The following is a 144,179-nucleotide window of genomic DNA, read 5'->3' as shown; positions in this document are numbered from 1 at the left end:
GTATGCTAATACAACCCTAAGTGGGAGTGTTAAAGTTAGAGGTTCTATGTAGGATTGTTAGTAACTGTCTAACTGCATATATAACTGTTTCCACTAGAGGGCGCTCTAGGCGGAGCCACTCATGATACCACCAGGTGGCGAGTATAAAAAGAGATGTCTCCTCCCCCTCTACCTCTTTCTCCACCAGCCTCTCAGTGAGAGGAGAACTCATGTGCTGCTGCTCATACCATGTGAATGAATAAACCACGCCAAAGGCTAAAGATAGAAACCATGCCTCTTGACCACATTATTGTCGCCCCATAGCCAGATTCTGTCAACAGAGTGGCAATCTGTGTCTGGAGATTGGCAACAAACCTTGAATACCGCTCTCTTTCTCATTTGTTTGGCGTTGGCTTGTCCACATGCTGTATTATAACTGCCTTTGGGCGTCTCAAAGGCCGCTGGAGATGTCTCCTAAAGGAATGTGATGCCCACATTACCCTGGTCAGCCAAATCATCGCAGCATGTTGTGTACTACACAACTTCTGTGAAGTTAACAATGAACAGTTCCTTGATGGAGACAATGTAGTGAGAGAGGAGGATGAGGACGAAGAAGATGTGAGACAAGGCCATCAGCAGGACAACGGAAGGGCAAATGAAATTAGAAATGCACTTTGCAGATATTTTTCTAGAATGTAACGTCAGGATTCCTGTAACTTCAAATCAAATCCTCCAGATTAATACTTATAGCCCTTGGTTTTGTGTCATTCTTTTCTCTCTTTTGCTGTCAGGGTTGTAAAAAGGATTACGTTTATTGTTCTCAGGGTTGTGAAAATAAGTTATTGGAGGCAAGCTGTTTGTTGTAATGTTATGCCATTTTATAAAAGGTTTAAAAAAAAATTAAATAACAAGATAAATTGTTAACAGTGTTTATACAGATTATACAATTGTAAACTATTTTCTTATAAAATGCTAAATAAAGTGCAATTTAATTTTTTTGAAAAGCCGTTCTCTTCAAAACAACAGGCCAGAACAATCCCAACAATCTTAACAGGGTTCAGGCAGGTTCTCAACTCTACAAACAAGTCAGCAATGTTTCAATCTGCTTCAACGCATAGTAAAACATATAACAATATAACATAAAACATATAACAATAGGTCTGAACAATTCAATTTCTTGAGATCAATGATTTGTTTTGATTTTATATTGTTTGTATGACTACTACCATTGATTCGTTTAATTGCATCAGTTTAATCACCTGTACATTGTATATTGCTATTGATTTGATTTTAAATATTTATTTCGAACATGTAAATAACATCAATAGCAATACACAATGTACAGGTGATTAAACTGATGCAATTAAACGAATCAGATATATGTACAGTGGTACCGGTATAAATACACTATGGTAGTAGTCATGCTGGCAGGCAGCATAATTAGCAGAGTAGGTAGGGGATATGTACAGATATAGATATCGTCTCTACAAATGTGTAAAATGATTACATGCAGTTATATTTCGTATTTGCATCGCGTCCCGCTCTGAGCCTTACGAGATACTTCTATCTCCTGTGATACCTAATGTATCTCCCACGAATAAAAAACACATGCACCCCACCTGTATGGGGCCCCGCCCCTTATGGTGGCACCACCCATATAACCATGACTCTGGTCATGAAACACCCTTCCTCTATTTTCGTCCCAGCGTATTGGATGCGTGCACCATACGAGCTAGCGGAATGAAAAGATTAAGGAAGATTAATAATGTTGAGGGCTTACCGGAGAGTTGTTTTCCCCTGGATTCTCTGGAGCTTGTTTCGGCGACACATGAGACCTATGCTGGTGGTTCCTCGGCTGACGGCGACGGACCGAGGGGCAGCGTACAAGGTTTGGCTAACGGGTCGGCTTGTACAAAGGTGAGGTCTGTGTCAGTAGGCGTCAATGTCGGTGTTGGTCGTGCTGTGGAGTATGTTTCGGCACCAGGGCCGGGGCGGCTTGGCGATCGTTCCACTGTAGTGGGCGATGTCTTGGCGATCCTGGAACATGCTGTTGACGCTAATGCTAATGCTACTGCTAATGCTAATGCTACTGCTGCTTCTTCTGCTAACGCTGATGTTGACGCTGGAATGTCTAATAATCCCCGCCGCGGGATTCCGCTTTTCCCTCCTCTTGCCAGCTTCATTGATGAAGGTCAGTCGGTGGTGGGTGTGGGGGGGTTCGCTGAGCTCTATTTACCTTTTTTGCGGGTGAAGGGGCTGACGACGGGGTGCAGCCCGGGGGTACCTTGGCTAAGTAGCCAGGTAGCTTCTTTTTTGTGCCCAGGCGGGGATGAACGACGTTCCGCCCGGCCGTTGCTTGATAGCATGTCGGCTCGGAGGGTGGCAGTATGGACGAATGAGTGGTATACTGCTGCAGGATGGCATTTAGCGGCGGCCAGTGTTGTGGCTCAGCTGGCTACTTTCCTATCCAAGATGGCGTCGGGTTGTAGGTCTTTGGGTCCAACCGACACTATGAACGTGATTCATGTTTGTGGTGTTATAGAGATCTTGACTCAGTCGCAAGCTATAACTGCGGGGAGGATTCGGATGCTATCGACTTTGGTTGTTAGGCATGTTTGGTTGGAGCAGTCTCCTCTTGGGGAAGAGGATACGTTTTCTCTCCTCACGACTCCTTTTTCCACAGATAGTCTTTTTGGGCGTTCTGTGGAGGCGCAGGCGGTTTTTGATTCGGGTCCTACACCGCCTCACGCTGTGCAGCCAGGGGTGGGAGCACGGTCTCGTCAACGACTGTGGCGAGATCCTCGACAGGCGGCCATGTTTCCCCCGCCAGTGGTGCCCTGGTTGGAGAATCAACAGGGTTTCGCAAGGCCGACAGTCTTGGCGGCCGAGGGATCGGCCATTTTGGGTGATTTCGGGGTTGGTAAACCACCCCGTCGTCATTTTGCCGCGAGCAGCCCGCTCCCCTTTCAGTCCGCTTTCTGTTACCCTCAGAAGCGGGGCTCTGAGTGTTCTCCTTTGGCTGCGGGCCGCGAACCTTCTTTGAAGCGTATGCGGCCCCATTCTTCACTTCTCATGGAGACAGGGGCTGACACCCAGTTGATGGCAGAGCCTGGGTCTGTCCGTGAGAATGTTCCGTCGTCGCGTGGTTCCTACACCGCAGGTTGTGGGTGGGTGGAACCTGGTGTTACAGCTGCCACTAGCTCCAGTGGTCAGCAGGGGGACTCGGTGCCTCTTCTGTTGAATGCTCAGCAGGGGTTACCCCGGCTTCGCCCTCGCCAGGCGGGGTATTGCGCTGTTGCCTCCCACTCCCGTCAAACCGGCAGTGGTCTGCAAAGGAGAGGCTGGCGTGATTTGAGTGGTAGCAATATCACTGCAGGGCTTCGGCGTGTAGGAGCCCATGGGGTCCTCAGGCCTTGCGTGTCTGGCTGCGGAACGGCTCCTCAGCGTGTGCTGGAGGGGTGTTCAGGGGGTGAGTGTGTGTCCACAAGTTTGATGACCGCTCCTCCCGTATCAAACCGGCCCTTTCTGTCGGGGTCCCCCCTTGGGTGCTTTGCACGACGGGGGGGACCGGGCCAATTATCTGCTGTTCCTTGCGGCCCAGCGTCAGTTGACGGCGGGGGCGCTGTGGGATTATATTCACATATGGCGACGGGAATGTCCCTTGAATCGGTGGATGAGGAGAACGTTAGAGGCGGGGCTGGTTTTGCAGTTTGCGCGGCCCCATCCTCCGTTCTCAGGTTTGGTGCCGACCCTATTGTTAGGGTCGGGCGCGGTGACAGCCCTGGCCGACGAGATCCAATCTCTGTTGGCGAAGCAGGCCATCGTTGTGGTCCCGAGAGAGGACGCAATGTCAGGCGTCTACTCCCGTTATTTTCTGGTGCCCAAGAAAACTGGGGGGGTCAGACCTATACTGAATCTGTCCATGTTCAATCGGTTGATTGTAGTGAGACCGTTCAGGATGTTGACCGTCCGACTCCTTCTGCTTGCTGTCAGGAGGGGGGACTGGTTCACCTCCATAGACCTGAAGGATGCGTATTTTCACATACCCATTTTCCCTCCTCACAGGAAGTTCCTACGGTTCCTGTTTCAGGGCGTAGCGTACGAGTACCACAGAATGCCGTTCGGTTATTCTCTGGCTCCCCGCACATTCACCAAGTGCGTGGCGGCTGCTCTGGGGCCTTTACGTCGTCGGGGGATACGAGTTCTGTTCTATCTCGACGACATTCTGCTCCTCAGCCGTTCAGAGGAGGTTGCCAGGTCTCATACTCGACTGGTGGTGGAATTCCTCACCAGCCTGGGTTTTGCTGTGAATTGGAAGAAGAGTACCCCTCTTCCCAGTCAACAGGTGGAGTACTTGAGCTTGACATTGAGGTCGAAGCCCATGCTTGCGACCCTCTCGGAGCAGCGTCGGGGGGATCTCCGTCACGCGCTCGGGGGTTTCCGTCTGGGAGGGACGGTTACGGCGCTGCAGGTGATGCGTCTGCTGGGCCTTATGTCGGCGGCCCACACGGTGGTTCCTCTTGGCCTCCTCTTTATGAGGCGGATACAGAGGTGGTTTCTCTCTTTGAGAATAGATCCGGTGTGGGGCAAAGGGAGACGGTTGACGGTTCCTTTGTCGATATGGGGGGATCTCGCCCACTGGGGGAGGCTGGGTATCCTCTCCGCTGGGGTCCCCATGGGCAGCAGTGGCTCCCACGTCACGGTTTTCACCGACGCCTCTCTCACAGGTTGGGGAGGGGCGTTTCGGACCCACGCAGTGGGGGGCAGCTGGACGGGTCATGCCGACCCGGCTGTCCTGCATATCAATGTGTTGGAGTTGAAGGCGGTCCTCCTGGTCCTCAAACGGCTCGGCCACCTGGTGGTAGGCGAACACGTTTTGATCAGGACGGACAATGTGACGGCGGCGGCGTATATCAACAGGCAGGGTGGGACTCGTTCCGCCCGCCTGCTCCGGGTGGCGCGCAAACTGTTGCTATGGGCATCCCGCAGGCTGCGCAGTCTGCGGGCGCTCCACGTTCCTGGTACGGAAAATGTGGCGGCGGATATAATGTCTCGGGCGGTCCTCGTCGCGACGAGTGGGAACTCCGCCCCGACATAGTCGGACAGATCTGGGATCGGTTCGGGAAGGCCTCGGTAGATCTGTTTGTGTGCCGACGTTCTCACAAGTGCCCCTTGTGGTTCTCGCTCAGTCGAGCGGATCATCCCCCCTTGGGGGTGGATGCCTTCTCGACCTTTCCATGGCCGCCCGGTCTTCTGTACGCCTTCCCTCCTGTACAGCTGTTGAGTCAGCTGTTGGAGCGGATACGGAGGGAGCGCAGGACGGTGATCTTGGTCGCACCGGACCGGGGCACGTCAGTGTGGTTCCCGGTCTTAATCCAGCTTCTGGTCGCTCCTCCTTGGGTCATTCCGTGGTCAGCGACGGCCCTCTCGCAGCACAACGGAGTGCTTGTCCAGCCTCCGGTGTTGGGTCAACGCCTGGTGGTGTGGCTGGTGGGAGGGTGAGTCTGGAGAGGATGGATCCCGCAGTGGTTGATACCATCCGGTGTGCGCATGCTCCCTCCACTGTCGCGGTTTACGCGGGCGGGTGGCGTGCGTTCCAAGAATGGTGTAAGGGGGGGGGCTGGGACCCAGTCTCCTGCCCCCTGGATGCTGTTCTGGGTTATCTCCAGTCTCTTCTTGGTAGGCTGTCGGCTTCGACGGTGAGGGTATATGCGGCAGCTATATCCTCCTGTCATGAGGGTTTTGAGGGGACTGTTTTGTTCAGCCACCCTCTTGTGAAGCGTTTCCTGCTTGGCGCTCGACGCGTTAAGCCGGTGCAACGCTCCTTGGCTCCGACTTGGGATCTTCAATTGGTCCTCGGTCGGTTGTCCTTGGCCCCGTTTGAGCCGCTCGAGCAGGCGCCGTTGGAACGGCTGTCTTTCAAGACCGCGTTCCTACTGGCTGTCACTTCCGCTAAACGCGTGGGTGAGCTCTGTGCTCTCTCGGTACGTCCAGAGTGCCTGTCTTTTCGGACCGATTGCGGTGCCACTCTGCGACCTAATCCTGCTTTCGTGCCTAAGAATATCCGGAGTTCCTTCCGCTCCCGGGATATTGTGGTTCAGGCTTTTCGTCCTCCTCCTCACGCTAGTGAATTAGATGCGGGCCTTCACCTGTCATGTCCAGTCCGTGCTTTGGGGATTTACCTCAGCCGTACTCAGGGCTTCAGGGTTACCGACCAGCTTTTTGTCTATTACGGTGGGGCTCGTGCTGGTAAGGCACTGTCGAAGCAGCGCCTGTCCCATTGGTTGTGCGAGGGTATTGCCCTCTGCTACACGTTGGCTGGGCAGGATCCCCCTGGGGGCGTCAGGGCGCACTCCACTCGTGGGGTGGCTGCCTCTGCCGCTCTCCTGGGTGGGGCCTCGGTGGAGGACATCTGTGCTGCAGCTTCATGGTCCTCACCGGGCCCCTTTGTAAGGTTTTACCTCGTGGACATGACCGGGGGTTCTGTCTCCCAGGCGGTTCTGGGGTCTGTGGCCTTTCCTGCTTCCCGTCCTTTGGTCGGGTAGCAGGAGTGTATGGGTATGGGCCGCAGTGTGTTGAGTCACACGTGGTTCCGCCTGTATGGTGTGTTCAAGGGGTTCTGGCTCCCTCTTGTTCGCATTCAGGTGGAATTGACTGCGCCCCCCCTTCGTTAGGAAGGATGGGGTGACAGGGCTCCCCGCACCCCTTGATGTGGGCTTACGGGTCCTCAGGGGGTACATCTGTCGGGTCTCGCGCCCGCTCTTCCCCCTTATCTCGTAAGGCTCAGAGCGGGACGCGATGCAAATACGAAATATAACGATAGGTTATGTAGATAACCTAGTTATATTAGTATTGGCTAAGCGTCCCGCTCTGCGCGCCCTGAGTTCCCTCTTGAGGGATCTTTTCCTGGGACGGGTTTTTGGCGAGGAAGGGTGTTTCATGACCAGAGTCATGGTTATATGGGTGGTGCCACCATAAGGGGCGGGGCCCCATACAGGTGGGGTGCATGTGTTTTTTATTCGTGGGAGATACATTAGGTATCACAGGAGATAGAAGTATCTCGTAAGGCTCAGAGCGGGACGCTTAGCCAATACTAATATAACTAGGTTATCTACATAACCTATCGCTATGTACAGACATAAATATGTGGATAGATATATGTACAGTATATGGGTTATATGTATATGATGCATATATGCTGGCCACAGGCTACTATTATCTGGTTAGGTTAAAATGGTTATGTTTCCAAAACCTGTTACAACATTGTAGCTACATTAGCAAGAAATAGACAGTGGATGTAACACTTTAGCCACACACACACACACACACCGTAGTTTGACATATTGTTGTCAAAGTTCTTTTTGCTTTCGCTCGACACACAGACCGTTCAAAACCCCTTTCCCTCATTCGGTCACTAAACTTTTTGTACACTTTAGTATTCTTGTGCGTGTTCTCTAGCATCTGACGAATGTGATCGTCTGCCCAAATATCAACGAGGCAATGTACCTCATCGCTGCTCCACGTTAACCCACGACTCATTATTATTATTTGCAACGTTGACCAGCTACCGCTGCCTAACAAAAAAACTACAAACTGATCCCGCCCACAATTCAATGCGAAAGCGTCATCATGCAACGCATATACAGTACGGCAAGTGAGTTGTGTTGGTTTGTTAAGTCGATTGCATTCTCACAGCCTACAAGTCGCTCCGGGTTGCGTGTAGCCTTTTTACAACGCATCCGCGTTTCCGGGTTCCCGTTTGGCGCTCTGATTGGCCAGGTCATGTGACATGTGTGCCCAATAGCATGTTTGCCCATTTCCGCGTCAAACAGCCTGCAAACTACCTGGCGTTCTATCGCCATGCTCTAAGACAAACTCTAACCTTAACCAACTTCGAAAAAGTGCCTAAGCTTAACCGGCGAAAGAACTTGCCGTCACGCTCTAAGACAAACTCTAACCTCAACCAACTTCGAAGAGTGCCTAAGCTTAACCAGTGTAGAAACTTGCCGTCCCACGATTGGCGCTCATGTCACATGACCTGGCCAATCAGAGCGCAAAACGGGAACCCGGAAACGCGGATGCGTTGTAAAAAGGCTTCAAGCCTCCGGGTTCGGTTGGAAGTGCGCCGAGACCACCCTCTCTAGGCGGTCTCGGCCCGCTTGTTTTGTTCTGCAACAGAATGCAATTGCTGTGTTCATATATGCCCAAATTAACCGAAATAGGGGGTAAGCGCTCGAGGTTCCGGAACAACAGCTCCAAACGAGCTAGGTGTGAAAACGCCCTTAAACATTCCCCACACAAACGTTCCTACACTCAGAAAATACAGTGAACGCCATAGAATGGAGTCAATGATGGTGCAATGAGCAAAGGAAATACTGCCACCCAGTGAGCAGAGTGGGAAAGACATTTGATTCAAATTCTATATGTGTTGGGGTGTAAAAAGTACCCAGAAATTATACTTAAGTGAAAGTATGGGTACTGTCTCAAAATCTGACTCAAGTAAAAGTCAAAGTATCTGGCTAAAAACACACTTGAGTAAAAGTAAAAAACTTCCTACTTTTAAATGTACTTAAGTACTAAAAAGTAAAAGTAATTCTTTTGTTTGAAAGGGATAGACCTTAGGGGTCTCAAACTCATTCCATCGTGGGCAAAGTTTTCATTTTAACTATACATTGCACCAGGTGAGTTAGTTGAAGAGGTGAGCCAATTAGTGAAATCATCAGCTGGTGTTTAGGCAAGGCTGGAATGAAACCAAGCATACACTCTGCCCACAATGGAATGTGTTCTGCGATAGACAATGCTGAAATGAAAGAACAGAGGACACTTTTTTTGCATTAAAATTAGGGATGTCCGATATTATCGGCCTACCGATATTGGCATTAAAATGTGATATCGGAAAATAACGGTATCGGTTTTCAAAAAAATAAAAAATAAAAATACTTTTTTTTTTTTTACATTTCTATAACCTTTATTTACCCAGGCAAGCAAGTAAGAACAAATTCTGATTTTATTTATTGTCAAAAGTATGCATAATGTTATGTTAATTCCACAACAAGACATATGTAATGTTAATTACCTGAAATTATTCCGTTTTTTGGGGGGGGGAAACCCTGCATATATCGGTATCGGTTGATATCGGTTGATATCAAAGATTAAGAGTTGGACAATATCGGTATATCGGTATCGGTAAAAAAGCCAATATCGAGCATCCCTAATTAAAATTATTTAATGCACTTCTCCATTGAAGGTAAACTAACATGGACGGCATTCACATCACAGCATGAATAATATCACAATATTAAAGACAGAATAGTATCTTGAATAATATGACAATATTAAAAACAGAATGGTGTATCCTGAATAATATCACAATATTAACCACAGCATACTGGACTATCCTGAATAATATCACAATATTAAAGGCAGAATACTGGAGTATACCCTGAATAATATCACAATATTAAAGACAGAATACTGGAGTATACCCTGAATAATATCACAATATTAAAGACAGAATACTGGAGTATACCCTGAATAATATCACAATATTAAAGGCAGAATACTGGAGTATACCCTGAATAATATCACAATATTAAAGACAGAATACTGGAGTATACCCTGAATAATATCACAATATTAAAGACAGAATACTGGAGTATACCCTGAATAATATCACAATATTAAAGGCAGAATACTGGAGTATACCCTGAATAATATCACAATATTAAAGACAGAATACTGGAGTACCCTGAATAATATCACAATATTAAAGGCAGAATACTGGAGTACCCTGAATAATATCACAATATTAACCACAGCATAATGCGGATTTTGTACTCCAAGTGAATGTCGTTTAAGGCACTGGCCAAAACATTGAAAGTATGGGAGCCCTTCAGTCTTCTGCAGGCGAGTGCAGCAGAACGCCTTTCAAAGCTTTCAGTGTCGATCCAGTGAGCGGATTACCCCAGTGAAACTTCTTCGTCTAAGGAGTAAAAAGTATGTTTTTTTCTCTCTGAAATGTAATGGAGTAAAAGTACAAAGTATACAAACATAATAATACTCAAGTAAAGTACAAATCCCCCAAAACAGTACTTAAGTATTGTAACGAAGTACAATTACTCAAGTACTTTACACCCTGGTTATGTATCCGTTTGAAATAAGTATGATTGATAGGTTGGGTATTGCTCTCATCCATGTGGGAGAGGGCGGAATGTAGCACTGAGGAGATAGCGCCCTCTGTGCTCCCGGTAGGCAAATTGGTGTCTGTCCAATGAGGGTGAAAGGCCAGATTTGAGGTGAGCCAGGACCAGCCTCTCAAAGCACTTCATGATGATGGGTACCGTATATTTGTATGTCTTGTATGTCATAAATGTCTTGATGAATTGAAAATGGAGGACCCTTATGTAAACAAGACAAAAGTATTTTTCTGGTCTGCATCTTCTTAACACATTGACCGCCGGGGGTTGTGCCCATCTTTGTACCCTCTTTGCCACCGTTAAAAGCCTATGGAGATGTTTACCTTCTTTGCAGGGCTATAACTTTTTAAATTGTATTGCTATATTGACATTACTATGGCCCATTCAACATCGATTATCTATCGTTCAGGATGTGGGAACGTTATACTTTTTCATTCATACATTGTTGTGTTAATACCTTCGAGAATATAAGTATGTTTTTAAGCTTTTCTGCTGTAATTCCAAAAACGCTAGTTATAGGCCCAAACGCCTAAAAATGATAGATTATAGATTGGCGTTTCTTTCCCATACATGCTATATTAAAAAATTCAAATGTATATGATCGGTATACATTATGCTTCATCATGCGTGGAGGAAAGGGGGGGGGGTCGTTTATAATTCCTTGATCATTAGTAACGGCTTTATGTAGTATGGGTGGATATATTGATCAGACTGATTGAAAACAAGGAAACGCACAATCGGGCTGAAAATAACGTTATTGTCCTCTTACCGTGGGCCGATGAGACTGGCGGAAAAAGATCCCAATTATTCGACGGCGATCACCTACATCCATTTCCGGTTTGTATGGCGCAATAAACGCAGAAATCATATCGATTATTGCGTTATGGCAGCGATCCATATGAACTATAGTGTCTGTCAGGAGTCCCGTAGCGAGATGTGACTGCCGGAGGAATTTCCTCGATGCACCGATGACACTTCCGGTTTTTGCGAGAGTGTAACTCGCTCAACCATCCACCAGGCGGCGGTATTGAGCCGTTGCAGTCATATCTAGGGTCCCGCTGGAGTCCGGAGGTTGGCTGGATGAATTATGAATGCCATGGCGAAAAAATTAAATATTGATCTCAAAAACGCTGTACAGCGATGGTGGCGGTCAACGCATGGCGGGCAATAACGCTGAAAAGCGATTTTGGCGACCAATGTGTTAAAGGAAAACTCCAACATTTTGGGAAATTAGCTTATTTAACATCTTCCCTGGAGTTAGACAAGAAGATACATACCTTTTTTGTCTCTCTGCATGCATTAGGCTTAGGAAACGCCCGCACCATTAGCGTAGCTTAGCTTCATCACTGGAAGTGGGTCAGACCTTTACCCTAAAGTTCCCTACAGTCCCCTACAGTCACGAAATACACTCCAAATACAACTCCAAAACGTTCCTGTAAACATGTTGTGACCTGTGTATTTACCACGTGGAGAAATAAAAAATAATTGAATTCGACATTTCTAAGCAAATATACTCTGAATTTTTTTTTGCCAAACCACTCCTCTCTGGGCTCAGTGATTTCACGTCACCAGTGCTACTTTCTAACGTCGAGGTCAGTGTTTGTTTACATTTTCATTTCATTCAAAGGATCCGAACCGCCTGGTGGATGGTCGGGCAAGTTACACTCTCGCAAAAACCGGAAGTGTCATCGGTGCATCGAGGAAATTCCTCCGGCAGTCACATCTCGCTACGGGACTCCTGACAGACACTATAGTACATATGGATCGCTGCCATAACGCAATAATCGATATGATTTTGGTGTTTATTGCGCCATACAAACCGGAAATGGACCTAGGCGATCTGCGTCGAATAATTGGGATCTTTCACCGCCAGTCTCATTGGCCCACGGTAAGAGAACAGTAACATTATTTTCAGCCCGATTGTTTATTCATTTCACTGCAAACCATCTGATCAATATATCACACATACTATATAAAGCCGTTACTGATGATCAAGGAATTATAAACGACCCCCCCCCCCTTTCCTCCACGCATGATGAAGCATAATGTATACCGATCATATACATTTGAATTTTTTAATATAGCGTGTATGGGAAAGAAACGCCAATCTATAATCTATCATATGCGTTTGGGCCTATAACTAGCATTTTTGGAATTACAGCAGAAAAGCTTAAAAACATACTCATATTCTAGACGGTATTAACACAACAATGTATGAATGAAAAAGTATAACGTTCCCACATCCTGAACGATAGATAATCGATGTTGAATGGGCCATAGTAATGTCAATATAGCAATACAATTTAAAAAGTTATAGCCCTGCAAAGAAGGTAAACATCTCCATAGGCTTTTAACACATTCGGGGCCATTGGGGGCCGTCTAATCTCACGCTAAATGGCCAGCATTTCAAAACAGACTTGCATTGTGCTGAGGCTGTTTGTAGAGCTAAATCTATACTTTATAGTATTGCTATCTGTCCATTCTCATTGTCAATTGAGACCATAAACCATCCCTTCAAAATGGCTTAAAGAAATAATTTTTTCATCAATACGTTCTAATTTTATAGCCTCGTGAATATAAGCGTTATATGGGATTTGGACTAGTATATTTCCTGGAAGGCGAGATACAGGGCGCTAAGCTAATAACATTCAATCGAACAGCGTTTCGGCCCTACAGAAGCTAGAGCTAAAACGCAAAATGCATATTGTCGGTATTCATGGTCCACCATGAATGCATGAAAGGGGGGGGGGTGGGGGATGTCGTTTCTGATTATTGATTACCAATAACTGCGTTAGCCTCAGTAGCCTAATTCGCTGACCGAGTGTATGGCTATGATAACAAGGCCTGATTGGGTTGTACGAATTTACGCGAAAAAGATCTTACCATGGGCCGGTTGGATCCCCAAAAGGATTTCCCAGTTATCGATCGACATCTGGTAGATCGATATGTCCATTGGCTGATGATATATTCCTTTACTGCATAGTGAATTCGGCGTCGCAAAAGGTATTCCAAGCTACAGGCTACAGGCATAGCTTCCAGCTAACAGTAAACTCCATTTAAAGTCAAAAGAAAGAGAGCACCGTTCTGCCACAGGGAACACTGCATTATCGAGACAGCGCCCCTATGAGGATCTGGCCGGCAATGCACTTTTCAGAATTCCAAGAGTGGGGTAAATCTGCAGTGCCGCTCAGTGACATTGAGTAGGATATTAAAATGGAATAAAAGCCAAAACAACCTTGCCACAGACATGTCCGTGATTGGCCCTCTACCGTTGGATTCGAAACACGGACATGTCCGTGGCTGGGCGCCAATGTGTTAACGGTGGCAGAGAGGGGTATAAGATGGGCACAACCCCCGGCGGTCAATGTGTTAAGGACTCACGATTCTTCCAAAATTGGCAAAATTTGGGTAATTCAGAAATAGGTCGACATTTTTATATTGGCAATTTGAGTGCTTTGAAATCGACTAAATTGGGACGGGGAGAAAATCTGAGAAAAATAGGAGAAAGAGAAGGTAAAAAAATATAAATAAAAAGGCACTGGATCCTATGTACATTCCTATACAATGTGCAGTATAGCATGTCCCTATGCTATACTTGCTGTTACTAACTATACTATACAACAATCACAACAGTTATTTTCTTAAAGTGTCCCTTTCCTTCCTTTAAAGTGTCCTTTTCTTGTGTGTTTAAAGTGACCTGTGTTGAGTTTGTGTGTGTGCGAGTGCAGAATGTTGTGTTGTGTGTGTGTGTTCATGTGTGCTTGTGTGTGGAGAGATCAGTGTTCATTGTTCTGATGGCCTGAGGGTAGAAGCTGAGCCGTAGTCTCTCTGTTCTTGTGTGCGTGTATACAGAGGCGCTTGCCTGACCGCAGCAGCTTGAACAGGCTGTTATTGGGGTGGTGAGGGTCCTTCATTATTCTACAGGCTCTGGATTTGCACCTCCTATTGTATAAGTCTTGCAGGGGTGGTAGTGCTAGACTAGTACCCGTAGTCCATTCTGCTGAGCGCACCACTCTCTGTAGGGCCTTCCTATCCTGGGCAGTGCTGTTTCCAAACCAGGCAGTGATGTTCCCAGTCAGAATGCTCTCTACAGCCTCAGAATAGAAGGAGTGGAGTATCTTCCCTGATACTCTGAACTTCCTTAATTATCTCAGGTGGTAGAGGCGCTGTTTCGCTTTTTTTATTTTTTTTTTACCACAGTGGCTATGAGTTGTCAGGTCCTCTGTGATGTGGACTCCCAGGTACTTGAAACTGCTCACCCTGTCCACGATAGCCCCATTTATCCACAGTGGCTTGTGTGTCCCCTGCTGTACTCTCCTAAAATCCACGATCAGCTCCTTGGTTTTACCAATGTTCAGGAGTAGGCTGTTATCCCGGCACCAACGTGCCAGTACATCAACCTCCTCCCGGTAGGCCTTCTTGTCATTGTTAGAGATCAGCCCCACCACCACGTGTCGTCCGCAAACTTCACTATGGAGTTGGAGCTGAACGTGGCCACACAGTCATGTGTGTACAGTGTGTACAGTGAGTACAGCAGAGGACTGAGAACACAGCCCTGGGGGGACCCGATGCTCAGGGAGATTGAGTTGGAGGTGTGTCCACCCACCCTGACCGCCTGGGGCCTGTCTGTCAGAAAGTCCAGGATCCGGGGCGCCCTCGTGGCGCACCACATAGTGCCTCGCACACACATGCGGCCATCCCGGGTTCGCCTCCCACTCCCGGCGATGATTTGTCACATGTCCTCCCCACATCTTCTCCCGTTCTCCCTCTCCTCTGTCGGTCTTGTATGGCCATAAAATGGAAGCTGTAAAAATGCTAAAAAAAATTATAAAAAAAAAAGAAAGTCCAGGATCCAGGCACTCAGGGCGGTGTTCAGACCCAGATCAATCAGCTTGTCAACCAGTCTGGTGGGGACTATGGTGTTGAAAGCTGAACTATAGTCAATGAGCAGCAAGCTCACATATCCCTCCTTCTGACTGTCAAGGTGAGAAAGGGTGTTGTGCAGTACCTGGGAGACCGCGTCGTCAGTGGACCTGTTTGTCCTATATGCAAACTGCAATGGGTCCATGTTACTGCAGGGAGGGAGGCACAGATGTGATCCTTGACCAGCAAAAAGGAGTGACAGAAGTATTTGAATTTTATCAGACACCGAATTTATAGCATTGAAAATAATTACTTTGAAAACATGTATCTGAATTTTTTCAGACACCGAATTTATAGCATTGAAAATAATTACTTTGAAAATCATCTCTCTGAATAGTTTTGCTCCGAATGTACCTACAGTATGTGAAATAAAAATTCAGTGTTTAAAATTCAATGTCACTGCACGGCTTTGTCAGTCATGTGATCACAACAACCCGGTAGAAAGATGGCGGACGGAACGATGTATCGTAAGTAACGTTACGATACATCACGTCTCACTTCGGTTTAACTAAGTCAATTTGACTTATCTAACCAAAGTGAGACGTGATGTATCATAACGTTACTTTGAAAACCATCAGGCGGGATCATAGGGCTGGGCGATATAACGATAACGATAAATATCGCGATATATTTTAATAATCGATAAAAAAAATTGAAAAAATTGAAAAATCGTATATATATATATATATATATTTTTTTTTTGTGACCTGCAACAGGGCAGTTTTAAAACCAGAGACAGTGGACAGACTTGTCTTTCTTGCCTGCAACTTAAAGTAATGGCTTTGCTTGTCCAAATGACAATACTGACCAAATTGAGATTTATTTTTCTCTTGTCCATTTATTTTGTTTGCTTTCTAATTTAAAATACAGTTTGAAACCGTCTGTACACAGTAGGCTATGTGTGCTAGCAGAACTAGACTCCAGTCACGAGTCACGGTGCACATGTGCGGTGGTTTGTCCACCAAAAAAGCGCCAAAAGATCGAAAATAAACTAGCAGAGCCAGAACTGTTCAACTCCCCTGGAGCCACAGCCAGCAGAGAAGCCAGTTTACTTTAGCTTTTAAACCAGCTGCAGCCTGAGAACTGGAGTGTGAGGGGATGTAACACTAAAGATGGCGGCAATGACAAAGAATTGCTGCAAAATAAACATACATCTGTTGTAAAAAAAAAAAAAAAAAAATTATATTTATTTTTTTATACTTATAACAATTTCGATAATTATCGATATCGATAAATATGATAACATTATCATATCGTTATCGCGATATGATTTTTTTCCATATCGCCCAGCCCTACGGGATAATGCATCGCCACACACACACACACACAGTAACGTCATGATTCATTTTAATGATAACTACGGAGCTTACACAAGGCAAGGCACAAGGCTACATCACTCATTTAGCTAGCTAATGTAAGATACAAATGCTGTCGAGCCCTCACTGCTTGTAAAATAAACAGCACAAACTGATTACCTACCGGAAACCTCGTTCCGTCTGCCATCTTTCTCCCGGGTTGTTGTGATCACATGACTGACAAAGCCGTGCAGTGATAGGCCAGAAGTCAGTTCGATTGCATCCAGGCTCGATAGCCCGGGTAGCCCGGATGATGTTTTTTTACATCGAATTCTATACACCGCAATTATGCATTCGAATTTTTTACATTGAATTTTATACACCGCAATTATGCATTCGAATTTTTTACATTGAATTTTATACACCGCAATTATGCATTCAAATTTTTTACATTGAATTTTAAACACTGAATTTTTATTTCACATAGGTAAATTCGGAGCAAAAAAATTCATATACATGATTTTCAAAGTCATTATTTTCAATGCTATAAATTCGGTGTCTGAAAAAATTCAGATACATGTTTTCAAAGTAATTATTTTCAATGCTATAAATTCGGTGTCTGATAAAATTCAAATACTTCGTCACTCCTTTGCTTCCATACGCCTCTCAAAGCATTTCATGACCACAGAGGTGAGTGCCACCGGTTTGTAGTAATTTAGGGGAGGAGTTTTTTGGCACAGGGATTATAGTGGACACCTTGAAGCAGGCAGGGACCACAGACTCGGCCAAGGATATAGTGGTGGACACTGGAGCCAGCTGATTGACACAGGACCTAAGTATTTGTCCTGTTATCCCATCCGGACCTGCAGCTTTTCCAGTGTTCACCCCCAATAACGCTCTCCTTACGCTGTGGACCCCCTCCCCTCCACGACAACCGGCGCGTCAGTGACAGTTACTGTTCGCCCGAAATCTCACGTAAAAGGAGTTAAGATCGTTCGCAAGGGAGGCATCGGCACTCCCGATTGAGGAGGGGCTGACCTCAGGGATTAAAGCGAAAAAATCTCTCCTGACTGAACTTTTTCTCAGGCCAAGTCATATTCTTATTTTGGTTCCTTCTTATTTTAACCTCCACTGTATATTTTTATTTAATAGCGTTAGCGTTTTAAGGGAACTAGATTATTTTGAACATATTTTCTATTGCCAGTTTGCTTTTATGTAATATCAATGCTGTTTTCAATTCATTACCTCTTTAGCCAGAGCTGACATCATGTCATAAATCCATTTCTCCACTGTATGAATAAAAGTTGCGTTTTTTTTCTTCAAATGTAGCCAAGAGAAAATACCCTAATCCTGTCAAAACAGCAGTCATAGTGTATATTTTCAACAATACGTTTGTAGGTTAAAGTGTTATTAACACTTTGGACACCAGACCCGATGATAGTCGGGTTATCTCACCAAACGTTCAGCGCCAGGACCCCCGAAAACCCGAGTATAGTCGGGTTTTCATCGTTATTTCTTTTATTCGATATTTCCATTCATTACAGACACACGGACATCTGGGTTAACATGGGGACTCATTTTGAGAATGCCAATGTGCAATACCGGCCGCATCCACCCAGGTGGCAGTATCGAGCACCCTTTGAAACATGATATCTTGGCCTGTGGCTCGATCAGAGGTCTCCGGTCGGATTTCTATTGGTCGGGCAAGGGGACCTGTTGTCCCGATCGGATTGAGAAACGTGAATTGCTAACAGTTCCCAATTCAAGCCGCCTCCACGACCTAGGCTCTATACAATGACTCACACATTGAAATTTCAGATGTAAGCCTTCTGCGGCCGGGTAGCGCAGTGGACTAAGCGTCTGCCTACCACTGCAGAGACTGTGGGATAGAATCCAGCTGCCAGCGGTACCTCCGGCTTGGTCGGTCGTCCATACTGACACAATTGGCAGTGTCAGCAGGTGGGGTGTATCCTGGTCGTTGTAAAACAACGACTCCTACAGGTCGGTCGGGGCGCCTGCACAGCGAGGGAAGGAGCTGGGGGAGGTAGTGTGATCCTCCCACGCGTTACACTCACCCAATGAGAGTTTTATCTGTCATGTGAAAAGAAGCGGCTGGCTGACTTTGCATGTATCGGAGGAGACATGTGATAGTCTTCATCATCATCATCATCATCATCATCATCATCATCATCATCATCATCATCATCATCATCATCATCATCATCATCATCATCAAACCTTTATTTGAATAGGCAGGTTAATTAAAAACAAGTTCTTATTTTCAATAACGGCCCATTTGGGGGTAAAAAGCCCCCTAGGGGAAAGGGGATGGGGGATAAAATAAAATAAATAAAAATAAAACACAAAGGAACATTATTAAAAAGGCAGGACATACATACAGAGCAACAACTGAACTGAACAACAACTGGTGGACAACAGAACAATAGTGGCAGCATGGTGTTAGCACATGGAGAAACATCTACATGAGTGCTCTAGGGAGTTTGTTAAAGTTTCCTTAAACAATCTAATTGAAATAAACATTTCCATATTTAAGGTTTTTTGTAGTGTGTTCCAGCTATCAGCTGCTGCGTACTGAAAGAAGGAACGGCCTTGTGAGGAGTTGGCATGGGGGGCGTTTACCAGGATATGTGTGGCTGACCGGGTGTGGTAATTTGGGAGTGGACGAGGGTGGACTAGGCGAGTAAGGTAATGGGGATTACGGCCTAGAAGTGTTTTATATACAAAGGCCAGCCAGTGGATGTTGCGTCTAATCTCCAGGGAGGGCCAGTTTACTAGGGAGTATAGCTCGCAGTGGTGGGTCTTGTAGGGGGCATTGGTAGCGAAGCGAATGGCGGAGTGATATAGGATATCTAAGCGCTCTAGATCACCTTTACAGGCCAAGCGGTAGATTACATCGCTAAAATCAAATAGCGGCAGGACAGTCATCTGGACCAGGGTGAGTTTAGCAGATCTAGTGAAGGAGGAACGGTTCCTATACAGAAAGCTAAGCCTTGCTTTGACTTTGGCCTGCAGTTTAGTTAGGTGTTCAGAGAAGGAGAGTTTGGTGTCGATCCACACTCCCAGGTATTTATAAGAGGTGACCAGTTCAAGCTTTTTGCCATTGGCGGCTACAATGGTGCCAGTCTGGGAGGTACCCTTGTGGCCGAACCACATAACTTTGGTCTTGCTGGTGTTTAGGACCAGGCAAAGGGCGGAGAAACCAGCTTGGATTTTTAGAAAGCTCTCCTGGAGAGTTTTCAGGACAGCATCCGGGGAGGGACCAGAGGTGTACAGGACTGTGTCATCAGTATAGAGGTGAATTAGGGAGTTTCCAGCGAACTGGCCTATGTTGTTTATATAGATGGAGAAGAGGATTGGAGCTAGTAAGGAGCCTTGGGGGACCCCCTTAGAGATGGATAGGGACTGGGTTAATAGGTTGTCGGTTTTTATTGACTGAGTGCGATCAGAGAGGTAGTTCTCGAACCATGCTACACTGTGATTAGTGACACCAATGTCTCTCAGCCGCTCCAAAAGCTGTTCATGATCCACAGTGTCAAAGGCCTTGGCCAGATCTATAAAGGCAGCAGCACAGTAGAGTTTGGAGTCAAGGGCATTGAGGACATCATTGAGGACTTTCATCGTAGCAGTCTCACATCCATGCCCTGAGCGGAAGCCAGATTGGTTTTCTGAAAGTATGTTGTAGGTTTCTAGAAAGCTTGTGAGTTGTTTGCAAACTAGTCTCTCTAGCACTTTTGCTATACAGGGTAAAATTGAAATTGGGCGGTAGCAGTTGGGGTCAGTATTGTTTCCTCCTTTGAACAGGGGCCGTACCAAGGCTGCTTTCCAAGCAGAGGGCAGTTCTGCTGTATGCAGGGATAGGTTACATAGATGGGAAATACGTTCAGCAATGATGGGGGCTGCAGTTCTGTAGAAAAAGGGGTCTAACCCGTCAAGGCCAGGAGGTTTCTTGGGGTCGAGTTTGCTGAGTACTTCTAAAACCTCCTTCTCAGTAAATTCCTGCAGTGCAAAACTGTGATGCGTGGCTGGATTAGGGGCACGAAGGATGGTGAGGCAGGTGGCGCTGTAGGGCTGAGGGGCAAGGGGTTGGATGGTGGGGCAGGGGGTGCCATGGACTCAAACAGGCTCCCAGCTTTAATAAAGTGATTATTAAAGGCCTCTGCCACACGCTCATTTCCAGTAATTACCATATCCCCAGTTACTAGGGAGGTAACTAGACCGGCAAGTGGGGGGCAAATGCCCGCAACGACCAGGGAGGGAGGGAAGGGAATTGGCATAAAGACTAAATTGGGATGGGAGAAAAATACAGAAAAAGGGGGAGAAAAAGTAGATAAAAAAAAAGATGTAAGCCTTCTGTACCAACTCCATCCTACTGTTTGTGCCAGACAGTTCAATCAGCATGAATGCATACATAGATATATATACATAGCATATGCCCTACACCACATGTTTGTCAGAATGTCACAATCATAATTGTGTAAATATGTACATATATATAGATACGGTAGCATATACCCCCTAATTATAATTATGTAAATAATGCACACAGCTTTCAAGTTGGTCAGAAAAAGTAGTAGGTCAAATGTAGATGTAGATAGATAAGCATATACATAAACATATAGTTTCATAACATCAGGTGGTACAAAAACCTTTTTATATCTTTGTATGTTCTTTTGTTATAAGGTATCACAATGTGTACAATGCCAGGCCAGCCAAACCATTATTAAACAGGAGGTGGTTTGTGACAGGTCAAACCCGGATCATGCCCCTCCTAGGCAGTGTGCCAGGCCCAAAACAGACAAAAAAGGCTATATCATTGCTTTGTGCCTGTTTGACCCGGGTTAGGGTTAGGCAAGTCATAATCTAAAATCTATAGGCCTACTTAACTTGAGATTCGCAAAACAGCATAGATAATCAGATTAAGAACAGAGGATGGATATTTTGCTTAAACATGTGGCAGCTCTTTTATGTTTTATGGAAAACTGGTGTACCTATTATTTTGGCCAGTGAGTGTATATCGGATACCATATCGGGTATGATAATGCACAGTGTAAATAGGGTCTTAGTTAAGTATAGCCTATAATATGATGGTTCATTTATAAAAATCATACTTGAGTATTTGATGAGTCAATGCATAGTAGTAAACTGAAACTAAACAATTTGTTTATCTTTCTGTGACAGGTCAGTGTAGTTAGTTTTTCGTTTCAAACGGAAATATGAAAAAATAGAAAATTTACAGAAATACGAGGTATTTTCCTATTTCCGTTTGAAACCAAAATCGAAAAAACTGGGAAAAACAGAAATACGGAGCTGTTTTCCGTATTTTGGTGTCAGAATCAAATGAAAAAAAGGAGTAAATAATGGGCTGATTTTGTTCCGTGTACGTTTTGATAGTTCGTTTTTCGTTTTTGATGTGAAGAATAGAGAACGGAACCACGTGACAAGTAAATTTTTCAATGTAAAAGCCATGCACGATCTAACGTTAACGAATATGTATAACGTTATGAATAAATAAATACATAAATACATGCATACAGATCTATACCAGGGTAACGTTATGATACATACATTTTTTGTTTTGTGCATTTCATTTAGACATTTTATTTTATGTGAAGTAATAGCCTAATATGGAAATATAGCCTGTGTGGTCCGTGTAGCCTACAATACAACCTTGATTCTTGAATGGATCAATAAGCCATGACATAGTAGACAAATCATATTGATTTGCAGTAGGCAGGCTTTTTATTTGAACAGCAAAATAATCGTAACTACATATAATATAGGTATTTTGGCGCATTACTATAGCCTCCGGTATTTCATCAGTGCAATACAGAGCCGCGCCTGTATGCCTAATTTCTATGCGCAATTTGTATATGCCCATCGTTACTTCTGTGTATTCTAACGTGCAGTAAAATATTACATGGACTTTGTTAACTGTGTAAATACATGTAGACACTACAGTAAAGTGTGGAAAAACATACCATCTAAAACTATACTTACAGAAACTGACCAGCAGGTGTCGCACTGTCAATTATTATTATTATATGCCACATAATTATGGCATCACTCACCCAAATGTGCTTTCTTTTTCCTCAGAAATTTCATAATGTAGGCTATTTGGTCTAAAGACAGAGTTTCCACTGTGCTGTATGCCTTTGGAAGATACTCTCCCAATTCTAGGGAGATGTCTCATGTCTGTATTCTCCCTAGTATATACTCCAGTGTATAGTAATGGACAAAAAACACTCCCATTATGTCATCCAAGTGAAGAGAATCCATACCAATTTGAACAATTTATTCAACATTGCACATACTTTCAATGGCAAAAACGCCATAACAATAACATGAATTTACATAAGTTAACCAGATATGGCTGCAGAACATAATTGACTTTGAACTTTACGGGGTCCTCAATAGAAAGTTAAAAAAAAATGCAAATGCAAAATGCAAAGTAATGCAAAATAGTTGCCAGTAATTTCCTGTGAATTTACAATGATAGACGTGCATAACTGTAGTCCCCAGCTCCAGTACTTCCTGGCGGAAGCTCTGATTAATCACGTCATCCAATAGTGTTCGACAGGAAACCAAAGTGTGAGCTTCTGCCAGGAAGTACTGGAGCTGGACTACAAAAATGCACGTAGGCTATTGTACATTAAAAACAACATCCCAAACGCACAAATGAGGTAAAATCAATGGAAGCCCACTGGCATTTTTTTTTTATTTTTATTTTTTTACCTTTATTTTACCAGGTAGTCACTTGAGATCAAAGATCTCTTTTTCGAGCAAGACCTGGCCAAAATGGCAGCAAAAACAAAAAACAAACATACAAAAATACACAAAACACAGACAAAGACATAAAAGGCAAAGTGGGGCAAGGGGATACATTTGAGCTGCAGCAAATCAGATTGAATGGGATTGGGGGAGATTGGAGGGTAGGGTAAAAAGGTAGAAAGAGGATGGAAGGTGAGGCCCTGCAGGAGGTTGCTGGGGAGAGAAGGTCAGGTTAAAAACATAAAATATAACAGCACATTATTCAGTGAAGCAGCGACATTCTCCCATCTCATTCTTTAAAATGCCCTTAATTTGAACTTTAAAATCAGATATGGTAGTGAGGGCCTGCAGTTTCAAAGTTTTTTGAAGTCCATTCCAGGCAGAGGGAGCAGAGAACATGAAGGCCCTTTTCCCAAACTCTGTGCGGGTTCTGGGTACTGAGGCATATAAATAGTCCTGGGATCGTAAGCTGTAAAATGGGTTTGATGTGATGGTGAGGTATGAACCGAGGTAAAAAGGGAGCTGACCAATAATTGCTTTATAAATGAAGGTGTACCAATGAAGCAGTCTACGGGCAGTCAAGGACGGCCAGTTAACTTTAGCATACAGAGTGCAATGATGGGTAAGTGATCTATATCCAGAAATAAATCTTAATACACCATGGTAAGCAGTGTCCAACATGTGTAGTGAGGTGGAACAGGCATTCATGTATAAAACATCACCATAATCTAATACTGGTAAAAAAGTGGCAGCAACTAGTTGCTTCTTTGCATTAAAAGAAAAGCACGATTTGTTTCTGAAAAAGAAACCCAACCTCACTTTTAGCCTCTTGACCAGGCTTTCAACGTGTGGTTTAAAAGACAAGCTGTCATCAAGTAAAAAGCCAAGGTATTTAAAAGTCGACACAATCTGAATAGGAATGCCTTGCGATGTGTGTATAGAGGCAAGACAAGGCATTTTTGTTTTGGATTTAGTAAAAATCATCATTTTTGTTTTTTCCGGATTTAAAACATGCTTTAGTTGCTGAAGTTGGGATTCTATTTCTTTAAACGTATTTTGCAAACTTTCCAGAGCTTTTGTCAACGTATTAGCACAACAGTAAATGACAGTGTCATCAGCATAAAAATGAAAGTTTGCATTTGGAACATTTTTGCCTAGATTATTGATATAGATTGTAAATAACAATGGTCCTAGAACAGAACCTTGTGGCAGCCCCTTGTGGACAGATAAAACATCAGAATAAAAACCATCAGCCTGAACACATTGAGTCCTGTCAGCAAGATAATTACAGAACCAGCCAACAGCAGAGTCAGACAGTCCTACATTAATTAGCCTATGCTTCATTATATTATGGTCCACTGTATCAAATGCCTTTGAAAAATCAATAAAAAGGGAAGCACAATGTTGTTTCCTATCTAAAGCCTCAATTATGTCGTTTACTACCTTTGTAGCTGCTGTAACGGTACTGTGACATTTCCTAAAACCAGATTGATCACAAGATAAAATAGCATTGTTATATAAGAACTCCTTCAGCTGATTACTTACCAGAGTTTCCAGTATCTTGGCTAAAGCTGACAAATTAGAAATTGGCCTGTAGTTGTTGGGGTTTGAAGGCTCACCACCTTTTAACAGGGGTAGAACATGAGCCTTTTTCCAAATCTTGGGTATTTCATTACAAGTCAAGGTTAAGTTAAAAATATAAGTTAGAGGTTCTGCAATAAAATCAGCAGATAGCTTTAAATAATAGGGATCCAGTTTGTCTGGCCCAGCCGTTTTTTAGGATTCAAATTCTTAAGGGCTTTATGCACTTCACCAATAGAGAAGGGCTGAAAATCAAATGTATTATGTGATGGGGGCTCAGTTTCAAGTGTGACCTGTGTTGTGGTATTGTTTGTTACTTGATCAAAGAGAAACCCAGAAGAGACAAAGTGTTTGTTAAAGCAGTTGAGCATCTCAGTTTTCTCATACACAGTAGATAGACCAGATACAATACAGGGTGGAAGACCAGCTGTGCTATTTGGGGATAAGGATTTGATTGTCTGCCAACATTTCTGTGGGTTATTTAGGTTTTCTGTTGTGAGAGTGAGATAAAAACTTGATTTGGCCTTCTTTACTAAGGAAGTACATTTATTTCTTAAACATCTAAAAGTGGTCCAGAGAGCTTCAGAGTTTGCCTTCCTTGCCTTGGCCCAGATGAGATTCCTTTCTCGTATGAGGTTGGATAAATCTTTAGAAAACCAGGGGTTATCCCTGCCCCTAACTCTATACTTCCTAAAGGGGGCGTGTCTGTCTACAATTGGCAAAAACATATCCAGGAAGAGATTCCATGCTAATTCAACGTCAGGTATTAAAGAGACCCTGCTCCAATCATTTAGGTACATATCCTGCCAAAATCCCTGTTCAAAAAAGTGCTTTGTATCACGTTTAATAATGTAGCGAGGTTTTGACTTCGATATCTTTGTATCCCTAACACCCGCAATAACACAATGGTCACTCACGTCATTAGGAAACATGCCTATCGAGGTATACTTATGAGGATTATTTGTTAAGAACAAGTCAATAAGTGTAGATTTTTCAGGACATTTCAGATTTGGGCGAGTTGGGGAGAGTATTAATTGCGTAAAATTCATTGAATTGCAATATGCTTTAAATTCATCTGACGCCGGAGATAACCAGTCCCAATTGAAATCACCAACAATGACTATTTCATTGTCCGTTAATTGGGAAATAATGTCAGATATTGCGGCTAACGTTTCCTTTACAGCAGAATTAGGTCTGTAACAGCCGACAACCGTGACATTGCAACCCTTTGATAATTCAATTTGTAAGGCGATTATTTCGAACTGCTTAGGTATAGATTTCGTTACTAACACTTTGGTGTGGTATTTGGATTTAACATAGACAGCTATGCCACCACCACGTTTACGACGATCAGTACGACTTAAATTATAGCCATCAATGGAAATGTCGTTATCGCAAATAGATTTGTTTAACCAAGTCTCAGAAATTATAATGATATCAGCTCCCGTTGTCTGCGCCCAGATTCGAACAAAATCAATTTTCGGCAAGAGACTTCTAACATTTACATGAATGATGCCAAGTCCAGATCTTGCATTGAAGTCAGAAGGAGTCTGAATACAATGAAGATCAGGACCAGGATTTGGTTGAACATTACCAGAGATCATCAGCAGTAACACAACCATGCATCTTAATTTAGCCATTTTAGGGGAGTTACACTTTGAATTTACATCAGAGCTTAGAATGGAGTAGAAAAGAGAGTCCGTTGACATAGTGAAATAGTTTTTTAGTGCATAGTGACATATCATGGTAACAGACAATTGATCTGGGGATAAAGTCACAATTCTAGTAGGTCTACTACACCTGAACCTAGATAGAAAGGTCCAAGTGGATTTTGTGTGCTGGAGTGATAAACGGGACGAGAAAAGTTCACCAAGTCCATTTCCTTGCTGTTCCATTTGTGTTAGCAAATAGAACAGAGTTAGTACAGCGAACGCAACACGCATGATTTCAGCAAAAGTTCGATGCACAACAGAACGGCTTTGAACACAAATGTGTACGAGAGGGTAGGGGATTCGAGGGGTAGCAGTTGGACGAGACCAGGGGGAGGTCAGGCACGCGGGAACTATAAAACGGCAGGGGGTGCTGGGGGGTCGCCAGATAAAAAAAGGACGTTTTTTTTTTTTCGGTCAGGCCACTGAACTTAGAAGCAGGCCAGGCCAGTGTTTCTATTTGCACCAGCGCAATAGTTAGATAACCTAGGTGGGGAACAACCAGGAGATCACTGCAACTCACACAAGTTGGAGAACTATCTCTCTCTCTCTCTCTCTTGCTCTCACACACACACAAAGGGAGCCGCATGTGATTGGTGGAGGCGGGATCCTTACGAAAAACTGCTAATCATTGACACATGCTAGCCTGTAATAATCCCCCCCAGAAAAATTTACTTTGCATTTGATATATTGCAAATATATGCCATCACACACACTGGCATTTAAAGGGTTAGAATTATAAAATGAATATGTGGTGTTATGATCAGGGCTGAAGTTGAATAAAATATTGTATTTATCAATTACAAAAAACTGAAAATCCATAAAAATCTGTGTTGTTGCTAATCATACATATGCTAGCCTGTTTTTTAACAATAAGTTGTGATGCCATCACAAACACTGGCATTTAAAGGGTACAAAAAAATAAAAATGCCTGCACCAGAATGCAGGAAATTAAGTCTTTGTAACAAAAAAATTCCTGGTGGGGGACCCCCAGACCCCCTGCTTTAAAAGTGGCCTGACTGGGGCTATATTTCCTGGCCTGAATGATTTCCCCAGTCCGGCCCTGGTTAAAAGCCTCCAATGCTTATTAGTGTGTGTGCGTTTGAACGTTTGCATGTTTCAACCATACATTTCCATTTAAAATATTTTTTTTACCTCCTATAATAGTGGGGGTCGCGGCTCTCTGACACCGTTTATTTTGGGTCGCGGCCTGAAAAATTTGGGAACCCCTGGTCTAGCCTGTACCCCCCAGACATGTTGCTGGCCCCGTCAAAACAGTATCCTATCAGCCTCTCCATGGGCAGGTCGAGGCGTAAAAGTATTTTATACACAAAAACAGCGTCTCGGCTGTTGTGTCTGGGCCGGGCATTGTAAAAACCCCAAAAGAAGTTCTGAGCTTCCAAGTTGTCATCGGCTAACTGTATATTACACAAGAATTGTTCTTTTCCAGTGAGTGACATCAGTGGTTCCGTCAGCGCTCAAGCCAAAGATTGGGCTTTTGGATGCTTTGCCTCTAATTTGTCGCTGAATATCATGGGCAAGCAGCTGTAAGATTTCGTTTTGGATGTTGTTGGACATCCAGTTGTCTCTCTTTTGGAGCCAATTCTTCAACTCGGGATCAGACTCGGTGCGCACTCTTTCCATCATGAGCTGCCATAACACCCCATCCCTATTTGCATCACCCCTCAGTGGAAGCCCCTGGCGCCCGAGGGGGGGTATAGGGGAACAGACTCAGTTAACTCTTCAATACCTGATGCTGAGGCTGAACCTGTCGTCTCTGTCTCTCTCTGACGTTTATCAGATTTAGTGGGACTGTCACTGGGACCGGCGGGACGTTTCGAAAATAAATCTGATATTTTTCTTTTCTGCGAGTGAGACATTCTGTGCTAGCAAAGTCTGACTACTAGCTCAAATCGACTGACTGCGCAAGCACTGTATCACAGTAGCTCAGTGGTTCGTGGCGCGTGGGAAGGGCGGGAGACGGGAGGTGAATACAATTAGTTGTTTCACCTGTCATTCAATCAGTCTGTGACAGTCTGTCATCACTCGAAAATCTACTCGGTTTTACACGTATGATTGTGTACATACAGTAGTGTAATGAATGAATGAAAACTTTATTTAACAGATTGGAGAATGGCTACAATACAGTACGGCTCAATACACACAATATTAAAATGGTGACGTGCTTTGAGCAGGATAAACTTATAATATACAGTGTTACAGTTATACAGTTACAGTATATACAAATATATAAATACTGCCATAATTTTTTTTTTTTTTGCAATAATTGAGAGGGGGTGCTGCAGCACCCCCCGCACCCCCCCTTCCCGCGCCCCTGGTATGAGAGGATCGCAGAGGGGTAAGGGGTCGTTGACTAGACCCGGAGCCAGGCCCGGGAACAGCAAGCAGTGTGAGATGAGCAGACTGATTATAGGAGAGGAGTGAAGAGCAGCACAGTTGGTGGTGATGCTTGGTGGTGTTTAGTCAGACGCAGTTGACAGTGACTCAGCTATTGTAGCAGCAAGCAGGAGTTTAGCAGTAAGCATGTAGTTCAGCTCAAAGATTGATTTTCATGTAGCATGTAGACTACTGTTGCTTCCAGACAAAATTATTGGGAATTTAATCCAGTTCAGCCGACATTAGTCGAGGTAAAAACAGAGACTGATTGATTGATTGATATCAATCAGACAAACTCACAACTCAGTTGACAGTGACTCAGCTATTGTAGCAGCAAGCAGGAGTTTAGGAGTAAGCACGTAGTCCAGCTCAAAGATTGATTTTCATGTAGCATGTAGACTACTGTTGCTTCCAGACAAAATGATTGGGAATTTAATCCAGTTCAGCCGACATTAGTCGAGGTAAAAACAGAGACAAACTCACAACTCACAAACGTGCAGCCATCTTGGAAAGGGGCGGTACACAAAAAGATCCAGGAACTAATAAATTAACAGTTTTCATGCACACACTCAAAAGAAAAAAAAGAGGAGCAGGGACGACAGGATTATGACAGTTGTCTATGCAGACCATTCAAAATCTATCAGCTTCCGGAGAAGGGTGGTCACATGAGGGTTAATAGAGCTTTGTTTCTTTCCCCTGGAGCCTTTCTCCGGGTTGATGCCCAAGAAGAACCTGTTATATATTCGTACTTGGCATCGCGTCCCGCTCTTAAGCCATACCGAGATATACCTCATCTCATGTACCTACTGTACACCATCAACGAAAAACAAATACACCCACCACCTGCCAGGCCCCTATAGAGGCGTACTATAAAGTACTAGGCGTGGTCACCACTCACTCTTCCTCTATTTCGTTTCCATCATAGCGGTCGCAAGTCGCCCTATGTAACTAGTGCTATGAAAGGATTAGAGAAATTGCGTAATGTTGAATGCTTACCGGAGGTTTGCTTACCCCTGGAATCTTCAGGGCATGTTTCAGCGACACGTCAGGCCTATTCTGATGTTTCCTCGTCTGGTGGCAGCAGATCAAGGAGCAGTGTGCAAGGTTTGGCTATCGAGCGGGCTTGTACACAGGTAGGCCCTGTAGGCGAGTCAATATATGGTTTAACCCCAAAAAAATTGATACAAAAGGTTTTTCAATGGATTCTGGTAGTATTGGGCGTGCTAAATAACATACTAAAAGTCGACCAAAATCGACCCCTCCGAAAGCCGTCATTTCCAAGATGGCGTCCCAGATGGCGCCGGGGTGATTAAAATGGCTATATCTCAAATTAAGAAAATGGTGCAAAGGATTTCTCAACTGATTCTGGTACCTCTGGGCATGCTCACTAACATACTAAAAATCTAGGAAAATACACCTTCCACCTTCATTTTCAAGATGGCGTCCAAAATTGCGGCTGGCCAAGCTTAAAATGGCTATATATATGTCAATATAAAAATTATATAAATGATTTTGTCATTTGATTCTGGTACCCCAAGTACCCCTAGACATACTTAGGAACATACTAAAGTTTTAGGGAAATACACCTTCCGAAGAGGCTTAATTTTCAAAATGGTGTCCAAAATGACGACTGGGAGCTTAGAATGCCTGTATCTCAAATGGGAAAACATTTCTAAAGGATTTATAAACTGATTCTGGCACCTCTATACATTAATAACGAGCAAAATATCTAGCTAAATATATCTGCTAGGAATGCATCATTTGCATCATCAAAATGGCTGCCTGTAGCTTATTTTGGCTAAAATTAAAATTGGTTATTATATTCAACCTAGAAAGCTGGCTTTGGTGTTGAACACAAAATAAATGACCCACTTATTGTGGTCTTTAGGCCTACTCATCATCATCTTCAGGATCCTCTGGGAGAAACTTGTTATGTGGATTGTCACATTCATGAAGTTGACATGGTCCACAGACAGTAGTACAAGGTAGTCCATATTTTCTGCATGAGCAGCGAAGTGTCTTGCAGGCAGTGGTACAGTTACAATGAATGACCTTCAAGAGACTGTCTGGAGCAGCATTCATTGTTGACATGAGTGGGACAAATCTATTGTCCTGCAGGTTCCAGCCCCAGTCTAGAGCATCTATACCATCATCTGTTCCCATCCAGACCATGACCTGGTAGTATGCTCTACGACAGTGGAATTTGGTAGCAGATTCAGTTGGTGGTAGACGTTCAGGCGTTACCGTTGATGAAGCTGAGACAACCTTCTTGCTGAAAATGTTATATCTCATTTTTGCAAGCGAATCTGTGCACTTTCCACCAAAAAAGACAGCCATTGCTTGGCACCCAAGGTCATCGATCACATCTGTTGTCTGGTTTGGTACAGTGAATGCATTGGCACAAGCCTGAAGGACAGGATCCCCTTTTACAAGTTTTTGGAATGCTGTCTTTTTGCCAACTCCGAAGATCCGGGAAGTTGTGTCACAGCCAGTCACAGCATGGATGAACAGCAACTGAGAACACAGATCCTGTCCGAGTACTTCTTTCAAATGGTTTATGGCGTACACTTTGAAACTGCCATCAGCTTTCGACTTGTCTGATCTGAAATAAAGGCCCTTGCTATCTCTCTGTGCATAGTAAAGAAGTAAGACGAGGAGATCAGTATCTTCTCCAATCAGCGTCGTGGTGTGAAGAAGAGATGATCCCACTGCGGCCCTTACTATGTCTACATCAGCATCTCCAAGTGAATTGACCACAGTGCAATCCCGTTCTTTCAGTTCATCACTTATCATGTGGATCAGTTTCTGTTTATTCAGATCTCTTGACAGGAACTCCTCCTTCTTACCTGAGAACTCTGTCTCAGCAGTGAAGTTGACAATGGGATGAATATTGTTTCCTCTTCTTTGATGTGTGTTGTCTTTAATGGATGGCCCATCCTCATAGCCATCAAACACAATGGTTGTAGCTGAGCCATAATGTTGGATGGTGAAGTCTGCATATGACTGTGCAATTTTACCATAGCTTTGTCCGTGCTTCCATTGTATTCGGTGAAGGAGTGAACCACCATCAAGAACATAATGCTCCGTTTCTGGTACAGAATCTAGGATTGCATCACTTGCATGATCACAGATCGCGTGCGCTAGTTGTGGTTTATCAGCTTTGCGGAAGACGTTTCTGGCTTCAAAGAGGGCAGGAGGGAAAGGACTGAGTTCGTAACGCATAACCTCCTCCAATGACAGCTCTCCACTTTGGGAGACAATAAGGAAACGTTGAAAAAGAAGTGCAGAATCAATGATTCGATCAGGAGCAACCATGATAGACGATTTTTGTCCAAGGGTTATGGCTTTATCCTTTCTACTAAATGAAAATGTGAATGCCGGCTGTCCGATCATTTTGTGCATGATGTTGCGTCCAACAGAGTCATAATCATGCACGTTCACTCCATCCTCAGCGACAACACCTGTAACAACATTCCTTAAAGAAGAGTCTGGAGAGAAAGGTGAACATATAGCAAGTTTTGAAGTGATCTTCTCCAGGTCAGCAGCATCCCTTTTCATCCTTGCCTCTGTTGAATCCTTGTGCTGTTCTGATGTTGTGTATGTCTGGTTTGAGAACTCCTGCATTGCGGTGTTATACTCTGATGTTATGCCCTTTGACATTGTCCAAAGGGATCTCTGATTGTCGGTCATTCCACTTCCATGTGTCATCCCTCCTGTAGTCTTCAATGACCTCATCAATGTTGTTTCGATTACAAGATCTGAGCTGAGGCCTGCCCATGATTGGCTGCTGCGACGGATAACATGAAAACCCTTTTCAAATTGTCTGAAGACATCTGGGTGGTTGATGTGAAGTGTACTCATCTCTTGGACATAAAAGTGTGCCGATTTCAAGTAATTGTAATGCCCAGCCGCAGCGAATATCGGCATGCATTCAGAAACAGCGCGTAGGTGCAAAAGCCAGGAACCTGTGCGATCTGCTGTTATCAGTGACCTAGCAACTTCTAACATGTGTTGGTAATTTAGCCACAACTGACTAGTTTTGGATCTAGCACACAGTTCCATTTTCCTTTTTCCCAGCTCTTCATTTATTGTAATGAGGGTCTCTGATGTGAACACTGTTTCCAATGGCATTTCACCCTTAACTATTGAGGTATACATTGCTTCAGACTGTTCAACCATTGCTGCAAATTCATGACTATCATCTACCATTTCTGATATTATCATGCGGTTAAGACATTTGTCAACCAGAAGATGGCCACGGATTGCTCTCTGAACTGATTTGCCTGTCATCATATGGGCTACTGAGTTCTCCCCATAGACTACCCCTAGAATGTCCTTAAGTCCTGTACCGTCCATCAGTGTACCAATTGCTCCTAGCAAATTCATAAATGTGTGAAATCCTCCTAGGAGCAGGACAAAGGACTTGAGGTGACTGCACTGTGGTGAATCTAGGATTATCTCTGCTGCTTTCCAATATAGGGGTTGGTCAAATGTAACTACTGGGGCAAGGTGGTGTTTGGATGCCAGACCACAAATGAACTCCAGTGTTGACAGAATGCATGTTTTGTCTCCGGAGTACATGTCTATCATTGGTAAGTATCTCACTGAAGACTGCCCTGGATGTTCATCTCCCTTATGAATAATGTGCATCATCCCCTGCCAACCAGGTGTAGGCTGTTTGAAATTGAACAATAACTCCCAAAGCAGATCAACCATCTTGTTACATTCTGCGAGTCTTGGAAGTTCTTTAAATGTGGTGTCTCTGCAAAAGTGTTTGGCAAAGTGATAATCTATTATCACAACTTTTGACCTCTGCACAAGATTCAGTTCATTAATTCTGAACCTCGGAATCCTTTGGTCTGTCTTCTGTCCTGGTGTCAAGGCAGCTATCATGCCCATCCCATGAAATGTCCCTTTCCCATCAATTGTTAGAATATTATGATAACAACAGAATACATACTAGCAAGAAATTCGAAATACCTGGACAGGAAAGCTCTTAGAGCACTTGCAGGGGCATTAGTTCAGTGTCATTTTGACTATGCTAGCTTGTCCTGGTATGACAGTGCCCCCAGCAACGTGAAAAATAGACTTCAAACTGCCCAGAACAAGCTAGTTAGGTCCTGCAGCTCCCCACTCGTACTCACTTAGACCAGCCCCACTTCAACAGCCTAGGGTGGCTCAGGTGGAAAAAAGAGTATCCATGATAAAACAATGCCATAGTCTATAGGATTTATAAAGGGGAGGTGCCAAGCTACCTTCACAATTAGGGATGCCCCGATCACGTTTTTTGCCACCGATACCAATCACTGATCGTCTTGAGCCATATCGGCCGATACCGATCCGATACCGATTGTTTTTGATAAAAAAGATTTTTTTTAAATAATTTTATATAATTTGTTTGATTTCTTTTTTTATAAAATATATATATTATATAATTAGACTTGTACTTGTAGTTGTATTATCTGCGAGACAACGCCACCACGCAACAAGTCAAAATGCTCGCTATCTGCAAACAGCTCCACTGTCTGTGTGTACTCGAGTAGCCTCCAGCTACGGCCAGGATTCTCCGGCGCTGCAGCTGGACCCTATTGGTGTAAATCACATTCAGCGTGCCCTCAGCTCGAATACGCATCGAATCAATGTTATAAGACATTGATATCAGGAGCTATCTGTAGCTACTGCTAGCCGGCTAGATAACGTTAAGACAACGCCTCAGTGAACTATTTAGTTTAGAGCTAACGTGCGCTACAGAGTCAACGGAGGTAAGTTATCATGCACTCGACTATTGCTGGAGCATTTGTTGATATCAGCAGCTATCAGTAGCTAGCCAGCTAGATAACGTTAGACAATGCCTCATGTAGTCACTGGGTCATTTAATTTAAACAGTAACGTTAGCTCGGTACTACGGTAGGTAGCCAACGTTAGCTCACGTCGCATGCACCAGACTATAGCAGTCTGCGAGGCATAGCCTCTTGTTTACACAAGTGCGGGAGGGGCTGGGGAGGAGGAGTCCATATGCTGCAGGCAGCTGTGTGTCTGAGAGAGAAGTCTGCAGTGAGATCTCCGCTGAGAATTGGATCATGTTTTTCGATCGGTTTTGACGATCGGCGAAAATAAAGCATTATCACCAATCACCGATCTCATATTTATACTGAATATCGGCCGATACCGATCGCTGGCCGATCGATCGGGGCATCCCTATTCACAATTACTTCAAATATGTAAAAAAAAACAATCATAGCCATGAAACCAGAGGTAGAGACACAAACATAGTTCAGTTTAGATTCAAACTCATTTCGTACGGCCAGCAGACCTTTCTTTACTCAGCTGCAGTACTGTGGAACAGCCTGCCTAGCAGCATTAAACGGGTTAACTGGCTTCAAAAAGTATGTACGATCATGGCAGGGCCGCCTGGGAGAAGTGCGAGGCCCTGTGCAAGATTTAAACGCGAGGGCCCCCCCCAAAAGGTAATTTTTTTTTCCTTTTCTTTTTTCATACAGTCAACATATTCTTAAATAATAGCGGTGCCTGAGGCTGGGCATGAAACAACCAACATATAGCAAGAGAGAGAGCGAGAGAGCAAGAGAGCGAGAGAGAGTCAATATACAGTGTTATCGCTGCACAGACCCGGCAATGCCCCTGACCCTCCACCAGAGCAAGGCCAGAGAGAGAGAGAGAGAGAGAGAGAGACACATTGGAAAGAAACAACCCAAAACCAGAGCAAATTGAAATGCTATTTGGCCCTAAACAGAGAGTACACAGTGGCAGAATACCTGAGCACTGTGACTGACCCAATACTAAGAAGATCCTTGACTAGGTACAGACTCAGCGAGCACAGCCTAGCCATCGAGAAAGGCCGCCATAGGCAGACATGGCTCCCAAGCGAAGACAGACCCACTGCACACAAGATGAGGTGGAAACCGAGCTCCACTTCTTAACAACCTGCCCACTATACCAAGACATATACTTCCAACAAATTGCAAACACCCAAAGAGACTTTGAAAACATGGACAATAACTCAAAACTCCCATACCTACTGGGAGAAATACAAGAATGTGAAATAAAGCCCATTTGAATTGAAGAGAGAGAGATAGATAGAGCATGTCTGTGTGTGTTAGAAAGAGAGAGGTAGAGAGAGAGCATGTCTGTTTGTGTGTGTGTGTGTTAGAGAGAGAGCATGTATATGTGTGTTAGAAAGAGAGAGACATATATAGAGAGAGAGCATGTCATTTTGTGTGTTAGAGAGAGATATAGAGCATGTCTGTGTGTGTTAGAAAGAGAGAGAGAGCATGTGTGTTTGTGTGTTAGAGAGAGAGAGCATGTCTGTGTGTGTGTGTGTTAGAGAGAGAGCATGTATGAGAGAGATAAGCAAGACAGCTAAGATGAGCCCCTAAAGGATATTCAACTTTTAATGGAAGAACAAAACAGAAGGAAAAGATAACTTCACAAAGGCAACATGAATATACATAGATCCAAAAGGACAAAGATCAACACTTAAATCCAAAGAGAAGAGGGTCTATACCAGAGAAAACAAAGTAGCAAGGAGCCAACGGCCGACATCAGCTAAATAGGCTAACTGCAAATAGAGTAGCCAGGTACTGACACCAGGTACACACCGTTAGCTACAACAGCTAGCCGGCCCGTTTGGCTCAATATAACGTTAGCTACGTTAGCTAGCCGGCCCGCTTTAGCTCAATATAACATTAGCTACAACAGCTAGCTGGCCTGTTTGGCTCAATATAACGTTAGCTACGTTAGCTAGCCGGCCCGCTTGGCTCAATATAACATTAGCTACAACAGCTAGCCGGCCCGTTTGGCTCAATATAACGTTAGCTACGTTAGCCAGCCGGCCCGCTTGGCTCAATATAACATTAGCTACAACAGCTAGCCGGCCCGTTTGGCTCAATATAACGTTAGCTACAACAGCTAGCCGGCCCGTTTGGCTCAATATAACATTAGCTACGTTAGCTAGCCGGCCCGCTTGGCTCAACATAACGTTAGCCAACATAACGTTAGCCTTAGCCACGATAGCTAGCCGGCCCGAGAGAGAGAGAGAGAGAGAGAGAGAGATATCCACGGCGGGAATAGAATAGAGTGCATTAAAAACTCACCAAACGTCCAAGAGGATGGAGACAACCGCGTGGAGTTGACGAAGTTCATCTGCCGAATGACCGTCCTCTTCATCTTGGCATAACAATGCTGCACGCGCTCTCTCTAGGTTAGCTAACGCTAGTTAGCCTTTAGCTAAGCTAGCTACTAGCCGACATCATCATGGCTATCCCGACTGAACCACACGTTAGCACTCGATATTATAACGTAGCTAAAGCTAACTAGCTGTCCCTGCCTTTAGCTAAGCCGACATGGCTAGCCTGACTGAACTGTCTAACATGCAACAACTTTCATCTTCAGTCCATCTGCGAATGACCGTCCTCTTCGTCTTGGCTGGCATAAGCATAACCTCCAATGCTGCACGCGTGAAAATAGTCAAACGCAGCTGACGCACGCCGGCCGACTGTACACATGTAACCCCTCCCTTCGTTGAAACCAATAGTATGTCTGCTGCAGAGCCCCAGAGCTCCAATAGTGAGTATGTCTGCTGCAGAGCCGGAGAGCCAGGAACAAGTCAGACACATTCTACAAACGTGTCTAATGTGAAATATATAAGCATATAAGCAAAACTAGATTTTAGGTCTGTGATGAAAAAGGGCCTCGCAGGAAGGGGGGCCTCACAAAAAAAAAATACGAAAAATACGAAAAAAAAATAATAATAAATAAAAAAAAAAATTGTTTATTTTTTTGTGTGCGAGGCTCCCCTTCCCGCGAGGCCCTGTGCGACCGCACTGCTCGCACACCCCCTGAGGCGGCCCTGGCAGTACCATATAGTTTTTGACCATACTTAATTGCTAGTTTATGTTAATTTACCAAACCCTTTTTTGTTTGTTTTATAGGCAGCTTTTGGGGCTGTTGTGATAATAAATAATTTGCTTTAAAGGTGCTATGCATTATAAATGTCATTTTTCAGTCTCTAGCATTGTATTATAGTAATAGGAGTTCGTATCAATGTGTTTTTGGGCCTAAATACTATATTGGCGAATTCCTCAGCTACAGCCCATCCCCTCTTTGCCTCTAGTAAATCAGGTCATGTTGATTTGACGACCTGGTGCACGTCACAGGGCGCTGTTTATAGCGCACGGTGATGTGATTGGCTCTGTGGTTTTAGTAATGACCGCCTCCATTCTTGCTACCTGCAGGGTGGAAGGTTTGTCCAGAAGATCACTAATCAGCTGAAGCCTGATGCGGTTCCCTCGGTCTTCGACAGACAGACCGGCGTTAGCTCTCGGGACTCGGGAGCGATCGCTAGCTACTTAGCACCAGCCGGGGCCGGCGTTAGCAACCGGGAGCGGCGTTGAGCATTCAGCCTGCTGGCTACCTAGATCCACTTCAACCAGCGTCGCGGAGCATTCAGCCTGCTGGCTACACAGCTTGTCGGTGTGCTAATAGCCTCTGCAAGCTAACGGTAGCTGGCTAAACAGCTTGTCGGTGTGCTGGAGCCTTTGCAAGCTAACGGTAGCTGGCTACACAGCTTGTCGGTGTGCTGGAGCCTCTGCAAGCTAACGGTAGCTGGCTACACAGCTTGTCGGTGTGCTGGAGCCTCTGCAAGCTAACGGTAGCTGGCTCCAGGCTATTAGCACATCGACAAGCTGCTGGAGCTCCCGACGCTCGGCTGGTTGAAGTGGATCTAGGTAGCCAGCAGGCTGAATGCTCCGCGACGCTCCCGGTTGCTATCATGTGCAGGTCCTCTTCTCAGACCTGTGTGGCAAAGCACTGCACACGCATCATGCAAGCTACACATCGCTGCATGTTGATCAATGGTGGCCCACTCGGTGCATCACAGTGGGCTACTATTGTGCTAACAACAACCGCGGTGTCCGGCTTGTCGGCCGGCATGAGTGCTCGATTTGGGGTGGTTCTCTCCTCCTTGTGTGCCCCCGTTCTCGCGGGTGTCCTGCCGGGGAGCTTGTGGACGCGACAACAGCGGCGGCCGTAGCGTTAGTTAGCTCATAGCTATTGTGTACCACTAGCGTTACGGCGGGCTCGAGCACCCTACGGCTGCCGCCGTTGTCGCGTCCATGGGCTCCCCGGCAGGGTACCCATGGGGACGGGGGTGTACAGAGAGGAGAGAACCATTTTGTGTCGGGCGTGCATGCCGGCCAGCGAGCCGGACGTCGGGATATGTTGTTAGCACAATAGCTACCAAGCTAAGCTATGTTAGCTTCTAACGGTGTATACACAATATGTACAACGACACAATGATTTACATTATTACAAATATGGTAACGTGGTTGTGGCTTTTACAAATAGTGGTAACATATATATAGATAGACAGTACTGCTACATCTCTATATTTATGACATACCATATTTGTATTGCTACAGTACTGCTCAGTACTGCTATGATGGAGACCAGAGAAAGACTTTCGTCTTGTTTACATCAGGGTCCCCCAATTTCAATTCATGGTAACATATTATATATATATAGATAGACAGTACTGCTACATCTCTATATTTATGACATACCATATTTGTATGTAACCTGAAACCTAATCTCTGACGGGGAGATGGGCGGAGCTATTTGGTGGGTGGCTGTCACTCAAAGCATTCTGCTAGTATGGGTGGAGCCAAGCCAATAATAGCCTGCTTTCATGAGGCTGAAAAATGCTGGTTTTGAGTACAAGATTAGAAATATAAAACAATGATTATTTTTGGAATAAAAATTACAGATGTGTTACATAGACTCACAGGAAGTGTGTAAAGTTGCCCAAATAGTGCTAGGAATAGCAGTGCATAACCCCTTTAAAATAAATCCTGTTTATTTTACAAAGTACATCGGATCTTTATCGTCTTTTCTTTTGGACTACAATTCAGAGCGTGTCGAACTGCCAACGTCATACCTGGAGCCTCAAGGCAACTTTGGTCCGTAGGATTGCCTTTACAATTAGTGTGTCTGCTGTTTTCAAAGTCCAGGCATAATATTTGACTCAGCTCTGATCAAAAAGATTTTGTCCCAGAAATGTATATGTGACACTACCTTTTTTTTTTTATATTTAAACGAGCAATTGCTTGAAGACCTTTGGGGAGGAAAAATGCCAAAGATAAATAACTTTTTTGCCATTATTACATTTAAATATATGTTACAATGTTGCAGTGGGTATCCATGCTAGCATTTCTAAAAGCTCTGTGGATGTATTTATTTAAATGATTACTCTACCATGTTTTCTATAGCACCTTTAAGGAATGCTGTGCCTTGCTATATTACTAGCATGGCTTCTCTTCAGTTTAGGGTGATTACTACAGCACAATTTCCCCTTAGATTACCTAGCGATAGTTAACCCCCTACTACAGTGGTCTGGGATCACTGTGCCAATCCCTCTCCCAGTCCCCTGTCAAGGGCAATAAACCTAAACTACAACACCTCCCACTAGGAAGATTTGCAAATCTAATGCTTTAATTATTGCTGATATAACTCATTATATAGTTGAGGTCACACTGTTCAGTATTTATAGTATCCAGGTATACTTTGCATAATTTACTCCCTACAGTACACCCCCATGGACCTTAGTGAGCAAGGTACAGTATATAATGCTCTTAGAAAGGTCGATCTTCTTGCCATGTGCTGTGACAAAGGTCATGGGGTCCTGTCCTCTTGTTACTGGATTGCCGATATACAGACAGAGAAGAGGAGCTGGGGGGATTACAAAGAAAACTGAATGGAATGAGGAAGAAATTGGATGAAACTTAAAAAAGTAAAGTCTTTCAAAGTGAAAGTAAAGACAATGCAAATAATGTTGTATAGCTAAGTCCATTCAGTGGGACATTCAAATTGGTCTTTGCCCAGCTCACACGTTTTATGGAGACAAACTGCTTTCATGAAATTAGAACACTACATGGATAAGTACAGTGCTCACAAAGAAACCTTTCTACTGCTCTGGGAATTCAGACTATGCCTCGGAATAATCAGCCAAACGATGTATATAAAGCTTGGACAAAGTAAATGGAAGGAGTGAAAGAAGCTCTTTGTGAAAGATATTCACATCTTTGTGCGGAGCCTTTAACACACTCACAGAAGGCTTATTTATGTGGAGGAAATCTTGAGGTTCGAGTTGGGGTCTGGACATTTTCCAATTAGGCTGCAGCTCACAAACAGATCAGAGCTAGGATAATCCTTGGATTGGGTGGCATGGCCAGGAGTATATGGGCCTAAATATGTGATTGAGAGCCAAAGGGACTGAGCTTGACAAATGAGGGTGTCAGTGTGAGATATATACGGTAGGGAGGGAGAGCAAATGGAAAAGTAGGAAGGAGAAAATGGAATGGCATGAAAGTAAAGGTAGATGCGAGGCAGATAGAGAACAAAGACTCCTTGAGCAAGAGGAAGAGAGGGAGGGAGAGGGGTTGGCGCACTAGTATGTGACGTCAGCGGCTTGTTGGATTGAGGTGCTGTGTCCTGCTGATTTTAATCCCAACTGATTAGGGAACAGAGAGCAAGCGCCTGAGCCAGCCCTCTGGGGAAGAGAGAGAGAAAGAGCGTAGCAAGAGAGGAATACTGAACATTTCATTCAAGGAGATAAGTAGAGCTAATTTACAGCTTGACAGACGGAAGAGGGGGGTAAAATATTTTGCTTACTTTTTTCTATCTCATGCAAATTTTCCCCCCCTTTACCCTTCTCCTGTTTGTCCTTAACGCTTTCACTGGAAACCTTGTGGACTCGTTAAGCAATGCCCACAAACGGAGTTAACAATGCCCTGAAGCTGCAGTTCGGCCTCATCAACCATGACAGTCGTTATCTGACAGCAGAGGCCTTTGGCTACAAGGTGAACGCCTCGGCCTCCAGCATGAAGAAGAAACAGATCTGGACACTGGAGCAGGACGACCAGGATGGACAGGTGGTGTTTATACGCAGCCACCTGGGACGCTACCTGGCCTCCGACAAGGACGGGAAGATCACCTGCGGTGCTGAGAAACCTGACCCTGACTGCCGTTTCCTCATTGTGGCCCAGTCGGACGGACGCTGGGCGCTACAGTCAGAGCCCTACCTGCGCTACTTTGGAGGCTCAGCTGACTACCTGTCCTGCTTTTCCCAGGCCATTGGAGAGCCAGAGCTATGGGCCGTCCATCTTGCCCTCCATCCACAGGCCAGCCTGCTCAGTGTTGCACGCAAGCGCTACGCCCACCTGTCTGCTTCAGATGGCGAGATATCAGTGGCCAGTAACATACCCTGGGGAGTCGACTCCCTGGTCACCTTGGTCTACACAGAGGGCAAGTACAACCTGAAGACCTGTGACAGCCGCTTCCTCAGCAATGACGGCAAACTGGTGAAGGAGAATACCCCCACCACAAGCTTTACCCTGGAGCTCAAATCTGGCAAGCTGGCCTTCAAGGACTGCGATGGGAAGTACCTGACACCCATGGGTCCCACTGGCACACTGCGCTCTGGACGATGCTCAAAGCCTGGAAAAGATGAGCTGTTTGATTTAGAGGAGAGCCATCCACAAGTAGTTTTCCAGGCTGCCAACAAAAGATTTGTCTCTGTCAAGCAAGGTAATCAGCCTACTGTGAGGTGCTGTGAAAAGCACCTTTTACTTGTCATTATTTTCTTTTTGTTTTGTAAAGGATTGGATAAGGAGGGTTTTGTGAAGGATTCGATAGGAGGGTTTTTGTGAAGGACTGGATAGGATGGTTTTATTTATTTTATTCTTGCTCCAAGAGTACAAAAGGGCTGATGTGATTGGAAGCATGATTCATTTGGAGAGATGCATTGTTAAGAGCTGAGCAGCAATGGCATGCAACATATTCTCTCCTAAATGCTGTGAATAGACTCCCCAGAAAGCCTCTACAGGCCAGCAAGTCTACTCTGTATTTTGAAGGTAAAGAATAAGAATACGGGGAAGTGAAAGGAAATTCAGGTAAAAATACAATGGCTCAAAACTAGCGCCAAAAAAAACCATTCGCTCCTTTCATAGTTATCATGCTGGATTGTTGTTTATACTGAAAGCAATATCAAAATAACATGCCGGGTAATGTATGTCAGTTGGAAAAAATAGAGCACTTAGCAAATTGGTCACAAGCCATCACAAGTCCCACTGAGCCAAACCAGCTCTTATTGTTCCTGTGTGATTTACCTTCACATTGTAAGTGATATCTGAAGCCATTTTCTGGTCCCTTGAAAATAGTGTTGTTGTTGTGTTTTGAGAGTACACAACCAAAATCCAATGACCAAAGATAAAATCCAATGAGTCTGTTGTCTACAGTTGAGTTCTGTAATCTACAGTTTGGCCATCTCTTCAGTTCAGTAGTTCACTGTGCAGTTAATTTGGTACACACTCCAGTTCAGAAGTCATTTCACAGCGGTCATTTTGGCATAAATACAGGTGCAATTAACAACATTAATTATGGGTCCATTTGTTTTAGGTGTGTCACAACCATTCCAGTAAGACAGTATACACTACTAGGACCCTGACCCTGGCACACCTAAATGGAATGGGACCGTAATTAATGTTATTAACCCTTACACCTGTGTTTACCCTGTGATGACATGGCTGCTATGAAAAGGAAACCATATTTCCGTGCCTGGACAATGTGATTGGATAAAAAAAATAACAGTATAAAGGAGGATGTATTGAAAATCTTAAAGGTCCCCTATCTTATAAATGGCATTTTCCAGTGGTTTGCATTGTTTTCTAGCAATGTGGGGTTGTACCAACACTGACTAGATGTGAAATCTCTACCCAGTCCCGTTTCTTCAGTATAGCTGAGGCAGGAACCTCCCCCACTGAACTAAGCCATTCTGAATTTACTCGGATCTGTGACGTGTAATAATTCTGATCTGCCACCGCCCGGCGCCCGCCCACAATCAACTGTGATACGTTTATATGAGCAGCGAAAGGATATAATGCGGAAGCTCCTGAGTCCTTATAAATCCCAGCTTTACCCCCCTGCGCTGTTTCTATGTGCAGTGAAAACGTCAATGCTTATAAATAAGCTTTGCAATGCACCCTCATAACGTTAGCCGCTAGCTAGCCAATCCAATCACACACAGAGGAACAGCTTCACTAGATAAAATGGGTGGGAGGGATTCGGGGACTTGGGGGGGGGGCTCTCGCTCTCGTATCTGCTAGTGCAGGTGGGTGACTGTCACTCAAAGCGCATTGCGAGTATGGGCGGAGCCCAGCCAAAAACAGCTTGGACATTGGAAGGTGCTCCACAGTAAAAATACAAAACAATGACATTTATTGAAAAAAAAAACGTATTGATGTGTTCCATAGAAAATTCCAGGTAAAATTGTCCACAAAGTTAAAAATAAAGCAAAATATGGGACCTTTAACACATTGGGTGCCATTGAGTTACAGCATCCTATACCATTCTCTGCCAGCACTGTAAGTCTATGGAGATGTTCACTTTCTTTGCAGGGCTATAACTTTTTAAATTGTATTGCTAAATTGACATTACTATGGCCCATTCAACATCGATTATCTATCGTTCAGGATGTAGGAACGTTTTACTTTTTCATTCACACATTCATACGAAAATATCGTCTAGAGTATAAATATGTTTTTATCGTTTTCTGCAGTATTTCATAGAACGTGAGATATAGGTGTAGCAGGGTGGATTATCCCTGCTTCGTGGGAACGGGTGTGCACCGTCACTGGGTAGCAGGACACAGTAGAGCTCCGTCTGACTGCACCCTCGTCTTTGGGCCTGGAGCGTCAAACTGGAGGCCGGCAGTGAGAGTGGATGGGGCCCGGGATTTACCAACCTGGTCTGGTACTCTGGTCTTCCTCGCCTCTCCGGGGCGGTCAGCAGTACTCCCCAACTTGCTCTCACTTCCCCCAATACCTCCGTAACCCTCCCACACCTAGTGACTGATAGATGAATAAATAGATTAGTTCCCCCCGCAAGCAGTACCCTCCCTTGATGACCACTAGAAACCTTAATGACTGTAAGGGGAAAGTTGGATAGGAAGGGGTTAATTGTATTAACATACCCACACCAAAAGAGTTGTTCATAGGCTCAGGAATGGACACGCACACAGAACTCCCATCTAATTCTTTATCGGTAATGGTACTGGTCAGTTACAAAGATTTAATGGCAATGGGTCAAATAGAATGGAGTCTTACTATTACCCAATTTGTAACTCAATACCTTCTAGACACTTATAGTATACACCAATGTGCTTGACTCATCACCCACGTCTGGGTTAGTACCAGGGATAATACCTCTCTCAGGCTTTAATTATATGGTAATGATAATACCTCTCTAAGGCTTTACTTATGATACCACTGGTCAGTAACCTTCCCGCAGGGGAAGGGTTAATTAGATGGGAAATTATTATTAAAGAACAAACACGTTATCACACTCAAAGGAAATGAAAAAGGTGGGCCCACTTTACCAAAACAAAAGTCCTATACTAATGCCGGCATGTAATGGTTATGGGGTACCCCTATGAACTGTAGTTAGCAACGTTAGCTTCACCCGTAGGCCGCATCACACTGTGTACTGTGCAATAAGATCCTGAGCACCGAAGCTCTAATGTACTCAACCAAGATGGCGGCCTTGCCGCACCACCACTGTCCGGGTGATAAGATGGCGTTGAACGCTCTCATCACGGGCGCTAGCAAGCGGGGTTGGAGCAGAGGGAGCAGTAGCGGGCTGAGAGCACGTGCTGGGTGATGGCGACCTCTGCTGGACGGGACGAACTCCCGTGCTGGGCTGAAGACAGCCGGTGCAGAGCAGATGCCGAACGCCGGCGAAGACAGGCGGTTGACGGCCGGTGCTGGGTCGACGCGCGACTATAATCTGGCCCTACCTTAACTGAAGCTACTCTGTGGGTCCCAGACAGCCCTCCTGCTAGCCGCAACATACAATGACGCAGGGTGCCTCTAAACACCGGTCCTCTTCAAGCCACGCGGGCTGGGCACCTCACTGGAGGGGATATCTTTAACATAAGCCAACACTTGGCTATACCGCTTGTCTTCTAGAATAACTCGTAGTATCACTAGGGTTGTACAGTGGGGACATGCAACACGCTACTACGCTTATATTTCTGATATAACCCATAATATACTCAAGTTCAATACGTTCACCCGTGTGGTCCACAACAGGGCTCAACAACACACGTCCTTCTCGGTTCACGTTCAACGCCGAAGAGGCTGGCTCGCCTCACTTCCGTGCCAGTTGACTTGCTTCTTCTTCTATGCCTCTCTTGTGCGCTCCGCCTGCCACCGCCGCCCCCTGCTGGTACCGCCAACTAGGCCCACAGGAAGCACTGGGTGGGTAGAATATGATTCAGTAGACTGTTTATAATCCATATTCCAGCCGGTGAGAGAACGAGAAACTCGTGTCATTGTTCGAGGGAATATCAATGGAAACTAGTTAATATGTCTTTGTGCACAAAGGAGAGATAAAAGGCAAGTCAGCACTTCTGAATAATAGCCACATATTCAGGGTGCTACATTTCCCCCCACTTTGAACTTGCTAAGTCCTCTGCAAGTTAATTCAATGAAACACCAACCAACGCATGCATTAAAACGGTCCTGAGACCAACAGTTTCACACATAGATCGACAGTCACACATTATGCCAACAGTTTCACACACTCCTTTATGAATTGGAAACACTGTTCAACAAACCCACTCTTTAGCACGTAGTCCTGGCGATACCGAGCGGGTAGCCGACCTCTGGTGCTCCTCTGGGGCCGGGTTAGTTCGACCCCCCCCCCGTCCGACTCCGTGTCAGATCCTTCAGTGCCTGTTGGCGGGTCATGGACCACGGCCTCGCCCTCTGGGGCCATCGGTTGGCCGCCAGCGGCACCCTCTTCGCCCCTCGTCTTTGCCGTCCTCTCCCGAGGGGTCCGACTCCACCTCTCCTCCCTCGTCCGGCGCATCTTCAGCGACGACCCGAGGGGCCCGGGTGGGTTACACACCCTGGGACCCGGTTCCCGAGAACGATAGCCGGCGGGCTCCCCGTCTGTCCCAGACGAGCTCCGCGAGCGCGTAGGAGCCCTCCGGCGGACCCACGCACGCCCTCCCCGATCGGAAGTTGGGAAGGAACGGGGCTTGAGCTGGTCCCGATGTACAGTTCTCTCCGGGCCCCCTTCTTCGGGCCGGACAACGAACACCGGCGTCCCCTCGTGGCTCGGTGTAACCACCGGATAGGGCGTAGGTTCCCTCCTGGACTTTCGGTCATGGAACCGCTTCGCTGTGGCTCCCGCGGCCTCCGCAGCAGCCTTCGGTCGCTCCTTCTCCGTAGGTACAGCCTCTGGTTCTGACCGCATCGGGATGTGCGGCCGGGCGCCAGCGCTTCCGTCGGGCCGGCCGCAGTGGTATCGAATCCTACGAATACTACGGTACGCTACCACACCTCCCTCCCCAGACCAGTGTCTGGCGGTCGCCAGGTCGGACGACGCGCCTGCTGCTGTGTGGGTGGCGCCCTCTGCTTGTGGGAGAGGAACCTCACCGCCCGGTGCTTCCGTCGGGCGTGGTTCTCCCATCGCGCGGGGACAGGTGTAGCAGATCAGTCTCCCATCCTCGCTCCGGCGGGGTAGTCTGCGCAGGATAGAGGGCACGTCTCCCCTCCGTCGGCTTCCGGCGAAGCCTCTCTGGAGCGTGTCTCGCTCCTGTTGAAACGCCTGGAGGAGCTGCTCCAGGCGCGCGCCCAACTGCTCCTGGCCGGCGAAGAGCTGTCGGATGGACTCCTGGAGTGCGGCTATGTCCAGAGGTGGCTCACGTCTCTTCACGGCGACGCCGTGTATCACGCCCCGGGCAGCACCCCTCGCGGGGGGCAGGACCACCTCCTCTTCGGACCAGTCGATCGCCGCCTTCAGTACCTGGGGAAACGGCCGCGTCTCGTCCTCCCTCATGTACTTCCGCATTTCTCGCCTCAGGGTCTCGTCTCGGAGGCCCACCACAAACTGCTCCTGCAGCAGGGCGGCGGCGTCGGTGACCTGGGTGGGTGCCCGACGTCGTAGGCGACGAATCTTCTCTAGCAGGTCGTAGGCGAATTGTCTCACAGTCTCCCCGGCGGCCTGCCTCCGGTCGTAAAACTCCCCCAGGCGGACACCGACAGGGGCCTTGTCTCCATAGGTCTCTTCGAGGAGCGCGAACAAGGCTTCTGTGTCGGGGGCGGTTCCCTCTGTCAGGAGGCGCACCGTCTGTTCCGCCTCGCCTTTCAGGTGGAGCTGTACGACCTCCACTTGTTCCTCTGCCGGCACTCGACTGGCACGGAGATGGGTCCTCATTGCCTGGATCCAGTCCTCCACAGGCAGCTCTCCCCTCTCCTTTTCTCCTCCAAACTCGCTGCACTTCCGCTCCCGCTGGACGTACACCACCGGGGGGCCGGGGCGGGGTTCGCGGCCGTCCCGGTCGAGAGCGACTTGAGTCTTCTCCAGGGCCAGGGCCTGTCGGTCCAGCATGCCGGCTTGGCGATGGGCTCTGGCCGCCAGGGCCTCCACCTGTGCGGTCAGTTCCTCCATGCGTTCGGCCTCCTCCTTCTTTACCTCAGTGACTTGCTGCTTCAGTAGTGCCGCCTGAGCCCGACACTCCTCCTGCAGCTCCTCCAACTTCGCCGCCATCTCCAGCGCGGTGTGGGTCTCCTCTTCGGACATCGTGGGTCTCTCTACGGGTCCCGGTCAAGGGAGTAAGTTAGGATGTTGATCCTGTTCGTGACGCCAAATGTAGCAGGGTGGATTATCCCTGCTTCGTGGGAACGGGTGTGCACCGTCACTGGGTAGCAGGACACAGTAGAGCTCCGTCTGACTGCACCCTCGTCTTTGGGCCTGGAGTGTCAAACTGGAGGCCGGCAGTGAGAGTGGATGGGGCCCGGGATTTACCAACCTGGTCTGGTACTCTGGTCTTCCTCGCCTCTCCGGGGCGGTCAGCAGTACTCCCCAACTTGCTCTCACTTCCCCCAATACCTCCGTAACCCTCCCACACCTAGTGACTGATAGATGAATAAATAGATTAGTTCCCCCCGCAAGCAGTACCCTCCCTTGATGACCACTAGAAACCTTAATGACTGTAAGGGGAAAGTTGGATAGGAAGGGGTTAATTGTATTAACGTTACCCACACCAAAAGAGTTGTTCATAGGCTCAGGAATGGACACGCACACATAACTCCCATCTAATTCTTTATCGGTAATGGTACTGGTCAGTTACAAAGATTTAATGGCAATGGGTCAAATAGAATGGAGTCTTACTATTACCCAATTTGTAACTCAATACCTTCTAGACACTTATAGTATACACCAATGTGCTTGACTCATCACCCACGTCTGGGTTAGTACCAGGGATAATACCTCTCTCAGGCTTTAATTATATGGTAATGATAATACCTCTCTAAGGCTTTACTTATGATACAACTGGTCAGTAACCTTACCGCAGGGGAAGGGTTAATTAGATGGGAAATTATTATTAAAGAACAAACACGTTATCACACTCAAAGGAAATGAAAAAGGTGGGCCCACTTTACCAAAACAAAAGTCCTATACTAATGCCGGCATGTAATGGTTATATGGTACCCCTATGAACTGTAGTTAGCAACGTTAGCTTCACCCGTAGGCCGCATCACACTGTGTACTGTGCAATAAGATCCTGAGCACCGAAGCTCTAATGTACTCAACCAAGATGGCGGCCTCGCCGCACCACCACTGTCCGGGTGATAAGATGGCGTCGAACGCTCTCGTCACGGGCGCTAGCAAGCGGGGCTGGAGCAGAGGGAGCAGTAGCGGGCTGAGAGCGCGTGCTGGGTGATGGCGACCTCTGCTGGACGGGACGAACTCCCGTGCTGGGCTGAAGACAGCCGGTGCAGAGCAGATGCCGAACGCCGGCGAAGACAGGCGGTTGACGGCCGGTGCTGGGTCGACGCGCGACAATAATCTGGCCCTACCTTAATTGATGCTACTCTGTGGGGGTCCCAGACAGCCCTCCTGCTAGCTGCAACATACAATGACGCAGGGTGCCTCTAAACACCGGTCCTCTTCAAGCCACGCTGGCTGGGCACCTCACTGGAGGGGATATCTTTAACATAAGCCAACACTTGGCTATACCGCTTGTCTTCTAGAATAACTCGTAGTATCACTAGCTGTGATAAGCTGCAGAAAACGATAAAAACATACTTATACTTTAGACCGTATTTTAGTATGAATATGTGAATGAAAAAGTATAACGTTGCTACACCCTGAACAATAGATATAGGACGTTGAATGGGCCATAGTAATGTCAATTTAGCAATACAATTTAAAACGTTATAGCCCTGCAAAGAAGGGGAACTTCTCCATGTTAAATAGGGCTGGCGAGGGATGGTAAATTATGAATTTAACCCCGGCGATCAAAGTGTTAAAGGGCCAACCAGGTTGTTTTGGCTTTTATTCCATTTTAACACTTTAAGTGCCGAAAACGTGTTTAGGCGTCTTTCCTAGCCATGCTCAAGTTGCCGAGGACGCCGTAACTCGTCTTTGATATCAATATTTCAAAAATCTGTGATCGGAATCATATTTTCCATCCGCAGCCTTCACACACAGTTCTGAGCTCATCTCAATCCTCTAGCGGTTCAAGAGCGCCATCTGGTGGCCGATCGGCAGAAGCGCCAAACAGGAAGTGATGTGGATGAAGTGCTGATCACCCATATTACTTCCGGCCACTCTCTATAGCTCCCGCGACTCCATCTTGACACAATACATAGCGATCCGTTGCCAATAACTCGATAAACAACATGATTTGGACGTATATACCATTATACAACCTGGAAATGGACCGGGTATTTTTACATCCCATAATGGAAAACTGTCTACCCCACGCTGATCGCCCAATGGCCCGCGGAGACTGGGGTGAGTTTTAGCGTGTAATATTTCCGTGTTCGATACTAACTGATCTGATGAACATATGACCCACATTAGATGAATGATATAACGCTGCCCACGGAATTATAAACGCCCCCTCGCCCATCCGGTCAACATCAGATGACGTGTAGTAACTTCCAGAAGTACTTCCAGTTGGAATTTTTTATATCGCGCTGATTGCTATTAAACTGTATTTCATCATCAATATAATGCATTTGGGGCTATAAATCACGTTCTGGAGAAAGCTGCAGAAAGAGATGAAAACATACTTATACTTTAGACCATATTTTAGTATGAATATGTGAATGAAAAAGTTTAACGTTGCTACACCATGAACAATACATATAGGACCTTGAATGGGCCCTAATAATGGCAATCTAGCAATAGAATTTAAAAAGTTATAGCCCTGCAAAGAAGGGGAACTTCTCCATAGACAAATAGAGCTGGCAAGGGATGGTATATCATGAATTTAACCTTAGGCAATCAAAGTGTTAATAACCTACTCAAGGTCACCGAGCGGCACTGCAGAAGTACCCTACTCTTTGAATTCTGAAAAGTGCATTACCGGCCAGATCCTCTTAGGGGCGCTGTCTCGATAATGCAGTGTGCCCTGTGGCAGAACGGTGCACTCTTTTTTTTTTTTACTTTCAATGGAGTTTCCAGTTAGCTGGATCCTATATGTGTAGCCTGTAGCTTGGAATACCTTTTGCGATGCCGAATTCACTATGCAGTAAAGGAATATATGATCAGCCAATGGACATATCGATCTACCAGATGGCGATCGATAACTGGGAAATCCTTTTGGGGATCCAACCAGCCCACGGTAAGATCTTTTTCACGTAAATTACACGCTGATCAGGCCTTGTTATGATAGCCATCCACCCGATCAGCGAATGTGGCTACTGAGGCTAACGAGGTTATTGGTAATCAACAATCAGAAACGACAGAGAACAATACTACCAGCCCTCTAGCTTTACAAGCTGAGTAAGAGTTCTTCTCAAAAATAAGTGGTTGTATTGGGGATGGCCATCTGATGGGTTAATTTTCGGCCATTAGCCAAGCAGGCAGTGCAGGGGCAGCTAAAAGGGACCACTGGCCATGCCACGCCACGTTCTAATGATTCCCAACCCAGTTTAGCTCAAAACCCCATCCCAATAGTGTAACAATGGTCATGCCTCCAATATCGCGCTGTGATTGGCCGAGATGCTCTCCACTCTGGTCTCCCTCTCTCTACTGTTCATCAAACTGACACTCACTCGTCCACTCCTCCTCTCAGCCAGTGGTCTGCTCTCAATATGCTCTCAGTAGAAAAGAACAATGTGTGGTTGTTTAACGAGCCATTAAACACTTTGCTGTGTATTTTGTCGTATTTAATGATAAAATAGAATCTGTTAGTGAATGATTATATTTAGAAAATAACTATTAATGGAAATTGCTGAGACAATTTAGAGACAATGAAGTGGATAGTTAGGTAGCTAACTATTTTAACAAACATTCTGTCAGATTATACTCTGACTTCCACCATAGAAAACTAGCGACAATAAGCCTGGCTAGCATAGCGTTATGAACAGTAGGGGGAGGGAGAGAGAGAGACCAGAGAGGGAGAGAGAGAGACCAGAGTGGAGTGTGTCTCAGCCAATCATATTGGAGGCACGGCAGTTGGTTTTGAATCACTAGAACGTTAACGCCAGACAGATCAGTTACCTGGCCCGCCATCAGCCAGGAGGATTCCCTTGGTTAGAGAAGGGATATGGGGATCTGGTCTGTACAATTGACAATGTATACTGTAAATAGACAAGCAACTTATGACTAATGGGGAAGAATATTGAGATCTATGGTACCTATTTGCTTTTTTTTTTATTAAGACTGAAATTAATTTGAAACAATGGTGGCAAGACTATAGTTGATAGTTCTGTCATGCCTGGATGAGGGACAGGTTCATTGTTAAATAACAATTACATACAAAAGTATATGTTCTTGAAGCAACTTTCCATTCTCATGTGAATTAAAGTACCCACCTTAAAGTACTGTATCAAAATAACTTCAAATGTACTAAAGGTCAACCCATCCCCAATTTATTTTTGCCCGGTTTCATTTTTTCCTCTGAGGAAAGAACTAGCCAAAGCTGCTTAGTGCTTCCCTGTGATGCAGATTTGCATTTCACCACTGAGGGAATTACAGCAAGCGAATGAGCAGGATGGGTGGAGGGGTAACTGTTGGCGGATTAAGGTTGTAACAGGCTTTAGAGGAAGGTTGAAGGATATTTCTGTGGCACCTATTTTGAATCATGGCAGACACAGTCTGTTATGTGTGTGTGTGTGTGTGTGTGTGTGTGTGTGTGTGTGTGTGTGTGTGTGTGTGTGTGTGTGTGTGTGTGTGTGTGTGTGTGTGTGTGTGTGTGTGTGTGTGTACTGTACGCTGTAGTACCTTACAGTTCAGTACACCAGACAGGGAGGGAAGACGTCTGGATTAAGAACATAATAGTTTGGCTCCAGGTAAAGCTCATGTGTGGACATTGTTTTAATCAATCAAACCAAATGTGGGATGTTTATGTGTGTCTATCTCTGGGGTTGAGTTGCAGGAGGGGCTTTTCGATGTACCGGTAAATCAGGATACATGAATCATAAGCAACGACTCTCATTGTCATTCGAGTTCAGACTAAAGGCCAAAATATGGTTTGTTTTGTCAGCAGTGGACAGTCGGAACATTGGAGTAGTGGAGTGATCAGAGCTTGCTAAGATTACCTTGTTGTCATTGTCGTCATTGTAATCCATGTCCTGGTATTTAATATGCTGAATGCTATTACAGGTCATTAGTACTGGTATGTCAAGGTATTCGTGGGATTGTCATCATTTATCATCTTAGAATTGTTGAATTATCAAGTAGGAAAATGTGTCTTTGACTTTGTCTTTGGTATAGCATTCATAGTTGTTCAGTACCTTCATCCTCATATTGAGCAGTCAACTGCAAATTCATATTACCTTTAATCTTTCTTCCAGTAGTTTGAATTTTTCTAATACATATTCCACACGCTACATATTATATATATATATTATTATATATTGTAATATTACATATTCCACATGCTACATATTATATATATATATATATAATATGTAGCATGTGGAATATAATATTACAAGTTTCAAGTTTCTTTAATAGTTGTCATACAGAAGTACAGAATACTTTTATACAAAATGCTTCTTACTGTTACGCTCCAGAGACTGTGCTAGACAAGATAAGTATGAAATAAAATAAAGTAGCATGTAAAAAGAAGTAAAAATAGAGGTCCCAGTGTTCAGTATAGACATATCTACAATGTTCGATGCAGACTAGAAGTAACTGAGTTACCATACAATATACAATATACTCTGCAATATACTAATATACAATACTATATAGTGCAAAGCAGAAATGGGATGAGGTACAATTTAGGTACAATTTACAGTAAGGTGTACGAGTTGTAGTGCAAATCCTTTACCAATAAATATAAAGTGTGTTTAGGTGATCTAAAGTGTGGAGAGTGGGTGCTGCAGTGTGTTGTTTGTTTAAAGTGAGTGTGTGCGTGTGGATGTGTGTGCTGTGTGCATTTGATGGTTGTTGCATAGTGTTTATTGTTCGTTGAGCAGCCTGATGGCCTGGGGATAGAAGCTTCTTCTGAGTCTTTCTGTGCTCGCCTTGAGACTCCGGTATCGCTTGCCTGACCGCAGCAGTTCAAAGAGGCAGTTGTTCGGGTGGCTGGAGTCCTTGATGATTCTCTTAGCCTTACCCCTGCACCGCTTGTTGTAAATGTTCTGGAGGGTGGGAAGCCCCCCTCCAATTGTGCGTTCCACTGAACGTGTCACTCTTTGTAGTCTGCTTCGGTCTTGTGCAGTGCTATTCCCAAACCAGGAGGTGATGTTGCCAGTCAGGATGCTCTCTATTGTACATGAGTAGAAGTTCTTGAGGATCTTCTGACTGACTTGGAACTTCCTTAGGCGCCTGAGGAAGTAGAGGCGTTGTCGTGCCTTCTTCACAACACTGTCAATGTGTGTGGTCCATGTCAAGTCCTCGGATATGTGGGCTCCGAGGTACTTAAAACTGTTCACTCTCTAGGGCGGCTACGTGGCGTAGTGGGCAAGGCGCTCGCCACGAATGCGGAGACGCTGGGCTCGCCTGTTCGAGCCCAGCACTCCACATTGCTTTCAGTTTAGCTGGTCGTTCATACTAATACACATTGGCCGTATTAGGGGGTGGGAAACTGATGGGTGGGGATCGGGCGTTGTGGACAGCGACTCCTACAGGTCGGTTGGTGCGCCTGCGCAGTGGAATCAGGAAGTGTCGGGGGCAGCGTGAGCCTCCCACCCGTTAATCCTCGCCACTGAGAGATCGAGCTGCGCAGGTGAAAAGATGCGACTGCTGTTACCTCAAGTACCGGAGGGGACTTGTGCTATGTATGACTTAGTCCACATTGCAGCCGTGGGAGGCAAGAAACAGCTTTTCGTGACAGGGGAGGGTTGAATTGGATGATACGAAATTGGGATGGGAGAAAATATAGAAAATGGGAGAAAAAGTGGATAAAAAAAAAAAAAAAATGTTCACTCTTTCAACCGGTGCCCCGTCGATGCTGAGGGGGATGTAGTCCTTGACCCCCGACCTCCTAAAGTCCACAATCATCTCCTTTGTTTTGCTGACGCTCAGGGAGAGTCTGTTCTCCTGGCACCATCCCGCCAGGACCTTGACCTCTTCCAGGTAGGCCCTCTCGTCGTTTGCAGAGATCAGGCCCACCACTACTGTGTCGTCAGCAAATTTGATGATTGTGTTGTTGCTCCGCTGAGCCACACAGTCATGTGTGTACAGGGAGTAGAGGAGGGGACTCAGAACACAGCCCTGTGGGGCCCCTATGTTGAGGGTGATGGATGAGGAGGTGCAGTTGCCTGCTCTCACCACCTGGGGTCTGCCCATCAGGAAGTCCAAGACCCACTGGCAGAGGTCATAGTTCAAGCCCAGGTCCCTGAGCTTGGCTATGAGTTTGGAGGGGACTATGGTATTACAATATATAATATATATAATATATATAATATATATACATATACATATACAATATACATATACATATACAATACAATATTATATATTGTAATATTACATATTCCACACGCTACATATTATATATATTATATATTGTAATATTACATATTCTACACACTACATATTATATATTATACAGTATATTGTAATATTACATTATTCCACACGCTAGGTGAATGTTTCTAATACATATTCCACATGCTAGGTGAATGTTTCTAGTACATATTCCACACGCTAGGTGAATGTTTCCAATACATATTCCACACGCTGGTGGCAGGAAATATCGGGGTTGACGGCACTGAAAGATGACAATGAAAGTGAACGCCACATTAAGTCCAACATGATGAATGCTAAAGCTTCAGTCAGTATGACAAATGCATCAGGCCTATGGTTTTGTTTTGCTCCTGCTCTTCATCATCAGCAGTATGCATTTGAATACCATTGTCTTACTCCATTGTCGCTACCTCCTCAACAGCTCCTCTAACCATGGAGAGCTGTGAAGGAATTTGTCATTTAGTGTATAATATAGTCGTTCTGCTATTATTCAGATGAGATGAGTGGGTGCTCACAAGTGCCAGATGGATAGATGTTAAATGTCAACAGCACACTCACTCTTGCCAGGATTATAAACCATCAGTAGAGACCATTCTGCCACTTATTGAAGGTTCATAATTGCTTTAGCGGATGCTAGCCACAGGAAACTTCTGATATATGATTGTGATTGTAACTGAGGGGTACAATTCCCTGACTGTATTGATAAGTATGGTATCATTAAACCACTACCGCTTTATGTACTTTAATTACTGGCCATACAGTACATGATATATAAATATGATGAACACTTCCCACAATGAATCGGTTCCACACAAAGGTGTAATCAAGTATTTATTGCAGCAAAAGGTACATAATATACTTCTCTGTATTTTACTTTGGATGCGCTTATAAGGCAAAGGAATGTGCGTAGGCAAATCAATAATGAATGTCCATTCTCTGGTTACGCAGGAGGTAATTATACAACCTGAATCTTAGGGAATTATATCTATGGTACACTAGTAATATATAGCGGGAGATACTGGAAGGGTCCCCCCGGTTGTAAGCCAGCAGGGGTAGAGGATCTGTCGGTAGTAGAGAGTCTGGTCAACGATGACTAAGGAGACTCCAAGTACAGGAGACGGTGCAATAGTCTCTTGATCCACAGACGAATACAGCTGTTCTCCGTAGACTGTAGCTCCACAGTGAAGAAAGCTAGCCGGCCTCAGGCTCTCTGAGGCGCAGACTCGACTGGTCTCCTCACAGGGTAAATCCAACACGTGTAGGCGTCGGCGATTCTCCGCTCCATAAATCACAGGACCAAAACAAATATAATCCAGCCGCAAAGGGCTATGTAGTCGTCGGGTAGATTAATCCAGTGTACATGTCCACACGGTTCTCGTCTAGGTCTCCTCGGGTGAAAGCGCCATGAAAGCAGCCCAGCCTGGATAAGCACTCTAGCTGATACGAGGAAGCGTTGGTGATGCTGGTCACTGTAGAACTTTAGCCGCACGATACACTATACACAAATAGACTATTACTGACTTAATAGAAATATGTCGCACTCGACGGTATAGCGCCAAACTCTGACAATTCAGTTATTAATTCGCACGCGGTCTCAATGCTCTATTTGGGGCCAAACAGGCCATACTTCACCGCACGAAGTATCGTGGGTGAGGCTTCAACTTATTGGGTAACTCTACTTCTGTATTCACCTGCGCCATATTTATATGCACGGCGAACAATCTAGTGCCAACCTCATTTCTGTCTCGTATCCCTGGGCAAGGCCGGGCATGTACAGACATGTCTTGACGGTGGCTTTGAACCTGACTCTGGAGGCACGGCCCCGGCGCCTGTGGACCGCTGTCCAATAGGAGAATGAAATATTATGGTCTGTAATAGGCTAAAGGGATATTCCGTGTATATGTATAAGGAATATACAAGGGATATCAAACGATATACAAATACTATGCAATATATATCAATCAATAAATATATATATTCGGTTTAATCTGATCCTTTGTAACAGCCGCCTCCTAATTAGTCCCACCTAATTAGCTAAGCAGAGACAGATTAACCGCACTGTCCACTACTCAATGTCTTGTGAGGGGTCGGGCAGTTCACAAAGTCATGGGGTCATGGTCGTCATCGATAGTATCGGGGAGCCTTGGCAGTTCTATTAGCCTCGCCACGGGTCGGGTGTAGATCCGTCCTTGGACGAGCACTTCGGCTGCTCGGACCTTTCCGTCGGCACCGGTGATCACTTTGCTTACGCGGCCAGCCGGCCACATAGCTCGGGGTAGTGACTGGTCGATAATCATGACGACTGTTCCTTCTGTCAAATTGTCTCTCTCTTTCACCCATTTCTGGCGGGTCTGTAGAGACGGTAGATAGTGGAGTAGGAAGCTGTTCCAAAACTTGTCAGCCAATACTTGACTGTACCTCCACATTCTTCGGCCGTTCGCTTCTTCAGGCCTGTACATTGTCTGTGGTAGCGCGGGGTCCAGCCGCCCCATCAAGAGTGTGTTGGGAGTGACTGGGTCGACATCTGCTACATCACTTGAGACGTAACCGAGGGGCTTTGAGTTCAATACTCCCTCGATCTCCGTGAGGACTGTCATTAGGACTTCTTCCGCCACGGTCTGGGCCCCAAGCACGGCGTACAGGGCTGTCTTTATTGAACGTACTTCTCGTTCCCAAGTTCCACCGAAGTGAGGTGCGTTCGGGGGATTAAACTGGAAGTCAATCTGGGATGGAGCGAGGTGGGTCTTAAGTTCTGGGCCCATAGCTTGGAAGCTCTCTCTCAGCTCTCTTTCTCCGCCTTTGAAGTTTGTCCCGTGATCAGACAATAATATAGACGGTTTGCCTTTCCGCGATGTGAATCTTCGGAAGGCCATAAGGAATGAGTCTGTGCTCATGGTTGGAAGGAGTTCTATATGCATCGCTCGGGTGGTCATGCATTTGAATACAATACCCCACCGCTTCTCGGTTCCTCTTCCTTTCTTTATATACAGCGGGCCGAAACAGTCCATACCGGTGGAGTGAAAAGGCTTGTCGCCGAGTCGGAGGCGACAGGGAGGTAGGTCAGCCATCCGGGGTATACTGGGCTGCGCTCGCCATTTACGACAGTCTAGACAGGTTCGCTGGAAGCGCCGCACTGCTTCTCTCCCTTGCAGTATCCAATAACGACGTCTGATCTCCGCGAAGACTCTCTCTGCCCCGGCGTGATGCACATCCTCGTCGTATTTCTTTATGATCAGCTCTGTGACCTTGTGTCGGCTGTTTAAGACTATCTGGTACTTGACGTCATCCGGTAAGTCTGGAGCTCTCCGCAGACGACCACCCACTCTGATGAGACCATGGGCGTCGCTCTCGGGGGCTAGGTGGACCAGTCTGCTGTCTGATGGGACGGGCTTTGCTCCCTGTAGACAGTCTAGCTCATCGGGGAACGAGTCTCTCTGGGCTCGTTGTAGTAGAAGAAGTTCTGCTTCTTCGTAGTCAGCTGCTGTAATGTCAGTAGTGAGCTGAACCTCTGGGTGGTGCCACAGGAATGTCTTTAGCTGCGCACTCTCTAGGGTGAGGCAATCATCTATGTCGGGGTCTGTGGAGACGAGTGTGTTCAATCCACAGAACATAGATTTCTTGTTTTCGGCCTCCTCTTTACTCGCTTCCCGTGGGGTGGGTGTAGGCCACTCTTCTTCCGGGAGCTTGAGGAACTCTGGCCCGTCACTGTATAGGTTGTGACGGGTGAGGTCATCCAGGGACATTCCCCGGGTGATGACGTCAGCTGGGTTGTGTTTTGTGTCCACATACCTCCAGCTTGCTACTTCGGTTAAATCTTGAATCTCTGTGACTCTGACTCCCACGAAGACCTTGTATCTGCACGAATCAGACCGGATCCATGTGAGTACTGTCGTGGAGTCTGACCACAAGATTGTTCTTTGCACCGGAATGGTGAGTTCACGTTGGATTAACGTGGCGAGTTGCGCTCCTGCTAGGGCTGCGCAGAGCTCTAGACGCGGGATAGATTGTTGCTTTCGTGGGGCTATTCTTGAGCGAGCCAGGATGAAAGCAGTATGTATTTCTCCTCCCTCCTCTCGGGCACACAAGTAGGCCACCGAACCGTAGGCTACTTCGGAGGCGTCGCTGAAGACGTGCAGGTCCATCTGGCACGTCTCCGGCCTCACTGTGGGTGGGAAGTAGCTGCGGCGTATGTTGACACCTGGGAGTGAGCTGAGTTCCGTCTCCCACTCTCTCCATGTGGATGCAAGGTGTTCGGGTATGGGGTCGTCCCAGCCCTGGTCCTTGTCCCATAACGCTCTTACAATCATCTTTGCCCTGGTGGTGTAAGGTAGAATGCATCCCAACGGGTCATATTGTCTGGCGAGTGTTCTGTATACACTCCGTCTGGTGGTCGGTAGTGCAGTCGACCTTCCCTGCTCCTTGGTCAGGGGTGTGTGTTTATAATGGAGCGAGTCTGTTTTGAAGCGCCAGACTAGTCCAAATGTCATTTCTTGGGCTTCTCCTGGGATGGTCGCCATCCAGGTCTCGCTGCTTGCTGCCTTGTCCTCGGGGGAGAGGCTGCGCAATACTTGCGGGTCGCTGCTGGCCCACTGCCTGAGATCAAAGCCACCTTTGATCAGGGAGGCGCGGAGCTTGAGTAGAAGGGCCTCGGCTTCTTCTGGCGTCGAGACGCTTTGCAGACAGTTGTCCACGTAGAAACTATTTCCTACACTTTGTCGGACCTCTTCATCAGCTGCTGGGTCCTCTGCGACGTGTTTTTGCAGTGCAAACATAGCACAGCATGGGCTGCATGTGGTTCCGAAAGGGAGGACTTCCCATTGATAGATGGCTGGTTGCTCATCCCCGATCCTCTCTCTCCATAGGAACCGCAGCAGGGGCTTGTCCTCCTCCACTAGTCTCACCTGCAGGAACATCCCTTTGATGTCGCCGCTGATGGCCACCATGTCTTGGCGGAAACGTAGTAACACGCCTAGTAGAGAGGGGCAGAGTGTTGGGCCGGGCAAGAGCTCTTTATTCAGATTTTGTGATCCGATCTGGTAGCTGCAGTTGAACACAATACGATCCTTGCCGTTGTGGTGGACTTTGTGGTGCGGCACGTACCATGATTCGGTCGTCTGATCGGCCTCTTTAATGTCAATTTTCTTTATGTGTCCCGCTGTGATTAGCTTGTTAATCTCAGCGCGGTACACCGTCTCTTGAGCGGGGTCTCTGGCTAGGCGCCGCTCTGTGTTCAATAGATACCGCTCCGTCGCTTCTTTTGGGGCGTGGAAGGTAGGCATACCCTCTCGCCTCAGGAGTGGAGTTGCGTATCTCATCACTCCGTTGACTTTGACTCTCTTTGTCCCCTGCTCGAGGAGGGCTATAGCGTAAATGTCTTCCTTGGAACGAATGTCTTTCTTTTCGTTCTTAAAGGGCATTGTCTCTAGTGTCCATAGCTTCTCGACATGCTGTAGGAGGGTGGTGTCTTCTTCTGTCACTCTGGAGTGGAGGCAGTTAGTGGCTGCTGTTCGGTTAAGAGACTTAGCGAGGGGGCCTTGTAATGTCCATCCTAGGCGGGTCTCGACTGCTGCAGGACAGCCTCTGGGCCCTGTGTGGACCCGGTCTATCGGGACGATGAGGTCTGCATGGTCGGAGCCTATCAGCAGGGTCGGGGTGGCACCGTCTATGAGCGGTATAGGTAGTTGACGCAGGTGCACATATTTATCCATCAGCTTGGCGATGGGGTAGGTGTACTGCGACAGGCCTATTTCTTGGCTGGTGAAAGCATTAGTAATCCTATACCGTCTCTCTGGCTGCCCGCTTGCTGCGATAGTGAAGGAGACATTCTCGCCCTTTATCGTCTTTAGATCTCTTCTTATTGTCCGAATCGTCATCTGGTTTTCGCTCCCCCGCAGCCCCAGCTGGGCCGCAGCGGACGCGAGGAGAAGGGTCTTCTCTGACCCGTCGTCAAGGACGGCGTAAGTGTCCATGACCTTATCTTGGTAACTCAGTGTTACGCGGACCACCTTTAAGAGCACCCGGGCGCCCCCGCTGCTGGCGGGGTCAATGTACATAACACTTGCCTTTGTGCTGCTTGAGGGTGCAGGCTTTCTTCTGTTACTGTCGTGTAGGACATCTAGGTGGGCTCCGTCACACCGATTACACCTCTTCTTTAAGCGGCAATCGGCTGCCATGTGACTGCGCGCACATCGGTAACAGCGTCGGTTGGACTTTATCCATTGACTCACCTCGTCGGCGGTCATCTTCTTGAACGTGTCACATTGTGACAACCAGTGTTCCTTTTCGCAGTACGGGCACACCATCTTCCACTTCTCTTTCATCAAGGGGGTACTGTGGTTCTTGCTGCTCGGTACTGATTCTGATTGGTGCATGACGGTCACCAATCTTCGGCCATCGTTTGCTCTCCTAGGTCCCTCTCTGGAGCTTGGGGTGCTCCGCATGAACGTATCCAACCGTAGGCTGTTGACTTCTCTCGCCAGGAAGTCGGCTAGGTCTAGGAGGGATGGCTCGGGACCGTTAGGATCACGGTGGTCTCTTTGCCGCCTGAAGCGCTCTTGTCGGGCGGGCGGAAGCTTCTCTAAAATCCTCTCGACATTAGAGTTCGCGTACAGTTCGTGCATACCCTTTTCTCTTTGCGCCCCCAGCATCCCTACCAGGGATTGTACCTTGATAGACAGGTCATCTAGTGAGCGATTGTCTGTGGCTGGGGGTAGGCGGTCAATATGCCTTATCTCTTGTATTACGTAGTCCCATATGCGTCCATATCTTTGGTCGAGTGCTGCTAGAGCCGCTGTGTATGGGGTAGTAGAGGTGGCATAGGCCAGCGCTATATTGTGCGCTCGGGGCACCTTGAGGTGCTTCAGTAGGATAGCATACTTGTACGGTTCATCAGCTACATCGGACATCATTGTCTCTAAGCACATTCGTAGCTCCGTGTACTGTGCTCTGTTCTCGTGGGCGAAGTCCGGAAACGTCGGTGTGCCAATGTATGATGCCATGGATGGCTGGCACATCGGTGAGCGTTGGAAGAGAGGCCTCCTAGGCGAGTCTCCTCTTACGCCTCTTGGTGGGCTGGTACCTGCTGGGTACCACGGCCCGCGCATCCAGGTGCTGTTCCTCGGGGCTGGTCGTGCGTCAAGCTCACCCGTGAATTGAGTCGGGGGTCTGTAGCGCAGAGCCGCGGGGGTAGAGCCTGGGCTGTACTGGACCTCCTGGTCCTGTGAAGTACTGTGCTGCTGTCGGGCTTGACTCTCCTCCTCTCCCTCTTCTTCTTCCTCTGGCAGGTCCTCTAGATCCTGTAGTCGTCTATTTAGCCTCTCCGCGGTGTAGACCGTTTCTTCCTTGTAGCTGGGTCTCACTTGGACCGGTCGGGGAAGGGGTTCGGAGGGGGGTATAGGCTCTCTCTGGTGGTCGGGCTCAGGGTCGCTTGATCGGGTAGGGGAGGGTGCCCTTGACCCTTGTCTTGACGAGGCCCTGGAACCCCGTGCGGAGGGAGGGGGTGTTGCCCTGGTGATCAGCTGCTCCATTATCTGCGCTTGTAATCGGTCGCGCTCGGCTTCGCGCTTGGTGAGAGCGAGGTCGCGCTCTGCTTCTCTTTGGGCACCGGCAGCGGCGCGCTGGGCTTCGGCGGCGGCGCGCTGGGCTTCGGCCCGGTCCCTTACCATATTCTCTTCCGTCTGAAGGCGTCTAATCTCTAGACGTATACGATCTTCGTCGCTCCGTTGCTGCGCCTGAAGGCGTTCTCTTTCCATGGAAGAATGTTCGCGCTCACTAAGCGTCTGTGCTTGGAGTCGATCGCGCTCTGTTGAGGCTGCTAGGCTGGCGAGGAATGCCTGTGCCAGCATCTTGTCCGCCTCGCTGGGGGAAGACGCTGGTTGAGGTGATCCGCTCCTGGCAGTACTCGTTGGAGATCTGTTCTCCTGTGGCGAGTCCTGGAGATCCATCTCCGGGGTGCTCTCCTCTTCTTGTAGCGGGTAGAGTTCCATCCCTGGAGAGCTGTCTTTATCCTGGAGCTCTCCGGGGACTACTTCTTCGGTCTTGGCGGGGGGTAAAGTCATGTCGGGTCCCTCCTGGTCCCTACCGTGAGCTTGGTCAGTTACGTTAGAACCCACTAGGGCCTCTATTGGCGGGGTAGCCTGGTCGATAGGGTCGGACATAATTTTACTATCTACTTTTTCCGCGTTTACCGTCTGTAGAAAGCTAGGTAGTATATTGGCAACGTAATCCTCTAAGTACTGAGGTGTCTGCCGTCTACGCTGCGGGCGATCTACTTTAGGAGAACCGTTTTGTGGAGTGTTCATCATAGGCCATGTCAATATTAATACCACTATATTAATATTACGCTAGTTACCCTCCGGCTCGAAGGACCAATTGTAACTGAGGGGTACAATTCCCTGACTGTATTGATAAGTATGGTATCATTAAACCACTACCGCTTTATGTACTTTAATTACTGGCCATACAGTACATGATATATAAATATGATGAACACTTCCCACAATGAATCGGTTCCACACAAAGGTGTAATCAAGTATTTATTGCAGCAAAAGGTACATAATATACTTCTCTGTATTTTACTTTGGATGCGCTTATAAGGCAAAGGAATGTGCGTAGGCAAATCAATAATGAATGTCCATTCTCTGGTTACGCAGGAGGTAATTATACAACCTGAATCTTAGGGAATTATATCTATGGTACACTAGTAATATATAGCGGGAGATACTGGAAGGGTCCCCCCGGTTGTAAGCCAGCAGGGGTAGAGGATCTGTCGGTAGTAGAGAGTCTGGTCAACGATGACTAAGGAGACTCCAAGTACAGGAGACGGTGCAATAGTCTCTTGATCCACAGACGAATACAGCTGTTCTCCGTAGACTGTAGCTCCACAGTGAAGAAAGCTAGCCGGCCTCAGGCTCTCTGAGGCGCAGACTCGACTGGTCTCCTCACAGGGTAAATCCAACACGTGTAGGCGTCGGCGATTCTCCGCTCCATAAATCACAGGACCAAAACAAATATAATCCAGCCGCAAAGGGCTATGTAGTCGTCGGGTAGATTAATCCAGTGTACATGTCCACACGGTTCTCGTCTAGGTCTCCTCGGGTGAAAGCGCCATGAAAGCAGCCCAGCCTGGATAAGCACTCTAGCTGATACGAGGAAGCGTTGGTGATGCTGGTCACTGTAGAACTTTAGCCGCACGATACACTATACACAAATAGACTATTACTGACTTAATAGAAATATGTCGCACTCGACGGTATAGCGCCAAACTCTGACAATTCAGTTATTAATTCGCACGCGGTCTCAATGCTCTATTTGGGGCCAAACAGGCCATACTTCACCGCACAAAGTATCGTGGGTGAGGCTTCAACTTATTGGGTAACTCTACTTCTGTATTCACCTGCGCCATATTTATATGCACAGCGAACAATCTAGTGCCAACCTCATTTCTGTCTCGTATCCCTGGGCAAGGCCGGGCATGTACAGACATGTCTTGACGGTGGCTTTGAACCTGACTCTGGAGGCACGGCCCCGGCGCCTGTGGACCGCTGTCCAATAGGAGAATGAAATATTATGGTCTGTAATAGGCTAAAGGGATATTCCGTGTATATGTATAAGGAATATACAAGGGATATCAAACGATATACAAATACTATGCAATATATATCAATCAATAAATATATATATTCGGTTTAATCTGATCCTTTGTAACAGTGATGATTGTAAAAGATTGTATTGACTTCCCAAATAGATGATGTGTTCCTTCTATAAAATGCTCCGCAATGTTATGGTTAAAAGGGTGCACATTCAAACATTTTGAGAACTGAACATTCTAATGATTGATTGATTGATTGAAAACGTTATTAACATATTGCAGAATTGGTACAATACAGTACGGCTCAATACGCACAATTGTTAAGCAGACCAGAGAAAGACTTTCGTCTTGTGATGATGTCACAATGGCTACCCATCCTTGAAAGCTATTGAGTGGTAGAATTCAAAAAAATGTATTATGAGGAGAAAAACAAAACAGAAAAAAAATTATACACATGAAAGGGTTCATCTAGAATGGGGTAGGCAACCCTAGGCACGCGTGCCTGCAAGGGATTTTTTTTTTTGCTTTTAAATATTATAGTGAAATATTTTGCACTGTTGTCGCATTTATCTTGTTGAAATCCTCCCACAGGTTCTTTTTACTACCACATATTTAATTGAGACCCTTTATTTGTTTATTATTTCAATTTAGCTGGAAATACATTGCTACATCATTCAGTAACATTTGCAGAGCCTTATAACAAAAACATTATTACGGTCTCCATTGTGACCAGTGGGATTAATCAACAAATTGTATTATTTATCTTTCTATTTCATTGAACATTGCACATGTTAAAAGCCATTTTTTTTACTCAAAATGTGAGTATTACCAAGTCAACTTGTGTTCTTAAAACAATGACAATAAACATAGTTTTATTAGGTTGAAATAATGTGGTTGTGTACTTATTTTTCTGTTAACTTATTATGGATTGAAAACTGAAAACCTTAATGCACAGTAACTGAACTCAATATTTTTAAGTTCTGGTAACTTATTATTATATTTCTTTTTACAGTGTAGTCTTGCGATCAATCAAAACTTATTTACACGATATACCTCACATTCACCCTCCATTCACATCCTGGTGTTCTCCATTAGGCCTGTAGGTGGAGCTATGACAGCACGTCGTACAGTACACACACCAATGGTGTGTGATGTGTCCAAAAATGAATGGGCAAATGTGAGTGAAATGGTCGCACTGTATGCAGCTGTTTGTCTGCATTGCATCCCCCCCCCCCCCCCAACTCAGATTTAGGGTTGATACAACCATCATAATAATATTGTTAATAATAACAATAACAATAATGATGTAATAATGTAAAAATTATCATTAAAAAGACCTGATTATGAGAAAAAAAATTACGATGCATGGAATATTGTTGAGGCACACTAGTTACAACTATATTTCAAACAGGCACTCCATGTCAAAAAGGTTGCTGACCCCTGATCTAGATGTTACTATTTTCATTTCCATATCCACTTGATGCTAGAAATGTGCTTTTCATAGCACTTCAATGAAGAAAGACAACTACACCAGTGCAGGGATGCAGAGACTAGATCATGGGTGTCGAGGCTGAAATTAAACAAAGGCTGTAGCACATGGATGGTGTATGGAAAGTCTACACGAGATTCAGTACATAGTATAGAGAATATAGATTCAGTCTATAGAGAATATAGATTCAGTATATAGAGAATATAGATTCAGTGAATGTTCCATTTGACAGAATGACTCAATAATTGTTGCTATGCTGCCGATGGTCTCTTCACACATTACCATTTGTATATGTTTTTTGTTACTATTTTACCTGTGTCATTAGTATAAGCAAACAGAAATGATAACTATAATGTCAAAAATAAAAATAAATACAAACATTTTATATCAGGGAAAAGGGGGCTGTGGCTCAAGCCCTTAGAACCCCCCACCCCCTACATCAATGCAATATACAGTAAAAAGAAAAAATTCATAATTTGGTATCACGATGGACACATGCCATTGCATTCTTAGGGTTATCTACTGTGCAGTAATGAAGACTTGACTTGGGAGATAAACATCTAGAATAAGACAGACATACAACTGACTAATCTAAAATGTTCGGGAAGTGCAGTGCTAAGGTCGACATAATGCAGTATATGTCATAGTCACAGCACGAGCGTACATCACTCCCCCTCCTTTTCCCCTCACATTCACCACACACTCCTCTCCACCCTCCCTTCCATCCACCATGCACTCCTCTTCATCCTCCTTTCCATCCACCACGCACTCCTCCTCATCCTCCTTTCCACCACGGAAGCCTCACGCCCTTATATGGCCAGCATCCCTTCACTTCCCATCACTCAGCCCAGCTGCACTTCATCCCCCTGATTCACACGCTGTCAGGCATCTCACTCCTCACAGCTGTATCCCATCCCCCGTTGATGAAGATACTTCTACTGGACAACGCTGACCAGAAGTCCTGCTAACCTGCTCTTGTGATTATTCCTTGCTCTAATCTGTTTCTCTTGTGCCCAGGACCCCCGTTCCAGTGCACCTTCCTGCCTGGACATCTCGTGCTGCACAAGGAGTGCTCTTGCTCTCTCTCCCGACACAGACCTGTGTCTTCTGCCCACAGCTGCACTGGGAGTGCACCTGTCCTCACCCCCCAAGAACATTCTAACCCCTGTCTATTGCACATTCCTGATGTAATACTTGTCTGCTTGGGAAATACCATTAAAACCCCTTGAAACGCTCCATTCTCCTCTCCTGTGTTCAGCGATTGGGCTGTGTTCAAAACCCACTTCTCACAGAACACCACGACCAAGATGACAGAACCAGCTACACACGAGATCGAGGAATGGAGGAGATTTCAGAAGCAGTCCGTGAGTATTATCAACGGCCAGTCCGCTCGAGTAGACCAACTCGCCCTCTCCATAGACGCCGTCACTGCTCAGCTTACCACTCTCACACTCGGCTCTGTGGAACGAGATAGACAATACGGCCGTTTCGAGGCATACGTCACGGCTCAGCTAGCCCCACCAGACTCTCCCCCCACTGCTGCGATTCCCCCGCACAGGGAGCCCCACGTCCCCGCGCCGGAACGTTATGACGGTAGCGTCTCCAAATGCAGAGCTTTTATCTTTCAGTGTTCGCTAGTTTTCGGACAACAATTACACACATTCCAAAGCGAGAGGTCTAAGGTAGCTTACCTGTCGGCCCTGCTCACGGGCGCTGCGCTGGAATGGGCAACCGCTCTCCACTTCAATAATTCTCCCCTCTGCGAGTCATACTCTGCGTATATCGACATCATGTGCAAAGTCTTTGACCACCCTCCGGGTGGTTCGGATAGAGCCGCCGGCTTATTTACGATCCGCCAAGGAAGTCACAGTGTGAGCGAATACGCTATATATTTTCATATCCTGGCAGCCGGCTCCGACTGGGGTGACACGCCACTGCGAGGGGCTTTCCGCCAAGGCCTGAGCGACGTTTTGAAAGACGAACTTGCGTCCAAAGAAAATTCCCTAGACGAGCTAATCCATTTGGCCAGGGAACTGGACATGCGTCTCCGTGAACGCCGCCGAGAGAAGGCTAGCACCGCTCGTCCACCTATACCCTGCCCAACTCGCTCTCCCCGCGCCGTCTGCGCTGAAAGTAGTTCCCCTGAGCCCATGGACCTAGACCGCTCATGCCTCCCCCCAACGAACGTCGTCACAGGCTCGCTACGGGGGCATGCCTATACTGCGGCCAACTAGGTCACTCCGTTGCCTCTTGCTCGCTTCGCCCAAACGACGGGGCTCGACAGTGACGCTGGGCGTCTGTTCGAGTCTTGACATCGCTCCCAGCTCCGGTCCAAACATGCTATTCAGCGCCACGCTGTATCTCAATGGCCAATCACTCCCGCTGTCCGCCCTGGTCGACTCAGGGGCCGACGAGAACCTCATCGATGCTGGGGTAGTCTCCCGCTACCACATCGCTACGGACGGCCTGCCGATACCCCGTGACGCCCGCGGGTTAAACGGAAAACTGCTCACGTGAATAACTCGCCACACCGTACCCCTCCGCCTCCTGTTATCCGGAAATCATAGCGAGAGTATTCGTTTTCATTTTACCAGCTCTCCCCACAATCCCATTGTCCTTGGCATGCCTTGGCTCAAATTACACAACCCCGTCATCAACTGGCCTACCGGCTTAGTGACCAGCTGGAGCGCTCACTGTCACATTGCCTGCATACAATCAGCTCGGTCGCCACTAGGGGCCGCTGGTTCCCACCTCCCCAACGAAACCATTGACCTGTCTGCTATTCCTCCTGTCTACCATGACTTAAAGGCTGTATTTAGCAAACAACAGGCTCTCTCCCTGCCTCCCCATCACCAATACGACTGTGCTATTGATTTACTCCCAGGAGCGCCACTCCCCGCTAGTCGCCTGTTCAACCTCTCACGCCCAGAGAGGGAGTCGATGGAGAAGTACGTCCACGAGTCCTTGGCCTCAGGCATTATCACTCCCTCCTCTCCTGTCGGCGCAGGGTTCTTCTTTGTCTCCAAGAAGGATCGTTCCCTTCGCCCCTGTATCGACTACCTGGGTCTCAACAATATCACAGTCAAAAACAAGTACCCCCTGCCTTTAATTTACTCTGCTTTTGAGCCCCTGCAAGGTGCCACCATCTACACAAAGCTGGACCTCAGGAACGCCTATCACCTTGTCCGCATCCGGGAAGGAGACGAATGGAAGACGGCCTTCAAGACACCACTCGGCCACTTCGAGTACAAGGTAATGCCCTTTGGACTGACCATCGGCCCTGCTGTCTTTCAGGCCCTCGTCAATGACGTTCTCCGCGATGTACTCAACCGCTCTGTTTTTGTTTATTTGGATGACATACTGATCTTTTCCCGCTCCATGGAGGAGCACGTCCAGCACGTCCGCCGGGTCGTCAAGGCGGAGAAGTGTGAGTTCCACGTCTCCTCCATCGGCTTCCTCGGCTACATCATTGAGGGCGGCAAGATCCGGGCGGACCCCGAGAAGATCAAGGCGGTGTCCGACTGGCCCCGTCCCACCAACGTCAAGCAGCTCCAACGCTTCCTGGGGTTTGCCAACTTCTATCGGCGCTTCATCAGGAACTACAGCCGGGTCACGGCACCCCTCACCCAACTCACCTCGCCTTCCGTGCCCTTCGTCTGGTCCGACGAAGTGGACTCCGCCTTCGCCGAGCTGCGCCAGCGCTTCACCACCGCACCCATCCTCGTCCAGCCGGACGCGTTTCGCCAGTTCGTGGTGGAGGTGGACGCCTCCTGTACCGGAGTGGGGGCGGTCCTTTCCCAACGCTCCGTCCTCGACCAGAAACTGCACCCCTGCGCCTTCTTCTCGCGCCGCCTGACCCCAGCCAAGGTCAACTATGACATCGGAAATCTGGAGCTCCTGGCAGTCAAACTAGCCCTGGAGGAATGGAGGCACTGGCTGGAGGGTTCAGAGGTCCCCTTCCTGGTTTGGACGGACCACAAGAACCTCGCCTATGTCCAGACGGCCAAGCGCCTGAACTCCCGCCAGGCCCGCTGGGTGCTGTTCTTCGCCAGGTTTAATTTCACCCTTACCTACAGGCCTGGTTCCAAGAACACCAAGCCAGATGCTCTCTCCCGGCAGTTTGTCCCCGAGGCGGGTCCCGCGCACCCCGACACCATCCTCTCCACTTCCTGCTTGGTGCCCGCCGCCACCTGGGAGATGCAGTCCATCGTCAGGGAGGCTCAGTGTGTCCAGCCGGACCCAGGTAACGGTCCACCTAACCGGCTTTTTGTCCCTGACCTTGTCCGCTCCCAGTTGCTCCAGTGGGTTCACGCTTCCCGGTTCGCCTGCCACCCTGGGATCGACCGTACCCTGTCCCTGCTGAAACGGCACTTCTGGTGGGTCTCCATGAGAGAGGACACCCGCGCCTTCGTCCTGGCATGCACCGTCTGTGCTCGTGCAAAGGCCTCCCATCGACCGCCTGCCGGGCTCCTTCGTCCGCTCCCTGTTCCCGGTTGGCCCTGGTCGCACGTCGCCCTGGACTTCGTCACCGGCCTTCCCCTCTCACACGGTAACACAGCCATCCTCACTAGTGTTGACCGTTTCTCGAAGGCTGTGCACTTTGCTGCTCTTCCCAAACTCCCCTCTGCTGCAGAGACCGCGGATCTGATGGTACTCCACGTCTTTCGCCTCCACGGGATCCCGGTGGACATCGTCTCCGACAGGGACCCTCATTTCATCTCCCAGGTCTGGAGGGCTTTCTGTCGGGCCCTGGGGGCCACGGTCAGCCTCTCCTCCGGGTACCACCCGCAGACTAACGGCCAGTCGGAGCGGGCCAACCAGGACCTGGGATCCGCCCTCCGCTGCGTGACAGCCCGGGACCCCTCTGGCTGGAGCACCTTCCTGCCGTGGATCGAATACGCCCACAATTCTCTGTCTTCGGCGGCCACAGGTTAGTCCCCCTTTGAGTCCTCTTTGGGCTACCAACCCCTGCTGTTCCCTGCCCAGGAGGAGGAGATCGCTGTTCCATCGGTGCAGGACCACCTCCGCCGCTGCAGGAGAATTTGGGAGGACACAAGGGCCACGCTTCTCCGCTCTACGGACCAGAACCGTCGCTTCGCTGACCGCCACCGGACCCCGGCTCCCGACTATCAACCAGGTCAGATGGTATGGCTCTCGTCTCGGGACCTGCCGCTCAAGTCCGTTTCCCATAAACTAACGCCCTGTTTCGTTGGTCCCTACAAAATCCTGTGTCTCATCAATCCCTCTGTCGTCAGACTCCAGCTCCCCTCCCATATGCGGATTCACCCCTCCTTCCATGTCTCCCAGCTGAAGCCGGTGGTCTCCAGTCCCCTGTCTCCCCCTGCTCCGGAGCCTCCTCCTCCGCTGGTCATCGACGACCACCCGGCCTACGTAGTCCGGGAGTTGCTGGTCGTGCGGCGCCGCGGCCGCGGGTACCAGTACTTGGTCGACTGGGAGGGCTACGGCCCGGAGGAGCGCAGCTGGATCTCCTGCCAAATGATCCTGGACCCAGACCTCGTCCGGGATTTCCATCGGGCCAACCCTGACAAGCCTGGGCCGCCAGGAGGCGCCCGTAGAGGGGGGGGTCCTGTCATAGTCACAGCACGAGCGTACTTCACTCCCCCTCCTTTTCCCCTCACATTCACCACACACTCCTCTCCATCCTCCCTTCCATCCACCATGCACTCCTCTTCATCCTCCTTTCCATCCACCACGCACTCCTCCTCATCCTCCCTTCCACTACGGAAGCCTCATGCCCTTATATGGCCAGCATCCCTTCACTTCCCGTCACTCAGCCCAGCTGCACTTCATCCCCCTGATTCACACGCTGTCAGGCACCTCACTCCTCACAGCTGTATCCCATCCCTCGTTGATGAAGACCCTACTTCTACCGGACGACGCTGACCAGAAGTCGTCGTGGTGTTAGTATCACTACCTAGGTACGACGTCTCGGCCTGAAGCCCTGCTAACCTGCTCTTGTGATTATTCCTTGCTCTAATCTGTTTCTCTTGTGCCCAGGACCCCCGTTCCAGTGCACCTTCCTGCCTGGATATCTCGTGCTGCACAAGGAGTGATCTTGCTCTCTCTCCCGACACAGACCTGTGTCTTCTGCCCACAGCTGCACTGGGAGTGCACCTGTCCTCACCCCCCAAGAACATTCTAACCCCTGTCTATTGCACATTCCTGATGTAATACTGGGGAAATACCATTACACATCGGGAGGAGAATGAATGAATGAATGACAACTTTATTTAACAGATTGCAGAATGGGTACAATACAGTACGGCTCAATACACACAATTGTTAAGGGGATGCAGACCAGAGAAAGACTTTTGTCTTGTTTACATCAGGTTCATTCATTCTCCTCCCGATGTGTTCGTTCAACTCGCGTCTCTGCGACCAGCCGCTCTATCAGAGATAGGATCACATTGTGTTTTGCTAGAGGGTGTATATGTTTATTATTCCGAATAGATCTACACGGGCTTATAGCCTATAATACGTGACATTTGAAGCAGGCACCACTGCTGTTGTAATTGTCTGGTAATAGCTGTTTCGAGTGTTTATTATTGGGTTGTTGTCGCAGACTCACTGCATGTTCAATTTGCGGCTCGTATGGTACTTCCTTCCTACCCAGGCAAATCTGTCTTCATATCTCACGCCCCAAAGGCGATAGCGAGGGGGGCGTACGCGTGTAGGTCAGTGGCCAATCAGAGCGCAAAACGGGAACCCGGAAACACAAATGCGTTGGTAAAAGCATACACGCGACCTGGGGGTATGTATTCCCAGTGTCAGAAATATTGTGTCTGTTACTAGGCTTGAGTAAATTGTAATGAAGAAATGGAGAATATAAATTATGATTTATTTTTGCATCTTTGACGTTGAATAATACCATGTTAAATCTGCGGGGTAAGAGATTGAGCTCACTGAGCTCATTCACCACCTTATTGAGATCATGTGTACAAAAAATCTAAGCAAATGAATAAAGGGAAGATGATTAAACAAGGATTTGTAGATACAGTAATAAATGATAATCGAATCTAATTATAAATTCATATTTGACCTTGAACTTGACCTTGACCTTATTATGGCCAAATCATACATCTATGGATGGGGAAAATGCTCCTCTTTCCAATGGTAGGGTTAAATCTGGATTTAGTCATTTCCTCACGGTTTTACGATAAAAGAGATATAATTAGCATTTTTTCGATAAATTCTTATTTTCTGTAAATCGTACAAAACATCGGTAAAAATGTAAATATACACTTTGACTGCAGTTTTGATAGGGTTATAGTCTTTTCTCTTGGCAAAAAAAAACATTAACCTCTTAACATCCAAGGGCCCCACATGTGGGCCCTCATGAGGACGCGCCACTTTGCTGACCTCTAGCGGCTCGTCTGTGCATTTCTTTTGATACAATATATAGATATAGAATTAAAGCCCTATTTGTTGCCTGTCAATTGCCCTTTCAGGTGACAAAATCCGTTCAGCGGTTCTCGAGTTACATGCCAATGTGTGAGGCGTGCGCCAAAGTACACATTACCACCCCCGACCTCCGGGGGCTCTAGCTCCGTCAATCATTTGGCTATCTAAATTTTTTTATACAGGGTTGTAGCCAATGAGGGTGGCTTTCCAATGATACCCCATGATATGATAATTGGGGATCTAATACGGTCTCTATTGATCGATTTATGATAAAGAAAAGCAGGGTCCCCCTATAGGGGGACTTTAAGGCTTATAATGTTTGGCACACAAAGACCGAACTGACTGAAAATATATATAGTATATATATATAAGTATTAACTCAGTGCAAACAAACAAAATAATTTTTTTTGATCCACTTTTTCTCACATTTTCTATTTTTTCTCCCATCCCAATTTTCATATCGTCCAATTCAACCCTCCCCTGTCTTCGAACGTTGTTTCTTGCCTCCCACAAGCCGGCTGCAATGTGGACTAAGTCATACATAGCACGAGTCCCCTCCGATACTCGAGGTAACAGCCGTCGCATCTTTTCACCTGCGCGGCTCGATCTTTCAGCGTCGGGGGTCTGGGCTTTGGAGGGGCCCCGCCCCCGTCGCTTCTTGATTCTACTGCGCAGGCGCACCAGCCGACCTGTAGGAGTCGCTGTCCACAATGCCCGATCCCCACCCTTCAGTTTCCCTCCCCGTAATACGGCTAATGTGTATTACTGTGGACGACCAGCTAAACTGAAAGCAATGTGGAGAGCGGGGCTCGAACAGGAGGCATCCTGTTCGAGCCCAGTCTCCAGCATTCATTGCGAGCGCCTTGCCCACTGCGCCACATAGCCGCCCAAACAATCAAAATAATTAAACCTTTCTATTTTTGTGACCACATTATAGACAAAGGCCATCAACATAAAGTATGCATATTCTCAACCAGCACTAGACTTTCCTTTCTTTAAAATAAACACACAAAAACAATGTCAACAATGTTTAAATTCCCTGATTGTCAGTTCTTAATGGAAAGTTTTCCGCTTGAAATTTGTATTTGAAATACAATGAAAGGAATATGGCTGGATTTCTTATCAAAAAGGAAAAGTGGCACTGTGTTATTTAAAATAAATAAATCATGTGTACTAAAATATATATTAATTGCATGAAACATTATGAAGTATTGTCTTATGCCGCTTATCCACTGCATGATACCACTACCTACTCGACTTGCTTTTATTAGTTTTCCACTGCATGTAGTAAAGAGAGATACAGCCCCCCTCCCCCTGTGATGTATTAGGTTTGAGCGTCTTGGTGGCGTATTTGAAGTGACACGAGGAAGTGAGAAGTCAACAGTCAACACGGAACTTTACTTCCGCCTGAGTAACATTATCCAAAATGGCCATCCGCTGCCATTCATTTCGAGGCTCTAGTCAAAACAAAGGACTTCTTCGTCTTCTTGTGTCACCTTCCCCAGCGCTCAGTGCCTGTCTGGGATCGTTTTCGGAGCAGACCCTCCTTGGCTACAGCCATCAGTTCAGGGACCGTTCACAACCGGACGTGGTCACTCATCCAAACGGCTTGTCAAATGATGCTCGCTGGATGTTTCGTCTTGCAACTGAATATGGGCCGTCCGATCCATAAGTGGTTAACCTCTTAACAGTTTTGCATAAAACGCCTGTTGATATAAAGTAAATTGGACACTATTCTGGAAGACTCTGAGTGCTATTGTCATAGAGTTACAGAGGTTTGAGAGGTTTGTTTTTTTCATTTTCGTCTGAATTATTTTGCAAACAGATGCCTGCAGAGCTATCTACTTTATAGTTATTAGCTGAAAACACTGCTGGGGCCATAGCCTGAAGTCTTACCAAGAACATGTCCAAAGTCGATAACAAGAAATTAGTGTTATTATTTTTTTGATCCACTTTTTCTCCTCCTGTTTTTCCTGTGTTTTTCTTCCATCCCAATTTAGTCGTTATGCCAATTCCCCCCTCCCCTTCCTGGTCGTTGCTCGCATGTGCCCCCCACTGGTCGGTCTAGGGAGCCCTGAAGTCTATCAGATGCTTCCTCCGAGACATAGAAGACAGCCAGCAGCATCTTTTCACCTGCCAGCACGGACTCTCATTGGTGAGGTGTAACGTGTGGGAGGTCACACTACCCTCACCATCTCCCTCCCTCGTTGTGCACTGTGCAGGCGCCCTGACCGACCTGTAGGAGTCGCCGTTTACAATGACCAGAATACCACCCCACCTGAGCCAGTATGACGGCCGGCCAAGCCGGAGGCAACGCTGACAGTCGGATTCGATACCAGTGTCTCTCGCGTTGGTGACGAGCGCTTAGTCCGCTGCGCCACCCAGCCGCCTTGTATTATATATATATTGAAATTCTTTTATTGGGAAAACCACATTGAGATACAGTATCTCGTTTTCGAGAGGGTCCCACATTTTGTGCAATGTAACACATGACACACAACAACAACAACAAAAATTTTATAAATACAGGACATACAAAAACACAACAGAACAAGTACACATTGTAAGAGGATATGTCTCATTATAAGCGGATAACAGGATATGTCTCAATCTCCATCATAAGAGGCCCACTTTACACATCTTTAATGGTATGTTTAGGTCGTTTTTCCAAAAAGGAGTGAGAGGAGTCAACACTACTTCAGTCCCCTCTCCCCCTCCCCTATTAATCTCTTGTCACATACACCATCCCCACCCCTTCCCTGTGGGGCGGCTTTGGCTCAGGGGTAGAGCGGGTCGTCCAATGATCGAAGGGTTGGTGGTTCGAATCCCGCTCAAGCCCATGTCCATCCCATTGCCGTTGTGTCCTTGGGCAAGACACTTAACCTACTTGCCTCGTATGTGTATGCATGTGAATGAATGTTGGTGGTGGTCGGAGGGGCCGTAGGCGATGATTATTCGCCACGCTTCCGTGAGTCTGCCTCAGGGCAGCTCTGGCTGCAATTGTAGCTTACCACCACCGGTATGACTGTGTATGAACGAATAATGGACTCTGTAAGCGCTCTGGGGTCACTGGGGTGTCATGAAGAGCGCTATATAAATCCAATCCATTATTATTATTATTATTATTATTATTCCCTACACATACACAAACAAACCATCAACTCCCAGAGGAGCGACAACAACAGATCAGTGCAACTTGCCCTCCGGAAATGGTTCATTATCTTGCATACTGTACGTAAACGGTCAATCATTTTCAGCGTCAGTGTTGATTTGTCCGGTCATTGAGATGCGAAACCGGAGGTGGTAATATATATTTTTTTTTATCTACTTTTTCTCCCCATTTTTCTATTTTTCTCCCATCCCAATTTCGTATTATCCAATTATTCCCTCTCCTGTCTCGAACGTTGCTAGACCATGCCTCCCACTGGTCGGCTGCAATGTGGACGAAGCCTTGCATCACGTGTCCCCTTCGGTACACAAGGAGGCAGCCGTCGCATCTTTTCACCTGTACAGCGTGATCTCTCAGTGGCGAGGAGCAGGGCCGCCTGGGAGAAATGTGAGGCCCTGTGCGAGATTTAAACGCGAGCCCCCCCCCCCCCCCCCCCCCCCCCAAAAGGTAAAAAAAATATATATATATATATATATATAATTTAAAATATAAAAAAAATTCATACAGTCAACATATTCTTAAATAATAGCGCTGCCCGAGGCTGGGCATGATACAGTCAACATATAGCAAGAGAGAGAGCGAGAGAGAGCTCCCGTTCTACAGTCAATATACAGTGTACAGAGAAAGAGAGAGAGAGAGAGAGAGAGAGAGAGACACACATTGGAAAGAAATTGAAATGCTATTTGGCCCTAAACAGAGAGTACACAGTGGCAGAATACCTGAGCACTGTGACTGAAGATCCTTGACTAGGTACAGACTCAGCGAGCACAGCCTAGCCATCGAGAAAGGCCGCCATAGGCAGACTGTGTGTGTTAGAAAGAGAGAGAGAGAGCATGTGTGTTTGTCGTGTGTGTGTTAGAGAGAGAGCATGTATGAGAGAGATAAGCAAAGATGAGCCCCTAAAAGGATATTCAACTTTTAATGGAAGAACAAAACAGAAGGAAAAGATAACTTCACAAAGGCAACATGAATATACATAGATCCAAAAGGACAAAGATCAACACTTAAATCCAAAGAGAAGAGGGTCTATACCAGAGAAAACAGCTAAACAGCATTCAGCTAAATAGGCTAGCCAGGTACTGACACCAGGCCACACACAGCTTTGGCCAACGGCCCAACGCTACCCAAGCTACACAAACGACCAAGACAATTCACACACAGCACATGTCGTATCTCCAAATGTTGTGAAGTAACATATGTTTTGCCTGGAAAAAAACATCGTTATTAACAAAACATTCGGGAGGGGAAGGAAGGAAGAGTGGGGTAATGTCATGACATCTTACCTGCACGACGAACGCAGGGCGAAAGGCCGCAACACAGGTCTCCACGTTGACGAAGGCCTCTCGCTGGCGGGACAAAAAGAAGCTATGGCCGGGGCCTTGTCATGGTGCAGGCCCGACTACATCTTCTGTCAAAGATGATGTCGTAGTCAGAGTGCCAGAAGCCCCTGCTATTCTCACGGCTAATGTCAATGGTCGTAGCACAAGCTAACAGCTAACTCTAGGCTAACTGATAGCATCAAACTAACGTTCCCAGCCGAGCGCATCCGGCAGCTAACGTCGTAGCTAAACAGCTAACTGGCTAACAGTTAGCTCAACCCGGCTATCGCTAACCATTAGCTAACGCAGAAGCAAGCTATGCGGCTACCAATGAAAAACTGTACAACATGAGAAAAGCAATACAGGTGCTGACACCAGGCCACACACCGTTAGCTACTAGTACTACAACAGCTAGTCGGCCAGTTTGGCTCCAGAGAGAGAGAGAGAGAGAGAGAGAGAGATATCCACGGCGGGAATAGAATAGAGTGCATTAAAAACTCACCAAACGTCCAAGAGGATGGAGACAACCGCGTGGAGTTGACGAAGTTCATCTGCCGAACGACCATCTTCTTCATCTTGGCATAACAATGCTGCACGCGCTGTCTCTAGGTTAGCTAACGCTAGTTAGCCTTTAGCTAAGCTAGCTACTAGCCGACATCATCATGGCTATATCCCGACTGAACCACACTTAATATTATAACGTAGCTAATGGCTAGCCTGACTGAACTGTCTAACATGCAACAACTTTCATCTTCAGTCCATCTGCCGAACGATGTCCTCTTCATCTTGGCTGGCATAACCTAGGCTCCAATGCTGCACGTGCGAAATAGTCAGACGCTAGTGATGGGTTGGTCATGAGCGACTCGTTCATAAGAGCCGATTCATTGCCGTGAGCGTGAGTCGAATCGCTCACGTCTGGCAATGAGTCGGTTCACGCCCCCCCCCCCCCCCCCCGGCACACACACAGACACACACAATGAACTCAACAGACGCTACCTTACCTGGCTGTAACCCCTCCCCTCATTGAAACCAATTCTGCTGCCTGCAGAGCCTCAGAGCCAGGAACGTGTCTAATGTGAAATATATAAGCATATAAGCAAAACTAGATTTTAGGTCTGTGATGAAAAAGGGCCTCGCGGGAAGGGGGGCCTCGCAAAAAAGAAAAATTTAAATAAAAAAAATTTAAAAAAAATAAAAAAAATAATAAATAAAATATATATATATATTTTTTTGCGAGGCCCCCCTTCCCGCGAGGCCCTGTGCGACCGCACTGCTCGCACACCCCCTGAGGCGGCCCTGGCGAGGAGTAACGCGTGGGAGGCTCACGCTGCCCCCGTTGCTTCCTGATTCTGCTGTACAGGCGCACCAACCGACCTGTAGGAGTCGCTGTCCACAACGTCTGATCCCCACCCACCGGCTTTCTCACCCCCTAATACTGCCAATTGTATTAGTATGAACGACCAGCCAAGCCGGAAGCAACACAAAGAGATGGGCTCGAACCCAGCATCTCCTGCGTTAGTGGCGAGTGCCTTGCCCACTGCGCCACTTAGCCGCCCAGGTGGTAACTTTTTCTAAACTGACGCTCATTGGCTGTTTGGTCTTATAACCCGAGATTGGAAGCACGTAATAGGTCAAGTGGTGTGTCATAAAATGGTGGCCATTTTAGCTTTCAACTGAAGTTTTTTAACCTCTTCCGCCTGTGCGGTCACGTCATAAATCAAGCTCTGCAGACTGTCTGACATAATTATCGTTTTTTTTTCAAACATATTCAAGAATAAACATCATAACCATGTCACAACAGCAGATATAATGTATATTTTCATCAATACGTTTGTTTACCAATAGGTTAAAGTGTGAGTGAGGTTTTAGTTTTTGAAATGTGGTATTGTGATTGCGAAAATGCGCCATTTTGAAAAAGCGACCGTCGCTTAATTGTAGTCATTTGAGTCATTTTGAGAAGAGGTTTCAATGAGCGTTGGAATTTTTCAGAACTACACTTCCCAAAGGCTTCTAGCTCTCTTCAAACAAATGACTTGCTTATGAATTTTTTTTTTATTCTCTTATTACTCGGGATTATAGTCAAGTCAAGACAAGTCAAGTGAAGAGTTTTATTTGTCACGGCATACAAGGCATACAGTGAAATGTGGGTGGTCATGCCCGCAGCGATTGTGCAATAATACAAGTAATAAGAATAAGACATAAGAGGTATAATGTACATAAAGTTTTTAAAATGCATGGTAAAAGACATGCTAAGGTCCTGCGATAGTGCAATACAGTGTTAATCTACGGATGAAGCACTGGGGCTTATGTACACTAATATACAATACTATACTATACAATATACAGTTATACTATATATCCTTATGCTATCTTGCTATATCCATCTATTACTATACAAGAACCACTCCCGTTCTCATTTTATTTAAGTGACCTTTTCATTGTGTAAAGTGGCCGTTGAGTGTGAGTGTGTGCAGCATGTGTGTGTGTGTGTGTTCGTGCTAAAGTGACTGTTAGTGTGTGAGCGTATACAGTATGTGTGTTGTGTGTGTCCTCATGTGTGCTTGTGTGTGGAGAGTTCCGTGTTCAAGACTCTGATGGCCTGGCGGAAGAAGCTGAGCCGAAGTCTCTCTGTCCTAGTTGCTGGTGTGCGTAGGCGTTTGAACAGCTTGAACAGGCTGTTGTTGGGGTGGTGAGGGTCTTTCATTATTCTGCAGGCTCTGGATTTGCACCTCTTGTTATATAAGTCCTGCAGGGGTGGTACTGCAATACCCGTAGTACGCTCAGCTGAGCGCACCACTCTCTGTAGGGCCTTCTTGTCCTGTGCCTAGCTGTTTCCATACCAGGCAGTGATGTTTCCAGTCAAGATGCTCTCTACAGCTCCGGAGTAGAAGGACTGGAGTATCTTCCCCGATACTCTGAACTTCCTTAACTGTCTAAGGTGGTAGAGGTGCTGCTTCGCCAGTCTATGTGTGTTGTCCATGTCAGGTCCTCTGAGATGTGGACCCCCAGGTACTTAAAGCTGCTCACCCTGTCCACGGTAGCCCCGTTTATCCACAGTGGTGTGTGTGTCCCCTGCTGTGTTCTCCTAAAATCCACGATCAGCTCCTTGGTTTTACCAATGTTCAGGAGCAGGCTATTGTCCTGACACCAGTGTGCCAGTACATCAACCTCCTCCCGGTAGGCCTTCTCGTCGTTGTCAGAGATCAGCCCCACCACCACTGTGTCGTCCCCAAACTTCACTATGGAGTTGGAGCTGAACCTGGCCACACAGTCATGTGTGTAGAGTGAATACAGCAGGGGCTCAGAACACAGCCCTGGGGGGACCCGATACTCAGGGTGATGGTGTTGGCTGACCCCCCACCCTGACCGCCTGAGGCCTTTCACTCAGAAAGTCCAGTATCCAGGCGCTCAGCAGAGCTCAGACCCAGCTCAATCAGCTTGTCCACCAGTCTAGTGGGGACTATGGTGTTGAACGCTGAGCTATAGTCAATGAACAACAGTCTCACATAGCCCCCCTTCTGGCTGTCTAGGTGAGAGAGGGTGTTGTGTAGTACCTGAGAGACCGCATCGTCAGTGGACCTGTTTGACCTGTATGCAAATTGCAAAGGTTCCATATCACTGGGGAGTATATACCACAAAACTGAACGTTATTGGCATATATTGGAGCGCAGTTAGTTTGTCTCCCCTATTTTGAGCATTTAGCAACCATCCGATTTGAAATAAGTTTCAAAATGGCGGATCTCTACTGTACATACAGTAGATTTCATGATCTGTTCTTCATGCATCCAAATTGAACTCAGCACCGTCCACGCATATATACGTCTTTGTCCGCCAATCGAATAACGCCAACCACGTATATATACGTTATTCGATCATTATTTCTTTTATTCGCTAATTCCATTCATATATCATCCAAGAAGGCTGTGTAACCATCTGGAATGACTCTGAGATCACAAAAGTACAATACCGCCACCTGGTGGTATGCGGCCGATGTTGTACTCCATTTGTGTCTCTGTGTATGTGGCTGTGTATCATTGAAATTCATCCGGGCGGAGTTTTCGAGTAGCCTGGACCGAGGGGTCTACCCGATGGCATTGAATGGCTTTCGGGATGCCCGATTCATTATGCTGTGGGGGGTTATGTCGTGGCCCAAATGGACATACGATCTAGCAGATGGCAATCAAATAATTGGAATATTATTTTTGGAATCTCATCGGCCACAGGTAAGAGCAATTTAACGTCAATTTCAGCTTGGTTGTGCATTGTTTTCATAGCCATCGCCCTGATCAGCACATGCTGTTGTACTAACGAATGCCGTTATTGACAATAAATTCATCAGAAACGACCCCCCCCCTTTCATGCATGCATGATGGGACATAATAATACCGATCATATGCATTTGAATTTTTTATTGTAGCGTGTATAGGGACGAAATGCCAATGGATTAAGTATAATAATGCGTCACGGCCTAATACTAGCCTCCCAGGAATTACCCTAAACCGCTCTTAAACCATACTTATATTCAACTCTGCGAGCAGCGGTTCCAATAGTCATGCTAACATGCTAACAGTCCTGTATACCCACGTCACGCTAAAACATTAACTACTGTAATGTTATCTGCTAACTGAGTATTCCAACTAAGCTAAGCAGAATAATGTGATGTGTGCATGTGTGTGCGCTGGGCTGCTTCGCAGAAAATGTGCTGAATGGCTGATTGCGTGTGTGTATACGAGTTATGAATTATCTCTCACAGTTCATTCAAGCGGGCTACGTGAACTACAGTATCAGCCACTGCTGTGTGACGAGTTTGGTGTTTTGGTCACCCGCCCTGCTGTCTAAACACGGACTGCTTTCCAATTGACAGCTTACGCATCGATGCGCTTTGTGAAGGAAATATGACGTCGCCTAGCTAACCCGCACTGTCCGCTTCCATTCATTGTGCTAAGCTAGGCTACTTTTTACTGGAATGTCTTGCTAGTATCAAGGCAGCACCCCAGGCACACCATTGATAAGAGGATGTATATGTGTGTGTGTGTGTGTGTGTGTGTGTGTGTGTGTGTGTGTGTGTGTGTGTGTGTGTGTGTGTGTGTGTGTGTGTGTGTGTGTGTGTGTGTGTGTGTGTGTGTGTGTGTGTGTGTGTGTGTGTGTGTGTGTGGACAAGTATATCAAATACCAACCACTGCTCAGTGTGATGGCCGACCTTGGGTATAGGTGTAGATATAGTGTACTTGTATTCGGAAGTCTTGGCCATGTATACAAATGCACAATGACCGGTCTAAGAATTGCTGCAATTGTACAATACAGGATTGATCTCTCTCTCTCTCTCTCTCTCTCTCTCTCTCTCTCTCTCTCTCTCTCTCTCTCTCTCTCTCTCTCTCTCTCTCTCTCTCTCTCTCTCTCTCTCTCTCTCTCTCTCTCTCTCTCTCTCTCTCTCTCTCTCTCTCTCTCTCTCTCTCTCTAATAATAATAATAGTAACAGTGTTTCCCACAGGATTTTGTGAGACTGTGGTGGGTGAACCTCGGCCCCTCTAGGGGGGGTCTATTTTTATCTGTCTATATCTCTGTATCTCTCTCTCTCTCTTTCATTCTTTCTTTCTAAATATATATAATAATACTAATATAATATATACAATACAACAATATGGAATACCAACAATACTTCAGTCTGTGTGTGTGTGTGTAACCAAATGCATACCTACATGCATAGGTGGCGGGTATATAAGGCCAGGGGAGGCAATGCCGACCCAAACGAGCAGCCCCAGTCTGCGCATTATTATAGGCAGCCTAGGCTACGATATTGTGTGTGTGTGGGCTGCTGCAGCCCGGTGGTGACAATACGCAAGGGTCGGCCAACCAAGGTGTCAATGGCAGTAGGTGTGGTGGCCGTTAACATTCCAGACTGCAGGCAGTAACCAATCACCCCGCATCATCAAACTAACCGATGCCAGTCTGGTCTTCAAAACCCTCCATGGTCTAGCCCCACCCCCACTTTCCGATTTTTCACCTCCAGGTTCGCGTGTAGTCTTTTACCAACAAACTTGCAGTTCCGCCTTCGGGTTCAGAACTGTTGTACCGGGTGACTTGGTTGTTCCATTAAGGACAAGTACATTTAGCAAATCAGCCCTCTCCGTGAGAGCTGCCAAGACCTGGAACTCCATTCCAAGTTACATGCCGCCTGGTCATAACACGGATCACCTGAGGCCGAGGACATGATGAGACTGAGTCAGAGTTAATCAAACCATGGAAACTTTTTAGAGCTACTATGTACATTGTTTTCAAAGCATGATGAGATCCAAATTACGGAAAACGTTTCCTTCATTGCCGTCGGCACCGCAACTTGTGAACAGCCTTTCCCAATGAGGCGCATCCGAAACTGGCTAAGAAGAACAACAATATGCGCCAGGAGAGATGGTCAACTCTGAGTCCGCTTCACATTGAAAGTGATCTCAAAGATCATTGTTGCGCAAAACGTCAATTTTTTTTGTTCACTGTAGTAGCCTAGTAGACGTGGGTGTGTGTATTGTATGAAATCAATGGACAGCACCATTTGCGTCAGGGGCGGAGCTAGGGGGTGGCTACCTATTCTGAAAAGCCCCGAATCTATTTTAAATTTTTTTTTTTATTTTTTTTTTTTTACAATTCAGCATTGTTACATGAAAATATGTTTGCACCAGATTTAGCAGAAGCTAATTTCCATCTGTGGTCTATCCAGCTGCTAACTGTATTTGAGTGAGTTAAGTCTTGGTGTTATGGTAGACTCAGACCTAAGCTTTAAATCACAATCAACAAGTTGACAAAAACGTAATTCTTCCACCTTAGAAACATAGCTAAAGTACGGCCATTTATAAATCAAAAGGACGCTGAAAACCAGATCCATGCCTTTATCTCAAGCCAACTCGACTACTGTAATGCACTCCTTACCGGCCTCCCGATTAAATACGATGATAACTATTTTATTGCAATGCACTATTGCATTATTTTATTCTATTTTACTAACTATTTTATTGCACTGCACTATTTTACTTTGTATCAGTGAATCATAGACGCCTGGCCATAAGAGCATTCGGAGCATCTCTGCTCTCCCACTATTGAACTTGGGGGAGCAAAGGTATAATCTTGCTCCACCACTTTTTGATTATATGGAAAATATGATATATCCCCCCCCCCAATATATAAATCTAACCATAACTACGTTATGGTTAACTGAGTTTTATAGTGAAAAGAGCAGCTTTATTGGTCAAGATTGAAGGCTCTATATTGCAGGAAATTGCACGTACAGGTTCATTAAATTCAAAAAAATCTGTCGTGGAGGGGGTCGTGCCTGAGCCCCTCCAAACCACCCCTTGCCTGCCAAAAAAAAATTAAAATTAAAAAAAAAAAAAGTTAAAAAAAAAAAGTTAAAAAAAAAAAAAAAAAAAAAAGGGGGCCCATCTGGGCTAAGCCCCGGATCTCCTACAATCCTAAATCCGCCCCTGATTTGCGTGCAAGCAAAAACGTTCATATTCAAGATGCTATAAAATGGGAACGTATCAATGAAAAAATTATTTGTTTAAGGCATATTGAAGGGACGGTTTATAGTGTCAATTGACAATGAGAATGGACAGATAGAAATAATATAAAGTATAGATTTAGCTCTACAAACAGCCTCACGCACAATGAAACCTTATTATGATATGCTGGCCGTATAGAGTGGGGCCCGTCTAATCCATGTTGCCGTCAATGTGTTAAGGTCTGGCACTGGCTGTGGACGTGAGTAGATTCCAAAGTACACCTGAGGAGGAGTGGTTGTGTGTTCTCTGTGATCTGGTGGAGGATGAATTTCATTGAATTTTTCACTGCCCATTGTACACCGACTTGAGGAGGGTTTTATTTGAGAAAGTTCAATTTGTAAATCCGGATTTGTTTTGGCAGTCTGAGAGTTGTATGTTGAGTTGGTTTTTGTGGAGGAGATTTTCAGTTTTGCAGGATTTTTGGAGAAAGCATGGCACATTATATCTTATATAATTTTATATTAATTCCTCTTGTTTCTTTGAAGTACATTGTTTACAGCTTGTTATGTTTTATTTTGTTTTCTTTTTTGTGACCATCTTGGCCTATATACTTATTGTTAAGTATACTATATACTTATTGTTTATGTGTCTTGTAAGCCCATAGGCTGGGCATACATATCTGTATGTAAGACACAAAAATAAAAAATATCAATCAATCCATGCTGGCATGTCTCCTTGGCAATGGCACATAAAAGGACATAACATTCTGCCTCAACTGCTGCACAAACGTGTAATTATCAGAGCTGTCTCTTTGCTTTATTTCCAGGGGTGAGTATTTCAGCCAATCAGGATGTGGAGACGGACATGGAGACTTTCCAGATGGAGATTGACAAGGAGAGCAAGAAGTCTATGTTCAGGACCAATGGCGGATCCTACTGGACTCTGGTGTCTCATGGGGGGATCCAATCCACTGCCACGCAAGTGTGAGTGACTCTTGTTGTTCTGCATGACAGCAGTGGTAACCACGCCTTCAACACATATCTTATCTACTTTGACCTTAACGTGTGTCCCCCCCCCCCTTCTTTCTATACAGAGAGACAAACACAATGTTTGACATTGAATGGCGAGGCCAGAGGGTGGCTCTCAAGGCAAGCAATGGGAAGTATGTCTGCACAAAAAGGAATGGACAGCTCTCAGCAGTCAGCGATACTGTGGGTGAGTAGCCTACTAATATTAAAAGAGTAAAGCATGCACATCCACTCTGGTAATCATGTGCAGGACAAACAGAAGACCGGCATCACAAATAATAGACTTGCTCCCACTATATGTGTATATTGAGGGATCAACGTTTCAATCATCAAAGTCTTCATCAGGATAAACCAGGGAGTGGGAGTGCATTCATATTATATAGGTTAGTTCTAATCTAACTACCAGGGTGCGGCAGTGGCAGTGGTCTGGTAATCGGAAGGTTCCTGGTTAGATTCTTGCTCCTCCTGGGCAGCGTGTCGAAGTGTCCTTGAGCAAGACACTTAACCCCTAATTGCTGCAGATGAGCAGGTTGGCACCTTGCATGCTTGCCTCTGCCGCCGGTGTGAGAATATGTGAGTGAATGGGTGAATGTGAGGAACAAAATTGTAAAGCGCTTTGGATAAAAGCACTATATTAATGCACCATTTACCATTTTACCACCAATTAGCAGGGAGAACAATAGGTCAGGTGCAATCACTTGACCACATTGATAACAATCAAAGGTAAAAACAATGGTCCTCATTCTCGAACGTGTTTGCAAGTACCTTTATTGATTGATTGGAACCTTATTTATACTCAGGTGAGCTTTGAGGTGAGGCCACCTCATTTACAGAACTTCTGAGTGTACAAAAAGATGTGCAGTGCAATCAGTTAACACTTTCAGAGCCCAAGCTTAATTCATTTTACCCTGTTGAATGCCCAGCACCACTTCAATGTTAACGTTAATATCGCCTAATCTATGTTTTAAATTATGGCTATGTGTCTAATCTGCCCGTCGCTTATCAAAGACTCATTTTCCAGTCAACATTGTCGTAGCAGATTGTTTTTTTATCTGTCCATTTCCGTTTTCTAGCATTTTGAAAAGCACTAGTTTTCACGGAAAAAGAAAGACATTCCATGATAATCGCCCTTTACTGGAATATTCTAGAACGTTGTAATTTTTCGGCCTATTTATGAATTGTTTTCAAATAAACGCTAGATTATCGATAGTATATGTGTGCGCATGCACGCTCGTGCCGCGAGCTGAAAATCGATTCTCCTAGTTACTGACCGCGCGCACAGTCAAACAGCCATATCACATAATCACATAAAAGCTTATATCTCCGTGAAAACGGATCTGATTATCCTAAGACTGGTAACATAGATTCCTTACCTGAGATCAGATGGTATCCAAATGGATTATTCCAATTCCTGATCGCCATTCGAAAAAATCTATCCTTTTATTGATCCACGTGTATACTGTAAAAACACATAATCCCCGCTGCTCTGAGGCTCCAGAGTGAAACTGATAGACGGCGGTTGCATGAGTGAGAAGTAAAACGTGGATTCCGTTTTTTTTTTCTCATTCATTTTCATTGAGTTCAATCCAAAAGGGTGAATTACCATCTGGGAGACGATAGGGGGCGCTTTTTCACATCTGAGCGCCTGGAGTGGCTGATTTTCCAACGGTAGACTTGGTTGATGAAATATGATTTCAGATCGTTAATAAAAAAAAGAAAAGAGAAAATACGAGAATTCTCGTGAGTGGGCATTCAACCTGCAGGGGGTAAACCCGAGAAAACTCGGGTTGGGCAATCAAAGTGTTAAAAACAGTTACAACAGGAATCATAGAGAAATTATATCAGACATTTAAATTCTGTAAGGGAAGGAAGAACTTCCAGCTTTAACTTTGACTGAATGTCATTCCAGGACTTTGGGGCTGCATCAGAGAATGCTGTCCTGCCGAGTCATGTACTAGTCTGTGGTACTTTAAATGTGATACAGTTACTAGATCGTGTTTGATGGGCTGGAGCATTCCTGTCCAACAGGGCAGCTGTATACGGTGGCTGTTTGCCGGTCAATTCCTTGAAAATGTACAAGAGCCACGCTGTTCTGCGGCTCGGCAATGAGTGGGTTTGGCTCGGATTACATGCCTGACAAGTAAAATGTGGAATCCGGCCTCTTTTTTTCCCATCCATTTCATTCAGTCCAATCCAATGGGGTGCAATACCACCCGGAGAGACGATAGGGGGCGGTATTTTCCCTGTTCAAGCTCAGACAGATCCCTACTGGTAACGTGAGGCTAGATTGATGAAAAATGAATGGAAATCGAAAAAAAATAACGATTAAAAACTAGATTTCTCGTCGGTTGGCACTCAACGTATGGCATGAACTAATGCGATTTCTTGTCGTTGGCACTCAAAGTGTTAAAGCGCCTCTGCGGATGACCTTGGCTCACAAGCCCTGCTCCTATCAACCACTCTGGCTCCCTGCCCAGATCCTGCTCTCGCTTGTCTGTCTCTTAACTCATCTGATACACAGTATAACATGTTTAAAGTTTAAACCAATATCTATATAGATATGTATTTTACCTCCATGTTATAATCAAATGAAAACCATTGGTTTCCTTCATTAGTCTATGCCAGTGGTTCTCAAACTTTTTACACCAAGTACCACCTGAGAATGTAGCTGGCTCTCCAAGTACCACCATATGACCGGCGTTAAAATACAGTCTATTCAGCTATGCACAGTTCACGCAGGAGGCAAATGTATTCCTGATACCATTATTTATTGTTAACTTTTGTCAGACACAGCCACAATGTACAAAGAGATAGCACTAGAACTACACTTCCACACAACTCATCCAATGCAAGGGGCATTGAGAACATAATAACTAACATTCTCACATAGCAAGTGAGAAAATTAAGAACAACTGTATTTCAGCAAATGTACTTAATTATCTCTCTATCTCTCTCTCTCTCTCTCACTCTCTCTCTCTCTCTCTCTCTCTCTCTCTCTCTCTCTCTCTCTCTCTCTCGCACAGCAAGCAATTGTCCGTCATTCTCTCTCTCTCTCTCTCACTCACACACACACACACACACACAGGGCCGCCTCAAGGGGTGTGCGAGCAGTGCGGTCGCACAGGGCCTCGCGGGAAGGGGGGCCTCGCAAAAAAAAATATATATATTTTTTATTAATTTTCTTTATTATTTTTTTTTCTTTTTTTTGTATTTTTTTGTGAGGCCCCCCTTCCCGCGAGGCCCTTTTTCATCACAGACCTAAAATCTAGTTTTGCTTATATGCTTATATATTTCACATTAGACACGTTTGTAGAATGTGTCTGACTTGTTCCTGGGTCTGCAGTCCTGCAGACATACTCACTATTGGAGCTCAGTTTCAACGAAGGGAGTGGTTTTACTTACATCATGTGTAGACAGTGTAGTACACCGGCGTGGCGGCGTGAGTCAGCTGCGTTTGACTATTTCGCGCGTGCAGCTTTTGACTATGCTTAGTTATGCCAGCCAAGACGAAGAAAGAGGTCGGTCATTATCAGTCGGTCGGTCACCAAGGAACGTTGACGAAAGGCCTCTCGCTAGCGGGACAAATGGCCGGAGCCTTGTCATGGTATAGCCATGATGATGTCGGCTAGTAGCTAGCTTAGCTAAAGGCTAACTAGCGTTAGCTAACCTATTCAGAGGAGCGAGGCGAGGCGAGTGGATGTCTTTTCAAAAGAAGGAGAAGAGAACTTGTGAGCAGATAAATCTGTTAGGCAGCAATACGCCGAAAGGTGTCCAGTCTGCCGGAAAGTACTCGAAGAAGAAGAAGAAGAAATTACACCGTGGGGCCAAGAAAGTGTCTCCTTCCAACTTTACCATTGGCGCCGCCGCGTTGATACTGCGTTATGGTGAGTCAACCTATGATTATATACCCGCCGTGGACCTGACCTATCTCTCTTTCTCTCTCTCTGGAGCCAAACTGGTCGACTAGCTAATACTACTAGTAGCTAACGGTGTGTGCCTGGTGAGAGCACCTGGCTGTATGCAGTTAGCCAGTTAGCTGTTTAGCGTCAGCTGGGAACGTTCGTTTGATGCTATCAGTTAGCCTTGAGAATAGCAGGCCCTTTGACAGAAGATGTAGTCGGGCCTGCACCATGACAAGGCTCTGGCCATAGCTTATTTGTCCCGACAGCGAGAGGCCTTTCGTCAACGTGGAGACCTGTGTTGCGGCCTTTCGCCCTGCGTTCCTCGTGCAGGTAAGATTAATGAAAATGTCATGACATTACCCCACTCTTCCTTCCTTCCCCTCCCGAATGTTTTGTTAATAACGATGTTTTTTTCCAGGCAAAACATATGCTACTTCACAACATTTGGAGATACGACATGTGCTGTGTGTGAATGGTCGTTTGTGTAGCTTGGGTAGCGTTGGGCCATTGGCCAAAGCTGTGTGTGGCCTGGTGTCACAGTACCTGGCTAGCCTATTTAGCTGATGTCGGCCATTGGCTCCTTGCTGCTTTGGTTTCTCTGGTATAGACCCTCTTCTTGTTGGATTTAAGTGTTGATCTTTGTCCTTTTGAATATGTCATACATGCTCTAGTCTCTCTCTAACACACACACACATGACAAACACACATGTTCTCTCTCTCTCTCTCTCTCTTTCTAACACACACAGTCTGCCTATGGCGGCTTTTCTCGATGGCTAGGCTGTGCTCAAGGATCTTCAGTCACAGTGCTCAGGTATTCTGCCACTGTGTATTCTCTGTTTAGGGCCAAATAGCATTTCAATTTCTTTCCAATGTCTCTCTCTCTCTCTCTCTCTCTCTCTCTCTCTCTCTCTCTCTCTCTCTCTTGGATTTAAGTGTTGATCTTTGTCCTTTTGAATCTGTCATACATGCTCTAGTCTCTCTCTAACACACACACACATGACAAACACACATGTTCTCTCTCTCTCTCTCTCTCTTTGTAACACACACAGTCTGCCTATGGCGGCCTTTCTCGATGGCTAGGCTGTGCTCAAGGATCTTCAGTCACAGTGCTCAGGTATTCTGCCACTGTGTACTCTCTGTTTAGGGCCAAATAGCATTTCAATTTCTTTCCAATGTGTCTCTCTCTCTCTCTCTCTCTCTGTACACTGTATATTGACTGTAGAACGGGAGCTCTCTCTCGCTCTCTCTTTTGCTATATGTTGACTGTATCATGCCCCGCCTCGGGCAGCGCTATTATTTAAGAATATGTTGACTGTATAAAAAAAAAAAAAATAAAAAATACATATATATATATAATTTGTTTTATTTAATTTTTTTTACCTTTGGGGGGGGTGGGGGGGGGGGGGGGGCCTCGCGTTAAATCTCGCACAGGGCCTCGCATTTCTCCCAGGCGGCCCTGCACACACACACACACACACACCCACACACACACACACACACTCGATAAACAACATGATTTGGACGCATATACCATTATACAAGCTGAAGATGGACCGGGTAAATCGACATCCCATAATGGTAAAATTTCTACTCTACGATGATCGCCCAACGGCGCGCGGAGACTGGGGTGAGTTTTAGCGTGTAAAGTTACCGTCTTCGATACTAACTGCTATTATCAACATTTGACCCACATTAGATGATTGGTATAACGCTGCCCACGGAATTATAAACGCCCCCTAGCCCATCCGGTCAACATCAGATGACGTGTAGTAACTTCTAGAAGTACGTTTAGTTGGAATTTTTTATATCGCGCTGATTGCCATAAAACTGTATTGCATCATCAATATAATGTATTTGGGGCTATAGATCACGTTCTGGAGAAAGCTGCAGAAAGAGATGAAAACATACTTATACATTAGACCATACTTTACTATGAATATGTGAATGAAAAAGTTTAACGTTGCTACACAATGAACAATACATATAGGACTTTGAATGGGCCCTAATAATGGCAATGTAGCAATAGAATTTAAAAAGTTATAGCCCTGCAAAGAAGGGGACTTTCTCTATAGACAAATAGAGCCGGCAACCTACGGTTGATAATGAATTTAACCCATGGCAGCCAAAGTGTTAAATGCCAGTTTGTGTGATGGCATCACAAATTATTGTTAAAAAAAACACACAAAAAGTAAAATATTTTCAATATATCAAATGCAAAGTACATTTTTCTGGGGGGGATTATTACAGGCTAGGCATGTGTCAATGATTAGCAGCAACACATATTTTGATGGATTTTTTGTAATGTCAGATTTAACACTTTTTATCTGACATTACAAGAAATCTAAAAATAAATGGTTATGATCAGGGCTGAAGTTGAATTAAAGATGTATGACTGTTTAGACTGCATTACTCTCTGTCACAGTGATCTCCTGGTTGTTCCCCACTTAGATTATCTAACTATCGCACCGCCGCAACCAGAAACACTGGCCTGGCCTGCTTCTAAGTTCAGTGGCCTGACTGCAAAAAAAATTAAAATATAAAATAAACATTTCCAAAAAAGCAATTTTTTTTTTTTTTTTAGCTTTTTTGGAAATGTTTTCAAGTACCACCAGCAGTACCATCAAGTACCACTAGTGGTACGCGTACCACAGTTTGAGAACCACTGGTCTATGCAGTAGAAGGGAGTGATCGACTGTATCGAAGGTGTTGTGAAGGATCAGATTAAACCGAATATATATATTTATTTATGGATATATATTTAATAGTATTTGTATATCGTTTGATATCCCCTGTATATTCCTTGTACATATACACTGAATATCCCTTTAGTCTACTAACAGCCCATAATAGTTTCATTCTACCATTGGACGAGAACCTGGCGCCAGCAGCCAAGCCCCTTGGTTCAAGTTCAATCGTGCCGACGAACATGTCGTTACAAGCCCGGTTCCGCGTAGGAATACGTCTGGCGAAATACGAATGGTACTATTTGTTCACAGCGCATATATATATGGCGCAAGTAAAGTAGAACTTTCTTTTAGTCCATTAGTCCTTTACCCTCCAACCTAGTAACAGACGTGAAGCCTCACCCACGACGCACGTGTGGTGCAGTATGGCCTACTTGGCCTCAGAATAGGCATTGAGACATCGTGTGGATTAATAGTTGAATTGTCATAGTTTGGCACTATACCGTCGAGTGGGACGTATTTCTATTAAGTTAATAATAGTCTATTATGTATGGTGCATCGTTCGGTTAGAGTTATAAAGTGAGCAGTACCCCCATCGTTCCTGACGTTATCTGGAGTCTTAACCAGGCTGGGCAGACCACGTGTGGTGCTTGCATCCGAGGAGCTCCGGGCCAGGACGAGTGGACCTGTACATTGGATTACTTCACCCGGACGACGTCGAGCCCTACACGGCTTGGATTATCTACGTGCTTTGGGTGCTTTGATTATGCCATGGATAACAGCCAACACTGCTGAGTGTTGGAACTACCCCCCGAGAGGAGTCCAGGTGAGACGGCGCTCTACCCCGAGTGAGGTCGCCTCACGTCTCTTCGTTGTGGACCGGCAGCTACCGTCCACCAGAGGGCCCAGCTGTATTCATCTGCGGACCGAGGTTCTGTGGGCACCGTGTTCAGCACTCTGAATTCTCCCAAGAAATCGTCGGCCAGATGGGATACCGCCAGCAGCTCTCCTAACCCCCCCCCCTACTGACTTACAACCAGCGGGACCCCCCCCCTTTAGTGTATCCAGCTATAATCATTTAAGTACCATCGCTATAGTTCCCTAAAGAACCAGGTTGTATACTTGCTCCCTGCGTAACCAGAGATTGGACATTCAATGTTGATTTACCTACGAATACTAATTTGCCTTACAAGTGCATTTCAAATCATAAATGTCATTAAGTGAACGTTGTATATACCCTTTGCTATATAAAATATTCGATTTATACATTTGTGTGGACTTCGTTTCATCAGGTGGGAAAGTGTTCATCATATCTATATCATGTACTGGATGGCCAGAAGTTAAAGTACAAGCGGTAGTGGTTTAATGATACCATACTTATCAATACAGTCAGGGAATTGTACCCCTCAGTTACAATTGGTCCTTCGAGCCGGAGGGTAACTAGTGTAATATTAATATAGTGTTATTAATATTGAAATGGCCTATGATGAACACTCCACGAAACGGTCCTCCTAACGTAGAACGCCCGCAGCGCAGACGACAGCCACCTCAGTACTTAGAGGATTACGCTGTCAGTCAACTACCTAGCCTTCGACAAACGGTAAACGCGGTAAAAGTAGAAAGTAAAATTATGTCTGACCTTAACGACCAGGTTTCCCCGACCACAGAGGCCCTAGTGGGTTCTAATGTAACTGACCAAGCTCACGGTGGGGACCAGGAGGGAGCTGACATGCCTTTACCCCCCGCCAATACCGAAGAAGTAGTCCCCGACCAGCCCCGGGAGGAAGACAACCCTACAGAGAGAGAACTCTGCACGGAAGAAGAGGAGGAGAGCGCCGAGGAAATAGAGCTCCGGGACTCCCCAACGAGTACCGTCAGGAGCGGCTCACCTCAACAACCGTCTTCCCCCAGCGAAGCGGAGAGGATGCTATCACAGGCGTTCCTCGTCAGCCTGACAGCCTCTACCGAACGCGATCGACTTCAGGGTGAACGCGATCGACTTCAGGGTGAACGCGATCGACTCCAAGCACAGACGCTTAGCGAGCGCGAACATTCTACCATTGAAAGAGAACGCCTCCAAGCGCAGCAACGGAGCGAAGAAGAGCGCATACGTCTGGAGCTGAGACGCCTTCAGACGGAAGAGAATATAGCAAGAGACCGGGCCGACACCCAGCGCGCCGCTGACGGTGCTTAAAGAGAGGCAGAGCGCGACCTCGCTCTCATCCAGCGCGAAACCGAGCGCGACAGACTACAGGGCGAGCGCGACAGACTACAAGCCGAGCGCGACAAGTTACAAGCGCAACTAATGGAGCAGCTGATCCTCAAGGCAACACCCTCTCCCTCCGCCAGGGGTTCAAGGAACTCGTCGAGACAACAGTCAAGGGCAGCGTCTCCTAACCGAGCAAGCGACCCTGAACTTGACCAACAGACCAAGCCTATACCCCCCGCAGACCCCCTTCCCAGACCGGTCCAAGCGAGACCCAGCTACAAGGAAGGAGCGGCATACACTGCGGAGAAGCTAAATAAACGACTACAGGATCTAGAGGACCTGATAGAAGAAGAAGAGGGAGAGGAGGAGAACCAAGCCCGACGACAGCACAGTACTCCACCGGACCAGGAGGTCCAGTACAGCCCAGGCTATACCCCCGCGGCGCTGCGCTACAGACCCCCGACTCTATTCACGGGTGAGCATGACGCACGACCAGCCCCGAGGAACAGCACCTGGACCAGCGGGCCATGGTACCCTGCCAGTACCAGCCCACAGAGAGGCGCAAGAGGAGACTCGCCTAGGAGGTCTCTCCCCCAACGCTCGCCGATGTATCAGCCATCCACGGCGTCATACATTGCCACGCCGACGTTTCCAGACTTCACCTATGAGAATCGAGCACAGTACACGGAGCTCCGGATGTGCTTAGAGACAATGATGGTGGATGTCGCTGATGAACGTCACAAGTATGCAGTATTACTGAAGCACCTGAAAGTACCGCGAGCGCACAATATAGCGCTAGCCTATGCCACCTCTACGACCCCATACACCGCGGCTCTAGCAGCGCTGGACCAGAGATATGGACGTATATGGGATTACGTAGTCCAAGAGATAAGGCATATTGATCGCCTACCCCCAGCAACAGACAATCGCTCATTAGACGACCTGTCTATAAAAGTGCAGTCCCTGGTAGGGATGCTGGGAGCGCAACGGGAAAAGGGCATGCACGAGCTATACGCCAACTCTAACGTCGAGAGGATTTTAGAGAAGCTGCCACCCGCAAGACAAGAGCGTTTTAGGCGGCAGAGAGACCACCGTGATCCTAACGGTCCCGAACCATCCCACCTCGATCTAGCCGACTTCCTGGCGAGAGAAGTCAGCAGCTTACGACTGGATACGTTCGTGCGGAGCACGCCAAGCTCCAGAGAGGGACCCAGGAGAATAAACGATGGAAGAAGATCGGTAACTGTCATGCACCAATCAGAGTCAGTACCGAGCAGTAAGAGCCACAGTACCCCCTCGAGAAAAGAGAAGTGGAAGATGGTGTGCCCCTACTGCGAGAAGGAACACTGGCTGTCACAATGTGACCTGTTCACAAAGATGAATGCAGAACAAGTGAGTCAATGGATAAAGTCCAACAGGCGCTGTTACCGATGTGCGCGCAGTCACATGGCAGCCGAATGCCGCCTAAAGAAAAGGTGCAGTCGGTGTGACGGAGCCCATCTAGATGTACTACACGACAGTAACAGAAGAAGGCCTGCACCTGCACCATCGAGCAGCACCAAGGCAAGTGTCATGTACATTGACCCCGCCAGCAGCAGCGGCGCCCAAGTGCTCTTAAAGGTAGTCCGTGTGACATTGAGCTACCAAGATAAAGTCATGGACACTTACGCCGTCCTTGATGACGGGTCAGAGAAGATTCTTCTGCTCGCGTCCGCTGCGGCCCAGCTGGGACTGCGGGGGAGCGAGAACCAAATGACGATTCGGACAATAAGAAGAGATTTAAAGACGATAAAGGGCGAGAATGTCTCCTTCACTATCGCAGCAAGCGGGCAGCCAGAGCGACGGTATAGGATTACAAATGCTTTCACCAGCCAAGAAATAGGACTATCGCAGTACACCTACCCCATCGCCAAGCTGATGGATAAATATGTGCACCTGCGTCAACTACCTATCCCGCTCATAGACGGCGCCACCCCGACCCTGCTGATAGGCTCCGACCATGCAGACCTCATCGTCCCGATAGACCGGGTCCATACAGGACCCCGAGGCTGTCCTGCAGCAGTCGAGACCCGCCTAGGGTGGACACTACAAGGCCCCCTCGCTAAATCTCTCAACCGAACAGCAGCCACTAGCTGCCTCCACTCCAGAACGACAGAAGAAGACACCACTCTCCTGCAGCATGTCGAGAGGCTATGGACACTAGAGACAATGCCCTTTAAGAACGAAAAGAAAGACATTCGTTCTAAAGAAGACATTTATGCCATCAACCTACTCGAGCAAGGGACAAAGAGAGTCACAGTCGGCGGAGTGATGAGATACGCAACTCCACTCCTGAGGCGAGAGGGAATGCCCACCTTTCACGCAAAGAAAGACGCCACGGAGCGGTATCTATTGAACACAGAGCGGCGCCTAGCCAAAGACCCCGCTCAAGAGAGTGTGTACCGCGCTGAGATTGAGAAGCTAATCACAGCGGGACACGTGACAAAGATTGACATTAAAGAGGCCGATCAGACGACCGAATCATGGTACGTGCCGCACCACAAGGTCCACCACAACGGCAAGGATCGCATTGTGTTTAACTGTAGCTACCAGATCGGATCCCAAAATCTGAATAAAGAGCTCTTGCCCGGCCCCACACTCGGCCCCTCTCTACTAGGCGTGCTACTACGCTTCCGCCAGGACAAGGTGGCTATCAGCGGGGATATCAAAGGGATGTTCCTGCAGGTGAGACTAGTGGAGGAGGACAAGCCCCTGCTGCGGTTCCTATGGAGAGAGAGGATCGGAGATGAGAACCCAGCCATCTACCAGTGGGAAGTACTCCCCTTCGGAACCACATGCAGCCCGTGCTGTGCTACATTTGCACTACAGAAACACGTCGCAGAGGACCCAGCAGCAGATGAAGAGGTCCGACACAGTGTGAAGAACAGTTTCTACGTGGACAACTGTTTACAAAGCGTTTCGACTCAAGAAGAAGCCGAGGCTCTCCTAATCAAGCTACGCGCCTCCCTGATCAAAGGCGGCTTTGATCTCAGGCAGTGGGCCAGCAGTGACCCGCACGTATTGCGCAGCCTCTCCCCCGCGGACAAGGCTGCCAGCAGCGAGACCTGGATGGCGACCATCCCAGGAGAAGCCCAAGAAATGACACTAGGACTAGTCTGGCGCTTCAAAACAGACTCGCTCCACTATAGACACAAACCCCTGACCACGGAGCAGGGAAGGTCGACGGCGATACCGACCACCAGACGGAGTGTGTACAGAACACTCGCCAGACAATATGACCCGTTGGGATGTATTCTACCTTACACCACCAGGGCAAAGATGATTGTACGAGCACTATGGGACAAGGACCAGGGCTGGGACGACCCAATACCCGCACACCTTGCCTCCACATGGAGAGAGTGGGAGACGGAACTCCGCTCACTCCCAGGCGTCAATATACGCCGCAGCTACTTCCCACCCACAGTGAGGCCAGAGACATGCAAGATGGATCTACACGTCTTCAGTGACGCCTCAGAAGTAGCCTATGGATCGGTGGCCTACCTGCGTGCCCAAGAGAAGGGAGGAGAGATACACACTGCTTTCATCCTGGCTCGCTCAAGAATAGCCCCACGAAAGCAACAATCTATCCCGCGTCTAGAGCTCTGCGCAGCCCTAGCAGGAGCGCATCTAGCCACGTTAATCCAACGTGAACTCACCATTCCGGTGCACAGAACAATCTTGTGGTCAGATTCCACGACAGTACTCACATGGATCAAGTCTGATTCATGCAGATACAAGGTCTTCGTGGGAGTCAGAGTCACCGAGATTCAAGAGTTAACAGAAGCAGCGAGCTGGCGGTATGTGGACACCAAACACAACCCAGCTGACGTCATCACCCGGGGAATGTCCCTGGATGACCTCACCCGTCGCAACATCTATAGTGACGGACCAGAATTCCTCAAGCTCCCGGAAGAAGAGTGGCCTACGCCCACCCCACGGGAAGCAAGTAAAGAGGAGGCTGAGAACAAGAAACCTATGTTCTGTGGACTGAGCACAGTCGCCTCCACAGACCCCAACATAGATGATTGCATTACCCTACAGAGTGCGCAGCTAAAGACATTCCTGTGGCACCACCCAGAGATTCAGTCCACTGCCGACATTTCAGCAGCTGACTACGAAGAAGCAGAGCTTCTTCTACTACAACGAGCCCAGAGAGACTCGTTCCCCGACGAGCTAGACTGTCTACAGGGAGGAAAGCCCGTCCCATCAGACAGCAGACTGCTCCACCTGGCACCCGAGAGTGACGCCCATAATCTCATCAGAGTGGGTGGTCGTCTGCGGAGAGCCCCCGATCTACCGGATGACGTTAAGTACCCGATAGTCTTGAACAGCCGACACAAGGTCACAGAGCTGATCATAAAGAAATACGACGAGGATGTACACCACGCAGGAGCAGAGAGAGTCTTCGCGGAGATCAGACGTCGCTATTGGATACTTCAAGGAAGAGAAGCGGTGCGACGCTTCCAGCGAACCTGTCTAGACTGCCGAAAGTGGCGCGCGCAGCCCAGCATACCCCGGATGGCTGACCTACCTCCCTGTCGCCTCCGACTCGGCGACAAGCCATTCCACTCCACAGGCATGGACTGTTTTGGCCCGTTGTATATAAAGAAAGGAAGAGGAACCGAGAAGCGGTGGGGTATTGTATTCAAATGCATGACCACCAGAGCGATACATATCGAACTCCTTCCGACCATGAGCACAGACTCATTCCTTATGGCCTTCCGAAGATTCACATCACGGAAAGGAAAACCGTCTACATTGTTGTCTGATCACGGGACAAACTTCAAAGGCGGAGAAAGAGAGCTGAGAGAGAGCTTCCAAGCTATGGGCCCAGAACTTAAGACCCACCTCGCTCCATCTCAGATTGACTTCCAGTTTAATCCCCCGAACGCACCCCACTTCGGTGGAACCTGGGAACGAGAAGTACGTTCTATAAAGACAGCCCTGTACGCCGTGCTTGGGGCCCAGACTGTGGCGGAAGAAGTCCTAATGACAGTCCTCACGGAGATCGAGGGAGTATTGAACTCCAAGCCCCTCAGCTACGTCTCCAGTGATGTAGCAGATATCGACCCAGTCACCCCCAACACACTCTTGATGGGGCGGCTAGACCCCGCGCTACCCCAGACAATGTACAGGCCTGAAGAAGCGAACGGCCGAAGAATGTGGAGGTACAGTCAAGTACTAGCTGACAAGTTTTGGAACAGCTTCCTACTCCACTACCTACCGTCTCTACAGACCCGCCAGAAGTGGGTAAAAGAGAGAGACAATTTGACAGAAGGAACAGTCGTCATGATTATCGACCAGTCACTACCCAGAGCTATGTGGCCTGCTGGCCGCGTAAGCAAAGTGATCACCGGTGCCGATGGCAAGGTCCGAGCAGCTGAAGTACTCGTCCAAGGGCGAACTTACACACGACCCGTGGCGAGGCTAATAGAACTGCCCAGACTCCCAGACACTATCGATGATGACCATGACCCCATGACTTTGTGAGTTGACTGACCCTTACAGCGGACCTTGAGTGGTAGACAGTGCGGTTAATCTGTCTCTGCTTAGCTAATTAGGTGGGACTAATTAGGGGGCGGCTGTTGTGAAGGATCAGATTAAACCGAATATATATATTTATTTATGGATATATATTTAATAGTATTTGTATATCGTTTGATATCCCCTGTATATTCCTTGTACATATACACTGAATATCCCTTTAGTCTACTAACAGCCCATAATAGTTTCATTCTACCATTGGACGAGAACCTGGCGCCAGCAGCCAAGCCCCTTGGTTCAAGTTCAATCGTGCCGACGAACATGTCGTTACAAGCCCGGTTCCGCGTAGGAATACGTCTGGCGAAATACGAATGGTACTATTTGTTCACAGCGCATATATATATGGCGCAAGTAAAGTAGAACTTTCTTTTAGTCCATTAGTCCTTTACCCTCCAACCTAGTAACAGACGTGAAGCCTCACCCACGACGCACGTGTGGTGCAGTATGGCCTACTTGGCCTCAGAATAGGCATTGAGACATCGTGTGGATTAATAGTTGAATTGTCATAGTTTGGCACTATACCGTCGAGTGGGACGTATTTCTACTAAGTTAATAATAGTCTATTATGTATGGTGCATCGTTCGGTTAGAGTTATAAAGTGAGCAGTACCCCCATCGTTCCTGACGTTATCTGGAGTCTTAACCAGGCTGGGCAGACCACGTGTGGTGCTTGCATCCGAGGAGCTCCGGGCCAGGACGAGTGGACCTGTACATTGGATTACTTCACCCGGACGACGTCGAGCCCTACACGGCTTGGATTATCTACGTGCTTTGGGTGCTTTGATTATGCCATGGATAACAGCCAACACTGCTGAGTGTTGGAACTACCCCCCGAGAGGAGTCCAGGTGAGACGGCGCTCTACCCCGAGTGAGGTCGCCTCACGTCTCTTCGTTGTGGACCGGCAGCTACCGTCCACCAGAGGGCCCAGCTGTATTCATCTGCGGACCGAGGTTCTGTGGGCACCGTGTTCAGCACTCTGAATTCTCCCAAGAAATCGTCGGCCAGATGGGATACCGCCAGCGGCTCTCCCAACCCCACCCCCTACTGACTTACAACCAGCGGGACCCCCCCCTTTAGTGTATCCAGCTATAATCATTTAAGTACCAACGCTATAGTTCCCTAAAGAACCAGGTTGTATACTTGCTCCCTGCGTAACCAGAGATTGGACATTCAATGTTGATTTACCTACGAATACTCATTTGCCTTACAAGTGCATTTCAAATCATAAATGTCATTAAGTGAACGTTGTATATACCCTTTGCTATATAAAATATTCGATTTATACATTTGTGTGGACTTCGTTTCATCAGGTGGGAAAGTGTTCATCATATCTATATCATGTACTGGATGGCCAGAAGTTAAAGTACAAGCGGTAGTGGTTTAATGATACCATACTTATCAATACAGTCAGGGAATTGTACCCCTCAGTTACAGAAGGCCTTCGAAAGGTCTATGAATTGTGCTGCACAATGTTTTTTATTATCCAAGGCTGAGCTAATATCATTCACAACCAGTGTAATTACAGAGGTACTATGCTGGGCTCTGAAACCAGACTGATACTAAGCAGTGAGTTAATTGAAAGAAAATGTTTGAACTGATTGTTTACTAGTGACTCCAATACCTTTGCCAAACAGGGCAGCCTATGGGTCTATAGTTATCTAAATTAACTCTCTCACCGCCCTTATGTAGTGGCAGTACGCTAGCCGATTTCCACTCAAGAGGAAGCTTACCAGAGGCAACAGAGATATTCAATATGTAAGTCAACTGCTCAGTAATATTGATAAAGTAAGCCTCCAGGTCATCTTCACCAGTGGAGCACTTATTGTCTAATGCTACAACACTACTGCTTGATAAACCTCATCAAGTGTACATGGGAATGGGATGAGAGAAACATTAGAATGAGGAGACAATTGACCCTGACTATCAGTTGCAGCAAAATGCTGGTTAAATAACTGACATATGTCATTCTTATCAGAGATCTCATGGTTGTTGAATTCAACATGGGTGGGAAGGGAATTAGAGGATTTGTTTTTGTTTACATTTACTGCACTCCATAATTTTGCAGGATTAGAATATGCATTTGTAACTAGATCAAGGTAATAGTCTGTTTTTGCTTTTCTTACAGCATTTGTACACTTGTTCCTAATCTGACAAAAGGCAAGCCAGTGTCGAGAGTCACCAGAGCGTCTAGCACAAGACCAGGCCGAGCTCCTATCCCTAAACAATCAAGATAACCCAGGGCTAAACCATGGTATGACTGTCCTTAACACATTCCCGGCCATTGGGGGCCGTCTAATCTCACTCTATAAGGCCAGCATTTCAAAACAGACTTGCATTGTGTGTGAGGCTGTTTGTAGAGCTAAATCTATACTTTATAGTATTGCTATATCTGTACATTCTCATTGTCAATTGAGACCATAAACCGTCCCTTCAAAATGGCTTAAAGAAATTTTTTTCATCAATACGTTCTCATTTTATAGCCTCGTGAATATAAGCGTTATATGGGATTTGGACTAGTATATTTCCTGGAAGCGTATATCAAAGGCACACAAAGAGGAGAGAACCACCCCATATCGGGCACTCATGCCGGCCAACAAGCGACCTGCGTCTATGCCTTCTACATCGGGCATTCATGCTGGCTAACAAGCTGGGTGTCGTGGTATGGCGTTAGCACAACAATAGCTACCAAGCTAAGCTACGTTAGCTTCTAACAGTGTATACACAATATGTACAACGACACAATGATTTACATTATTACATATGGTAACGTGGTTGTGGCTTTTACAAATAGTGGTTAGCTTTAGAGATGGATGGCTATGATCACGGAGCAATAGTGCTGTTAGGTGAAACAGATAGAGCTTCATTCATCACTCGGCTAGTAGTAGCAAGGCTCTCTGCCTGCCGCTAGCTGTGTGTGACTCTCAGGCGTAAGCGGGGTAAGGGGGGCGTGCTAGCGTAGGGTCACATGGGCTTAGTGGCCAATCAGGCGAACCCGGAAACCGAAATCCGACTAAATCCGTTGCGGAAGTGATACACGCTTCCTGGAAGGCGAGATACAGGGTGCTAAGCTAATAACATTAAATCAAACAGCGTTTCGGCACTACAGAAGCTAGAGCTAAAACTCAAAATGCACATTGTCGGTATTCATGGTCCACCATGAATGCATGAAAGGGGGGGGGGGGGGGGGGGCGGGGGACGTCGTTTCTGATTATTGATTACCAATAATAGTTAGCCAATAATAAGTTAGCCTCAGTAGCCACATTCGCTGATCGCCTGGTTGGCTATCAAAGCAAGGCCCGATCAGCATGTAATTTACGTGAAAAAGATCTTACCGTGGGCCGGTTGGATCCCCAAAAGGATTTCCCAGTTATCGATCGCCATCTGGTAGATCGATATGTCCATTGGCTGATGATATATTCCTTTTACTGCATAGTGAATTCAGCGTCGCAAAAGGTATTCCAAGCTACAGGCTACACGTCTAGATTCCAGCTAACAGTAAACTCCATTCAAATTCAAAAGAAAGAGAACACCGTTCTGCCACAGGGAACACTGCATTATCGAGACAGCGCCCCTACGAGGATCTGGCCGGTAATGCACTTTTCAGAATTCCAAAAGTGGGGTAAATCTGCACTGCCGCTCGGTGACATTGAGTAGGTTATTAAAATGGAATAAAAGCCAAAACAACCTTGCCACGGACATGTCCGTGGTTGGCCCTCTACCGTTGGATTCGAAACATGGACATGTCCGTGGCCGGGCGGGAATGTGTTAATGCGAACCCTCTTGAATGGAGCATGTTTATTTACTACTGCATTAAATTAGTATATAAGTGAGTACAAGGCTACCTGAACATCAGGCTCAGACATGACATGACTCCAGTCACAGTCATTTATGTCACCCATAAACCTCTCTGTATCAACGTTTTTAAAATACCTCTTTGAGACCACTTTTTTTTTTATCAACTTGTTCTCCCCATTTTTCTATTTTTCTCCCTTCCCCAATTTCCTATTGTCCAATTCTACCCTCCCCTGTCTCGAACGTTGTTAGGCCATGCCTCCCACAAGCCGGCTGCAATGTGGACAAAGCCTTGCATCACGTGTCCCCTCCGGTACATGAGGAGGCAGCCGTAGCATCTTTTCACCTGAACAGCGCAATCTCTCAGCGGCGAGGGTCTTCGTGGGAGGGACACGCCGGCCCCGTCGCTTCCTGATTCTACTGTGCAGGCGCACCAACCGACCTGTAGGAGTCGCTGTCCACAACGTCCGATCCCCACCCACCAGCTTCCCACCCCCTAATACTGCCAATTGTATTAGTATGAACGACCAGCCAAGCTGGTAGCAACGGCGAGAGCTGGGCTCGAACCCAGCATCTCCTGCATTGGTGGCGAGCACCTTGCCCACTGCACCACCTAGCCAACCCTCTTTGAGACCACTTGAGACCCTGACTTCCTTACATGCACATCCCTTAGACAAGCAATAGGACAATGATCGCTCACACCTAGTTCAAAAACACCACTAGAAGGATATTTATCTACCTTATTAGTGAAAATAAGGTCCATCAGAGTGGACTTAGTGATCTTTGAGGTTTGGCCTAGTTGGTGCTACTATCAATTGGCTTAAGTTTAGGCCACACATTAAATTTTTAAGCTGCAAATAAACATCACTCACAAATTTTGGTCACCCATTACAAGCAACTCATCAGCAGAGTATTCAGAAAGCATGTTCACTAAAGTAGCAGTAGTATCTGAATCGTACGGTTATGTATATAACCATAGTTACATGAATGTAGTGACGCTCAGCGCCATATTGCACATACTTCACTCCAGTACTTGTGCACTGAATAAAAACTCACAAATGTACCTTTACCTATTAATGAGCCACGGCCCAAGACCCTCTCTGTACATACGGAAATGGAACCCTCCAGTTTTTTTTTTTTTTTTTTTTTAAACAAATAACTCAAATTTGCTCTGAAGTGTGTGTGTGTGTGTGTGTGTAAAAGGGAGATAGGGAGATATGTGTGTATGTAGGATTGATAACACAGTCCGCTGTAAATAGCTGACTCTACTTAAAACATGGCTGCAGCCAATTTTCTTTTTTTAAATAGAAGAACAGCGTGCACCACTGATACTAGAGCTGGCCAGCATTAATCAATGTAGCCTGTTTACCAAGGCTTTACCTTTACACTGAAAGGGATAAATAAATTCAGTAGTCTGTTTACCAAGACCGTAGCCTGTCTACCAAGGCTTTACCTTTACACTGAAAGGAATAAATAAATTCAGTAGTCTGTTTACCAAGACCGTATAGCCTGTCTACCAAGGCTTTTCCTTCACACTGAAAGGAATAAAAAAAATACGTAGTCTGTTTACCAAGACCGTAGCCTGTTTACCAAGGCTTTTCCTTTACACTAAAAAAAATAATAATAATAATAAACACACCAATTTTACCAGATTAGCCCAAAGCAAACCATTCAAACAATACAACAACATGAACTCATTATCCAATACTGTAGGTTTTTTGGAGGAGAGGCCCGGAGACTACTCACAGAAATGAAAATACTGAACCCAGAGCCAAAAACATATGTCAGCAAGATGTTTGCCTACCTTAATCCTGGTCTCTGAATTCAGTATTCGCCATTGATGAGCAGCTCCGTTGTTGCTTGGCCTCTTGACCTCTCCTGGCTGTAAGCTCGCCAATAATGTGGAGAAGATTTGGTTGTTCCTCGAATCAGGACAAAAGGATATTGAATATTAGACACAGGACAATGAGTTCAAACATCATGTATGGTATTTATTGAATAATCAGAAAGCATAATTACATGAATTATCGGGTGGTCCATGGATCACGACAAGCTTGTTGACAGCAATGCAGTATAGCAGAGTGGCCAAGGAGCTCTCTTTCCCTCTATTCTAGATGGTCTGATATACTGTCCGACCTAGGGTGTCTTCGCTGGCTGACCAATCAAGCGTGAGACACCTGTGTCCTTTCCCATATGATCCAGCTCGGACCAGGATGCATAGTTATGTAACAGGAAAAATGCACAGGCGCCCACCCCGCACTGACCAGCCACCTTGCTGGAGATAAGGGGGCCCCTGTAACCTTGGACTAAAAGCCTCTCAATGTAAAAGGAAACCTAGTGTCCTCAAATGTTTATGATACCGATTGTACTGTAATCCATTTATCCAACAGTTAGCTCACCCAGCTAGCACGCAAGCTAAGCAGCTATCACCTGAACTGTACACAAGAACATAATAAGCCACACTTCAGACAGGCCGCCGTCTGATTCCCTCCTCATCCTAAGAGAGTAGAGAAAAAGAAAAGTCAACACAGTTTTCAGAACGGTGATTTAACAGACATACAGCGGAGTCTGCACCATTCCCTTATGGGCTGCAGCCGACTTGAGCCTGGAGCTTCCGATAACGAAGATCCAAACTCACTTTTCCTCGTGTTTTGTCATGGTTTTTGCCTTATTTCACCTTTCTGTGAGGGACAGCTGTCTATTTTTGCTTTATTTCACCTCTCTGTGAGGGATAGCTGTCAATCCCTGTTCCCTGTGGTTAATTGCCTAATGGGTCGGCAGGTGTGTGGGCTTGATTACAGCTGATGCAGTGCAGCTGTGCCTATGGCCATGTGGAGTCTATTTAAGTTTGGAGATCGCAGTGTCAACTGCTTTTTCATTTCCTAGTGTTGGCTGTCCTTTTGGTCTTAGTGGAGGTTTATTGTTTTACTTTTTCCAATATAAACTCCTTTTATTAGGAGGTGTCCTTTTGGCTTATTTACTTTTATACTATACCTCTTTATTGAGAGTAGTCCTGTTTTTTGGGACTTGATTTATTTTCTTAATTACTCACTTTGAGATTTCCACCTGTAAAGGTTGTTTTCTGTTGTTTAATTGTTCCCCTCTCCTAAAATACCTGCGTAAGCAGTCTAGTGGTTGTCCGTTTTACGGATAACTTTAAGAGTCCCTGTTATCTGCTCATGACCCACACACACACATACTGTACACATATCCCTCACAGAATGAAAAAGCCATGACTGGGTCAGCAGATAACACAGGTCTCGAACAAGCACTAGCTGCGCAGCGTCAAGGATTGCTTTCACATGAGGAAGCTATCATACAATTACAACAACAACAAGCTCTCATGGTGCAACAGCATGGGGAGATGTATGAAGGATTGCGCAAGATGGATAGTTCCATGCGTGATTTGGCTGACCGCATAGCCAATGCACAATTACCTCCCCCTCACCAGAGCCCACCTAATGTCTCTCAAGCACTACTCACAGGCCCCCGGTCATTACCTTGTGAGGCTAAAGTCCAGCTCCCCTCACGCTTTAATGGGGAGTCAGGTAAATGCCGTGGTTTTCTGGCACAATGCCAAATAGTGTACAGAGCCCAGCCTTCTCGTTTTCAGTCTGAGGATTCACGTGTTGCCCTAATTCTATCCCTGTTGGAGGGACCTGCCCTCGATTGGGCTGTTCCACTCATACGGGCTCAGGCTCCAGTTTTCAACGACTCACAGGGACTCATGAATGAGATGGAGATCGTTTTTGATCATGAACTCTTTTTTGTATTTAATTTTTTTATTATTTTTTAAACAAACACATAAACAAACATGACAACACACGATAAGATATACAAGCATTAGTTGTCAGTGCACATCCAATGAAATCACATTTTAGTTAATTGTCTTATATAGGATATACCCTTAATACCTGTTATCTAAAAACCTACACACATATGCTCCAGCTCGTACCCCCCCCTTCCGGACCCCCCATTGGATAATCCATCCACTTTCCCTCGCTCCTAACCAGACATTACCATTATATGCTAGCTTTTATTTTCTCCACCACTTCTAACCACAATGTCATTTTGGAGTCATTGAGACCCAAAATTCTTGCTGTAGATATTTCTTGATAGATCACATCGAGATATGTAATAATCCAGACCTTTCGGCAAATTTTTTCCGGTTGGAACCATCGTGATGCTATCAGCTTTTTAGCCACTGTGATACCCGATAAAACCAATCTCTTTAGCTGTGGATGTACTGCACACTCAAAAACATCATTCAGCAGTAGTACAGAGGGGTGTACAGGTATATTCCAAGTTAAGAGATTTGATAGTTGCTGGGTCACCTCTTTCCAATTTCCAGCTCTGGCTGCAATTGTAGCTTACCACCACCGGTATGACTGTGTATGAACGAATAATGGACTCTGTGAAGCGCTCTGAGTCAGAGCAACAGTCAGTCAGAGAAGAGCGCTATATAAATCCAATCCATTATTATTATTATTAACTGGTGGGCAGTCCCAGTACATGTGCATAAATGTCCCCTCGTCCCCATTTGTACATAAGGAGCATTTGGAGTCTTGTATAAGACCAATTTTTTTCAGTCTTATAGGGGTCAAGTATGTCCTGTGAATATAGTTAAGATTGATTTGTTGATGGTCCGGGTTCCTTGATGTGAATCGAATATTTGCCCAGGCTTCTTGCCAATCAAAATCACTTTCCAGGTCTGGTATATCCCTCCTCCAGACGGAGTCTAGGTGGAGGGTTTCATATGAGGACGTTAGTAATTGATGATAAAAATCTGAAACAAAACCTCTTGATGTCTCTCTTTCATAGAAGAATTTGTGGTATCTGTGGTGTACAATTGGTATATTTAATGGAACACTGTGAGCCTTCAAACATGCCAATAACTGTGCGTAAAAGTAATATGTGGACTTGGTGAGATTAAATTTTTTGCGTATTTCATTGAAACTACAAAAACCCTGTTTATTGAAGACATCTCCTAATGAGTGTATGCCTTGCTTTTCCCATCTAGGGAATCTTATAGGTTGTTTTCCTATCCAGAGTGCATTGTTATTGAATAAGGGAGTATGATTATGCCATTTATGTAGGGTAGAATATTTTGTTTGTGTTTCGCGCCATATCCGGATCGCATGAGTGATTATGGGGCCAAATTTCCGTTCGCATTGCTTAATTGGTAATTTGGTGTATACTATGCCCTTCAGTTTATGTGGAGCTACTATATTTTCTTCTAAATTTCTCCAGGATACTAATGCTTGGGGATCAAACCATGTTGTTAGTGGTCTTAAAGTGTACGCCTTAAAGTAGTGGTAGAAATCTGGAAATGCCATACCTCCGTCTGCTTTGTTTCTCTGTGCGGTGGATCTTTTTATACGTGGTGGTTTGTTATTCCAAATAAATTTGTATGTGGAGGAGTGTAATTCTTTCCAGTAACCCTTTGGAGGGGGTAACGGTAGCATTGAGCTGAATAAGTTGATTCTAGGTAGGACGTCCATCTTGATTATTGATATACGTGCCTGTACTGAGTTTTTAAGTTTCGACCACCTGACAAGGTCGTATTTGATTTTGTTTTGGATTTTTATGTAATTGTGCTTCACCGTTTGGCTTATGGTGGGGAATATCTCAACTCCCAAACATCTAAATTGTTTTACCATCTGTATCTCTTTTGGGAGAGTTATATTTCTTTTTGCAGGGGCGTTAAGTGGGAGGAAGGCTGACTTCGGCCAATTTATCCTAAATCCCGATAGATCTCCAAAGTTCTCAATCAGCTTGAGAAGATGAGGCAATGCTGTGTTGGGATTTTGCATGAACAGTATTACGTCGTCCGCATATAAACTAATTTTGTGTTGTGTGCCCTTGATTATGATTGGTTCTATGGATTGGGATTGTCTTATATATTGTGCTAAAGGCTCTAATGATAGATCGAATAGTCCGGGACTAAGAGGGCAACCCTGTCTGGCTGAGCGTGATACCGGAAAGATTTTGGAGATGATTGTACCTGTTGTAATCATGGCCGATGGGTCTTTGTATAATACTTTAATCATATCAATGAATCCTTTTCCTAACCCCATCCTTTCTAATACTGCTCATAGATACGACCATTCCAACCTGTCAAAAGCTTTCATTGCATCCAGGGACAGTATCGCCTTAGGTGTGTTGTCTTCCTTGTACGTACGTGTAGTAATCGTCTTATGTTATCGGTGATCAAGCGACCTCTTATGAAGCCAGTTTGGTCCGGGTGAATTAAAGATGTCATATGCTTTTGTAGTCTGATGGCTAATACCTTAGAGTACAGTTTGATATCGGTTCCGAGGAGGCTTAAAGGTCTATAACTATCGCACTCGGTGGGGTCTTTGTCTTTTTTAAGGAGGACTGTTATGAGTGCAATATTGTCATTCTTATGGAAGTTCCCCTCCTTAACTGAGTATAAAATCATATTTAGTAATACGGGTCCAATTATGTCCCAACAAGAGAGGTACATTTCTGGTGGGATACCGTCTCTTCCAGGAGCCCTACCACTTTGCATTTCAGATATGGCCTCCCTAAGTTCATCTAGTGTGATCGGTGTTTCTAACTGTTTAGCGTCATCCTCTGAAAGTTTAGGGAGAATAATTTGATTAAGATATGTGTCCATTTTGTTTTGATCGAAGGTCGTTTCTGATTTATATAAGTCGGAGTAGAATTCTTTGAATGTATCGTTTATTTTTTCAGGGTCTGCTTCAAGTACTTGTTGTGCTCTAATGGTTGTTATATCTCCAAATTTTGCATTAATTCTTAATCGCATGGCTAATAGGTGACTAGGTTTAGAACCTTGGGAGTACTGCTGTTGTCTTGTGCTACGTATTTGTATTTCCGATTGTTGTCTGTATATGGCATTGTTTGATCATGAACTCTACGATAAAGAGGTCGCCATGAAGCTGACGTGCATGCACCAGGGCGCCAGTAGTGTAGCTGAGTTTTCCATCGCTTTCAGGACACTGGCTGGGGCTACAGGCTGGCCTGAGGGACCACTCATCACTTTGTTCACCAACGCGTTATCTAATCAGGTTAAAGATGCTTTGGCGGTTGTGGGATCTCCAGACACTTTTGACACACTGGTCACTACCGCCATACACGTTGATAACCGGATCAGAGACCGCGAGCGTGAGAGGCGGGGTCAACGTTTTCGTGTCCCGCTGGAGGAAGTTTCGTCCTTTCCTCCACAACCTTCAGTGGCCAGCTCGTCTGAACCTATGCAGGTGGACAGCACTTCTGTGCGTGACTCCAGGCAGACTGGTTCTCATGTGGACTGGTGCCGGTACTGCAGGAGAAAAGGTCACACGAGGGTGGAGTGTCTGAAACTGAAGGGAAACGGTCAGTCTCGCTAGTGGGCAGAGAGACACTAGTGAGACATCACATCACCCCCTTTCGAACCTTTTTGCCTGTGGTTTTAGGCTGGAATAGGCAGTCTGTTAAGGTTGACGCCTTTTTAGACTCAGGGGCAGTGGACAGTTTCATCGATTCCAGATGGGCTGAGGACTCTAAAATACCTGTACATTCCCTCCATAAGCCCTGTAGTGTCACGGCGCAAGATGGACGGCCATTGGGTACAGGCAGTGTCACCAAAAGAACCAATTATTTATCTCTGCGGGTTGCTTATGGGAACCATTCTGAGCGCATTCGATTATTTTTGGTGGATTCCCCCACGTATCCCATTGTGCTGGGTCATTCTTGGCTTAGTAAACACAAGCCACAGATAAATTGGGGTGAGGAGAGGGACACTGTCATGCAGTGGGGCTCCCAATGCCGTCACCGTTGTTTCCAAATTCCTCCGTCACCCATGAGTTATGATCAGTTTAGTGAGAGTGGTTGTGATCCTGTTGAAGCAGTGGGCGGTCTTGGTTTCCAGAGCCCACTCTCTCAACCATTGCACTCCCAGCCATCTGTCGATCAGGATGGGAGTTTGGAATGGGATCCACAGTTTGATTGGGACTCCCTCGGTGAGGAGGTTCTGGAGGAGGACAGTTTAGACAGTTTAGAGGCTCTGTGTGAGGACTTCTCCTCGCTTACCTGTACAGTTGACCCCCTCATGGAGAGCACCAACATCATGAGCGTGGAGTCACACCCGTTACCAGAAGGAGTTCCCACTGTCTATGCTGACCTCAGTGAGGTGTTTAGCAAACAAAGGGTTAGCATCCTGCCACCGCACCGACCTTATGATTGCGCCATCGAATTGCAGCCGGGCTCTATTCCCCCTCGTGGTTCCTTGTACTCGTTGTCGGTCCCCGAAAGCGCAGCTATGAACACCTACATCAAGGAGGCTGTGGCTACCGGTTTTATTAGACCTTCCACTTCACCTGCGGGTGCTGGATTCTTTTTCGTGGGAAAAAAAGATGGAGGACTGAGACCCTGCATCGACTACAGAGGTCTGAACAGCATTACAGTAAAAAACCGGTATCCCCTTCCCCTGATGAACTCGGCCTTCGAACGCCTCCAGGGGCATCCATTTTTACCAAACTTGATCTCCGCAATGCCTACAATCTGGTGCGCATACGCCAAGGGGATGAGTGGAAGACCGCATTCAACACTCCTAATGGTCACTACGAATACCCGGTGATGCCATTTGGTCTTACTAATGCCCCTTCAGTTTTTCAGGCGTTAATCAATGACGTGCTCAGGGAGATGTTGGAGAAGTTTGTTTTCGTCTACTTAGATGACATTCTGATATTCTCCAAGTCCATTTCTGACCATGTCAAACATGTCAGGCAGGTCTTGAGGTGCCTTTTTGATGCACGGTTGTTTGTGAAGGCTGAGAAGTGTGTCTTCCATGTCCGCTCTGTGTCCTTTCTGGGATTCATTGTATCTGAGGGGAGGATTCAAATGGACCCCAAGAAGGTGTCAGCAGTGACAGACTGGCCTACACCCGTCTCGGTCAAGCAGGTGCAACGATTCCTAGGATTTGCAAACTTCTACCGTCGTTTTATTCGTAATTTCAGTTCAGTGGTAGCACCTATCACTGCACTCACCAGGAAGACAGCACCTTCCCATTTCCAGTGGACTCCCAAGGCTGAGGCAGCGTTCATTGAGCTTAGGAGAAGGTTCAGTTCTGAGCCTATCCTCATTACTCCTAACCCATCCCTGCCATTTATCGTTGAGGTGGATGCTTCTGAGCTTGGAGTCGGAGCTATTCTGTCTCAACGCTCATCGTCCGACGGTAAGGTACACCCATGTGCATACTATTCATGTGGGCTCTCGCCGGCTGAAAGAAACTATGATGTTGGGGACAGAGAGCTGTTGGCGGTCAAGTTGGCATTGGAGGAGTGGCGCCATTGGCTAGAGGGAGCTGAACACCCATTCACAGTCTGGACAGACCATACAAATTTGGAATATATCCAGGGTGCTCAGAGGAGAAACTCGCGACAGGCTCGCTGGTCACTGTTTTTCTCTCGGTTTAATTTCCTCCTGACGTACCGTCCCGGGTCTAAAAATATCAAGCCGGATGCTCTTTCCCGGTTATATGATGGATCAGAAGAGGACCGTCCTCCTGAGCCCATTGTTCCTGCAGGACAGATCCTAGCTCCTGTGACATGGAGCATTGACTCTGCTGTGCGGAGGGCACAACGTTTGGAACCAGATCCGGGTGGGGTGCCCCCGGGTCGGTTATTTGTACCAAACAGCATTCGTTCTCGGGTGTTGAAGTGGGGCCACTCCTCTCGGCTGACAGGACATCCCGGAGTGCACAGAACTCGTGACTTCTTGGCCAGAAGGTTCTGGTGGCCTGGTATGATGAAGGACATTCAGGAATTTGTGGCAGCCTGCCCCGTTTGTGCACGGAACAAAGTTTCTCAACAGTCACCACCAGGGCTGCTTCATCCTTTGCCCATTCCTAGTCGTCCATGGAGCCACATCGCCATGGATTTTGTGACTGGTCTGCCTCCTTCTGGTGGTCACAGCGTCATCATGGTGGTGGTGGATAGGTTCTCCAAAGCAGCTCACTTCATTCCGCTGGTCAAGCTGCCATCTGCTCAGGAGACCGCTCAACTGGTGGTTGACCATGTCTTCCGAATTCATGGCATCTGCCAGGACGTGGTGTCGGACCGTGGACCCCAGTTTACTGCTCGGTTTTGGAAGGCATTCTGTGCTATACTGGGTGCGACGGTTAGCCTGTCATCAGGGTTCCACCCGGAGAGCAATGGGCAAACAGAGCGCACCAACCAGTCTATGGAGAGTACGCTTCGCTGCTTGGCCTCCTCCAATCCGACCACTTGGAGTCACCAACTGGCATGGGCAGAATATGCACATAATTCATTGTGCAATGCATCCACTGGTCTCTCCCCATTTGAGGCTCAGTTTGGGTATCAGCCTCCACTGTTTCCTGAACAGGAGAGGGACGTGGGGGTGCCATCTGCCGAGGCGTTTATCCGTCGGTCTCGGGGGAACATGGAAGAGGGTGCGTTTGGCTCTTGTGCGTGCTGCGGCCCGACACAAGCGGTCGGCGGATGTACACCGTCGCCCTGCGCCTTCCTACCGTGTGGGCCAACAGGTGTGGCTTTCCACATGCGACCTTCCATTACGGGTGGAGTCGCGCAAACTCGCTCCCCGTTTTGTGGGCCCTTTCACTATTGTTCGCAAGATAAACCCAGTCACGATGCGTCTTCGGTTACCCTCGTCGATGAGGGTACACCCTACATTTCACGTATCCCGCCTTAAGCCGGTTCGGAGGAGCAGGTTGGTTCCTGCAGAGAGACCTCCACCTCCCCCTTGATTTGTTGATGGCCAACCTGTGTATACTGTACGGCGTATCCTGTCCAGTAGGCGGGTTGGTAGGGGTATACAGTACTTGGTGGACTGGCAGGGTTATGGGCCAGAGGAACGCACGTGGGTTCCGGCCAGGGACATCTTGGACCCTGAGCTTGTTCGGGAGTTTCGGAGACGTGTCTCGGAGGGTCCGTCTGGAGCCGCCCCCTAGAGGGGGGGTCCTGTCATGGTTTTTGCCTTATTTCACCTTTCTGTGAGGGACAGCTGTCTATTTTTGCTTTATTTCACCTCTCTGTGAGGGATAGCTGTCAATCCCTGTTCCCTGTGGTTAATTGCCTCATGGGTCGGCAGGTGTGTGGGCTTGATTACAGCTGATGCAGTGCAGCTGTGCCTATGGCCATGTGGAGTCTATTTAAGTTTGGAGATCGCAGTGTGAACTGCTTTTTCATTTCCTAGTGTTGGCTGTCCTTTTGGTCACGTTCATTATATTGAAGTGTAGTCTGATTTCTGATTCAGAATTGAGCTTTATGGTAGTCATTCTTATTTTAGGCTACTCACGTGATTCTACACATAAACTCCTTTAGTGGAGGTTTATTGTTTTACTTTTTCCAATATAAACTCCTTTTATTAGGAGGTGTCCTTTTGGCTTATTTACTTTTATACTATACCTCTTTATTGAGAGTAGTCCTGTTTTTTGGGACTTGATTTATTTTCTTAATGACTCACTTTGATATTTCCACCTGTAAAGGTTGTTTTCTGTTGTTTAATTTTTCCCCTCTCCTAAAATACCTGCGTAAGCAGTCTAGTGGTTGTTCGTTTTACGGATAACTTTAAGAGTCCCTGTTATCTGCTCATGACCCACACACACACATACACACAGCCCTCACAGTTTAGGGTTTAACTTCCATTCATTTGAAAGATGGGGCCTTCACGGGACAGAGAAGAATCCGCTCATCCAGAGACCCCGCGTTTGAACCACAGACCTCGGTTGCGGCCCACTAGCTTGACTATCATGGGCTTCAAACCAGGACCCTCCCTCCGCCGCCTAAGAGGCCGAACAAAGGACACTAGTCTGGGGCCGGCCTTCGTAAATTGTGCAGCTAACCCCCATAGCAACACAACTCGAACTCGCATAGCAGAACATCACTCACCCAGGGCAGCCAGTTTCTCACAAACAGCCGACGCCTACTGCACAGTCCAGCTGTAGAACCGCAGGTTCAAACCTATCCAGCCGCAGCATGGAGGACTGCAGGTGGGGATTAGACCAACGATGCGAGCCCCTAATACGAAAAAAACGGTGGAGGTCAGAATGATCATCATCTTCCAGACACCCCAGTGACAAAGACATTATCGCCGTATTTTCTCGAAAAAGTGAGAGAGAAAACAAAGATATAACGTCAACGTATCTCCTTGCTCTTCTGTTCTCCTTTCTTCAGCTAATAAACCTCGTCAAAGTGATCGGTAGACAGGCACTTTCTTGTGGTGAAAGAGAAGAAGGAGGTGAGTGTATGGCCACACCCCTGCTTATATACGTGGCGAATGGGGGTGTGGCCAGACGGATGTTGGTAGGTAAAGTTACATTTGTGAGTTTTTATTCAGTGCACAAGTACTGGAGTGAAGTATGTGCAATATGGCGCTGAGCAGAGCTACATGACATGTAACTGCTGGTGGAGGACGGTACACTCCAGTGGCGGCTGCTGACCAAATTATTTGGTGAAGCACAAATTATTATATTATATATTAAATTATATATAAAAAAAATCACATATTCGGTGAAGGCACACCTGACCAGACAGATGAAAACATATTAGGTGATGCATGACGGCACACCTAACCAGACACAGATCAAAACATATTAGGTGACAGCGCACCTGACCAGATCAAAACATATTAGGTGACAGCGCACCTGACCAGATCAAAACATATTAGGTGACAACGCACCTGACCAGATCAAAACATATTAGGTGACAGCGCACCTGACCAGATCAAAACATATTAGGTGAAGGTGACAAGGAAAAGGAAAGATGAAATTACCTACCTGGGTTCCATCCTAGAGGCAAATCTTTCCTGTGACAAAATGGCATCCAATGTAATAAAAAAAAAGTCAACCAACGAACTAGATTCTTGTACCGGATCTCCTCTCTGGTAAACAAGAATACCCTGAAGACTCTGGCAGGAGCACTCATCCAAGGGTACTACGACTATGCATGCACCTCATGGTACCAAAGCACCTCAAAGGCGCTAAAAACAAAATTATAAACATCACAAAACAAACTGGTCAGACTACTGCTTGACCTTACTCCTAGAACCCACCTCACCCCTGCCCACTTTGACAACCTAGGGTGGCTTAGAGTAGACGACAGAGTACAGCAACTTGCAATGGGCCTGGTCTACAAGATACACTACACCACTAAGGTACCCATGTACATGTCAAAATACTTCCCAAAGGTCAGTGAATACCACGACCACAACACCAGAGGAAGCTCCACAAATCATGTTAAACCCAGATTCGGCTCAAACAAGGGACTAAACACGTTTTGCAATTATGCCACATCAATGTGGAACGCCCTACAGCTGTAAAGGAATGTGAATCACTACCCACTTTCAAAACCAGTCTCAAAGAGCACCTACGGGAGACTGCAATTCGAAACTGGCCCCTGTAAATGTTCTAACCCAACCCCCTCCAATGTACAGTAAATGTCCTAACCCAATAATACACAAGACCCTCTTCTTGGGACCAAGTAAGGTTTTGTCGATAATCCAATGTACAGTTACGCCACCTACCCAACCCCCCTCCCCACCCCACCCACCTCCAATGTACAGTTCCCCCCTCCACCCCACCTACCCAACCTCCTCCAATGTACAGTTTCTTCGTCAAATGTATATACTCTTTTAGACTTATTTTTTTTTATCACAAACAGTACTGTATTTGAAATCTGGTATGTCTTAAATGTATAGATGTAGCAGTACTGTCTATCTGTATGTCATATATGTCATATATGTTATGATGAATTGAAAATGGGGGACCCTTATTGTTGTGAAGGGCCAGATTAACGCTGAGAATCTACGTTTTATTGTTTTATATAACTTGTATATTATTTATATATATAAGCTATATCCCTTTAAGCCTCCGTTTGAATCATAGTAATATTCGCTTTCCTCATTGGATAATGCCCTTGACGTTCTCTGCGCCAAGTACCGCGCCCCTGAGTCAGGTTCAAAGGCGAGTCTGGACATGTTGGGACATGCCTGGTGCCGGCGCATTGATTCCAGACGAGAGCTGAGGCTTGGCACTAGAAAGCCCCTTAAGTATATATATCGTGGAAGGCGCAGCAGCCGTAATGTGTGTGAACCTAACGTGCGAAGTGAACAGGTGCAAGTGTCAGATCTAATGCAGTAACGTCAAGTTCGACCTAGCTTAATGTGAAGTAAAGAGTCGTCATTTAGTGTGAATCGTATTACAGCAGTTCGTTCGGTGTGCAGCATTAACAAGCAGTTAGTTCGTTTAGTAGCTAGTGTAAAACCTTAGCAAGTGTGTGTGGACTTAGTAATTAGTGCCAACACACGAGGAGGGCCTAGTCGCAGAACTACTGGACATGTGCATATTGGAACCTACTACGGCGATATTGTAGAACCAGTATTGGTTGGATTATAGTGATTGTGGAGCGTACTACCGTGGAGAAGAGCATCGTTAATACCCACTGTCGTTTGGATTTAACTACCTTGAAGATCTTACCTCGGGCTAGCTTCGAGGACCGAAGCTGGCTGGCTATCATCATTGCTATCGAGCATTGGATTACAGCTATTACCTTGCTACTGAGCATTTGGATTATAAGGATTGGATCCGTACAAGAACCCCTTTTCTTCAAGTGAACAGACTGAGTATCCGAACATTCTTCCTTCCTCCAGAGCTTACATCTCTGGGAGGATACCCCCTGTCTCCAGCGGTACCATCGTTTGCCCCCTATAGTGCCATCCCACGCCAGGCGGCGTTTGGTCTAGTATACCCAGCTTAGGAATTATTCATTCCAACTGACTTGCTACTCACTGACTTTATTCATAATCTTCGCCATAAAAGAGCGATCAATTAATTCCCATTCTGTACATTGCTGCATAATAATAAATACTATAAATGATATTTCCTTGTCACCGTGCCGTCTTATTCTGAGTGTCTGCCATATAATAACTGTACTGTCTGGCAAGTAATAATAATAATAATTAGCAGTGGTTTAATCTATCACAATCTTTAATACAGTCAGGGTTTTGTAACCCCTCAGTTACAATTGGTCCTTCGAGCCGGAGGGTATCAGTAATCTTAATCATATTAATAGTGATATGGCCAGCGGCGGACACTCTCCAAACGGCTCTCCCAAACTATCGCGCCCTAGGCGCCAACGTCAGCCCCCTCCACAATTGGAGGACTACGCTTTCGTTTTACCTCCTAGCTTATCTAAAAAGACGTTAAGCATGGATAAAACTAATAGTTTAAGCATGCCCAATCCTATCGACTTGTCGGCCCCACTAGTAGAGACCCCAGCGGGTTCAAACAAAACTGACTTAGCACACGGGGGGGGGACAAGCGGGACATGACGTGACTATACCCAAAGAACACAGCGCCACCGAGATGGACCTCGGAGCGCCAAAGGATAAAGACAGCGCCACCGGGATGGACCCCGGAGCGCCAAAGGATAAAGACAGCGCCACCGAGATGGACCTCGGAACGCAAGAGACCAAAGAGCGCGCACCCGAGATAGACCTCGGCGCGCACCAAAGAGAAGAGTACCGCGTCTCAGAGATGGACCTCGGGGCGCGGGAGAAAATAAGAAGCAGCGCTCTAGAGATGGACCTCGGAGCGCGTAAAGAGAACAGGTCACAACCAAGTCCTGTCAACGCCAGATCACCCTCATCAGCGTCATCCCCCAGCGAGGCTGACCAGAGACTAGCGCAAGCCCTGATCACCACACTGACAGCTTCAACCGAAAGAGACCGCATCCAGGGTGAGCGCGACCGTCTCCAAGCGCAACAACAGAGTGAGCGCGAACATTCTGCAGTGGAAAGAGAACGTCTCCAAGCGCAACAACAGAACGAGCGTGAACGCATCCGACTGGAAGAGAGTCGCCTCCAGGCTGACGCAGCGATGACCATCAGACTGGAAGAGAGGCGCCTCCAGGCTGAAGAAAACATCCAACGAGACCGTGCCAATGCACAGCGCGACGCCGCCCATGCACAGCGCGAAGCGGAGCGGGACCGCCTGCAGGCGCAGATGATGGAGCAATTACTCCAGAGGGTGACTCCCCACTCCTCCACCCGGAGCTCACGGAGATCATCACGACACGGGTCGAGGGCACCTTCCCCTCCCCGACAAATCTACATGGGACCTAGCCAGCAGGAAGAACCTGCTTACGTCGCCGAGTCCCCTCCCCGACAAATCTACACGGGACCTAGCCAGCAGGAAGAACCTGCTTACGTCGCCGAGTCCTCTCCCCGACCAATCTACACGGGACCCAGCCAACGGGAAGAACCTGCCTACGTCGCCGAGAAACTAACCAAGAGACTTCAAGACCTAGCGGAGGACGAGGGAGGACATCAAGCCCTCACGCACGAACCCATCTCGGACCAGGAGGCCCAGTACAGCCCCGACCTCAGCCCAGAGCCGCTGATTATTATCAGAATCACTAGAGCAAGAGACTGTAACGATAAAGAATAAGAAGCCAGGCTTCAACTGAGGGTATATAAGGAAAAGAGAATTAAGTAATAACAGCAAAGACAAGAGGTTCCATTTCAAGTCTGTGGCCGACTGCTCGCAGAAGTTCTGTTGAAGATCCGACAACAGACAGAGAAAGAAGGGATTACTATAAAGGCAAAACTCCCAGCAAACCACACGCAGTAATTAGTGACAACAAACCACAGGTGACAGTCAATCAGCGCTAATTACAGAGAACAAGGTGAAGTAGGGTTTCTACTCCTGGGAGAGGACAGAAACCCAGAATGTTACACATTCTGCAATCTGTTAATAAACGTTTCAATCAATCAATCATCTCTACACATAGCCTTCAACTTGTATATGCATACACACAGCCTACGTCATTACACAGATACACACAGTCATGCCGTCTTTCTTTCAACACATCGTCTGCTCCACAAGGGGAGGAAATACACTCGACCACTGTTACACCCCGTTCAGAGCCGGATACAAGGCTGTACCGGCTCCACCATTAGCGGGAGCGACGAACACGTTGGATCATGCCGCCATCTTGTTGGTCCCTGCTTACAAACAAAGATCATGTGACGCCGTAGTGTCACGTGAGGTAAAAAGATGGACCGACCAATCAGAGGCCACGCTTCAGTACGCACTCGATGATGTCGACTGGGGAATGTTCGAGAGAAGCATCAGTGACGTCAGCGAGTTCACAGACATTGTGGTGTACTTCATAACAACACTGGCTGATAGTATTGTCCCCACAAAGAAGGCGAGGGTGTTCCCGAACCAGAAACCATGGGTGGACAGTACTATCAGAGCAGCTCTGAACTCTCGCACCACTGCTTATAACCTTGGCAGAGAGTCAGGAAACATGGAAGAGTACAAGACAACAGTCTACACTCTGCGCAAGGCTGTTAAACTTGCTAAGAGGACGTATGCCGACAAGATGGAGGCACAAATGTCACAGAATGACTTATGGCAGGGACTGAGGACGATAACTGACTACAAAGACAGCGCCCCCTCAATGGGGAGCGACGACGCCTCCCTTGCGGACCAGCTCAACACCTTCTACGCACGGTTTGGTGCAAACAGTGGAGCTGCTAGCTCAACGGCTAGTGACGTCACTGGTGCGCCGGCTATTGTGGAGGGGGGGGGGGGGCATCCGCGGGGGGGCGGGGACGCTCTCTCATTGACGGTACACAGTGTGAGAAGAGCATTTATGCAGGTGAACGCCAGGAAGACGGCTGGCCCTGTGCTAACCAGCTAGCCCCTGTGTTCACCACCATATTTAATCGATCCCTGAAGGAGTCAGTGGTCCCTGCCTGCTTCAAGATGTCTACCATTATCCCGGTACCAAAGAAACCCTCCCCAGCAAGTCTCAATGACTACAGACCGGTGGCACTCACCTCTGTGGCCATGACATTTTTCGAGAGGCTGGTCAAGGATCACATTTGTGCCTCCCTCCCCAGTGATATGGACCCTATGCAATTTGCATACAGGCCAAACAGGTCCACTGACGATGCGGTCTCCCAAGTACTGCACAGCACCCTCTCTCACCTGGACCGTCAGAAGGGGGGCTATGTGAGACTGTTGTTCATTGACTACAGCTCAGCGTTCAACACCATAGTCCCCACCAGACTGGTGGACAAGCTGATCGAGCTAGGTCTGAGCTCCGCTCTGAGCGCCTGGATACTTGACTTTCTGAGTGAAAGGCCCCAGCCGGTCAGGGTGGGGGGTCAGACCTCCAACACCATCACCCTGAGCATCGGGTCCCCCCAGGGCTGTGTTCTGAGCCCCCTGCTGTACTCACTATACACACATAACTGTGTGGCCAAGTTCAGCTCCAACTCCATAGTGAAGTTTGCGGACGACACAGTGGTGGTGGGGCTGATCTCGGACAACGACGAGAAGGCCTACCGGGAGGAGGTTGATGTACTGGCACACTGGTGTCAGGACAATAGCCTGCTCCTGAACATTGGTAAAACCAAGGAGCTGATCGTGGATTATAGGAGAGGACAGCAGGAGACACACACACCACTGAGGATTAACGGGGCTACCGTGGACAGGGTGAGCAGCTTTAAGTACCTGGGGGTCCACATCGCAGAGGATCTGACATGGACAACACACATAGACTCAGTCGTAAAAAAGGCGAAGCAACGCCTCTACCACCTGAGACAGTTAAGGAAGTTCAGAGTATCTGGGAAGATACTCCAGTCCTTCTACTCCGGAGCTGTAGAGAGCATCTTGACTGGAAACATCACTGCCTGGTATGAAAACAGCACGGCACAGGACAAGAAGGCCATACAGAGAGTGGTGCGCTCAGCCGAGCGTACTATGGGCATTGCACTACCACCCCTGCAGGTTCTATACAACAAGAGGTGCAAATCCAGAGCCGGCAGAATAATGAAAGACCCACACCACCCCAACAACAGCCTGTTCATGCTGCTCAGGTCAGGCAGACGCCTGCGAACACCAGCTGCTAGAACAGAGAGACTACGGCTCAGCTTCTTCCCCCAGGCCATCAGAGCCCTGAACACTGAAACTCTCCACACACAAGCACACATGAGCACACGCACAACACACTCACTATACACGCTCACACACTAGCAGCCACTTTAACATGAGCAGGCACACACTCATGCTGCACACGCCCACACTTAGGGCCACCAAGAAGGGCCACTTTAAAAATAGTATAGTATAACTGGAGATTGTATAAATTATCATGTACAGAAAGACACTCCATGCTCTGTAAATAACTTATGTACATATACCGATATGCCCTAACATGTTACTTGTTTATTGCACAATGTTGATTCTATTATATGTTATTTGCACATCGTTGCGGGCAAGACCACCCGCATTTCATTGTATACTTGTATGCCGTGACAAATATATCTCTTGACTTGACTTGACTTGACTATACGTCATTATCCAGATATCTCTGTACATCATATCTATAATTCATATTATTAGCACGTCAATGCTCCACTTTGTTAGCTCACCATTCTTTAGAGATCTAGGCTATATTACCATTGCTGTAACTAGGGCTGACCCCGACTAGTCGAATATTCGACTAATCGATCTAAAGGAGTGAATGAATGAATGAAAACTTTATTTAACAGATTGCAGAATGGGTACAATACAGTACGGCTCGATACACACAATTGTTAAGGGGATGCAGACCAGAGAAAGACGTTTGTCTTGTTTACATCAGGGTCCCCCATTTTCAATTCATAGTGACATTTATGACATACACAATATACATGACATGGCATAGGGACATACATGACATACAGGTATTTAGTACTGTTACATTTGTGACATATACGATATGCAAATATACAGTAGTTACCCATAGATCCTGACAGAGTATGATGGGGAGGGGACTGTACATTAGGAGGGGGTGGGTGGGTGGGTGGGAGAGAAATATACATACGGTGGGGAGAAATATATACATGCGGTGGGGAGGAGACTGTCTATTAGGAGGGGGTGGGGGGGTTTGGACATTTACGGTGGCCAGTTTCGAATTGCAGCCTCCCGTAGGTGTTCTTTAAGAGCGGTTTTGAATGTGGGTAGGGATTCAGGTTCCTTTACAGCTTTGGGTAGGGCGTTCCACATTGATGTGGCATAATTGCAAAACGTGTTTAGTCCCTTGTTTGAGCCGAATCTGGGTTTAACATGATTTGTTGAGCTTCCTCTGGTGTTGTGGTCGTGGCATTCACTGACCTTTGGGAAGTATTTTGACATGTACATGGGTACCTTAGTCGTATAGTGTATCTTGTAGACCAGGCCCATTGCAAGTTGCTGTACTCTGTCGTCTACTCTAAGCCATCCTAGGTTGACAAAATGGGCAGGGGTGAGGTGGGTTCTAGGGGTAAGGTCAAGTAGAAGTCTGACCAGTTTGTTTTGTGATGTTTGTAATCTTGGAGCCGTAGTCGACTGCCAAGTACCTCTTAGTCTAATGCAAAAAGAAAGAAAAGAAAAGAATTATAATAATATATATATTACCTTACCTTACAAATTGTAGTGGAAATTGTATGTCCCACTCCCCCTCCCATTTATCATCCCACCCACACCCACTATAGTCTCCAATACCCACATCCTGTCTCCCTTGATCCAGCGGCCACTCCCTTTGTCCCCTGATCTAATCATTCTTCCACCTAAAACCCCCACCTTCCCTAAACACAGCCCCTCTTTCCGGTATAACCTGATCACCTGACCCCAACCCATTTCCTGTCCTGTATATCAACTCCCACAGAACACATGTCGCAAACATAATGGGAAGACCTACTCTTTTCAGTTTTCAATCAGTTAATTTGTAAAGATGTCTGATGCCAATGATTAACAGTGGTGATGTGACCCTGCCTGCCCACCCCATTTGGAACACTTTCACCATTTGTGTGGGTGATCTCTCTCTCCAAAGCAATCTGCAAATTGTAAAGATTCCAAGCAAGCCAAAGATGAGACCCAAAACATTGCAGTTCTACAATATTGCAAAATCACTGTATGCAGTGCCGCCTGGGAGAAATGCGAGGCCATGTGTGATATTTAAACGTGAGCCCCCCCCCCCCCCCCCCCTAAAATATATATATAATTTTTTTTTTTTTTAATACAGTCAACATATTCTTAAATAATAGCGCTGCCCGAGGCTGGGCATGATACAGTCAACATATAGCAAGAGAGAGATCGAGAGAGAGCTCCCGTTCTATAGTCAATATACAGTGTTATCGCTGCACAGACCCGGCAATGCCCCTGACCCTCCACCAGAGCAAGGCCAGAGAGAGAGAGATAGAGAGAGAGCATGTCTGTTTGTGTGTGTGTGTTAGAGAGAGAGCATGTATATGTGTGTTAGAAAGAGAGAGAAATATATAGAGAGAGAGCATGTCATTTTGTGTGTTAGAGAGAGATATAGAGCATGTCTGTGTGTTAGAAAGAGAGAGAGAGAGAGAGCATGTGTGTTTGTGTGTTAGAGAGAGAGAGCATGTCTGTGTGTGTGTGTGTTAGAGAGAGAGCATGTATGAGAGAGATAAGCAAAGATGAGCCCCTAAAGGATATTCAACTTTTAATGGAAGAACAAAACAGAAGGAAAAGATAACTTCACAAAGGCAACATGAATATACATAGATCCAAAAGGACAAAGATCAACACTTAAATCCAAAGAGAAGAGGGTCTATACCAGAGAAAACAAAGTAGCAAGGAGCCAATGGCCGACATCAGCTAAATAGGCTAACTGCAAATAGAGTAGCCAGGTACTGACACCAGGCCACACACAGCTTTTGGCCAACGCTACCCAAGCTACACAAACGACCAAGACAATTCACACACAGCACATGTCGTATCTCCAAATGTTGTGAAGTAACATATGTTTTGCCTGGAAAAAAACATCGTTATTAACAAAACATTCGGGAGGGGAAGGAAGGAAGAGTGGGGTAATGTCCAATGGACATCTTACCTGCACCAAGGTACGCAGGGCGAAAGGCCGCAACACAGGTCTCCACGTTGACGAAAGGCCTCTCGCTGGCAGGACAAAAAGAAGCTATGGCCGGAGCCTTGTCATGGTGCAGGCCCGACTACATCTTCTGTCAAAGATGATGTCGTAGTCAGAGTGCCAGGGCCTGCTATTCTCACGGCTAATGTCAATGGTCGTAGCACAAGCTAACAGCTAACTCTAGGCTAACTGATAGCATCAAGCTAACGTTCCCAGCCGAGCGAAAACGAGCAGCTAACGTCGTAGCTAAACAGCTAACTGGCTAACAGTTAGCTCAACCCGGCTATCGCTAACCACTAGCTAACTCAGAAGCAAGCTATGCGGCTACCACTGAAAAACTGTACAACGTGAGAAAAGCAATACAGGCCAACACTTCAGACAGCTGCTGTGTTTTCCTCTCATCCGAAGAGGGAAGGGAAAAAGAAGGCAATACACGTCCCACTACAGAGTGGTGTTTACCATAGCGGTGCCGGCAACAAGTCCCTCGCGGACTATAGCCGACTTGAGCATGGAGATATTCTCATAATGAAACACCAAGCTCACCTCCCTCGCACCAGGTGCTGACACCAGGCCACACACCGTTAGTTACTACAACAGCTAGCCGGCCCGTTTGGCTCCCGAGAGAGAGAGAGATATATATCCACGGCGGGAATAGAATAGAGTGCATTAAAAACTCACCATCGTCCAAGAGGATGGAGACAACCGCGTGGAGTTGACGAAGTTCATCTGCCGAATGACCGTCCTCTTCATCTTGGCATAACAATGCTGCACGCGCTCTCTCTAGGTTAGCTAACGCTAGTTAGCCTTTAGCTAAGCTAGCTACTAGCCGACATCATCATGGCTATCTCGACTGAACCACACGTTAGCACTCAATATTATAACATAGCTAAAGCTAACTAGCTGTCCCTGCCTTTAGCCGGGATGGCTAGCCTGACTGAACTGTCTAACATGCAACAACTTTCATCTTCAGTCCATCTGCCGAATGACCGTCCTCTTCGTTTTGGCTGGCATAACTAAGCATAACCTCCAAAGCTGCACGCGCGAAATAGTCAAACGCAGCTGACGCACGCCAGCGTACACATAATGTAACCCCTCCCTTCTTGAAACCAATAGTATGTCTGCTGCAGAGCCCCAGAGCTCCAATAGAGAATAGTGCAGAGCCGCAGAGCCAGGAACATTCTACAAACGTGTCTAATGTGAAATATATAAGCATATAAGCAAAACTAGATTTTAGGTCTGTGATGAAAAAGGGCCTCGCGGGAAGGGGGGCATTTTTTTTTTTTGTGCGAGGCCCCCCTTCCCGCGAGGCCCTGTGCGACCGCACTGCTCGCACACCCCCTGAGGCGGCCCTGACTGTATGTAGCTTGTTTCTCCTCTGATGTGATGTCCCGAGGCTAGATATCCCAGTAACAGGGTTTTGTGACAAGTGGAAGCCCTTTCCTAATCCATCAACGATCAAGGCAGTAGTTCTGTTGCCCAAACAGCTATATGCACCCAGTTCAAACGTTGAAGCTCCTATGGTAAAGGTCAGGGTTGACTCGGAGTCATGAACCACTAATTATTATTAGGCTAAAATAAATGTCTGGCATCTTGAACAAAACCCAACATATTTGTAATTAAAACCATGCCCACTTTTGGTTTAATCTGAATAAGAATAGGCTACAAATAATCTTTGTTATAACACAGATACAGATAAACATAATATACCATATGCATCTCTACTAATGTTGTTTTGCATTTTTCTGTTGCCATTGCAGGAGATGACGAGTTATTTTTGATGAAACTCATTAACCGCCCCATGTTGATCCTTCGAGGAGAGAACGGCTTTGTGTGTCACCACAAGAACTCCAACACACTGGATTCTAACCGATCGGTCTACGACATCTTCACGTTGCTATTCAGTGACGGCGCTTACCACATAAAAAGTAAGTGTGTGTGTGCATGGGTGTGTAAACACTGAAATTGTAGATTAGACTAACTGTATGTGTAATTTTTTATATTTTAGAAACATTTTACAACATAATTATTGTTGTAAACCTTTACCCTGCTAATCAGAAACACTTTCTTTGCCAAATATAAGGAATGTACAAGAAATTGCCTTGTCATGAAGGTATATCAACAACTTACAAAGGTCCAATATCAGCAATGTACAGAGATCCACAGTATGCACATGGTAGCTACATGTCTAACATGACAACAGGATCTAGGGGCGACAGTGGCTCAGGAGGTAGAGCAGTCGTCTGGTAATCTGGAGATTCATGGTTCGATTCCCACTCCTCCCGGGCAGTGTGTTGAAGTGTCCTTGAGCAAGACACTTAACCCCTAATTGCTCCCCATGTGCAGGTTGGCACCTTCCATGGTTGCCTCCGCCATCGGTGTGTGAATGTGTGAGTGAATGGGTACAGTGTAGGAACAAATTGTAAAGCGCTTTGGATAAAAACGCTATATAAATGCAGCCATTTACCATCTAATAGATAATCTACTCATTGTGTCTCCCCCAGGTGTAGGTGGAAAGTTCTGGTACATCTCCAGCAATGGCCTGGTGTGCTCCGATGGTGACAAGGCAGAGAACTTCTTCCTAGAGTTCCTGGAGCACGGGCGCGTCGGAATCAAGGGCTCCAATGGCAAGTACCTACGCGGAGACCAGGGGGGCACGCTGAAGGGTGACGCTGCCGCGGTCGATTCATCTTCTCTCTGGGAGTACTAACCCTTCTTCGAGGCCAACAAAGAGTCTCAGGGAAGGAGTGAGGAGGAAGAGGAGGAGGAGGAGGAGGAGGAGGAGGAAGGGGTTGTGTAGGACACCCCCACATCTAAACGTCAACTGCTCAGCCAACTAAGATGATGATGGACTGACCGCGTAACACGTGTCACCCTTGTTTGTATTCTAGCTGCCAGGTGCCCATTCCTCTTCTTTTTTTTTTATTGGAAAGGTGAAATAAAATGTTATGAAATTTATAGGAAGGTATTTGTTTGTGTGTATGCATTTCTTCTTTGTTTAATGTTTTTTTTTTTTCAAGTGACATTGCCAACATCAGAGAATACATGGTAAAATCAGCAAGTCCACTGTACAAGGCATCCGAGACATAAACAGCTAGTTGAAAATGATTTTCAGGCTTATTTCTTTGAGAGACTCAACAAATACAGTACAATGTCAGCACACTGTCCAGGTGTATTAAAGCTGAAGAATGGACCCCAGGAAGACAAGCAGTAAGACACCTCTACTCACAACTAAAACAATTTAATTGAATACAGAATTGTAATAGCCATCCATTCAGACAGAACACAATGAGAAGTTTAGCCTTGCTTTTTAGGAGAAAATACAGTCATGGTGAAGTAGAACTTTATCAGTTAAAAAGATGTTTTTCAAACAAGAGACAAACAAAAAGGCAGCTCTAGGCAGCTGTTTGCTGCTGTTCGCAGCGGTTCAGACCTCCTTCTCTCTGCAATTGGTCCAATTACATGGTTGGTTGTGCCAAGGTCAATCGGCTGTGAACTGCCTTCCGCTGCTCATTTCCTCAGTGACTGAGGTAACATGCACTTCCTGTGGTAGCATCATGAACCAGCTATGAGTGAAGAAGTACACGGTTCCTTTACTTAAGTAAAAGTAGAAATACCCAGATAAAATTGTACTCTGTAAAAGAAAAAGTCCTCCATTAAAAATTCTTTGTAAGTAAATTGAGAAGTGTTTGGTATTGAATGCAGTATAAATGTAAAAGCATGCATTCTACATGATGTTTGTGTATTCCAGTGCTTGGGATCATTAAATCCTCGGAACCATTGTCCAACCAGTTGTTGTCGGAACCAGCCAATGTGATTGAACTTTTATAGTTTTTGCCTGCAATTATAGCAAAGATCCAGTCAGCTATAGTAGCAGTAGCACGTTAGCCAAGTTCTGCTCCTGGACTGCTTAGGGGACTTGGTATCAGCATAAAAGGCAGTACATTAATCTTCTACATTCAAAGCCACAAGGCTCCAATTAATTTACAGTAGCATCATGTTGGTCACTTTAGAAACGTATTGTAATGACCACAGATGCCTAGACTCGCTAGCTCTTGGTTAACAGGTCAGACCCTTTAGTTGACTGGTTAGCGCCGTTTCCTGTGGTCTGGGCGGCGAGTGTCCGATTCCCAGAATCGATGTTGCCACCACCCCAGTTGAGGTTGTACGAGACACGAACTGGGAACATAACCATGTACAGCTAACCTGTACTGGTGATAGCACAACTTTGCATTGTAGCTAATGCTAGTTTAGCAGTGGTAGGGTTTTTAGAATAGAGTTGTATTTTTGTCACTTTCCATTCAAAATACTTGAGTGGTCTAACCCCATCTGCTAGCTAGGTTATTAGTAGCTCTTTCAAACCAATTGGGGCTCATTAGATCTATTAATCTATATTACTTTTAAAAAGTGAAGAAAGGCACTGCTAACTTTTATTAGCTTGTTGCTATGTTTACATATAAGCCATGATTGGTCATATATATAACAAAGAGAGTTCTGGTTAGAGCAGGCTTGTGAATTATTATAATTACTGCTTGGGCTAAAAGTGGGCTATACTGAACCAGACAACAGTGCCATCTAGTGGACTTCTGTAGTGCATCTCTAGAGGCGAGTGCATCTAGTTTAGGCGATATATAATTAAATAGATTTATTAATTGAACTGCTTGGGCAAACATTTAGCTATATTTAGCACTGATTTAGCTGATATTCTGGGATATTTGAGAGCTATGGCCACTACTTTTGCATCATCTAAAAATGGCAATTAAAATGATTTCAGCACAATATGGACTTCCGTTGTGCATCTTAGACATTTACAGTTGTTTGGGTGGTTATAATTAATTAAACTGCTTGGGCTAAAAGTGGTCTATATTTAGTCTGACATATTCTGGGTTATATGAGAGCGATGACATAACCGCAAAGTTGAAATTGGGTCTAGTGCTCACTGGGACTGTGCCCCAAAGTGGCGTAAAGTGACACAAAAAGAAGCTCTGTGGATGTCTTTTGAAGCATGTTGCAGAACTGTGTTTTGGGGCTTGTTCGCTGGAGATTATTTTCTTTCAAGTTCTTTCTTCTTTGTAAGTCTATTCCCGCTGTATCTATCTAATGTAGATTTTAGTGAGCCAGGCAATAGCTTGACCCCATTAACTTTGCATTGGTTTGTGGCTAACTGTCCACAGCTAGAGTGAGGATGGGTCAGAAGCCTTTGCTTTGCTTAAAGTTTTTAAGAGTAGGTGTTTTTGTTTATATATATATATATATTAGTGCTGTCAATAGATTAAAAGAAATGTACTAATTAATCTCACTTTTTTTTATCCACTTTTTCAATTTTTCTCCCATCCCAATTTCGCCTCGCCAATTCTCCTTTCAATTCTCCCCTCCCCTGTCTCAAACGTTGCTAGACTATGCCTCCCACTGGTCGGCTGCAGTGAGGACCAAGCCTTGCATCACGTGTCCCCTCCGGTACATGAGGAAGCAGCTGTCGCATCTTTTCACCTGTACAGCACGATCTCTCAGTGGCGAGGAGTAACACGTGGGAGGCTCACGCTGCCCCCGTTACTTCCTGATTCTGCTGTACAGGCGCACCAACCGACCTGTAGGAGTCGCTGTCCACAACGTCCAATCCCCACCCACCAGCTTTCCCACCCCTAACACTGCCAATTGTGTTAGTATGAACGACCAGCCAAGCTGGTAGCAACGCAGAGAGCTGGGCTCGAACCCAGCATATCCTGCGTTAGTGGCGAGCGCCTTGCCCACTCCACTGCGCCACTTAGCCGCACATCTCACAATTTTCTGTAATTAATCTAGATACAAATCGCATTTTTTTTTTTTGACTTTTTTGTTAGCCTAAACTTAAAGCTATGCCTCTAGCATGTAGCCTGGAATACTTTTTGGGACGCTGAATTCAGTATGCAGTAAAGGAATATAGCATCAGCCAATGGACATATCAATCTACCAGATGGCGATCGATAACTGGGAAATCCTGTTTGGGATCCAACCGGCCCACGGTAAGAGCTTTTTCACATAAATTACAGCCCGATCGGACCTTGCTTTGATAGCCAACCAGCCATTCAGCGTATGAGGCTAATGCCGTTATTGGTAATCAATAATCAGAAACGATGCCCCCCCCCCCCCCTTTCATGCATTCATGGTGGACCATGATACAGATAATATGTATTTTGAGTTTTAGCTCTAGCTTGTGTATAGCCGAAACGCCATTCGATTTAACGTTATTAGCTTATCGCTCTGTATCTCGCCTTCCAGGAAATACCCCAGAACATTGCGGTATATAGTTCATATTCACGACGCTATAAAATGGGAACGTATTGATGAAAAGATTATTTCTTAAGGCATATTGAAGGGACGGTTTATAGTGTCAATTGACAATGACAATGGACAGATAGCAATAATATAAACTATAGATTTAGCTCTACAAACAGCCTCACGCACAAGGAAAGGTTGTTATGATAAACTGGCCGTATAGAGTGAGATTAGACGGATCCCGAAAGTGTTAACAGAAATTATTTTCAAAAAGGTGCATGAGTCAATGCAAAAAAAGAACAAGCAAAGATACTGCTGAAAGTTCAGAACGTTGAAAATGTTTCACTCCATAGATTAATCTATATAAAAAAATTTTAATGCTTTAAATAATTTTTATTAATCTCCAAAGTTAAAGCATTAACATTGACAGCCCTAATATACATTGACAGCCCTTTATATATATATATAAATGCTAGTAACTGGTTGAAAATAAAGATTCCTTATTGATTTGACCTAATAACTCCCCTTCGCTGCTCTGGTGTTCTGCCCAGGGGCCTCTAAAGTATGCATGCTGGATTCCCCCATACGAAAATTAACTATAACTATAGGGAGTACTATAACACCTATAGTACTCCTGTGTTTTTGTAGAGATTTACCGCAGAAATACTGTAGCGATTCACCATATATTTAGAATGTACTGTATGGCGAAGTATTCCTGTGGTTTTACCATCAAAATACTACATACGTATGGTTATTTCTATAGTGATTCACTATAGTATTTCTAAAGCCCCAGCCACAGTAATTCTATAGTTTTACTATAGTTATAGTTCATTTTGATATGGGACCCCCTCTCTGCCTACCTACTCTACAGCCACTGTATATGACCCCTTATTCTGAGTTGTGATAGACAAACATCTTTTAGAGTAGAAATGTCTCATAGATTTGGTCACCTCTGCATCCTGTATCATGTATGTTTGTTTGTTTGTTTGTTTTCCTGACATGATTTTTGAAAATGCTGGTGACAATGCATGTGAAGTAATTAGGTAATTTGAACATTTGAACTGCAGATTTAGCCATGGCTGATACCAGCTTGGTAAGGTATGACAATAATACATGTTACATACAATCCAAGTTAAGACATGAAACACAAAGTACACAATCAACCAAAGAGAGTTAATAAAGGGAGAGACAATACAGTACAGTATATTACTGTGTTGCCAAATATGGCATTCATGCCTTGATACAAAAATGTGTCTGAAAATGTGTCTTAAACACCACATAAACCCATGAAAGTCACCCCATTTGACTGAATGCCATGATAACATGTCAGTTTATTTGTCTGTAAAGGGGCTCTGTTGAAGGGGAATTACATGATTGATTGAATTGATTGAAAAACGTTATTAACAGATTGCAGAATGGGTACAGTACAGTACAGCTCAATACATACAATTGTTAAGGGGATGCAGACCAGAGAAAGACTTTCGTCTTGTTTACATCAGGGTCCCCCATTTTCAATTCATCGTAACATATATGACATACAGATAGACAGTACTGCTACATCTATACATTTATGACATACCAGATTTGCAAATACAGTACTGTTTGTGATACCAAAAGAGTCCAGAAAAAAAAAGTATATACATTTGACGTAGAAACTGTACATTGGATTGGGTAGGTGGGGGTGGGGGGGGGGGGCTGTACATTGGAGGTGGTTGGGTGGGTGGGGGGGGGTGGGTAGGAGTGGGGGGGGGGGGGGGGGTTGGGTATGAGGGGTGGGTGGGGGACACTGTACAACTGTACAAACAAAACTGTACATTGGAATATTGACAAGACCATACTTGGTAATTTACTGTACATTGGAGGGGGTTGTTAGGACATTTACAGGGGCCAGTTTCGAATTGCAGTCTCCCGTAGGTGTTTTTTGAGAGTGTTTTTGAAAGTGGGTAGTGATTCATATTCCTTTACAGCTTTTGGTAGGGCGTTCCACATTGATGTGGCATAATTGCGAAACGTGTTTAGTCCCTTGTTTGAGCCGAATCTGGGTTTAACATGATTTGTGGAGCTCCCTCTGGTGTTGTGATCGTGGTATTCACTGACCTTTGGGAAGTATTTTGACATGTACATGGGTACCTTGGTCGTGTAGTGTATCTTGTAGACCAGGCCCATTGCAAGTTGCTGTACTCTGTCGTCTACTCTAAGCCATCCTAGGTTGTCAAAGTGGGCAGGGGTGAGGTGGGTTCTAGGAGTAAGGTCAAGCAGTAGTCTGACCAGTTTGTTTTGAGATGTTTGTAATTTTGTTTTTAGCGCCTTTGAGGTGCTTTGGTACCATGAGGTGCAAGCATAGTCGTAGTACCCTTGAATGAGTGCTCCTGCCAGAGTCTTCAGGGTATTCTTGTTTACCAGTGAGGAGATCCGGTACAAGAATCGAGTTTGTTGGTTGACTTTTTTTATTACATCACAATGGCAAGCTTTTTCAGTAAACAAGTGCTCCGTAAGAGATAATGAAGGTTATCCTATAACCCTAGTTACTACTGGCAAAGCATCCTGCTTCCCTTTTGGACTATGCCTATGGGCACTCGTTGAAATAACTTTTCATGCACCTACCATTCACCTAGCTTCCCTAGTATATAACCAGGTGAAGTGGCCATGCTCAACTTTCCGAGCCTGAATTTCATGAGAAAAACAGACTGGGTCCTCAGGGCTAAAAAAACAAGACACTTTGCCAGACAGTAATCATATTGTTGAGTTATAATCATGAGATCTTAGGTTTGTTATAATGAAGAGACGATATGACACAGGCGATAGCTTTCGAGTCCGTGCATCCTTTATTTAACTCCCCCCCCGTCACACATCAAGGTTCCTACCGCACAAAGGTTCCTATACAAATATGACCTAATACTACATCTCCCTTCCTAGGATAAATAACTTTCCCTGAACTTAGGATAAATAACTTTCCCTGAACTTATAACATGACAGTCTCAACAATCAACCATAGTAGCTAAATATAACTAACTAATAATATTTTCCCCTTCTTCTGTATAAAGTTATTTGCAATTATACAACACATTAGAATGGTAACTTAACTTCTTTCTTAGAGAAGGGTGGGGTAGACTGCCCAGCCCTTCTGCAGAGTGTGAGGATTATTCTGCCCCATATCTCACTCTGTTTTTTTTATTATTATTATCATTAGGGACTTAACTACGTGTGCACACAAAGTCCTTTAGGTGCCTTGGAGGGCCCCTCACTCTAGGTGGGTATCGTCTCTCAGTCATTAAGCTCTGTGGCTGCCGCTGCTGTTGGTTTTGAGTCACTTTAGCGACATGTGTCTCCACTACATCTGTTTCACGGTTCACCCATGGTGTCGTCTCAGGTAAGTCGGTTTCAGAATCTGGAGCCACCAGGGTTGGGGAGAGGTGAGACCTGTTTCTCCGTAGGGTACCTCCTCCGGGTGTCTCCACAAGGTAAGACCTGGGTGTGCCTGCCATAGACACCACTGTGCCTCGCTCCTTAGTGTCTCTGATCCACACATGTTCACCCGGTTGGATGAGGGGCAACTGATGTGTTCTGTGTCTTCGATCGTAGTTCAGTCGCTGTTTTTGTCTGTAAACTTGTTCCGTCCTTCTTAGTTTCTCTGTGTCGGCACATCTTGGTTTTAGTTGGGACGGGATGACAGGAACAAGAGTTCTGATTTTTTCTCCCCATGAGAAGCTCCGTGGGACTGAATCCGTTTGCGAGTGGGGCGTCGCGGTAGGCCATTAGAGCAAGGTAGGGATCACTTGACTTTTTGATCAGACTTTTTATAGTTCTCACTGCGCGCTCTGCCTCCCCATTGCTCTGTGGAAAGCGAGGACTGGATGTCACATGGCTGAAACACCAGTCCTGTGAGAACTTGCGGAAACACTCTGATGCATACTGTGGGCCATTGTCCGTGCGGACCTCCTCTGGGATCCCGTGACGAGCAAATATTGACTTGAAATGCTGGATCATTGCCTCTGATGTTGTGGATGTCAGTTTGGCGACTTCCACATATCTGGAATAATAGTCAACGATGACTAGGTAGTGTTGGTTGTTGTTTTGAAACAGATCTGCTCCGACAGTGGACCATGGTCTTGTTGGGAATTCTGTTGACATCATGGGTTCTCTTTTGTTCACCCTCTCACATGCACATGTGTCACAGTTCTCTACCATCTTTTGCAATTCCTTGCTAAGGCCTGGCCACCATACTGACCTTTTAGCCCTCTCCCTACATTTTGTTATCCCGAGATGTCCTTCGTGCAGCTTTTCCAGTATGTCAGCTCTGAGTGCTGCTGGGATGACTATTCTCTCCCCCTTTAGCATCAGTCCATTTTGCACCGTGAACTCTCCTGAGAGTGGCAGGTAGGGCTGAATCACGCGTTCTATGGAGAACTTATCTGGCCATCCTTCCACACAGTATCTCTTAAGCTGGCATACTATGGGGTCATTGTCTTGGTGTGTTTGGATCTCTCTGAGCCTTTTCTCTGTAGCGGGCAGGCTTGTCATGATGGAGTCGACATACAGGTTTATTTCTTCCTCTTGTAGCCCGTCTGCTGTGCTGCTTACAGGAGCTCTGGAGAGCACGTCTGCTGTCGCGATGTTTTTGCCCGCCACATGTGATATGGTGTAGGAGAACCTCATCAGTCTCATCCTAAGCCGTTGTATGCGTGGTGGAAGTTGGTCTAGGGTCTTCGAGCCTAGCAGAGGGACCAGAGGTTTGTGGTCTGTCTCAATGTGGAAGTCTTTCCCAATGAGGAATTCAGCAAACTTCTCACAGGCCCATGTGGAGGCCAGTGCCTCCTTTTCTATTTGAGCGTATCTCTGTTCGGTGTTGGTGAGGGCTCGCGAGGCATACGCCACCGGTTTCCATGCTTGTTCAGCTTGCCTCTGGAGAATGACTGCACCCAGCCCATATGACGAGGCATCAGCGGAGACCAAGGTTTCTGCGTTTGGGTCGTACAGTGTCAATCCAGGGGGTGTAGTCAGTTGTTTTTTTATATTAACGAAGGCCTCCTGTTGTGGGGGCCCCCATGCCCACATGTTTGACCTCTTTAGCAGATCTCTGAGTGGAAGGGTCTTCTCCGCCAGGTGAGGCAGAAACTTTCCAAGATGATTTACCATCCCCAGAAATCCTCTCACTTCTCTGACGTTCCTCGGTTCTTTCATGGCTCTCACTGCGTACACTTTGTCTGGGTCTGCGCTCACCCCTGACCCCTCGATGACCTGTTCCAGGTACTTGATTTTGCTCTTGGAGAACTCACATTTTCCAGCATTGAGCGTGACCCCTGCCTCCTGGAGTCGTGTCAGTGCTGTGCGTAACCTCTCATCATGCTGTTGTTGTGTGGCTCCCCAGATGAGCACATCATCCATCTGACACACAACGCCTTCCAGACCCTCTAGGATCTGTGTCATGCGCTTCTGAAAGTGCTCTGGTGCAGACGATATTCCAAAGCACATGCGGTTATACCGATACCGTCCAAATGGTGTCATGAAGGTGGTTAATAGCGATGACTCCTTTGACAGTGGAATCTGCCAGAAGCCTGAGTTTGCATCCAGCTTAGAGAACACTCTGGCTCCGGCGAGCTGTCCCAGTGTGTGTTCAACTGAGGGAAGTGGATGCCTCTCCCTCTTGACAGATTTGTTCAGTTCAGTGAGGTCTGTGCATATTCTCACCTTTCCCGTAGCCTGCTTGGGAACCACCACCATTGGTGCACACCAGTCCGTCGGCTGTTCCACCTTTGAAATTACTCCCTGTTCCATGTTTTTTAGTTCTTCCTTTACTTTTGGTAGGAGGGGGAGGGATATCCGCCTAGGAGTGGAGACAGAAAAGGGCTTAGCCCCTGGCCTTAATAGAATATTGTATTCTCCCTGCATTTTCCCCAGACCATTGAAGAGCTTTGGGAATTCCTGTTTCACATCTTCTTTTGAGACTAAAGCTAGGCTGATGGCATCCAGCCTTGCCACCAAGTGCAGTGCTATGGCAGCTGACCGGCCTAGCAATGGTACGGCCAGTTCCTCCACAACGTAAACATCCTGTTTAGTGATCCTCTCACCTTTCTTGAGTGTGGCTGTGAATTTCCCCTTTACATTCAGTGGCCTTCCTCCTGGCCCCTTTAAAGGCTTTGTTGATCTCCCCATTTTACTGAGCTGATCCTGACTACACATGGTCTCTGGCACTGCTGTTACATCCGCACCTGTGTCTATCTTCCACACAATGTTGCAGTGGTCCATTTTTACTTCCGTCATCCATGGACCTTCATCTGAATCGACAGTCAGTGAGCCAAGGAATGAAGCCTCTTCATCCCCATCGTAGTCATCCCCCTCATAGTCATCCCTGTCATCTGTCAACGTGGCTATGTGCCCCTCAGTGCTCCTTCTAGCTCTGCACACTCTGGCATAGTGACCCTGCTTTTTACAGTGGTTACACAGTGATTCCCTAGCCGGGCATTTCTGTCGGCTGTGGCCTTCCATGTTGCCACACCATATACACTGTGTCTGCTTAAAATTCATTTTCTGTGCTATTCTCTTACCCGACTGGAATGACTGTGGCCTGGCTTGTGTATATTTAGCTCTGCCCCGCTGCTGGGCCTGCATACTATCAAGCTGTGTATTTGTAGAGTCCTCTTTAAAGTTTCTCTTGAGAGCTTCTTGTTGTTTCTTTACCTGCTCACTCTGTCTAGCCTTGGTCACAGCTTTTACAAGTGTTAGGTCAGGGTCCATTTGCAACTGTTCTGAAAGTCATGAATCCCTCAGCCCAACCACAAGTCTGTCTCTCACCATTTCATCATGCAGTGTCCCATATCCACAATGTTCGGCTAGGCAATGCAGTGCAGTAATAAAATTATCTGTTGACTCCCCCGGCTCCTGCTGCCGCTGGTTAAACTTGGCCCTCTCGAAAATGACATTTCTGCGTGCTATGAAGTGAGTATCCAAACTGTCTTTGACCGTCTCATACTGAGCCTGTTCTTCGTCGCTCAGATGCAGGGAAGTCAGAATATCCTCAGCTTCTTCTCCCATAGTGTAGATTAAAGCATTCACCTGGTTTTCTTCTGCTTGGGTTTCTAATCCCGACGCAATCCGAAATCGATCGAATCTTTTTATCCATTTTGTCCAGTCTTCTGCCTTGAAAGTGAATTTCTCTGGCGGGGGAACTTGAAACTGACTCATACTTTCGTTTTCGCGCCGTTGGGCTCGCGCTGCCGTCTCTAAACTCAAACTCAAACTGTACTAACGTTACTGTAGCAGCCTACTCTAAAGTCTATACTACTTAGTTAACGCTATATCTAATGTTCAATCCCACATCTGACACCATGTTGAGTTATAATCATGAGATCTTAGGTTTGTTATAATGAAGAGACGATATGACACAGGCGATAGCTTTCGAGTCCGTGCATCCTTTATTTAACTCCCCCCCTGTCACACATCAAGGTTCCTACCGCACAAAGGTTCCTATACAAATATGACCTAATACTACACATATAACTATTATATAACTATTCATACTGGCTGCCTTGCTTCGCTTATTGGACTATTGGGTGGAAAGCAATTCTACTGTAGGTGGGGTGACATATTCAATCAGTTTCAGTAACTACAGAACAGTATATATTGAGGCTGAGACTAACTTTTTTTGCTGCAGGTAGAACATCACGTATGAATTGGAAGAGCCGTTGCGTGTCGTGGTAACCCTTCGAGAAGCTTTGTGGTCCGGGCTTGAACTTTCCATAAATGCGTCCATATAAAACATTTAGTTCGATCCAACACTGTCTGAATGTATCTTGTGATTATTATCAATTTCCGACGACGACAACAACTATTAGTGTTTGTACTTATTTCCTGGTTGACGTGATGTCACATGAATGCCACGCTCAATTGGCTGTGTTGCGCACTGACACCCAGTCAGTGGGGCGATATTTATAGCGCCCCAGAAGAGAGAGGGGATGCTTATTGCTTATTAACAGCGGAGGAGTGCTGCCGAGTGCTTCCGCGTTTTCCCTGATTGGCTGCGACACGCCCCGCGGCAGGCGCGGCAGCCGCAGAGCGGAGCGGCAGAGTTTGCGGCATTATGTAGCCGTAATCTGCGATGATTTTCATTTGAAGCTTAGCTCACCTGGCAGCGCTGCGGTCCTGCGGTCCATTGGTGACAAGTTCGAATCCCATCGTTTTTTTTTTTTTTTTTTTAATGTGTATTCTTTCGCCGGTTAAGGTTAGGCATGGTTAAGGTTAAGGTTAAGGTTAGGCATTGTTTCGGAGTTGGTTAAGGTTAGAAGGGTTAAGTTTAGGCGCTGTTAAGGAGCTGGTTAAGGTTAGAGTTTGTCTTAGAGAATGGCAATATTCTTTCTATGGTTAAGGTTAAGGTTAGGCATGGTTAAGGTTAAGGTTAAGGTTAGGCATTGTTTCGGAGTTGGTTAAGGTTAGAAGGGTTAAGTTTAGGCGCTGTTAAGGAGCTGGTTAAGGTTAGCGTTTGTCTTAGAGAATGGCAATAGACAGCCTATTAACGCACTGCCGCTCTCTCGCGCTGCCGCGGTCACATGGTCACATTGTCACATTCTTGCACTCCTCCGCTCTTAATAAGCAACACGCAGAGGGGATACGCGAACAGGACGCACAAACTGATTTATATTTTATATATGTGACATGCTCTCACAGAATCAGTCCGAAGTCGTGGCGGCCGGGTAGCACAGCCGACTAAGCGTCTGTCTACCACTGCAGAGAGACTGGTATCGAATCCGGCTGTCAGCAGTGCCTCCGGCTTGACCGGTTGTTGTACTGACTCAATTGATAGAGTCAGCGGGAGGGAAGCCGGTGGGTGGTAATCTGATCGTTGTAAACAGGGACTCCTACAGGTCGGTCAGGGCGCCTGCACAGCGAGGGAGGGAAATGGTGAAGGTAGTGTGACCTCCCACGCGTTACACTTCACCAATGAGAGTCCTCGCTGCCAGGTGAAAAGAGGCTGCTGGCTGCCTCCTATGTATCGGAGGAAGCATGTGATAGACTTCAGGGCTCCCTAGACCGACCAGTGGGGGGCACATGTGTGCAACAGCCAGAAAAGGGAGGGGGTAATTGGCATAATGACTAAATTGGGATGGGAGGAAAATACAGAAAATAGGAGGAGAAAAAAGTGGATAAAAAAAATGAATCAGTCGGAAGTCGCAATGGCACATTTACATAGGAATGCCGTTTTCTGTCAAACAACGGATATTTTTTTGCTTTTGGGCTTTTAACATATTCTAATATAACAACACCTTGGCTTTCAGAATATGTATATATTATTTCTCATTTAGACTGGGAAATATCATTTTGAAGCATAGAAATGAGAGTTGGTTCTGAAATGTATTTGTTTACAGGCGATTATCGACGCTATAAAATCCTGCAACGCCATTTTTTTCGGGATTATCTATCACAAAACTGAACGTTATTGCCATATATTGGTGTTATTGTATCTACCTTCTGTGAAAGTTTAGCAACAATCCAAGTTGAAAAACCGATCCAAAATGGCGGAGCAATGTCCATAATTAACTTTATTATTTACAGATTTCATTCACGGTTCTTAATGATCCCATTCTGTTCTTTGTCTCTGTCTTGTTTTATTTCTTTGTTATAGTAATCTCTAATCTGGCAATATCTAAAGTGGTCTCTATTCTCTAGTCCGAATCTTTCTTTACATTTTTGTAGAGTCTGCATCTCCCCTCCTTCTATTATTGTACATACGGTATTGCTGTTATATATCGCATAGCTCTGCTCTGCGTCATACTGGAATACTTCCATATCAGTCTATATACTGAATAAATCTTCACATGCACCTTTACATACCATCATCTGTCTGGCCACACCCCCATCCGCTCTCTACATAAGCAGGGGTGTGGCCATACCATCAGCTCCTTCCTAAGTTTTCACCACGTCAAGTGCCTGCAATGTACCACACTTTGAGATTGATGAAATATTGAAGAAGAGAATAGGAGATGAAGGAGCTACGTTGACATTATATCTTTGTTTTCTTTCTCACTATTTTCGAGGAAATACAGCGATGTCTTCGCCACTGGGGTGTCTGGAAGATGATGATCATTCTGACCTCCACCGGCTTTTTCATATTAGGGGCTTGCGTCGCTGGTCTAATCCCCACCTGCAGGTATTACCTCCGGTTCTGCAGCTGGACTGTGCAGGAGGGGCGACGGCTGTTGTGAGAAGCTAGGTACCTCTCTGGGTGAGTGATGATTTTGCTATGCGAGCGCCAGTTGTGTTGCTATGAGGGGATTAGCTGCACGATTTACGAAAGCCGGCCCCAGACTAGTACCCTTTTTCTGCCTCTTCGACGGCAGATAGAGGGTTCTGGTTTGAAGCCCACGGTAGTCAAACTAGTGGGCCGTGACCAAGATCTGTGGTTAAAACCCCGGATCTTTGGACGAGCGGATTTCTCTCTGTC

The 144,179-nt window shown here is 46.3% G+C and overlaps 1 protein-coding gene across 1 annotated transcript; it reads left to right on the top strand.

The window, feature by feature from the left end:
• Window positions 1-41,645: 41,645 nt before the first annotated feature.
• Window positions 41,646-130,199, top strand: fscn2a (fascin actin-bundling protein 2a, retinal; the record flags this gene model as incomplete). Its single annotated transcript, XM_084328551.1, has 5 exons — window positions 41,646-42,468; window positions 87,189-87,345; window positions 87,456-87,577; window positions 129,250-129,417; window positions 129,994-130,199. The coding sequence occupies 5 exons, from the start codon at window positions 41,646-41,648 to the stop codon at window positions 130,197-130,199; spliced, it is 1,476 nt and encodes a 491-aa protein (XP_084184677.1).
• Window positions 130,200-144,179: the final 13,980 nt, after the last annotated feature.

Source organism: Notolepis coatsorum, assembly GCF_963971535.1.
Source record: "Notolepis coatsorum genome assembly, chromosome: 14".
Lineage (NCBI taxonomy): Eukaryota > Metazoa > Chordata > Actinopteri > Aulopiformes > Paralepididae > Notolepis > Notolepis coatsorum.
Note: the sequence above shows the minus strand (reverse complement) of the source record. Positions and strands in the feature narration are given on the sequence as shown.